This window comes from Chrysemys picta, chromosome 1 (assembly GCF_011386835.1).
Source record: "Chrysemys picta bellii isolate R12L10 chromosome 1, ASM1138683v2, whole genome shotgun sequence".
Taxonomy (NCBI): domain Eukaryota; kingdom Metazoa; phylum Chordata; order Testudines; family Emydidae; genus Chrysemys; species Chrysemys picta.
The window spans coordinates 251,129,412-251,273,590 of record NC_088791.1 but is presented as its reverse complement, the minus strand read 5'-3'; the positions used below and the strand labels follow the sequence as shown (position 1 = coordinate 251,273,590).

Sequence of the window (144,179 nt, the reverse complement as noted above, 5' to 3'; positions counted from 1 at the left end):
TGTGTTATTTATGCTATGATCAAATCATTTTTCCTGAATGTCTTGCCGTATAAAAGGCAGAACATTTTACAATTGAATATTATCCAATTTAAATGTAATTGCTTGTTCATGTGGAGAAGCTACAGCTGAAGTGGATACCAAGAGTGTTATTTATGAGATCTCAATAGCAATCCATTAAGAACATAAGAACGACCATATTAGGTTACATCAAAGGTCCATCTAGCCCAGTATCCTATCTTCCGACAGTGGCTAATGCCAGGTGCCCCAGAGGGAATGAACAGAACAGGTAATCATCAAGTAATCCATCCCCTGTTGCCCATTCCTAGCTTCTGGCAAACAGAGTCTAGAGACACTGTCCCTGCCCAACCTCGCTAAAAGCCATTGATGGACTTATCCTCCATAAACTTATCTAGTTCTTTTTTGAACCCTGTGATAGTCTTGGCCTTCACAACATCCTCGGGCAAGGAGTTCTACAGACTGACTGTGTGTTGTGTGAAGAAATATTTCTTTTGTTTGTTTTAAACCTGCTGCCTATTAATTTAATTTGGTGACCCCTAGTTCTTGTGTTGTGAGTAGGAGTAAATAACACTTCCTTATTTACTTGCATCACACCAGTCATGATTTTATAGACCTCAATCTTATCTCCGCTTAGTCATCTCTTTTCCAAGCTGAAAAGTCCCAGTCTTATTAATCTCTTCTCATATGGCAGCCGTTCCATACCCCTAATCATGTTTGTTGCCCTTTTCTGAACCTTTTCTAATTCCAATATATCTTTTTTGAGATAGGGCGACCACATTTGCACGCAGTATTCAAGATGTGGGCATACCATGGATTTATATAGAGCCCATGGATTTATATAGAGGCAATATGATATTTTCTGTCTTATTATTTATCCCTTTTTTAATGATTCCCAACATTCTGTTCTCTATTTTGACTGCTGTTGCACATTGAGTGGATGTTTTCAGAGACCTATCCACAATGACTCCAAGATCTCTTTCTTGAGTAGTAACAGCTAATTTAGACCCCATCATTTTTATATGTATAGTTGTGAATAGTATGTATATGTATATGTATATGTATAGTATGTATGTAGAGAACAAGTAGGAGCAAAAACTGCCATACCTTCTCATCCCCCAAATTTGCTATCAATCCACAATCCACAATACAGCTGAAAGGTAAAACTATCACTCTGATATTATACAGTATGTGTATTAGACAAAAACATTTTTGCCTTCCCCCCTCCTCCCACTACCTCATTTCTACTTCTATTACACAGTTAAATTAAAGGAGGCAGTCTGGAGAGCTCTCAGAAGAGTGCTTTTCAACTTTCCAAGGCCCAAATGTGAAACACAATGTGTGGTAAATATGCAAAATACATAACACAAACAATTTATTTGTGTAGAAAACTTAAATGGAGATGGGATTGAGTCCTTTAGTTTCAATAACCTCTGTTTTGATAACCTCTGTTTCATGACTTTATTTTTCATGTAAATGGCTTTTATTAAAAAAAGTAAGGGGACACCCAATTGGGGTGGAATGTAGCTAAAATGAATGAAGTCCCTTAAGATTCAGGAATTTGAGAGGCATGTTCAGAGGTTACTTGAACATAGAATCAGAGAGGTAGCCGTGTTAGTCTGAATCTGTAAAAAGCAACAGAGGGTCCTGTGGCACCTGTAAGACTAACAGAAGTATTGGGAGCATAAGCTTTCGTGGGTGAGAACCTCACTTCTTCAGATGCAAGAAGAAGAATCTTGCATCTGAAGAAGTGAGGTTCTTACCCACGAAAGCTTATGCTCCCAATACGTCTGTTAGTCTTAAAGGTGCCACAGGACCCTCTGTTGCTTTGAACACAGAAGTGATCAAATTCACAAAGGTCTATCATTTTTATTGTTTTTCAGAGAAGTTTTAGTCTTAGCTTTAAGACTACATAGACTTCCCAATAGCTCTAAAAATAAAATAAAATAAAAAAATCAAAGCCCACTTGGTATGCTGCGTAAAGATTCCATTCTTCGTAAAACAATTTAAATAGCACATGGTTATGTTTTGCAGTTAATAAGAAAGCTATTTATTCAAAGGAATTTGTTCTTAAACAGGTGATTGTAATACTGTATTTCAAATATATGCTCGTCATACACTTGTTAATTTTTGTTTACTTCACAATTATTACAGCTTTTAAAAAACCATTATGAATGTCTAGATTTGCATACTGTGTCTATTTCTTTGTATATTAAATAATTTTGTTCAGAAATCAGCTTGTTTCCATGGCTGTGTTGTTCTGGTGTCAATTCCTCCTCTCTGGTATTTTTCAGCTTTTCTGAATTTTCCACAATTGAAAATTCAATAAATAGCGGTGGGGTGGAGGAGGAAGGTTGTTTGTCTGCTGTTGCTATCAAGCTAAGGAACTGAAGTTATCAGAAGCAGTAAGGACAATATAGCTACTTTTTCTTGTGTTAGTGCTATCTCACAATGTGCAAGCATGCACTAGAAAGTAAAACAGATAAATCCATCAAAGTGCAAATCACAGTATTTTGTTTTTTATTTTCCACTGGCAAAGATACTGGCAGAGAATGATGGCATTATATATCAAATGCATATGTATGTGTGTATATATAATCCATATATGGGAAGAAATCCTGGCTCACTCAAGGCAATACCAAAACTCCCAATTACTTCAATGTGGATCAGGATTTCATCCATATAATATATAAATGCACACTTATATATATATAATACATACAAATGTCTACCTGTAACATGGAGATGTGTGTGCATGTATTACATACAAAATAATACTTGCTGATTCATAACCCCCCTGGTTGGATGCGGCATAACTGTGTAGGTTCTTGAACTCACTTGGTGCCTAAATTTCTGCTATGAAACTTCCCTGTGCACTGAGGTTTCTGCATCTGGACACATGCACTACTTCATGCCTAAGCACAAACATAATACTCAAATCAAGTGAAGACAGGCTTTGTCTAGGGTGACCATACATCCCGTTTTGGCTGGGGTAGCCCCTTTTTTAAGCCCTGTCCTGGCCGTCCTGACTTTTTTTGGCAAAAGTGGGCATTTGTCCCATTCCTTCTTGCCAACTTGATCAGCTGACAAGAGCAAATGGGATAAATGCCCACTTCTGTCAAAAAAGTAGGGTATGGAGGAACGTACAGGGGCGGCAAACGGCAATGCCAACCCTGCACAGGGGGAGAGACAGGGCTCGGGTGAGCAGTGATGCAAGTCCCAAGCAGGGGATAGGGGGCCTTGGGCGAGTGGCTTGGACCAGCCCAGGATGGGTGTGCACGGGCCAGTGGCTGGGGCCAGCCCTGCTTGGGGGAGGGGCGGGGGAGGCTCAGGCTAGCCCCACACAGAGACCCATTTCCCTTTGGGAAATATGGTCACCTTAGCTTTGTCCCACCTACCTTGCCTGTAGGGCCTGATCTAGTACGGATGCTCAGAGCACACCTAACTCCATACAAAATGGCCTGGGGGATGGAGAGAGGATAAGACTGCCCCTCTTACAACCTTCAGCCCAGTGGTTAGCACACTCACTTAGGATGTACAGACTCAAGTTAAATTCCCCTATCTACCTGATGAGAAGGGATTTGAACCTCACAGATGAGTTCCACAACCACTGGGATGTTTAGACATGGGTCTCCCTCAGTCTTTGTTGAAGCCACTCTACTTTGTGTAAAGTAAATATTAATTGAGCCAAAGGAAGAGTTAGAATGACTGTTTTCAGAGTAGCAGCCGTGTTAGTCTGTATCCGCAAAAAGTGGATCCAAAGAAGTGGGCTGTAGTCCACGAAAGCTTATGCTCTAATAAATTTGTTAGTCTCTAAGGTGCCACAAGTACTCCTGTTCTTCTTTTAGAATGACTGTGTTGTCCAGAGTTTAGATCACTCACCTGAGCAGTGGAAGACCCCTGTTCAAATCCCTTTTCCTCATTAGGCTAAGGGGGAAATTGAAAAGGGGACTCCCAGACCATGGGTAAGTGATCTAGCCAGTGGACTAAAGATTATAAGAGAAGAGGCCACTTCCTCCTGCCTAGCAGCCGTTTTGTGTGGAGTTTGGCATGAAAAGACTTAGGCCAGGTCTACACTAACCCCCTAATTCGAACTAAGGTACAGAACTTCAGCTACGTGAATAACGTAGCTGAAGTTCGAAGTACCTTAGTTCGAACTTACCTTGGTCCACACTCGGCAGGCAGGCTCCCCCGTCGACTCCGCGGTACTCCTCTCGCCGAGCTGGAGTACCGCAGTCGACGGCGAGCACTTCCGGGTTCGACTTATCGCGTCCAGACTAGACGCGATAAGTCGAACCCAGAAGTTCGATTGCCAGCCACCGAACTAACGGGTAAGTGTAGCCAAGGCCTTAGTTACCTAAGCTTCCTGATTCCAGGAGAGGGGCTCCCCGCTGTGGATCACAAGCTAGGGTGACCAGACGTCCCGATTTTATCGGGACTGTCCCGATATTTGCTTCTTTGTCCCGCGTCCCGACCAATGTTTGGTCGGGACACTGGACAAAGAAGAAATTTTCCCTTCCGCTCCGGCACTCGCCCCCCGGCTCCGCCCTCTCCTTCCCCCATTGGCTCCCTCCCCAAATCCCCGCCCTGGCCCCGCCTCTTCCCCAGCATTCCTCCTCCCTCCCAGGCTTGCAGCATGGCGGTGCAAGCCTGGAGGGAGGGACTGGCGGCGGCGGTGCCTGGATCCTGGAGCTGGTGAGTCAGCTCCAGCACCCGGGCACCGGGCGGGCAAAGGGGGACGGGCAAGGGAGGGGGGCAAAGGGGGACGGGCAAGGGAGGGAGACAGGGGGGCTCAGCTGTGAGCCCCCCCGCCGCGCCAGAGGGCTTCTGCCCGGGCTGCTGCATCCGGGGCCGGGAGCGCAGCCTGAAGGCAGCTCCAGCCCTGCAGCCCGCGGGGCAGCGCGGTGGGTCCGGTCGGGGGGCAGCGCGGAGCGGGCAGGGGCCAGGTGGGCGGCGCGGGGGCTTGGGCCGAATCCCTGCTGCTGCCGGGGAGCCCCGCGCCTCTCCGTCCCGCTCGCGGCTGCGGCTCCTTCCCGGCGGGACGCGTCCCCCGACCTGCCCCACTCACATGCGGCGCGCGTCCAGCTGCTCCTTCCCGGCGGGAGGGAGACTAGGCGCGGGGGACACGCGCCGCATGTGCCCGGGGCAGCGGGAGGCGCGTCCCGCCGGGAAGGAGCCACAGCCACTAGCGGGAGGGAGAGGCGCGGGGCTCCCTGGCAGCAGCGGGGATTTGGCCCCTGCCGCCCCCCCCCGGCTCCTGCCCGCTCCGCGCTGCCCCCGCCCAGACCCACTGCGCCCCGCATATGCCCGTGGCGGGCCAGGGGGCGGGAGGCTCCGCGGGGACTCGGGGAGGGCAGCGTGCGGGGCCCGCTAATGTCCCAGGCCCCTTAAAACTTTTTTTTTTTGCTCTGTCCGCCCCCCCTTTTTGGCTCCGCCCCCTCTTTTTTGGCTCCGCCCCCGTCCCGATATTTTATAGTGGTAATCTGGTCACCCTATCACAAGCAGACATTGGTGCCCAAATCCAGGCTTCAGGGAGGTGCTTAATCCTATGAGGGGGCAGGTTTTAGGACACATCTCACCTATTGTCTTGGCTAATTGGCTACCTTAGGTGGCTCTCTACCTAGTGTTCTGGCTTTTGTGTCTCCTTTTCTCAAGCACCTATCTTTCCCCATGTATAGTATAAAGTACCTAGACAGCTAACTCAGGCTTTGTGGATTCCAGTGATTTTCAAGGCATCTAAATGTTAGGTGTTGCAGCGATCAGTGTCACAAGGGCCTTTTGTGGATCTGGGACAGGGTTGCTTTCTACTGTTTTTACTCTGAAGGTCCCTTCCCTCTGCTGACTGATTCTTGGTTACAATGTTCTGCCTCAGTATCTTTACTCCTATTACTCTTCCTGTTCCTCTTTTTCCCTCCACAACTCTTCTCCACTCCCCTTTCCATTTTTCTCTTCAATATCTCCCTCTCCCTCCCTTTTTTTCTGTATAGCCATTCTATAGTAAGGTCCTCCCCACCCCAAAAAAGAAAAAAAACACAGAGATCCCTTTCTCCAAATTGTGGCATTAACACAATGTTTGCAAACCATCAGACTGTTCCCTTTGCTTATATGTTCTATTTGTAGAACTAGCTTGTAAGGGGTTAAGTGCCCGCTATTCCCACTTAAATGTGAGTACAAAAGCACTCTTTATCTTTTCATACCTTTTCAGCAGCACCTTGCAGGATTGAGTCCTTAACAACTTTTCATAGTAAAGCATCAATAGTGTTAAAATACCCAGAAACATATGTAATCCCTTATAATAGCTCATTATTATGTTTCTTGCATATGGAATACTTCCACATACTCTATAATATTTCATTTCATTTACTTTGTTCAATTAATTCAGCATTAAAATGTAAAGGCTGTTAGTAGTTTAATTGTATTTTCTCATACAAGGAAACAAGATAAATCTCACAACAACTGCTCTCCACATAACATTGTCTTTGGCATTAAAGGTTATACCACAAGGGCAGGCTGTGGAAGCCCTTGTTGGTATCACTCCAAAAGTCTCAATGGCTCTTCCATCTTGATCTCAACAACATCTTTGGAGAAAGATTGTATTTACAAGATTACCAAGGGAAATTGTGTATGAACTCAGGAGATTTCACTGGAATTATAATAGTGACGCCATGTACTTAACTGGGATCAGCAGTGCAAAGGTTTTTTTTTTTATTAAAAATAAGTTAAACAAGAAAATATTATACAGGCAATAAGGACTGTGAGCTTGTTTTCAGAGAGCAAACAATTTTGGACAAATCTGCTGAAAAATTGTGAATAAGGTGTAAATTATATTAATTTGGAGGGTAACGTATGGGACTGAATTTGGGGAGTGGGGGTTCTTATGCAACACAGGGGATACCAAACTTCTCATATCCACAAATATAGCTACATTCAATTTTCATCAGAAATTGTTTGTGTGAATTCAAATTTCAATTCATACAAAGGAGTTTAACATTAACATTCCGAGGTCATGACATATGGATCTTTAATGCCTGTTGGTTGGCTTACTACATTATCATGTGTGGAAAAGTTAACTGTGATAGTGCTACAATCTCTTGCCAACATATCATTAGTAAGGAGGGTAGTAGGAATACTTTCACTCCAATTATCATTCCAGCTGCTTGTCAATGTCAGTTGCATTAACACAGCTGAGTCTTAGACTAAACCCTCAGATGTAATGAGATGATTATTTGGTGTTTTCCCTACAATCAATGACTGGTTCATCCACCTAGAAATAATATGAATTCTATTTATTCTTTTCTTAAGAAAAAATATCTCTTTATATAAGTATATGTATAAATATGGGGTTCCATAGTTTTTTGACATCATGTATTTGAAATAGACTTGACATTTGAATTATGAAGTAGACAAGACAATATTATAAATATTATTTCCAGTTAATTCAGCACTAGGTAATGAGAAGAAAACATGGCAGTGTTCCTAAAAAAAACCCTGCCTCTCTCTATATTCCATTCTGTTACTATAGCATTGCATCACAACCTATGGCCCTTAAAGAATATGTTAAACCTATTAATGCACTTATGGCTTCAACCTCCAGAAACATGTTTGCTAACTTATTAATAGTTGCTTAATTTATTTTAATACATCATAAAAATAAAGTGGAGGCAAGTAAAATAACAATAAAGCACCAAATGTAGTTAGTCATTGGTAAAATATGTTCTACTATATATAGCATAAGACATTTGTTTCCAACACTTTGGCTCAAATGTATGATACTTTAAGGAAAGCATATTAAAAATATATTGCCCTCTGTGTGACTATCTAGATTAGTAACCTGAATGGCAGATATTGACAGAGGTGAAGTCAAGATCGGTATTCACCTCATGCAACAATAGTTCCTCATACTTATTAAAACAAGAAAGTGTGTATTATTATTACAGATATGTATTGTTACAAGGCTAGAATTTCATCTAAACTGAACTCCTTCCTCATCCCTGAGCCCTTTTTAAATTAGTGTTCCAAAGAGAATATGAAGTTAGAAACTGAGAAACAAAACCAAACAACAAACAACAACAACCACACTCTGGAGATGAATAATAGTTTTATCAGAAATCACCATAACCTGTTAGACTATATTTGCTTGCAAATGTGACCTAATGGGTAAAATTATTATGAACTTTAACATTAATGATCCCTGAGAAGGCAAGCAATGGTCTTTACTAATTCATAACATATTTTTCTAACCAAACATTTCAGCATTTTACTCATGTGAGTAAACAGAATTTAGAATATGTGCCTATTTAAGAAAAAATGAAGGTAGTGCGATTTAAATCCATAGATTTTAATTGATTTAGATCCTATTTTCACAGCCCTTGCTGTAGCACACCTTAAAGTTGTTTGAGAATTGAGTTATATTTTAACATAGTTTAGACATCGTTAAATTGTCATAACTTGTGTTCGAGGATTCTGACAGCCTAGAGAAGAGTTTCTGAATCCCTATCCACACTAGCTCCCCAAATTGTATTAGAATCTGATGCAGTGACGATCAAATTGAAGACAGGTGAGGTTGAACTGATTTTATATATAAGGAGTGAATAGCTGCTATTTTTTATGGGTTTACTTGAAGTAGTTAACTAATACAACCATGAGCTAAAAAAAAACAGGGATAGAGGTAAGAAAAATGAAGGGGAGTTTATCAAAAATATTGAGATAGGAATTTCTTTAGACATTGCTAGCAAGTGAGATAGTGTGAAGAAGGGTTTCCAAATTAGTGCCAACGAATTTGGCTTTTATTCTGCTTCTTTGTTTTGTTTTGTTTTATGTCTTTGTATAAAGTAATTTAATTAAACCACTCAGGAAATATTAGCTTCACCATATATTGTCATTTATTATAATACTCTGGGTTACTCTGCTAAAGAAGTCTACTAACAATTAATGTGTGTGGCTTTCCCTATAGGTAAGAAACTTAAATATAGAATTACTGTCTCAGAAGAGAAAGAATTGTTATTTCAAGATTTAGGAGGATGACAATAAAATCACAGATTAAAAAAAAATCTAATTTTTTTAAATCTAAATCCAAAAGTGAAAATATTTTTTGGAAATAACTTGAAAATCTTCCACAGTTAAGTCTAGCAGTATGAAGATGAATGACATCTGTGATAAAATGGAGGAGCAAATTATTATTCATTAATATTGCTATAAACTGGGAGCAATTTTGTTATGGAATGAGTTAAAACCTCATTGAGATTGATAGGTGTGCACTCAGTCTTCATTTAACATAACTGTAAGGATAAGCCCCCACCTAAGACAAAAGGAATATGGGAACCCACCTAAGAACTTTTGCTGAGTACTGTTTGTTTGTTTGTTTTGGGGGGGGGGAGGCACAACAGACAAAAACAGGGATAGACTGAGAGACAGACAGGAGCAGCTGAAAGCATGGTGTCTGGAAGAAAACTGGGGAGAGGTTTTTGGGTCAGGGGTGAAGGCTGAAAAGCATGTTATTGGTGCTATGAGTGAAAAAGCTGTTTCCTGCTGTATGAGACAGGACTTTATACATTGTAAATAAACAAAACTATAATCAAAATTATACCTATCACCAATTTCTTCACCCAGCTGGAACATCCCCAGGACCCCATACTTTGACTAGCCACTTAGGTTGAAAAGTGGCAACATTATTAACAGTTATAGCATTTAGAGCTCTCAGCCAGTTTGGGGCTGCATTGGTAAGGCACCGTATGAGCATAAAACAGGAAATGACAAGCATTGCCATAAAGAGCTTAAAATCTATTGGACAAGACGTAACAGGTGAATGAGACAAACAGGTGGGTGGGAGAAGTGGAAAGTGGTAGAGGGATTGAATGAAAGAAAGGGCAGGGTAACAAAAGCAATAGGATGTTTAAGCACAGGCTAGCTGTATAATCAATTCTTAGTTGGACACAATCACGATCTGCCTAGCTCTTATCAGATGGAAGTTTTCTGTAGATATTACAGTGAGGTGATTTTTAAGGAGCATCTGGAAGGAGGATAAACTGGTGGCTTTATGGAGCTTTTCCCATGCAGAAGAGTTAGCAAGGGACAAAGTGTGAAGGTGCTTATGGAAGAAGCAGGCAAGCAGGACAATTAATGGCTGCAGGCAGAGGAGAAGTGGTTATTAACATAAAGATACAGTAATTGGATGAATAGAGAAGATAGGTCTAAACTGTGGAAGCTTTTAGGATGATGACAATACATTTTTGTTAATACAGTGGAAGAGCAGGAGCCAACAAAAATACCTTGGTCCTGATCCAACAAAGCATTTGGGTACATGCTTAGCTTTAAGCATATGAGGAATCCCATTGGAATTAATGAAGCTACCCATGTGCGTTAAGTTAAGCAAATGGTTTTCTGGATCAGAGCCTTAGAGGATATCTACCCTAGAAGCACTACAGCAGCACAGCTGCAGCTTTACCTTTGTAGAGTAGACCTTTGAAACAGTGATGGAAAGTTGTTGTTTTTTCTGTCAGTGTAGGAAATCCATTCCCTTGCAAGGCTGTAGCTAGGCTGATGGAAGAATTTTTCTGTCCACACCTAGTGGTGTCCACACTGAAGCTTAGGTTGACTTAACTACATCTCTGAGAGGGTTGATTGTTTTCATACCCTTGAGCAACATAGCTAACTGAACCTAAGTTTTAGGTGCAGACCAGGCCTTAGGAATGGTGTAGTCAGAGAGATAATCAGGAATGAGGGCAAGGTTGCAAGCATCAAAGCCAGAGAGGAGAAGAACAGGTATCTGTACTATTGTGCATCCCCTCCATATAGTTTTCTACTGTGACAGTTTAGTAGTCAAGTAATTCAATATTCAAGTTATTTTCCTAATTCCTTTCAACAGTACTCTAAAGTAGATAAATATCCTGTTCTAAGAGATTTGAAAATTCCTGATGCAACGTGTTCACTTTTTCCTTTCTCTTGACAGGTAATAATAAAATCAGTCTCTAAAGTGATACTATTTGAAACGTACTACACACATATACACACCTTTTTTAATGTCAAGTATGTGAAAAAATGTGCAGGTTTGCACATTATTTAATGACATTTTAAAAGGTTGCAGAAGGTAGTCATTTGCTTTGATGTCTTTATTACATCATTTTGACCATATAAATTCCTTTCCTTCCCCCCACCCTTAAATAGCAACTGTAAATAAGAGAGTGCAGCTTATGGCAGGAGATTCTGTTTATGATTTTATCCTGTCACCAAAGACTGGATTGTCCAGTCCCCTAAGGTAATTTTGTGCTTTTTACGCCTATGCAACACACAATGGTCTTTACTTGGCCAAAGATTCAAGGAGAGAATTCCTCCTGTGCAGTGAGATTCTTTGTTGGTTTAGAATAGGTGGAGGTGGGAGATCTGCCTTCTATGCCAGCTGTCCCCTTATTCCTGTGTACACACAGAAGAGGGAGCATATCAGGGGCAGGAGTAGGTGTTGCAGAATTGAACTCTACTATACCCAGTCCTGCTCTGGCAAAAGGGACTTTTCACGAGCAGCCTAATTAGAACAGGAGTCCCCCTGTTCTAACTTATGCTGGGGCAGGGCAGCTTTGAATCATGGAGCTGCGAGTGGTTCCCTACAGACACCATTCACCATTACATTTTAACATTGTAGAGAATTATCACGGAGTGAGGATCCTCCATGCAGTAGAGAAGTGGAGCCCAAGTATAATAACGTCCTTGGTTGCTTCACTGTTTCTAGCAAGCAGGTGTTCCAAACTGAGACGGAGGGCCTAGCCACAAAATGCTTTGTTTCTTTATAAAACTTTTAAAAAAAAATATTAGGGAAGTTTACTCCTCCTTGTTCATGATTTAACAACAACTTATTTAAATTATTGGCCTTTTTGTTCCAAAGGAATTTTCTGGTGTATTTCCCTTAGTTTGTTTAGAAGAGAAGAGGCAAATAGGTTGTAACTTTTATGCCAGACAGTGATCATTTTGATGTAGTCTAGTTGCCTACTCTTCCCTACAATGGTAGGTTTGAAGTGTAGTTGCACCCTCTGAAGCTTTTATAATTGGGAGGCTTTTGGCGAGTGAAACAGTATTAAAAAAAGCATTAACATATTTTATTTCCAAGTTTCTCCAATAGGAGGCTCTATTTCAAGGTTACTGAGCCCCCTTCTAGTAGCTAGGGATGACTAGATGACTGATTTCAGGACTGCACACTCTATTCATAAAGGGCCCTGAATAATCAGGTTCTGTGTGGGTGTGGTTGAATTTTTCCTTCAGTCCAGATATAAACCAGCAAGTGCAGTGCTGTGCAAAAATAAAAGATAACAGGGAAAGCAGTTGACACATACTTTTTAAACACCAAGTCAAAGTTACATGATTTGGCTATGCTATTGCTGATTTATCTGAAATGGTTTGTTCCTCTAAAATCAGTCTTAACTGATTAAGACCTTGGAGGTGGAGGAGTAACAGAAACATTTGCTATCTGGGAGAGGTATTAAAATAGAGTGGAATCAAAGATGGGGTGTCTAGCAGATTAACACTATTCCTTTCCCTCCACAAAAAAAGAGGACATGAGCAACCTCACGTCGACAGGAGTGCATCTATAATGTATGTTATGATATTCCCCAGGAAGGTGAGGCTGGATCACAGATCCCCTAAATGTCTCATATGGGAATGGAGGAACTGGGATGAGCAGCAGAAAGTCCTCCAGCCAGAGTGAGTAGATTCTGCAGGTGAACTGAGATGGATTGGAATCAGGAGGTGGCCCCACCTGAGATTCAAATTATATTATAAAGGACTTGTTGAAACATGCCCATCCTCTTGTTCACAAATGATGTACCATAAACACGTTGTGAAGTTAAGCATTTGTTGGTTCCCTCCCTCTCTAGAAAGGAATTGAAGACTACAATATGATAAAAAGGAGTTAACCAGTGTAACGGAAGCAAGGGAGAGAGTTAGAATTAATAATTAAGACACTGAAAAGTAATTTAGCTGGAGAGGGAAAACATAGGGATAGGGAAGTTAAATGAGCCAAAGGGAATGAGCTACAGACAAATAACCAGCTGGATTTAAATAAGGAAATGACCTTTCAAGTAATTAGAAGCTTTTCATGTTTATAGTCTTCAGCTGAGGAAGGGCAAGAGCAAGAGGAAAGAAACTAACTCAGCAAATCAACAATTAGGCACCTTTGATGGGTAGAATTCCTATTGGAAGCAGTAGTACATTTTATTTCCATTTGACTTGGTTGCAGTAAAGGTAATTATTGGAGGTTTATTTGCATTGGATATTGTTTTGGAAGGAAGAATTATGAAGAGGGGAAGATGATGTGTGCCATGGAACTGATGTGAACTGTTCAGTGGCAGGAAGGATGAAGTATCTTTGATTGCACAAAAATGGTAGACAGCATAATGACATACTCATTCCTAGTTCTAAAATCTGACCACTTCAGATTCCACCTGATATCCAGCAGATTCCAAATTGGATTGTTACCATATAAGCTTGCCTATTGTTTTAAAATGCTTTTTTAAAATCTCTATGATACTGATGACCAACTGCATAACTCTGATATGGAAAGGTAAGACACTTGTGCAGCATAAAGATAGCCATATAATGTGTTGACTTGTCAAGTTTCCTAAAGAAGCCAAAGGCTTTTAACAAAATAAGTTCCACCCTATTCTTAATTGGTTCTAAATGATCCAGGAAATCTTACCCTTCCAATCATCTGATTTCTTCTATCTGAAGATTTCATGCTATAGGTTTTTTATTTTTAGTATCACAACACTGATTCACCTAATAGTTCTGTATAGTAATAAATTAAAAACCATGACATCCAATTAAGCTTTCTGCAGACAACTGCTGAAGAGAGGAAGCTCATAGTTTAAATATGGAAGGCAGCACTCAACAAGGCATGAATGGATATGAAATTCTATTTAATCCGGTAATTGTTCTGAAGTTTCCTTGACAATATAGGCTGCTATTCTTAGGATGATTCTGAACCAGGCTGCCCACTCATGTAGAGACATGAGGAGGTACAAACTCACCAAACATCAGATCCCTTCATGGGTGGGGTGGTATTGCAGCAATTCTGCCTCAGTTTCCCCTGTCAGACAGATGTTTGATCCGATGATGATCAGCCTCTTCTCATGATTCCATCTCTCTGGCCAGGTCCTTCATAATTTGGCCCTTCCTGGGGTAAGAAAGGGTCTCACAGGTCAGAAGTTCCTGACCCTGTATCAGGTCATCAGTCCCAACCTGGGCTCTACAGTTCTTGACCTTCTTCCTCAGGAAGGGTTTCCTATTCCCCTTTCTGGAGATAGTAGGGGAACCCAAACCTACCCTCTACTCTGCATTCCAGCCCAGGGAGCCCTCTGTCTAAGCAACTAAAGCAGGGGTGGGCAAACTATGCTAGCAGGCCAGATCCAGCCCACCAGCCATTTTAATCCGGCCCTCGAGCTCTCTCTGGGGATTGGGGTTTGGGGCTTGCCCTGCTCTGGCACTCCAGCCACTCCATGCAGCTCCCAGAAGCAGTGGCCTGGCCCCCCCTCCAGTTCCTATGCATAGGGGCAGCCAGGGGGCTCCACTCTTCATGCTGCCCCCACCATTCCCATTGGCCGGGAACCATAGCCAATGGGAGCTGCAGGGGCGGTGCCTGCGGATGGGGCAGCGAGTAGAGCCACCTGACCACGCCTCCGCATAGGATCTGGAGAAGGGACATGCTGCTGCTTCTGGGAGCCACTTGAGGTAAGTGCCGCCTGGAGCCTGCACCCTTGAGCCTCCCCCCATGCCCCAACCGTCTGCCCCAGCCCTGATCCCCCTCCTGCCATCCGAACCCCTCGGTCCCATCCCAGAGCATCCTCCTACACCCAAAACTCCTCATCCCCAGCCCCACCCCAGAGCCCTCACCCCCAGCTGAACCACTGCTGGGTGAGTAGAGGGTGATATGATTATCTACTACTGCATGGGACAGGCACAGAATACAGCCCCAATTTGGAGCAGGGAAGGAATCATGCTAAGCACTAGAGCTGGTCAGAAACTGGGATTTCCATGCCAGGGAAAATGTTGGTATTTCATTTTTTTTGTTTGTTTTGAATCAGAACCAAGAGTCAACATTACAAAGTTTCTCACAGAATAAAAGCTTTATAAAAATCAGTTCAGGACCATTGAATCATTTTGTTTTGATAATGTCAGAGCACAAGAATGTAATACTACATATTATATATATACTGTATATGTTATTTATACCAGTAAAAGCTTTGTTATCCAGCATGTTGGGGAAATGGGGGGTGCCAGTTAGTCAAAAAATCCAGTTAACTAAGAGTTATACTTACCAGTGGAATACCAATTTTCAAAGAATTGGAATACAATAAAATGAATAAACATTCCTATTCTTTCCCATTTCAAGACGTTTACAAATATCTATTTTCTGTTTTAATGCTAACACAACTCTCTTGCATTTCTCTCCTTTGCTTTTCGCTGGTATTTTGGATGCCATAATAGTAAGTTGGCATTGATATTTTACGATAAACACAGGACAATACACTGAGTAATAAACCAACCTATCACAATGGCGGATACAAACAGAAAGAACAGCATTAGGCTCTTCTCGGCTAACTCGAGCATAGTCCAATGGCTCTCGGAAATACTCGGGTCTCGAATAGCTTTGGTGTTGATTCCAGTTAGCTTTGGCATCGGTCCCAGTTACTAGATTGAAGATTGGTATTGGGAAATATCAGAAATGCCAGTTTCTAGAGCTTTCCAGTTGGTAAAGTGCTGGGTAATTCAGCTTTTACTGTATAAAGCTGTTTGGCAGAACTCAACTTTTTGTTCTATGTTGTACAATGCCTAGCACAATAGGGTCCTGCTCCATGACTGGGGCTCCTAGGAGCCATGATAATACAAACATAAAACAAAAAATAATATTTTAATATAATATGAGTCAAATTAAATGAACTGATGTAAGACTGTTGAATCTAAAAAACTGACATTCTTGAAACAAAAATGAAATCATTTTAAAAAATATCAAAATTGACATGTTCCTGCTAAATGTTTAGATTTTGATCAAACTGCATTGTCTGACAGAAAACTGTTTCATGGAAAAAGTTTGACTGGCTTTCCTATGCACCACTCCTGGGTTTGGATAGATTTTTTTTAACCAGTCTAGCCCTCAACTTTAGCTTTGAATGAAGTGGTAGAAAGAGAAGAGGAGGAAAGGAAATAGGATTTCAACCACACTTCATACCTGAACATACAGTGACAAGTCAAAGACACTACTAAAAACAGTGAGTGAAAGCTATGCACTGTAGCTTTCACTGTTGCAGCTTAGCTTGTGCATTCTGTCAGAGACATGTGTCTTAATCTGTGTTGTATTGTCATGTCAATGCAATTATATGAGACACAAGAGGTGGTTTACACACTATGAAAGAAATGTCAACAGACCTTCCCTTGTAGCATTCAAGTTTAAAAGGTGACCAACTCTAGATTGTATCAGTGAGAATTGGACATAATCCCAGAAATACATGGTTTTGCACCAAGTCATGAGAAGGAGAATGGCAGGTTATTATCTACATTCATTGATGCTGTGTCTTGCTTTCGCAAAGATAAATTAGAAGAATTATTGGAAGTTCTTTTCTTTTAGTAAGTCACCATGTAGCTATACCACCTCAGGCACTTATCTCTTTAGCACTAGCAAGTTATGCAAGGTTTGATTGGTTCAGTACTTATCTGACCTCCAATGACACCTAGGTGATACAGGTGGTAGTGCTAATAATACAGGTAGCTGAAGAAATGCATAAGCAATAATGCTTTAAATATATAAGAGCACTGTAAAACAATAATCTAAACTCAAGTATAGCATAAATGGTATTGTATTGCTGGAGGTTCTGGGCTGTTGTTGTTTTTTTTATGAGCCATAAAAGCTGCTGAGAATCTGTGGTTATTAAAAATACTGTGGCACATTTTTGCAAGTATAGAAGTGTAAATGTGTAATTATAGTCAGATTACATTTCCCCTATAGTTTTGTTTAGATACAGTATTTTTACTTCTTCCCTTCCCAATAATATTGTTGTGGGCTGTTAAACCATTGCTATGTTAGCCCTGAGATGGCTGCATTTCAGTAATGGATAAATAAGCCCTAATGTATGTTATACTTGAAAATTGCTTTGTGATTAAAAATGCTATATACAGAATTCCTAATCAATTATCACTAAGTCTGCCTACTTAGAGCTGTTATTTGGGAAGTGCTAACAGTGCATCATTGAAGTAGCCTTTCATGTCTAAAGACTCTGGGCCAATTTCAGTGTTCAGTGTAAGCAAAGGTGAATTTGGGCTGATGCATTTAAATTCTAGATGGTCATTTCCAAAGATTTTTGGTGGACACAAGTCCACATCACAGAACCATGCCCCAGGTTGGCATGATCTCAGTGACCTTGAAGAGGAATAGCATGAATGCTTAGGTCAGAAGTGAGGTGCAAACTTGGAAACGCCTGCTTGAATTATGCTTGGCTGTAGTAAGCTGTATTAATTCTTCATTTTCATGAGCACTAAATTCACATATTTTGTTTTAATTGTTATTTTAACATTTCAAAATGAAGACATGAAGTAAGAGCCCATTTCTAGAATCTGCCAGACTGAAACTATACCCACTTGGCTTTAAAATAAGATTCCAAGAAACCTCAAAATCTACTCCAATTTAGTCCTACAAGTGGATGCAATTTATCTAGCCCTTTTCCTTTCCCTTACAGAGTGAAATATGAATCACGGGTATTCATTGTATTACACTTGGGAAGGAAAAGCTGTTGCAAGATTGACAAAATAATTATGTAAATAACTGTCAGATTCAAAGAAAGAGTAATAGATGGAAATACTGCATAACATTAGAAAGTTGATATATTTAATGTTAACCTCTGCAGATTTATGTAATATTTCACATATTGCAGAATGGTTGTGGAAAGCGGAACAAATCTGGCAGAAAATGTGTGTGGTTGAGTCTTTTTTTAAAAATGGTAACCAGCTAGTAGGTGGTTCCACTGCATCAAATTCTCTGGTGATGTAAATCAGTGCAACTAGTGACAAAAAAGGAGCTGTTCAAATGTACAGCAGTAGAGGATTTGGCCCCATGTTTCTTTGGCAGACTATCTAAATTGTGTGGCAAAGCAGCCACTTTTCAAATTTGCATAGATTTCAAGAGAAACACAAATGTCTGATTTTGCCCACACACCCACCTTATTGTCCCTTAGTTTCCCTATTCTTCCAGTGGGGCAAATAACCTTTTATTGTCCTATGGAACACAACCTTTCTCTTTCTCTTCACCTTGGCAACCAGGTGGTTCAGTATTCCTAGCTATCTGACTGACAGAATTATGAATAAGTGTTCTGCTACTTCTGCCTGAATTTACACAGAGCCAGTGGAGGAAAAGGAGAGTGAGCTAAGCAGCTGTCAGTATGTTTTCTCCTGATCTGCACAGTGAGAAGAGGAGGGAAATAATATATAGGACTATGATGGAGTGTCTGCCACACACAAGGCCTAACTAGGTAAAAAGGGTCAATTAACCCAGTGACAGGGAGAGTCAGGGCTGATAAGGCCTAATGGCTGATGAAGCCCAGCTGTGGGAGGAGCTGGACTAGGCAGACTGTGAAGAGCTACAAAGGGATCTCACAAAACTGGGTGACAAAATTGCAGATGAAATTCAATGTTGATAAATGCAAAGTAATGCACATTGGAAAACATAATCCCTATATATATATATATATATATATATATATATATATATATATATATATATTATGAGGTCTAAATTAGCTGTTAGCACTCAAGAGATAGATCTTGGAATCATTGTGGATAGTTCTTTGAAAACGTCCATTCTATGTGTAGTGGCAGTCAAAAAAGCTAACAATGTTGGGAATCATTAGGAAGGGGCTAGATAATAGGACAGAAAATATCATATTGCCTCTATGTAAATGCATGGTACGCCTATATCTTGAATTCTGCATGCAGATGTGGTCACCTCATCTCAAGAAAAGAGATATTGGAATTGGAAAAGGTTCAGAAAAGGGCAACAAAAATGATCAGGATTATGGAACAGCTTTCATATGAGGAGAGATGAATAAGATCGGGACTTTTCAGCTTGGAAAAAGGGAGGATATGATACAGGTCTATAAAATCATGACTGTTATGGAAAAAGTAAATTAGGACGTGTTATTTACTCTCTCATAACACAAGAACTAGGCATCACCAAATAAAATTAATAGGCAGCAGGTTTAAAACAAACACAAGGAAGTATTTCTTCACACAACACACAGTCAACCTGTTGAACTCCTTGCCAGAGAATATTGTGAAGGCCGTGCCTATAAGAGGGTTAAAAAAAGAACTAGATAAATTCATGGAGGATAGGTCCATCAATGACTATTAGCCAGGATGGACATAGATGGTGTCCCTAGCCTCTGTTTGGCAGAAGCTGGGAATGGGCTACAGGGGATGGATCACTTGATGATTACCTGTTCTGTTCAGTCCCTCTAGGGCAGTGGTTCTCAAAGCCGGTCTGCCACTTGTTCAGGGAAAGCCCCTGGCGGGCTGGGCTGGTTTGTTTACCTGCCGCGTCCGCAGGTTCGGCCAATTGTGGCTCCCACTGGCTGCTGTTCACTGCTCCAAGCCAATGGGAGCTGCGGGAAGTGGTGCGGACTGAGGGATGTGCTAGCCGCCGCTTCCCACGGCCCCCATTGTCCTGGAGCGGCGAACCGCAACTAGTGGGAGCCATGATTAGCTGAACCTGTGGATGCAGCAGTAAACAGACCAGCCCAGCCCACCAGGGGCTTTCCCTGAACAAGCAGCGAACCAACTTTGAGAACCACTGCTCTAGGGTACTTGGCATTGGCCACGGTCAGATATATCAGGAGACAGGATACTGGGCTAGATGGACCTTTGGTCTGACCCAGTATGGCCGTTCTTGTGTTCATAAAGAGAAGAAGTTGGTGGTAAGAGGGTGCTGCCTGAAGGAACTCTGCAGTCATTCCATAGAGAGGATGAGAGTTGGTAAGACAAGGAGTCCTAGAGGGTAGCAAAACATGGGATCCTGCCTAGGAATACAGACTCAGGCAAGAACCTGAGAGAGGGTGAAGAAGCCCCTGGAAACAAAGGAGGCTCCAGTGGTAACCACCGGGTGGGCCAGAAGCCTGAGAAAAGGAGGGTGGTGAAGACTGACTGGGTATGAGATTGGGTAGACCATAGTCACTGAGGCATAAGGTCCCTGAACTAAAACCCAGAGTAGAAGACAGGCCTGGGTTTCCTTGCCAGCTACTGGGGAAGTGGCATAGTCTGAGCAGTGGAACAGAAGACTGCCTGAGATAGATTTTCCAGTGGGACTTTGATACCCCAGAAAGAGAAAGCCATAGTGATCTGTCCCAAGGGCCAAGCCACAGAGAGGAAGCAATCGACCAGAGAGAGAGAGAGAGAGAGAGAGAGAGAGAGAACATGCACACATGGGATAGAGCAACCGAAGGAGGGGGCATCAGACTGTTTGATAGCTAATCCCCAGATGAACCACAATATAAATTTAGGTTGCTAGTGTCAGCAATTAAGGCCTCACATCATAAGAAGGCCTTGGAGAGAAAACCACAGGAATGATGAAGGAGAAGATGTGGAATGGAGCTGATTAAGGTGACAAAGCCAATAGACCTGGATAACACAAGTGGAGTGGGACTTATTGCACCTATGTATTTCTACCATGCTGCCAGTGTGCCAAGCACTTTTCAGACCGGTACTGTCTGAAGACAGGACTAGAGATCCGTAGAGCTATAAGGGAACACAGACCATGTTTGTGTTTTAAAAATAACCCAGAAAGTGCTTCTATTCCTCACCCAGATCACCTTGCTATATTTATGCTTGCTCAGTCTTTTTCTATATGAATATCATGCATTTTTGTATTCCTTATCTCCCTGACGTCATAGGTGCTGGAACTAGAGTTGCTGGGGATGCTGCCGCAATCCCTGGCTTAAAGTGGTTTCCATCATATACAGGTTTACAAATTGGTTCAATGGTTCTCGGCACCCACACTATACAAATTGTTCCAGCACCCATGTCTGACATAATAAACAAATGCCAAATGTTATCTTTCTGAATGCACTGGGCAAAGGGAGCTGGGAAACAGTTCTGCTCCCATGGCAGCATCTCAGAAGTTGACTATACATGGGCAGCAACAGAGAATTCTTCAGTTTTCTAGAAGAAATGTCTCAGTCCCTAATGTGCCAATGTTAGGGAATCTCTGTGAGTTTTCCAGTTACATAACACTATAGGGATCAACCCACCCTACTCAGTTACAGGTCAGTGAAGCCAGGACAAGTTCTGGTGCACTGACTGGGAGATGAGTATTTCCTGTCCTGAGAGGAAGTGGCTCTTCTTGATGACCTCTTGAGGACTTGCAGAGGGGAAGGAGAAACCACCATGCCAAAGGTGAGCATCTTGCTTTGAAACAGAAGATAGAGGTTTCTTAGCGAAAGACCTAGGGTAACATTTTCAAAGGTACCTAATTAATTTAGGAGCTTAAGTATTGTCTACATGAACAACTAGATCTTGGCAAGCTGGGGTGTGAGTCTACCATACGCTAGCCTGCCACTGTCTAATTGTCCATATACACTGTGCTAACGCTCTTTAACAATTCATTAATGTGCTTTGAACTGTTTCAAAAAGGACTCAATCAAAGTGCTCTAACCAACTGTTAACATGCGTCAGCAGGGTGCACATGGACAATTAGATTTCTGGGATAGATTCAGACCCCAGCTTGCCATGATTTAATTGTTCATGTAGACAAGCCTCAAGTCTCATTCAAAGTCAATGGAACTTAGGGCACGTCTTCACTACCCACCAGATCGGCGGGTAGCAATCGATCTATTGGGGATCGACTTATCGCATCTAGTGAAGACGCGATAAAATCGATCCCCGATGGCTCTGCCGTCGACTCCAGAAATCCACCGCGGCAAGAGGCGGAAGCGGAGTCGATGGCGGTGCAGCAGCGGTCGACTCGCCGCCGTCCTCACAGCCAGGTAAGTCGACCTAAAATACGCAACTTCAGCTACGCTATTCATGTAGTGTAGACCTAGCCTTAGACTCCAAAGTGCCTAAGTTGTTTTTAAAAATGGGACTTGGACACATGTAAAAATATTACCCTTATCTGCAAAAACAGCATCAGCCTATGACCATAGAATGGATTTGAAGTGATGTTCACAGTTTTGGATAGCCTATCTTGATTTTTTCCATGGATTCTGGATTTCACCAAAAATACTCACACAGCTTTAATTATTACATTATTACATTAAAGGAAAAGCCCACTGATTTATATCTAAACTTTGAATAGGTGAATATATACTCAGTGTATAACAGAACACATGAAACCTTCGGTTAAAAAGAAATAAATCAAGGGGTTGGATAGTTTAGATTTTCCTATTTATAAAGACCTGGATAACTTCCCCAAGGCCAACTGTCTTCCTCTTGCTGCAAATTTGCTGTTATTTGGGAGCTCAGCAAGACTGAGTATCTGCGATTGGGTCCTGATCTAAAACCTAGCAAAGTCAATGGAAAGCCTCCCATTGATTTCCGTGGGCTTTGAATCAAGCAATATGAGATATTAGGAGTTCCACAGGAGTAGAATTGTATCAGTGCAACCCCAGGTTGAGAAATGACAGCCTTGTGTTGAAAGTGTTGGACTGAGGCTCAGGAGATTTGCTCAGATTCCCATTTTTTCCATAGACTTCCTATGTGTCCCTAAGTGTGTCACTTTAATCTCTCTGTGCTGCAGTTTCCCCATCTGTAAAATGGGGATAACATTTCTTTTCTCCCACCCTTTGTCTGTCTTGTCTATAGACTGTAAATTCTGAGTAAGAGATAGTGCATGTGTTTACATGGTACCTAGTACAGTTTAACGGTCTTGTTGTTACTATAATATGAATAACTATTAACAGGAGAGAGAACCGACCTTCAGTTGCATGGGAGTTTTTGACAATAAGGGAATTTGGAATTCTGGGGTTTCAATGTATTCTAAAATAGATTTTTTTTTTGCAGATTTCACAAATAGTAAAGGTATTTTGAGAAATACCTATAGCAATTTTATTATTTATGTAGTACCAAGGCTCTGACCTTACTTCATTAAGGCTACTATTTCATGCAAAATATGTCAGTGGTTATTTCTGTTAACAAACAAGATATGACAGATCTTTAATCTTTGCTTTCATGTTCTATTTGTGTTTGTTACCTCAGACTAGTTCCCCAAAACCATTTGTTACCATACCCTTCCTTAATCCTAAGAAAACACTCTTATTCCTCCTGGGAATAGCAATGTATGTGCCTTAAATTATAAATATTTACCTGACAGACATGCTTTTGTTTTGTTTTATAAACAGTACAAACCCAACAATAGTTTTGTTTTTGACTCTTACATTGAGAACATTACAACAAAAGTGCCGCAACATTTAAATAGAATGGAGCAGGTATTTCTTCAAATGGTTTCCATGAAAATAGACATATCCTGATATATTCTTACCCTGAATCTATATCAGGTTTTAGGTTCTCTTCATTTTTCTATTTGTGGGCTTTCAAAGAATACAGGATGAATAGCAGAAGAGTATTTTATTGTATTCACAGAATAGATACAACACAGGCAGTAGCAAAGGAAGCTTTCCAACACTATTAACATGCCTGAAGCCTGACGTTGAAGGAAGCACCTCTCAGGTAAGAGGTGGTAGTTCAGAAACTTATTTTGTGGCCCAGACATGTTCAGAGTAGCTATTTTATAGGATTTAATTTTATTTTTGAGTTCCTCTGAGAGTTCTAATTTTGCTAAAGGGGACAGTAACCATTTAAATTGTCAATTGAGATCAGGACTACAGTGCATGCATGTCAGTAGGGTAATTATGTTGAAAACAGTGAGTTACTCTGTATGAAGTTGCAGGTACAGAATACACTCACACGTAGCTTAAGCTGCTGCATTGTCAGTCACTAGAATGATTGGAAATATAGATATTTACCATACAAGATACATTTGAGCCACTCCTGTTAAATAAGAGTTGTTCTGTATTTTTGCAGCATATATTAGATACATTATGGAAAATATCAACAATGTACACTTCTGACATGAGAGTCGTACTTACTCTTGGTCTTTCATTGCCAGGCCTGTGACTGTAACAAAGATATTTAAAGTGATGAAGAGAAACAAGGAGTCTTGAAAAAGAACTGTGGGGGAAGGAAGCAGTTCTTGAAAATAAAAGTGAGCAACAAGGTAGCAGGGTCTCGTTAGATTCCCAGTTCTTCATTTTTTCTGTTGGAATGAGACTACGGTAGGAAAAAAACAGTTTTTCTCTCAGTATTTCTTCTTTCAATACCACCCAAAAGGGTGTGAGAGGGAACAACTTCCCTCTTCACTTGCATCAAACAATTTTTCTCTCCACCTCAAAATCCCTTTTCAGACTCATTAGCCAAGATTTTCAAAAGGGACTAGTGATTTTGGATGACTCACTGACCCCTTAAAGGAGCCTGATTTCTCAGAGGGCAGGTACTCAGCTCTTTCTGAAAATCAATCCCTTTTAAAATGACTCAGATTGGGCACCCCAAAATCATTAGTCCCTTTTGACTTATACTTCCAGCAGGACTCTTTGTGTGTTATTTGTTTGCACAGGGGGTAGTGATCCATGAGTTGGGCTTCTGGGCTCTAACACAAATTAATATACAATAAAAATTAGTCATTTATGAAATCATGGCCAATTACATAAGAACATAAGTGATCTCTCTCCTGCCATCCATCTCCATCCTCTGACAAACAGAGGCTAGGGACACCATTCCTTACCCATCCTGGTTAATAGCCATTAATGGACTTAACCACCATGAATTTATCCAGTTCTCTTTTAAACGCTGTTATAGTCCTAGCCTTCACAACCTCCTCAGGTAAGGAGTTCCACAAGTTGACTGTGTGCTGCGTGAAGAAGAACTTCCTTGTATTTGTTTTAAATCTGCTGCCTATTAATTTCATTTGGTGACCCCTAGTTCTTGTATTATGGGAATAAGTAAATAACTTTTCCTTATCCACTTTCTCCACATCACTCATGATTTTATATACCTCTATCATATCCCCTTTTAGTCTCCTCTTTTCCAAGCTGAAGAGTCCTGGCCTCTTTAATCTCTCCTCATATGGGACCCGTTCCAAACCCTTAATCATTTTAGTTGCCCTTTTCTGAAGCTTTTCTAGTGCCAGTATATCTTTTTTTAGATGAGGAGACCACATCTGTACGCAGTATTCGAGATGTGGGCGTACCATTGATTTATATAAGGGCAATAATATATTCTCAGTCTTATTCTCTATCCCCTTTTTAATGATCCCTAACATCCTGTTTGCGACCGCCTCTGCACACTGCACGGACATCTTCAGAGAACTATCCACAATGACTCCAAGATCTTTTTCCTGACTTGTTATAGCTAAATTAGCCCCCATCATATTGTATGTATAGTTGGGGTTATTTTTTCCAATGTGCATTACTTTACATTTATCCACATTAAATTTCATTTGCCATTTTGTTGCCCAATCACTTAATTTTGTGAGATCTTTTTGAAGTTCATCACAGTCTGCTTTGATCTTAACTATCTTGAGCAGTTTAGTACCATCTGCAAACTTTGCCACCGCACTGTTTACCCCTAAATTAATTTAGTTAGCTTTCCATCACTGACCTCAGCTCTAGTGTTGTGTCTCTCTTGCCCTTCAACGCAAACAAAATTAACGAATACTTTAAAATATATAAATAAACATAAATGATCTGACTTTGTAAAAAAAAGCCTCTCCCAACAGCATTTTTCCATTCCTTTTGTTTACTGTGGTTCTACTTCCCACAATTTCCTGTTATGTTTTCTATCTTCTTTGGATTTTAAGCTCTTCCTAACAAGGAACTGTGTCTTCCTGGCTACTTGTGAAGCACCCCAATGGTGCCATATAAATAATATTACCTAGCTCTTTTCATCAGCAGAATTATCCCTGTTTTACACATGGGGAAACTGAAGCACAGAGCAGGGAAGTGATTTGTCCAAGATCATCCAGCAGGCCAGCAGCAAAGCCAGGATCATAACGCATGTCACCCAATGCCCAGTCTAGTGCTCAACATACTAGACTACGCTGTCTCTCAGTGATGGTGTTCATAGGTCAAATAACCATGTACATAAGGAAGGTTCACCACTTAACAGTGAGGAAGAGCAAATTACAGATGACAAGAAGGCAGTAATATTTAATAACTGCTTTGCATCATTTTAATGCAATAATAGTTAACAAGGAGAGGAGAGGTTACAAGGCAAGAGCAGGAAAGAACAAAGTAAATTGACAATATAGGCATATTCAAACCCAATGTCTTAAAGAAATGAACAGAAGTAGTGTCAGAACCATTGGCAATTATTTCTGAGTACTTGTGGAGTGCAAGTGATGAGGGCCTCAAAGATTTGAGAATGACTAACTCTGCCAATTGTTGAGAAGGAGAAACATGAGTACTTCATATTTACAAGCTAGTGCATTTAATTTCAATATCTAGTACATTGCTATAGTAGTTAGTTAAGTAGCCAATTTATAAGCAGCTACACAAGAATAGAGTGTTTAAAAAGTTTTAATAAATCCACTTTGCCTTCTAACAAATAGCTAGATTATCATCTACTTACTTTTGTTTGATAACAACTAACTCCACAGATAGTCCTGCTGATTACTTGTGGAGTAAGGGGCTATTCTACGAGCATTGCTATTAGAATCAGGCTCTTAATATTTTTTTCATTCATAGAGGTGAAATGACAAGTTTAGTGCATAAAGAGAATACAACAGGACTTTGATTCTTATGGCTGGTCTATACTACCGCTTAAGTCAATGTTACATTGATCTAAGTGATGTACATACTAAGAGAGTGCAGGTGGAAGGGGCAGAACGGGACAGGGCCACAGGCAGAAGGGGTGGGGCGGGACCACGATTCCAGCTCTGGGGCCCCCCACTTGCTCTGGCCCAGGGACCCAGGAGACTTTAATCTGTCTCAGGACAGAGGACAAGTAATTGGAAGCCCCAGGAATCATGCCTTGACTTCCTTTGATGGGAAAGAAATTCTAGTCTCCCGCTTTCTACAGATCATAGGCAGGATTCTTCTTCTCCCTCTGCTCTCCCTGCTCATGGAAGATAATAAGAGTGTAGCATTGCAGCTCAGGTCTGGTTTGGATTATGTGCAAATTTGTGGCTTGATTCTAACTAGTTTTCTCATCTCTGATCCTCACTGGCAAGCCTCAGAACCCAGCCAAATCTATATTCCTGAAGATAATTAAAGCATCTGTACAAACAGTGAAGAAAAATCCTCCAAATAAACTAAATCACTTCTACACAAACCTCTAAACCTCCCTCAGTGTTTAACACTTGCAAAACTTCACTGCTGACAAACCAAAAATTAATCCTGCTCCCGTTGCCTTTCAGTAAAGAAAGCACTTGTAGACCCACAGCATCCTGCCTGCAAATTAAAAAAAAATCAGCCATTTCAGCAAGTCTGAGCTAGTTGGAGATTCACACTCCCAACTCTCCTCCTCCTCCCACCAGCCAATTGCACAATAACAAACAAAACCATAAGTGATCAAAAGCCAAGGTTTTTTCTGCCCCCCTGGCAATTATTTCTAAACACAAACATGAGATCAATGTGTAATACACTAAGAACTGACACTCACCCAAGCTACTTAAAAATGTGGTACATGGAAAAAATACAGATTAGCTTGTTGCTTGCCCATCTGTGGGTGAAAAAGGTGGGGAGAGGCCACAAGGTGAATCCCTCATTGTCTGCTTACTTTATCATGCTCCTCTCACATCTTCATGCTCTCTGCTATCTTGAACCTCCCAGTTCCACTTTTGATATATAGTAGGAGGCCCTTGCAATCAATACGGAAGCCCCTGCCATCCCCACGGAGAGCTTGGAATCTTCACAGTTGTGATCTCTATACCTGTTAATCACTGGGATCTGCAGAACTTGGAGGATATGCCCAGTCCCACTCCACACAGATGTAAACTTTCTGGATGGGAGTTTTTAGAGGAAACTGAAAAAGCTTTGCTGGATCAGAGAAGTGAGTGGAAGAGCATCAGTCCAAGGTCGCTGTGAAATTATTGTTTTCCTATTAAAAACAAATATTTTCATCAATATTTTTTCTCTTTTTTTTTAATTATTTGTGAAAAACTGTTCAGCTTTCAGTTCCCCAAAACTGGGGTAAAATCCTTTTTTCAATTAAAACCCCACTAACATTCTATATGAATGGATTTATTGCGGGGGAGGGAGGGCAGATTCTGTTTTGCTGAAAATCCAGTTTTCACTGGAAAAAGTTTTCATGGATTTTTTTTTTTTTTACCAATTTTAAATATGAGGCTGGGAGAATGCACAATTCTGAACAGAACTGTTGGGGACAGTTAATAACAGTAGCTTAGAATGTAGGCCATAAATTAGTGCTAGAAATGGGAAGTTCACAACTTCAGGCGATGAAGTGACTATACATTGCTTAACATGGGCTGACTGGATATAAGTGGGGATACAGAGGGAGAAGCAGTGAGAGAATTAGGAGCAGCAATGCTGTGGTAAAAGATATGACTGGGAATGATGAAACATGACTGATCATAGAACAGAAAGGAGATCTGATAGATCAAGACCAGAGAGCAGGATAGATCAGGTGTCAACAGGCTGATGATGTTTCAAATGTGGGAGGTCCCCGTGTATTTTAACAAACAACCAGTTGCCTAAACCACTGCCAATTATTGGGATGGACTATCAATTATTTTGTTTATTGCTAGGAATAGTTAGTTAGTAGATCTTTGCAGTAACTTATCTTAGTGAAGGCAAAGCCAGAAGGGAGGAAAGGTGTACCTGACCCTCTGTGCCCTTTTTCTTGGAGTGTGGTGAAAGTCTGTGAAAAACAGGCAGTCTGGAAATATGTACACCTCCCAGACTAACGACCCAAAAACCACAAAACCGCATCCTGGTTTTGGCATGGCTTGTAACCTTTGCTTTTGCTCCATTTGATCAGCTCTGTAATACCTTTCATTGACATGTCTCTGTAACTTTGGGGTATAAAAGGGGAATTGGGAGTCTGGGTCAAGCAGATCACTTTGCGGACACATCAAGAAGATCTTCAGCCACAGACGGATCGTTGGCCACTGGAACTCTACGGCTGAAATCACCCGAAGACTGCTGCAAACTCCTGAGGAGTATTTTGCAGTTTGGGGTGATCTATAGCCTATTGTGTTTGTGACTTTGAGTAAAGGTGTTCTAATGGGAATATTGGAGACCAATAAAGTACTGGCTTTAAGAGAAAGCAGGTGGTTTTGATTTGTTTGTGCCAGCCATATAGCAGATGGAGTTGCTGCGTCTCCCTTGGTCTGTCCTGATACCGACTCGCAAAGAGTAAAGTTACTGTGAACTTGGATAACAAGGGTTACCAAGAGGTTTGGGCTCAAGGGGAACCCCGAGTAACACCCAGGCCAGTGTCAGTCAAGTCATAGAAGATGGAGCAAAAAAAAGTTAGTTTAGTCTGAAATTAAATGGCGTTTGTCCAAGTCATCACTGTCCAGGCAATTTATGGATATCTTAAGTGGATTTGACTGTATATAATTTCAGGGTGTTGAGTAAGAACCATGGTGTTGAGTGTTTTTCTTGGCTTCGACTGCTACAAGGACAATATTGATGCCAAGAAAAACACTCAACAATACATTGTTTATGTATACACAGACATATACATTACACAGATGTGCACGTGTGCACATACACACACACATCCTACACACTACTCCATGGTAAATAGAGACTTTCTAGTATTTTCCTGAAAACTGTAATATGAAAATGTACATTCCATAGCACAAGACACATACACTTTCATACTGCTAAAAACTGTCAGTCATTTCAAACACTCATCAAAAGCATAACAGAGATAATACTAACTGGCAGCTTGTCCACATTCCAAGGCTGTCATCTCACTAATACCTGCACAGGGTTCAGTCAGACCACTTTTGCAAACTGCATACCTTGGAAACCTCATAAAATGAATGTCTGTTCCCTGCCCCCTCCACTCACACCCTTTCTTATAAAAGAAAGTGCTACCAGAGTTTTATAAAAGGAAAAACATACGTTAAATTGCACAACCATGCACCTGTTAAATGGACATATAATATTAAACAGATATTATAGTAAATCAAAATATCACCAAAGTGAAACTATTCTGAGAAATAAAACAGAAAAGAAAAGAGCTGGAGAAGTGTAGCAGAAGTAGGAGTTAAAATATGTTACATTGTTTGCTTCCTTCTGTACCTTTTCTCTGGCTCTCTACATAATTCTACCATCATTGTCTTACAGACTTTCTCCTTCTGTAGTTTTACTTTAAAAGTTTTATATTGGACAAGAGATAGAGAATAATTCAAATTAGAATAAAATAGTTTATTGTCAAAATGGGAAAAGAAAAAGAAATGAAATGCAAATTTAAAATATTGAGCAAGGCATAAAATGGGTATAGTGTAGTACAAACAGAATATTCTTATGCATGGGCAGCAAAAAGGAGTATACCACTGAATTCCACTAATTAGGAATATACTAGCAGAAATCACTCATAATTTCCCCACTCAACTGGTAGGTAATGATGCTGAACTTGTGCAGAAAGGGCATAATCACTGGGCATATGTTAAATATCTTCTCTTTCCATGATACATACAGAATTGTCCCCCTCCCGATTAGCTGCCTTGCAAATGAGCAGCCAGGCAGAACTAGAGCTCTGATATATATATATGATATGATACAATATGACATATGCATTTTCTCTGCAAATAAGAATAAGTAAAAGCCTCTGAGGAACTTATTTTTTAAATAGCTGTTTAAAATGAATAGTATTGAAATTCTACACATCTCTGGCCATATCCCTTTCCTACCGATCCAACTACATCACTTCACTGACTTCTCGTTTTCTGTATAAAGTTCCAGCTTCTTCTCACTTTTCAAGCAATATTGTACATATACCCCCTGTACATCTCTGCTCCCATCTCCTTCTACACATCTCCCAGCTCCCATTTGCTCCACCGAAACATCTCCCCTAGACTGCTCTCTTTATCACCTTTGCTGACTTTTGACTTTGTGCCATCTCTTACCACACAACTTGGAACAACCTCTCAACTACTATATATCATGTTCTCTCACTCTCCTCCTGTAAATATCTACATATGTGTTCTGAAAATCCACTCTATAATGTGATTGCTGTTTGTGGCAGGGTCTGCAACTTTAAGATATTAAAAAAAAAAATCTATTCAGAAACATCAAAATGTTTAGAGTCAATAATCTCAAATGGTTTTCTTTGATCAGTGAGAAACATTTCATTTCAATAATATATAGATTTAAAATAGGGCTGTCAATTAATCACAGTTAACTCATGCGATTAACTCAAAAATTAATTGCGATTAAGAAAATTAATTGTGATTAATTGCAGTTTTAATTGCACGGGTAAACAATAGAATACCAATTGAAATTTATTAAATATTTTAGATGTTTTTCTACATTTTCAAATATATTGATTTCAATTATAACACAGAATACAAAGTGTACAGCACTCACTTTATATTATTATTTTTTATTATCATTTTTACAGTTCAAATATTTGTAAACAAAAGAAATAGTATTTTTCAATTCACATCATACAAGTACGGTAGTGCAATCCCTTTATTGTGAAAGTGCAATTTACAAATGTAGGGTTTTTTTGTTACACAACTGCACTCAAAAACAAAACAATGTAAAACTTTAGCACCTACAAGTCCACACAATCCTACTTCTTGTTCAGCCAATCGCTAAGACAAACAAGTTTATTTACATTTACGGGAGATACTTCTGCCTGCTTCTTATTTACAATGTCACCTGAAAGTGAGAACAGGCATTCACAGGGCTCTTTTGTAGCTAGCATTGCTAGTTATTTACGTGCCAGAAAGGCACACTAACATATAATCAAAATCATAATCCACATCATCACAAAATCAGCAATGAAAGGCCCACAACAAAGTAACCAGTCATAAACAAAATAAAAAATAAAATAAATCAAATCTAACTTTCCATCCCAGACATTACAGATGTTCTAGATTCTACAGGAAGCACTAAATTTCAAGAGAAGCTGTTGCTAGCTCTTCCTTCTAGAAGAGAAGATTATCTCTCTGGCATGTACCCCTCCCCTGCCATTCTGTACAAGAGAAAATGAATCAAAATTTTGTTTTGTTTGAACTAAATTTCTGTCTTTCTTTTTGAAAGACCTTATTGTATTAAGTTTATATATTATTGTGGTCTGGTCTTGTACATAACCTCTCTAGAGGGGAGATGTGACAGATGTGAGACCTGAGAATTCAGAAGACTATATTGAACATGTACCAGAGAAGCATGGACTTTTGGGACAATAAGTAAGTTATTTTCCTGGGGCATCCCTAAGGAGAAGTTAATGCAAATTTCCCAACTCCAGTTGTGCAAAAACCCAGCCTTTTAAAGTTGCTCCCTGAGGAGAGAGTAATTGTTATCTGATTACCTGTTACAGCAGGCCAATATCAAAGGCCTGAGCTGTAAAAAGAAATGGCTGATCTTCCCACTCTTTGTTTTATATCTAAGGCAGATTAACATGTAACCCTGGGGAAAACCCAGTTGTGGGTTTTTTACCTATCAGAGCCCTAGGTTGGAGGTGGGGGTGACCTCTAGTAAGCTATTTTTAGTACATGTGTAGGTTCTTTTATTTTAATATGTTTTGTCTGTAATGATTCTACCTTAAGAATAAACATGCTTGCTTGGGAGGAGCTGTGAGGTAACTTATAACTGCAGGCAATACACTGATCATAGCTTTTGGAGAGAAGGCAAAACACAGGTGCTGGACTTTTAGGCTGTCTGAGTACATGTAAAGCAGTGGTTCCCAAACTTGGTTCGCGGCTTGTTCAGGGTAAGCATCTGGTGAGCCGCGAGATGTTTTGTTTACCTGGAGCGTCCGCAGGTCTGGCCACTCGCAGTTCCCAGCCTATGGGAGCTGCGGGAAGTGGCGCAGGCTGACCAGGAATGGTGAACCGCAGCCACTGGGAGCTGCGAGCAGCTGCACCTGCAAATGCTCCAGGGGCTTACCTTGAACTAGCTGCGAACCAAGTTTGGGAACCACTGATGTAAAGGCACACTCACCTCTTGAGCACCTCTGAGCAGCAGGGGGCAGTAGCACTGTCCTTTTCTCACCCCTGCTACCCCTGCTACCCTCTGCAGGCTGCTGGACAACTTCATCAGGTATTCAGTAGCTTCACACTCTGACCACATCAAAAAGTCCAAACGAACACTTTCTAGGGTAGCAAAGAGTCCAATAACCAATTAGTCTCTTTTCCCTCACTACGGTCTACAGTCCCAACTCTGAGCCTTTGAAATTCAGTCCTTTGTTTGGGCTCCCAAATAAGCTATGTCCCCTTTTGGGGGATCACTTTACCTGTGGCTGGTAGGGGAACCCAGGCCTGCTCACTGCTCTGGATTGCAGCCTACAGACTACACACAGCAGCCACCTACTGCTTATTCCAATACTGTGCTGCTATTTCCCTGGGCCTCTTCCTACTAGGCCCTTTTATTTCCAGCCCTATCTCAGGGCCAGCATCATCAGGTCCTTCTCTGTCTGCAATTCCAGCTATACCAGTTCAGTCAGCCATAAACTCTGTCTGAGTGTTGGACTCCTGTAACCAGAGAGGAGCCCCCTTCTTTACTCTTCTGGTCCCAGCCTTGAACTGATCTGCTAAGGCCCTGCAGCTCCTTTTACCTGGACCAGCTGGAACCTGACTGGCTGTTGCTATCCCCTCTAGCCCTTGAAGAACCAGATCTCTGGGGTTTCTAAAATGGTAGCCTCTCAAGTTCAGACTCACCTTTGCTGCTTCTTGATGCCAACATTGCTATTTCCTGGGGTAGGGTGTAGTAGGATTGCAAGGCCTCCTGTAGCCTTAAAATCTCTGGTCAGAAGAGAGTGAGATACAGGTTTCCACCCAAGAAAGATGACAATTGGGAGCTGGAAGCATAATGTGGGTGCCCTTGGTGGGGCCCTTGGTGCCCATAATGCAGTTGCCCTTAAACTGTGACTGACTGTATTCCATGGTATTGTAAGCAAACTTATTTTAAACGTAGTGGAAGTGATTTTTATCAAATGATGGGGCACATTCTGTCCCCCATGCCAGCCTCTATATGCTGCTCCAGGATTCAGAATTTATCCGAAATTGGCTGAAAGAGTATAGGTGCAGTGTAGGATAGCTGTAAGCAGTTACCCTCTGCCCCCACGCCCAATTTGTGGGCTGATCTGATTCATGCCGGGGTAGTTTTGGACCCCACAGCAGGTCAGAATCTCAAGGGCATAAAGTTGGTGTCCTGCCACCTAGCCTCTCTCCCTACGTCCCCCAGCGGTGTAAGTAAGTGAAGGTGCAGAACAGAATCACAACCTACATGTTCTGATGGGAAAACAAACCTCAAAAAGTCAGAAGTTCAGAAAGCATCTGAAATCTAGGTGATGAATCCTCCCTCCCATTATGATCCTGGCCACTGCTGCAGATAGTTAGCCAGGTGGAGGTTACTTCTCCTAGCAAAGTCACTATGTAGCACAATTTGGAAGGCTGTCAGTGCAAAATTTCACCAACAGAAACTATCCAACATCAGAAAACATTATGACAATATATCTGTGTGTAAACCCCCTGGGTGTGGTCTTCTGTCCCATCTAGTGGCAGAGAGAGAGAGAGAGAGAGAGCGCCCAATGACATCGAGGGTCTGTCGGTGTTACAAGTGGGGGCTCGTCCGGGATTTCAACTGGGAAGTCTCTGAAACTCGTGACGCACTTTCTCAGCTAGGGGAAGTATGTAACCCACACACCTCCTGGCTGTGTTGTTCTGTCCCATCTGATGGCACTGAGACTACTTAGAGAGAGAGAGAGAGAAATAGATTAATGAGTCCGCTCTAGCACCTTAGCTAAGAGTCAGTTGGCTTTTAGCTCATGCTGTAGAGGCTCAGGCACTAAGCTCCAGAGGTCCCAGGTTCAATCCCACCTTCCAACAACTGGGGTATGTCAGTGTTACATATGCACAACACAAATTCAGTTTTTTCTGCCAGTGCAACATATTAACATATTCACTGGTGCATTTGTAATTCAGTCTGATTATGTTAGTGCATGTTGAATACATCACACAAAAATGGCTAATATAAAAGTACCAAGATCATCTTGTGTCTACCACTTTTATGTTGCGCTAGCAAAATACAAATAAAATAAAGTCTAGGCCTTGCTTCACACAGATTTCCATGGAAGCCATTCATTTACAGGAATGTGGCCTTAGACCAGGTCTACACTATATGCCTTTATCAATATGGTAATGTCAGTTAGGAGAATTTGGGGATTTTTTGTTAATGACATTTCGATATCAGCAAAAGCCCTTGTATAGATACAGTTATGCCAGATTAAAAGTGCATTTGCCAGGATAGCTTATTTTCTTCAGGGAACTAGTATAAATTATACAGGAAAGCACTCTTGTCAGAATAAGCTTCATCTCCACTAGAAGGATACATTAGGCCTATGAGCGTGCTACAATTTGGACCCTGATCCTGCAAACACTTGTGCATACATACTTTCAAGATTGGGGCTTTAGTGATGTAAAAGAAAATAAACAATTTCATTTCCTCTATACATTTTAAGAGCTTCCCAAATTATGGAAAGAGAAGTGTCCAAGGCACAGCTCTTAACATGAATTCTAATGGATAAAATAGTTGGATGTGCACATCAGTAAGACCAAAGGAGCTGTGCAGGAAGAAAAATACACAGTATCAAGAAATAACTCAATTTTTCTTTGTTTCTTTTCTTTTTTTTCCTTTTCTCCATTAGTGTGAATAAAAGAGAGAACATAAATTCTAAGCTCTTTATTTCTAGAAGTAACTAATTATATCACAACTTGTCTTCTTAGCAAAATAAGTTCTGAGATCGAGCCTCCTCAACGGCGTAATTGCAGGGGTCAGTTCATGTCACCATTGCTGTTCGATGTCTATATATGGAGAGCTGGTAATATAACAAGCTGTTCTGTAACTATTTATTCAAACATAAATTGAATTTCTCTTGCCCTTACCATGTGGTTCACCTCTTTGAAACCATTCTGACAATTCCAATTAATACATGGATAGACTTTAGATGGTGTCTCCTTACTAGAGCTGGTCAAATTATTTGTTGCTTGTTATATTCATTACAAATGTAGATCCCCTTTTTGGTTAGTTAGTTATTTTCAAACAGGTTTCCTTGCTGAATACTCTAGACATATCTTTTTCAGACTGTAGGGTATTTGTGAACTGTTTTATTTATCTAATTGCTATTTGTTATTTTTGCCAGGTGCTTGGTCATCTAAATCACATGGTATTGTTTCTGCTCCCTGACTGCTGACAAACATTCGAAGCAGGAGGATCATGAATAACAATTAGTAAGTAGCCAACTTCCCATATGATGTTGTCAGATGAGCAATTATTCATGCTGAAATTGGCAAATATTTTCTCAAATAACCAGTAGCTGTCCAATTATAATCATCAATGAGTAATTAGATGATAATGGCAAATTAACCTTGCGGGTTGGATTCACAAATCGGGTTATTCACTTTCAACCAGCTCTGGTCCCTACTTTCAAACTACCTATAGTTGTCCAAGAGATGGAGCAAGGGACAAAAGCTACTGAAGGGGGGAAGGGATAGCTCAGTGGTTTGAGCATTGGCCTACTAAACCCCACTTTGTAAGTTCAATCCTTGAAGGGGGCCATTTGAGGCAGAAATCTGTCTGGGGATTGGTCCTGCTTTGAGCAGACCTTCTGAGGTCCCTTCTAACCCTTATATTCTATGATCAGAGAAGAAACTGTCTATGAAAAGGACATCTGTGCAGATAGATCAACTACTGTATATTAATCAGAGTTGCATCAATAATTGAATAGTATTACAGTGCTTAGGTTAGATCTTCTGGTATAGTTAACATATACTATTGGAGGAACTTATCCATGACTCCAGACAATGGAGGATATCATTTTGTAAAAAAGAATTTGTGCCAAATACATATGGAGAGTTCTATTTTCCTTATTTCTTATATATGGTTTCCTTTTCATGGCAATTTTTTTGCTCTCTTCCTTATGATTTCCTTGTTGCTGCTACATGTTTGCTAGCTAGGAAAATAGAATTAATTTGCTTTTACCTGAAAGGCCCTGATCATTTCTGATGCGCATTTCTTCCCCTTTTCCACAATATACTGGCATTGCAGCAGCCTATAACTGAAATTAAACAAACACGTTGAGAGACCTGAGTAAAAAATTTTTGGAAGGGATTCTGAAAGGAATGCCATATACAAAATTTCAAATTCACACAGAGAAACCACAGCAATAACATGAATATATATGCAATTTAATCACACTGTAATAACTACATTGCAAATAAAAAAAAAAAAACTTTGATGTACTAGATAATAGACAATTACCTTATAGAATAATCAGTCCTGTTGTGTTTGGCTAAGTCTGTACAGTGCTTCACATTTATTTTTGCACAGCAGTGTTTTATTCAGTGTACATTAAGAAAATACTCACATACTCTATTTGTTGAGGTAAGTTGTTTTTGCCTGAGGTTTTTCATTGCAGTGTGCCTCAAAAGACAAGAATGTCCAGTTTTAGAAAACAAATCAACAGGATTGTTCAAAACATACTTGTGTGTGACTAACAGGGTCTCTAGCTGTTACCAGTCTTTGTAGCCCTACCACTTTTAAAGAATCTATAGCATAGAGCTTTACTAGTCCTCAGTGACTTCTGTTCGCTTTGCACTATGCAAAGTGGATTAACCTGCAATACAGGACAGACTATAGATCATATGAAATCTTAACCTTGTGCCAGGGCCACCAAATGGCTCTTCATGGTTCACAGTCATGTTAGTCAACTAACCTTGGCCAAGAGGACTAATTTCAAGTAAACTTAACCTGACTCATGGTTTCTGGTGGAACTGAAACAAAAGTTGATATTTTCACATCTAAAATAAAGCAAAATCTAGTTGAAGTTCAGATGATTTGGGAGGTACATTTGAACACAATAATTCAAAGCCGAACTCCAGGAAAGCATCTGCTTTAGCTTCTGTAGAACCTTATGCAAATTAAACTCCAGCAGCTTCTCTGTAACTTACATAGTACATCTCAATGTAAGAGGGTTTGGCAAATAAGCAGGTCAGGCTTGTTTGTCATTTATTTAAATAATTTATAATGCATCTATCAAAGACAGCCATGTACCATACACAAGCCAGAGTACTTTAAATATCTGAAAGAAAAGCCAATCAAACGAGATACATAATCTGACTATGTCAAATATCTAGCAAATGAACTAACCTAACCTCAGACAAGCCACCCCACCTCAGCTAGGAAAGTGTGCATGCCAACCCCAATAAGTATATCAACAACTTCCTTGATCTCCTATCTATCTCTCATCTGAACTAACTTCCTTACAGCAAGGAAGCTTCAACTGACTCTTTGGGGGATAAAAAGGTTAGATTAAAGTGGGAAGAAGGCGGGGGAGGAGAATAGAAAAGTAAAGTTTCCCAACTTTGGATACCTCCTAACTCTAGATATTCCCATCCATTTTATTTTATGTCTCTCTTCTAAATTGCAAGATCTCCAGGACAAAGATTATCTTGATATTTGGGTATTATATAGGACCAAGGATATTTTCAGTGCTAACCCAAATAATAGCAAATATATAATAAATCCTTTGGATCTGAAATAAATGCTTTTGCCCATCTGAGTATAGTTATCTGAAAGTATCTTGGGATTTTATTGCTACATGATCATGTGATGTTTTAATATGGCTTCTACGAATCTACAGAAAAAAATATGCTGCGTGATTGTTTTTTCATTGACTTTTTCATTATTTGTGATTTTAGTGCTGTCTGTACAATCATCATAGCAACAGTGTGAAACAGAAGAGTTTAACATTGTAAATGAGTTTCTGAAAATTTAGATGTGTTTACACTGGCATTTTATGAAGATCAAATATTTAAATCCATTATTTTAGGTCTCATTTTATTTTAGACAGAAGTTAAGAAGGATTCCGTGAAAGATATTTAATACAATAACAGAAAGCAAAAGATAAAACAGATGAGTGACTGACTCCTCCCAATGTCAGTTTATGCAGGCTTTTCATTACTCAGAACAATCTACTTTATTAGAATGCACTGACAACCTTTGTTTTCAGCTAAATCTACACACTGCCTTCAAACAACACATTTACTCTTTCTCAGAGGCATCTGGATTCCAAAGCTTGGGTTGAGGACACCAGAGTCCAAGGTCTAAAATTATCCAAAGGGCAGGTATAGTGGAGGTAGACACAAAGCAGATTTTCATTAACTGCTCTTATCTGTGCACCTCAGCCCTCCAGTGGGGTGAAAGTGTATTTTTCTGTTCAGGCTCAGGCTCATTTAGGTTTGTGTCTCTTCTGAGCAAAGCCTGCCAACTCACAAATTGTGCCAAACCTCAATATAGTTCTAGGAGGTACAGTGGTCTTTAGCCCTCTAAGAAATGAAGCCAACTAACTTTGCATGTATTACATCTCTTTGATTAGAATAATTGTCGTCGGCCTCACCAAGCATTGATTTGTAGTCTCGGAGGTGTAAAGTCAGGGACTAAAAGATAATTATACCCAACTCCCGTGTGAATAGTTACATTAAACGAAAGTAATGAATTAAATTACTGATGTGTTGAAGGAACATTAATATTATACAGCTATTCAGAGCTAGCTTAAAGCTAGCTTTCCACTCATGCAAAATAATATCTTAAACATTTACTCCATGGAATAACATGTCCATAAAACCAAGTGTCACTAAAAGCTAAAGCAGATTGTCAGCAGAAGTTAAATATGAAACATTCCACAACATTCATTTTTAGACCAGTTTTGAAATGTTAAGTTACCCCCTAAAAAAATACTCCATAATTTCCTGATGATGCTCCTTTTTGACAGTGAAAATGCCTTACCTATCACTTCAAGTCTTCTGATCCTCTAGCTGGCCTTTAGGGGGAATCCTGCCCACCTTGCTGAGAGTCACTGCAGGTTTTTAAGTTTGTACTGCTACACCGCACAGCCTAAAGCTTAGTGCAAAGAATATGATGACAGATTCCTTAATCAGTTTATGATGAATCAATGTGTATTGGAATGGGACCACCAGAATACTTATTTTACCACCATGGGGAAAAAAGTTTTTTACTTTTTTAACTTGGGGCAAGACGGTGGTCAGTCATCTGCTGGCAGATAGGCGAACGGCTTCCATGAAGACACTTAAAAGTTCCTCCCCATATGTATAAGTGGGGAATTTGCAGGAGGAGGTGGGAATGGGCAGAGTCTTTGCAGCTGTACCTGTTGTGCCTGGTATTGGGCAGACACAGATTGTCATTCATAAATCAGGGAGGTGGAATCAGGAGGCAAACTCTGACTCTGCTTCCTACTGTGCTCCTCGGGCAGTGTAATAACTCACTGCCCGATATGCAGAGTTTTTGGCAAAGCCACAGTTCAGCCTATATGGCCTTGTTTTGACAGTATTTACTGTTCTACTTTGGTCTCCTACATTTTTATTTGCCATTAACTTCCACACAATCTTTCCACTACCTATCTCTCTTTTTTACATTTGATTCTGCCCAGCTCTTGCTTCTCTCTCTTTTTTTTTAATCCTGATGCCAGCAGTTCTACTCATTGACTTCAGTTTCAGTTCAGAATTAGTGAACGGCCGGTCACCTTTAAAAACATTTCTATAATATAACACGTCATTATGTGTCCCTGATTCACTGTCTCCTTTTTCCTTTCTGTTCACAATGGGAAGTCCTGTGTCCTCACACTTCCCAGGTAGAGTCTTTCTTGTATCATCTGATTCAGTCAAAAGGGATTATCAATGGCTGCCCGAAGAGGCTGCAGCATCTAAGGAACAAACAAACAAACAAAAAAAATCTGGTGCAGTTTAGGAGGAACTGGCACAAAAAGGGGAGATAACAGATGGTCTGGGTAGGAGCTTCAGCCTGTAGGAAAGAAGAAAAGAGAAAGGGTCAGTTGAGGAGGTGGAGCTACAAATATTATTTTAACTTTTTTTTAAAGATTCAATTTTAACACCTTTGTAAATCATAGCTGTTTACTAGCACTAGCCATCTCCTTTATGGAAACAAAGCAGGTTTTTTTAGAAGAGGAAAGAGCCACTGAAAAGGGAACCCAGTTGTTATCCTTCTAAGCCCCTCAAAATATATTCTCAAGTGTTTACTCTTTGCTTGTAAAGCCTTGCAAAGTGAAATCTGTGCATGTCGGCCAGCTCATACCCAGCACCAGGCCTATTTTTAGAATAATTTTAGCTCACTATGGAAAACAGTTGAGTGCATTTTCATTAAGTCTTTTAGTTTCCATGGCAAATGGGGCAATTATTTCTGCTGAAACTGATGGCTTTTACTTACACTTTCAAAATGCATTTCATATTATGCTGATATTATGGTCCAGAAACAAATGCACTAGAGGTCTATTGTTCACAGCAGGTTCTCAAACTGAAAGGTATAGCAGGTCAATATGACCTTGCAGTTAGGTTCATGGAAACAGTGCATGACGTATTGACGTCAAATGACAGACATTCTTCTTAGCTTGAAACAATGGCAAAGATCTTGATTATTAATCACTAAGAAAAGGAAAACCTGAAACAGGAAAGCTGGGGATTTAACTTTGATTTTTTGAGACCCAGTCCAGTGTCTTATAGGGTGACCAGACAGCAAGTGTGAAAAATCGGGATGGGGTGGGGGGGTAATAGGAGCCTATATAAGAAAAAGACCCAAAAATCGGGACTGTCCCTATAAAATCAGGACATCTGGTCACCCTAGTGTCTTAACCACAAGGCCATATTCTCTAAAATAGTGAAACCATAATTATAACATAAACAAAATCAATACATAAGGACCTATGAGTGCACAGGCACCGACTTCCCAAAGTGCTGGGGGGGGGGGTGCTTGACCCCCCCAGCTCTGCCCCAGACCCCACCCTCACTCCACCCCTTTCCCAAAGGCCCCAATCTTTCCCACCTCTTCCTGTGCCACTCCATCCCCACCCTGCCTCTTCCTGCCCCATTCCACCCCGCCTTTTCCCGTCCAGTTCTGCCCCACTCCCCCGAGTGTGCCATGTCCCCAAGTACCTATCCTGCCCCACCTCCTCCTGCCCCCACTCCACCCCCACCCCACCTTTTCCTGCCCCCGCTCCACTCACACCCCACCTTTTCCTGCCCCCGCTCCACTCACACCCCACTTCTTCCCACCCAGTTCTGCCACCTCCTCCGAATGTGACACATCCCCCCATTTAAAGCCATGAATAGTCCTTGACTAGAATAGCATTCTCCCACCAACTTTGAGGGGCACTGGGATGACCTGATCATTGCAAACGGACCTGTAGCCCCTTCTCCTGGCTTGGCTGACCCTACTGTGGCCTTCTTCACCAGCTTATTTAAGGTAAGTTTGGGGATCCTTTCCCTGGCCTAAAGGGGCAGGCAATACCCCCGTAATGGTCACTCCACAAGCAGACACCCCATGCAGCCCAAAGTAGAGCTTAAACCATGTGGAAGAGTCATAGGTGAATTTCTGCCATGAAAGAACTCGAAACTGCATTTGTGACTTATGATTTCTTTCTTTGTGCAGTGGATTTATTCTCCCATGGAACAATTAAGGAGGCTTCATGCCCTGAATGCCTCAAGAGACCTGGCAGTGGCTCGGTGCTTCCATCCTACTTCCTGGGTGATTCTAGCACCCTTGCTAGCATGTCTCCCTTTATGGGAAAGTTATATGGAATGTAAGGGAAAATAAACAGGTTTCTAAAAGAAATTGTTCTAAAAACATGTAGAATTAAATAGACAATGAAATATTTGCTGTACAATTCTGTAGGTTGGTTTAAAAATTCTACAGAACATTTATCATTCTTTACTAAATTATACAGGACTTTGCCATCAGGGTCCTGTAGGAGCCACATGAGCAGATATGTCTTATGGATATGGTCTCCAAAACCCCATTCATGTGAGGGAATCAGCATAAGTTAGCATTAACTTAGCGATGGATATCTGCAGTGATGAAGGGAGAAACAATTTTTCAAATAGCACCATCCCACAGTCTCTCTGCCCTCTTCTTTTTGCCACCCCAAAAACCCATGCCATATGGAAGGTCCTTCATTAATCTGAAACAAGTGGGCAGCATGCTGTGGAATGGGTTCTACTCCTTTCCTCACTCCACAAGACATATCTTCATACCTTCCACTCGGGTTTAATCAGGCCAAAAAATCATCACCTAGCTCTCAAAGACTCCATCACTTAAAAAATAACAAGTTTGAGTCTTCTTCCACTGAAGTCAATGGGATCAGGACCCATATATTTGTAAAGAAACTGAGTTTTGTAGACATTCTTTTTTTGGTTACTTCCATCAATGTTTCTGTACGGAGTATTTGATAGTATAACATGTTAGAAAATGCAAAGACCTATGTGCAGGAAGCAACCCTTTAACTGAACAGTAATGGTATTTAATGAGCCTTACAAGGAGCAGTGCAAATTATTTGAAATGGAGTTTAATATACCTCCATTTTGGTGCATGATTCACGTAGTCATATGCCAGCCTTCAAAATTACAGTCAGACTCTGGGCCATTATTATAAGGAGGTTGTGGGAGATATTTTGAAATTTGATGTGTGTATTAGGAATAAAGATCCAGCTCTCCCATTTCTCCTTTTCTTCCTCCCACACACACTTATTCATTATCCAGCTTAGCTGCATTGTGTTGCAGTACAAAGTCCACCTTGCTATCGCTAGAATATATTATGCTTATTGTCAGATAACCTGGACCCTAGAATAAGGCAGATCCCCTGGATGGCACGGCATTTTTACAATATATAAACATCTGTCCAGCAAAGATCCACCACGAGCAGAAAGTTGCAGCAAACTTATGATGATTGGGGTCAGTTTCTATAACATAAATACAAATATTCTCTAATGCCTCCATTTCACGATTCATCATTCATGATTTAAATAATCTACATCAATCACAATGAAGAAACATAGGTGTAGGATGGAAGTATATTTTGGTCTAAAATGGCAGACGACATTCCTAATTAATGCCAGCTGAAAAGTATAATCAAGACTAGAGGCATTTTGTCTTTCAGACTCTTTCTATTTTTATTTCTCTGTCTCTCTCGTTGTTGACAGGCAATAGAGGCAGAAAAGACATTTTAAACAAATGTGGTTTTATCTGAACTTCTGATATACAGATTTACTACTTTTATTGTTTTAGATTATTTTTTTAGCTCATTTTATGTTACATAGAAAGGACTTAATCTTGCAACTATATAAAATCCCTTTTCAGGCAAATTCCCATTAAAAACTAGTGTGAAATTTTGCCTGAGTAAGGACTGAAATCCATATTCCACCCTCATTGGGAGTACTGCACACTGAACAATGGTAAAATGTGACCTGAGCAAAGACTGTAGGAATTGACCCAAACTATGTAAAGATAAAACGGAATATTATCATTTCATCTACTGAATAGCTACATGCCCCTCACACTCTCTGTAGAAGACAAATGCAATTCAGTCTCTGTGTTATTATAATAAGGCTATATTCTTGTCTCATTCATTGTGTTGAACATTTATTGTTGTGAATGGAAGTACTCTGTAGAGATGAAGAAAAAATATTGCCTTATAAGCCAAATTCTCCTTTCAGTAGCACCAGGTGCAACATCACTGAAGTTAATGGCTTTACACGAGGGTAACTGGAGAAGAGAATTTAGCCCGATAGATAGATAGATAGATAGATCTTGTCTTAAATAGGTATTGTCAAACGTGACAGAACTATAGTTCTAAAATGTCTCTCTTATGAGAAAATCTAATGTGTAATGTCATTCATTAGAATGTAATAGGGCGTAAACCAAAAGGATTTTATAGAAATTTAATTACTATACAAACTCAAAGCATTTAATAGAGAATGATGTCCTTTCCATAGTTTTGATTTTTTTTTTAAACAATTATATATCAGGGATATAATTTCCTATTAACTTCTGTATGATGGCCCAAAAAGCCAATAGAAAATTTTCAACTTCACTGAAATTCTTCAGCCTTTTCTGTAAGGGACTCCAGACTGGCATCTGTTAGGAACCAAGAACACCAAACCTGCCTCTCTTCCGATTCCTTGTTCAAACTTAAAACATGAAAAAATGGCCAAAGACTGGAGTATGCACTGAGACTCACTTGTTGCTATCCCCCTGACCTCTTACTTTATGTATGTTTGAGGAGCCCAATATGTTCTGTAATATAACTAGTATAGACCCAACCTTACAGAAGTCGTTTTGCAGCCAAAACTCCCACTTCATTTTTAGCTTTGCCTGAGTGTGAAACAAGTGAAAACTGCAGTACTTGACTCCAAAAAGTTGAGGAGATTTTGTTCTTCATTTTGATTAAGACTCTTGCACCATATGTTCCAAATCCTGCAAAGTACAGCACAGCTCATAAAGTCAATTTATTTAATGATTCTGCATTAGATAAAAGGATCAAATTAACATCAATTGAGCAATTTGCAATCATTTTAAATAGGACCCTAAAAAGTAAACTGAAAACTTACTCAGGTTACCTCCTAAACTAACACCACTTACTAATTTGGTCACGTTACTGGGTTATACTTTATAATCTAAAAAGCCAATTAATACAGCTGTCATGCAAAAATAAAATATTGAAGTTTCACATATACTTAACTTTCAGCTTAATGATAAATTGAATTAATATTTTCCTCTCAATAAATCTAATAGAAAAAAAATACTTAGTTTAAGATAATTTTATTTCTCTGTTATCAGCTAAAGCAGTCTTACTTCAGGTTTCCGCTTTCCAGTTTTACTAACAGTGGGAGGGAATTTCCTCCAACTCCTTATCAGCTTGAACCACAACCCCTGCACTGACTTCTGGTTCTCTGACAAATTACACTCCCTTAATCCCCATCCAGGAAAGTTTTAATGAGTGCACTTTTTTTATTTTGTACTCAGGACTTTGAAATGATACGGCATATGACAATTTTTACATTTATCCAAAAAGTGAAACACAAACTTGCAGCCACAGACTAAACTTCTTGCTAAAACTCAGGGGACACTTGCAGCTTAATATCTGTCAGAAGCATCTAAACTTATTTTCCTTTCACATATCCAGTCTGGCTTTACTATTATTATTTATATGATGGCTCAAAAATATTATCTCAGTAAATTATTCAGTAGTTCTCAGGGGCATTTAACTAACTTCTAAGAAGGATAGACAGGTATTCAGCTTAAGAAGCAAAATTAAAGAAACTATGTATTAAATATACCCGAGGGAACATTACACTCTGGTAATTTTACTGAGGGGTTCAAAATTGCAAGGCCAAAGGAGAAGTGGTTTGATTCTATAATAGGAGTCTATGACATGAAAGCCTTCGTTAAGCTCCACTTTGATATCCTGTCCCTATATATAGTTCTTTCTCACTGCTGTCAAAGGCAAGAAATGCTATAAAGCATATTTTTAATGATTTGTTATTTTATGCTGGTTACTTATTGCAGCTGACCTTCATGTCTGGTCATTTAATAATGTTGATTTGCAGGATTTAAAGGTCCATCATGTATATTTCAATTTACTGTCAGCATACCATGACTCAACAACCTTCCTTACCCAGACTCAAAAATTAAAAATATTTAATGTACCTACCCCATTAAGTAAAAGCTACTACGAATATGCTAATATTAAATGTTGTATATTTCATGAATTAACATAATTCCCTCCCCGTTATCAGAAAAAATATATGATTTCGTTTCCATGCCCAGCACAGGCAGTATTCATGCAAGTCCCAACTTCAAATGGCATTGTTTGTCCAGCTGTGTATGACTTCCTACAAGGCCTATAGCCTCTTCAATTCACAGTCTATTAGATGCTTCACCATTTCTTACACAAAGATACAATATCCACCATTGTTAACTGTACCATGATTGCATTACTTTAAGTCTTCCAAATGCACACTCCTACTACCATCATGAACCTACTGAATTTGTCTGCATTTGCATAGTCAGGGTGTGGCTTCATGAAATGGAGGAAGAGTGGGTAAAACTCAGCAAAAACTATGGGAGGAATGGAGAATCCATTACTATCAATATTGTGGGCTGGGAAGAATTTGTTTTTCTGTCCCCTCAGTTTTTGAAAAATTCTTGCATTATGCCTTTGCTGGCCAGCTAGTGACAACATCTCAGAATTGTCCATGATGACCCACAAAGTCTTGAATCACTGTGGAATGGTAGCGTTTTCTGTTAATAAACAGATAATGTCCTGGGCTTCTCTGAGGTGAGCACAGAATGGGTATGTGCATATCCTCTATAACTCCAGTGGAGTTCAAAAAGACTACTGTTCAAATGTAATGTAATTAATGCAAAACAATATGTGTTTATGGAAAATAGATCCTGTCACACTAACCTGATATCTTTTTTGATGAAGTTACACATCTGGTTGACAAAGGTAAAGGTAATAGTGTTAATGTCATATGCTTAGACATCTGTAAAGCATTTGATTTGATAATGCATGACATTTTGATTAAAAAACTAGAATTATATACAATTAACATGGCACACATTAAAGGCTGGCTAACAGATAGGTTTCAATATGTAGCTACAAATGGGGAATAGTCACCTAACTAGTGTGTTTCCAGTGGGATCCCACAGGGATTGGTTCTTGACCCTAGACTATTAACATTTTTATCTATGACCTTGAAGAAAACATAAAATCATCACTGATACTGTTTTCAGATGACACAAAGAATGAGGGACTGGTAAATAATTAAGAGGAAAGTCACGGATTCAGAGCCATCTGGACAGCTTGCTAAGCTTGGCAAAAGCAAACAATAAGTGTTTTAATATAGCTAAATGTACATGTATACATCTAGGAATAAGGAATGTAGATCATATGTACAGGATGGGGGACTGTATCCTGGGAAGCAGTGATTCTGAAAAAGGTTTGGGGGGTCAAGCCAGATAATCAGCTGAACATGGGCTCCCAGTGTGATGCTGTGGCCAAAAGAGCTAATGAGATCCCGGGATGCAAAAACAGGGGAATCTCAAGTAGGAGTTTAGAGGTTATTATACCTCTATATTTGGCACTGATATGACCACGGGCTGGAATACTGTGTACTGCTCTTGTACCCAAATTTTAAGAGGGTGTTGATAAATTTGAGAGGCTTCAGAGAAGATCCACAAGAATGATTAAAGGATTAGAAAACCTGCCTTATTGTGATAGACTCAAAGGGTACGTCTATACTTACCTCCGGGTCCGGCGGTAAGCAATCAATCTTCTGGGATCGATTTATCGCGTCTTCTCTATATGCGATAAATCGATCCCGGATCAATCCCGTAAGTGCTTGCCGTCGACACCGGTACTCCTGCTCCACGAGAGGAGTACGCGGAGTTGACGGGGGAGCCTGCCTGCCGCGTGTGGACCCACAGTAAGTTTGAACTAAGATACTTCGACTTCAGCTACATTATTCACGTAGCTGAAGTTGCGGATCTTAGTTCGAAGTGGGGGGGTTAGTGTGGACCAGCCCAAAGAGCTCAATAAATTCAGCTTAAGGAATAGAAGGTTAATTGGTGACTTGGTTACAATCTAAAAGTAGCTACTTGGGGAACAAATATTTAATAATGGCTCTTCAATCTAACAGAGAAAGGTATGATGCTCCCATGGCTGGAAGCTGAAACTAGAAAATCCAAACTGTAAATAAGGTGTACATTTTTAATAGTGAGAGTAATTAACCATTGGAACAATTTATTAAGGCTCTTGGTGGATTCTCCATCACTGACAATTTTTAAATCAAGAGTGGATTTTTTTAAAAGATATGTTATAGGAATTATTTGGGGGAAAGTTTTATGGTCTGTGTTATACAGGAGGTCAGACTAGATCAGGAGTCGGCAACGTTGGCACGTGGCTCGCCAGGATAAGCACCCTGGCGGGCCGGGCCAGTTTTATTTAACTGCTGACGCGGCAGATTCGGCCGATTGCGGCCCCCACTGGCCGCGGTTCGCCGTCCCGGGCCAATGGGGGTGGCGAGAAGCGGCGCGGGCGAGCGATGTGCTGGCCGTGGCTTCTCGCTGCCCCCATTGGCCCGGGACGGTGAACGGCGGCCAGTGGGGGGCCGCGATCGGCCGAACCTGCCACGTCAGCAGGTAAATAAAACTGGCCCGGCCCACCAGGGTGCTTACCCTGGCGAGCCGCGTGCCGAACGTTGCCGACCCCTGGACAAGATGATCACAACTATCCCTTCTGGCACTGAAATCTATGAATCTATAAAATCCCTAGGTAACCTTGCACATATTTTCTATCTTAATCATATGTCATATTTCACCTGTGCTTATCTCATCACAAGGAAATTCTGAAGGAGGAAGGGAATTTGTTACTGATTTAAAGAACCATAACAAGTAACAGAGATAAACAGCTCTACGTGCCATAAAAACAGGAACACATGGATCCTGTCACCAATTCCAATTATTATATACACAACAAAGAACAGTTGCTTCCAAAAGCAGCAGAACAACTAAATTGTATATAAAGGTGCTAATAAATATATTGCCAAGTAGAAAAAATATTAAAAATATTCCCTGCTTCCCAAAAACATTCAAAAGAAAAGTCTTAAGATATAACTACAGCATCCAACTCACCTGTTACCAGCTCTTCAGAAAGGAATAATACGGAGTTCTGCATTACTGGATAATACAGTTCAACACTGCCAGGTGACAGTTAATGGATAGTCAGAGACACAGTAACCTTTGATACCAGAGTTCAGGATTTCCTGCTGGTCAGCACAAGCTGATGCAGTCAATTCCATCTCTCCCCCACGCCACCTCCTTAAATAAGCTTGGTCTTTCAAGAAAGACACATTACTTGGAAATATGTAATGAATGCTTTGTAGGTCTAGAAAGGGTAGTTAGGCACTGTACCTGGAACCCTCTTGTCCATTTTAGGTAACAGAACTGGTCATCAGAGGTGGAGTGAGCAATACATATGTCCGTTTTTCATGTCCTAAGAGAAATTGGTACTGAAGTTATTGGGGCTTTGTAGTTTAGCCCTTGTATAAAGAACAGGCAATCTACATTACTGCGGATATTTTCCAGGAGAGTTTATTCTTGTACGGTAAAAGGTAAGAGTTGTTTCCCTCAGCACATTGTCTGCCTAAGTTGTTGGAGTTAAAAATAAGGAAAACTACTGTGTGGAAATCCATCTCAGTCTCTTTCTTTGACTTTATTATTACAGGTAGACTGAGCATGTGGTGGCCAGATTTACAGGTGAAGGGGATATGCTCCGTGTGTCGAGGTTGGTGTGGAAACTGTAATTGAGAATTTCCTGACTTTTTTGCTTTTAAATTCTAAACCTTAACTTTGAATCAATATTTTTTCACTGTTGCTTACCTTGTTTTGTTTTAAAATCTGTTGCACCATCACAGGTACATAAAGAAAGAACACTTTCATGTGCTTGTGTAGTACAGTGGTTGGTATTACAGTGAGGCTTTGCTCCACAGACTCAGTGACACATTTGCAGTTCTCTTTGACACTCTTGCCAAACGACACTGTGTTATTGCAGATTCAGCAGTGAAGATCTACTTCTCTTACACGGTGGTTCTACTGCATAGCCAGTAATTATTCAGGCTCACTGTCACATACCATGGCCTTTTCATTTTTGCTGAACCATAAACATTTCTCTGTTTGTTATGTATAACCAATCGGTTTGCAGTGAAACTTTCATTAAATACTTTGTGATTGTCTAGCACCTCTCATCAAAGGAGCACACAGTACATTTCAGAAATGTGTGTTTATTCACCCCACTTCACAGATAGGGAAGTCAAGGTACAAATCGGTTAAGAGGCCACCCTATTGAACCCATCTCAGGGCTCAGCATAGGTCAAACTCAAAATGGAGTTTTGCCTTTTTAATGCATGGCTCCAGAATTTCATGCCAAATCTTCTGATTCCAAGTGCTTTGTTCCAACTAAATTAATGTTGCCTTTCACGTATACTGGAGCAATAACTTGGTTCAGCAAATCACATCCTAGATTTTTATTTCCAGCAGCACATTCTGCGGTTTCATTTCTAATACTAGAATTTATAAATCCCTGAAGTTGTTTTAATGTATCAATTTTATTGATAAGGAAAATAATTATATTTGTTGAATGCTCATCCTTTAAAAAAGCTGGATCTCACAATGATTCAAATCCAGTTTATCCAATTAACTTATTTCCAGTCACATTTAAGTAAGCCTTATTTACTTTTTAATATAAATCTGCTTCTGAAGAAGGAATAAGCACATAAGAACATAAGAATTGTCATACTGGGTCAGACCATCTAGCTAAATGTCCTGTCTTCTGACAGTGGCCAATGCTAGGTATCCCAGAGGGAATGAACAGAACAGGTAATCATCAAGTGATCCATCCCCTATCACCCATTCCTAGCTTCTGCCAAACAGAGCTAGGGACACCATCCCTGCCCATCCTGGCTAATAGCCATTGATGGACCTATCCTCCATGAACCTATCTAGTTCTTTTTTGAACCCTGTTATAGTCTTGGCCTTCACAACATCCTCTGGTAAGGAGTTCCACAAGTTGAATGTGTGTTGTGTGAAGAAATACTTCTTTTGTTTGTTTTAAACCTGCTGCCTATTAATTTCATTTGGTGACCCCTAGTTCTTGTGTTATGAGGAGTAAATAACACTTCCTTATTTACTTTCACCACACCAGACATAATTTTATAGACCTCTATCATATCCCCCCTTAGTCATCTCTTTTCCAAGCTGAAAAGTCCCAGTCTTATTAATCTCTCTTCATATGGCAGCCGTTCCATATGCCTAATCATTTTTGTTGCCTTTTTCTGAACCTTTTCCAATTCCAATATATCTTTTTTGAGATGAGACGACCACATCTGCATGCAGTATTCAAGCTGCAGGCATACCATGGATTTATATAAAGGCAATATGATATTTATTTTCTGTCTTATTATCTATTCCTTTCTTAATGATTCCCAACGTTCTGTTCTCTTTTTTGACTGCCGCTGCACATTGAGTGGATGTTTTCAGAGAACTATCCACAATGACTCCAAGATCTCTTTCTTGAGTGGTAACAGTTAATTTCGACCCCATCATTTTATATTTATAATTGGGATTATGTTTTCCAATGTGCATTATTTTGCATTTATCAACACTGAATTTCATCTGCCATTTTGTTGCCCGGTCACTCAGTTTTGTGAGAACCTTTTGTACCTCTTCTCAGTCTGCTTGGGACTTAATTTGTGAAATGTGAAATTTTAATAGCCTGTTGATTTTAAAATGTGACAAAAAAAGTAGACTTTTTTCAAAAAACAAACCAAAAACATTCATTTTTCTGACCCAGATGGCTTGCCTTATTTACTTTGCTCTAATTTGAGACAAACCTTGAGCATCTTCAGACTACAAAGGGATCAGAAATGGTCTTAGAATGACATGGGTCTTTCAACCTTAACTATGCAGTCAACATGACAGTGACTCCATTATCTATGCTTTTATGAGAAATGGATGCAAACAGATATTGTTTCCTCAGAATTATAGAAGACCTTGGAACCTTTTCAAAGTTATATTTATTCCTGGATAGAATTAAAGAAAACAAGTTTTTGTCACCAGCTGACAACTCCAAGACAACCAAATGCAAACCGGTTGTATTTGGTGTTCGAACTGTCTTTTTACTGAGGAGTCTTATTTTATTATCACATCCAAAGTTAAGAGCCGCTGCACATGCACTTCAGTGCACACAGGCTTGGAAGAGACTCGGGACTCACATTTTTCAGTCTGGTGGATACTGCAGCCCGTGTGACATTTAAAGAGTTTTCTCTGTGGGAGGGAAGGGATTGTTTGGATTGCTTAGAACATGCTCTTGCTGGCTTATTCTCAGCACAGTGTTTGTATAGCTGGAGGTGGGGTAATTATTTCTCCTGGCAAACAAAGACAGTCTATATTTATTTGGTTTCTTTCTTCTTTTGACTGAAAACTACAATGGCTACTGGCTAGAAGACTAGTGATCTCTCTCTCTCTCCCTTCCTGTCATTCTCACATGTCTTCATAGTAGAGTTAAGAACTATAACTAAATCAGTCTTCTCACAGTTTGGTGGGTGCTTATGATCCAATGCTGAAAAATGTACCTCTTTCCCCCCATGCTTCACTCACCCACAAATACTGATACATTTTATTCTCTCCCTTTCTGCAAGGAGTCTACTGAAGTATAAGATACGAGTCATTACCAGTAATCACATTGTTCCTGTCAGATAGTTGCAGACATTCTTGTCCAGTAATCCATTTGTCTCTGTTGCACTATGGTAGGAGTAGGTATAATATCATTTGCCACTACTCAGTGATAGTTGGAGTGCAACAAATATAATGGAGACAAGAGGCTAGATATTGTTTGAAAACTGATTGACAAGTATCTTTTTGTACTTTTTTTTTTAACCTGGCTTTCATCTACTGCTGTACAATACATGTCCCTGTAGTACCTTTTTCAACACTATGAACTAATCATCTTAGAATCTCCCATAACTATTCTCTGTGCTCTTTTTTTGTCCCGTTATTAATCTCTTTATGCATATAATCTTGTTCTTCCCTTCCCAGCTCATCTTTCATCAGGGAAATGTTCTTTACTATTCAATCTCTATGTATATATCAGGTAGCGAACGCTCCTATTCCTACAGTTCCCTTCTCTGCTTTTTAATTTAAAAAGACACCTGTGTTTCTTTGTGATGCATAACATCATATGTCAAGTTACTTTGTTAACTATCATAGATGTAAATACTCTAGAGAATATCAAATAACCCCCTTTCTTGTTTTCAGTGCATATTAGCTGCAAAAGCAGATGTGAGAAATATGACAATATATTTGGGAGATATTATTGAATTAGTTTTAAGGAGTCCATTGTATTAAATGAAAAGTTTATGTATTATTTTGGGCCTAGATGAACAAAGATTATATTGAACAATGTGGTAAACAAGAATGAACTTTTGGGACAATACATGTGAAGTGGATTTCCTGGGAAATATCTAGGGGGATATGTAGATTCTCCATGCCCCGTCACCTCCAATTATGCAACAGCCCAGCCACTTGAAGCAATGCCCTGAGGAGAGGGTAGTTGTCTGCTGATTACCTGTTCCCAAGATCAAAGGTCCAAACTGTCCAAAGGATGGCCCCCCAGATTCATGGGGTGCTTGTTCTGAGCTACAGCTGTTATGAACTTGTAACTACAGAAAAAAACCTTTGTGCCATTTGAAGGACTGATCACCTCCCGTAACCCTCATAAAAGCTGGGGGTGATCTCTGGTAAGCTTATTAGCATGTGTGTAATGCTTTCACCTTAAAAATAAATGTGCTGGCTGAGAATGGGTTGTCTGGTAATTTAACTGGGAGTTACATTTTATAGCTTTTTGAGCAGAGAGAAAAGCTAGCCTTCTTAGGCAGTCTGACTTGCTGGGAAACTCACAGTATAGGCACGGAACTGTGCAGCCTGAAAACCCCCTGGTCAGGCGGGAGAAAGACATGGGTCTTCTCCCAAGCCAGGTGATGGCTGAGGTGCTGGGAGACTAAAAGTGGGTGCCATTTCTGGACAGCTGCAGTTGACCTGAACTGTGAAAGCAGATATCCATTTTCACCTAAGGATATACTATATTATCTGTTGGTTTATGGCCCCAGTCCAGAATTCACTTACACATAACTTTATGCATGTGAGTAGGCCCACTGAAGACAATAGGCCTACTCATGTGCTTAAAGTTATGCACATGCTTTAATGTGCTGCTGGATAACAGGATATTCCTGGAACATGACACATTCTATTTTTGATGTTGCTGGTTATATTTAAAAACAGTTTTAGTTTTTCTAAAGTACTTTTAAAATAACCAACATATTTTCTTGTCAGCACCTAGCATTATTTAGCATGTGCATTTCTTTCTATTAGAAAAAGCCACTGTCTGCTTGAAATGCAACAAGTCTGGTCTGAAAACAATCAAGTGAAAGTCTTTTTTTAAAGAAACAAAACAACCATGGATACAAATTGTTAATGTCATTCGTAACTTCATGCTGCTGGTTGCTTTGCAAAACAAAGAAGTTTAATACAAAGGACCCCTGAGGCTGTTGAGATGCCAACTCTAAAATATGGTAATATTGTCTATATTTTGATATTGGTTTGCTAGGAAAATCCCTTTTAGATGATGGCTTTGGCAGAACAATGACACAATAATTTGTAGCAAACTATCTCCTGGTATGAGGAAAAATGAATGTCTGTGTAACAGGTAATGAGATTAAACGAGAACACAGGGACTTCCTTGAAACAAAAAATCAAAATGTCACCATGAAGTGTCAGAAGAAATTCAGGGAGTACAGATTTACAGCGGATTTCATGTCAAAAAGCAGCTTTTAAATTTAAACAGTTTGAGGATTAATAAAGTCTGGGACAACAAGTTGTGACTATATCCATATAGTTTATATTCTGACAGATTTTTAAAGCTGACAGTAATGCCTTTGGGCTAGGGTGGGGAACTCTCAGCAGATACAACTAAATCTTACTTGTTAAATGAGTTGATAAATCACCCAGCTAGCACAATTGAGCTGAAGGTTTCATTTATGCTGTAGCTCTCTCTTCTCCCCCACCTCCACCTCCACCCCCACCCCCACCCTCACCCTCCTTCACACACACATTCAAAGGGGGAAAAAACTGACCATTTAAAAATATGAAGTTCTGCCATTTCTAACCAAAAATACCTACATCTATCTTTATATATTATGACAGTAGAAGATTAAACCACATATAAATAATTAAAACATATAGTATGGTTAGAACTACTGATCATGTGACAATCATATCTATAGACCAGGGGTTCTCAAACTGGGGGTTGTGACCCCTCAGGGGGGGTCACAAGATTATTACCTGAGGGTCGTGAACTGTTAGCCTCCACCCCAAACCCTGCTTCGCCTCCAGCATTTATAATAGTGTTAAATATGTTTAAAAAAATTATAAGGGGGGGGTCGCACTCAGAGGCTTGCTATGTTAAAGGGGTCACCAATACAAAAGTTTGAGAACTACTGCTACAGACAACTTTTCCAGTTCCCACTGTTGTTCAGCTGATCACAACTGGAGTCAAAGGAAGATAAAATATCATATTGTGTGATGGCATAATGCTTTTGCTCTGACAATGTTTGAATCAATCAATTGAGTTTAAAAGAAAACTAATTTGTGTAAGCTCCTTTCTTTCTTTATTCAGGTTTTTTTTACAGAACGTCAAGAATAATTACTATAAAAAAACACCGTAAATTTAGTACCATATGCAATATCTTTCCTCCTCCTCAAAAAAGGTGATAGGATATTTTTTTAAGAAATCAATTATTTGGGCTTATGTAATGTCAGCCATATATAAAAAGGAAAATAAAACAGCTTTATTTTCTTAAAAACACTACTCCGTGCATTATAAGCCAAGCCCTACAAAATTTTCTTAGACAAAATTCCCACTAAGTATAAGCACTTAAGTTTAAATTTGAAAGAGACATTACCTGTACAATACAGTGCAGATGAAGATACGAATTTTGGCAATAAATATCCAAATTGCATTACATTAACATTTTGGAAGATATTATCCTTTTGATATACAGAGAATAGTATGAAGCACATAAATCCTTGTATCGTTAGGAAAATATATATCCCTTCTTAGTCAGTGGAGTATTTGCATTACTGAATCTTCCACTTAATGGTAAAGTTTGAAAAGCACTTCCAATTTTTTTGCATCCACAATACAGAGCACACAATTTGAATATTTTTTTCACATAACCACAAGTACCCAAGTTGCATATGATAACTGGGTAACTATATACCTAACTTCTTTATTTGCATATGCCAATAATCTTTTTGGCACAAAAATATGAGTTTTGCACATGTAAATGGATACATGCATCCAAAATCAGAAGCTCTCTATATCTTCAGTTATATATCAAGTTATTTGAGAATGTGTAAGCTAAGTATAGTGGGGAATCAGATATTTAAAAGACCTTGTATCGCATTTCACTGATCCTGTACATAATCAGGGAACTGTTAGTATACAGTTTTTCCTAAGCAGTCATTAAATATTAGCGAAAGGATTTTCAAAGGCACTTGAAGACATCAAATGTCCACCTTGCACTGGGTTTCAGTGGGTCTTAGGTGCCTAACTCCGAACATCCCAGCCTAGGCACAGAAATCCAGATACATTTCTGGCTTTCAGTTCTTTTACTGCTTTTCATTTCTGTTGATGATAATGGAATTGCCTGATGAACATCAAGAAGTCAAGTAATGCAATGGAGTTCCATGTCTGGACACCATTTATAATATGAGCTGATACAAAGCATTAAAAAAAAAAAGCAAATGAATATTACTTACTTTGGAATGCTCTCCTAGGAAGTTAGCCAGATGTCTGTTGCTACAGTAGATTGGAATTCTGGCCTTAGGAAAGAAGGGAAGGTAATTATCTCTCAAAGTAGTAGCTCTTACTGATTCTGTTTTGACTTTACTCTTTTGAGTCTGGCATTAAGCCAGTCTGTCTGTCTGTCTCTGTTATGTGTTTTACTTTACTCAATGGATAATCTTGGCTGTTTTATGAAAATCCAGGTATCAGAAGGAAGATTAGAATTTTCTCCCATCATTGATTTCAACAATTTCATAGGAGTTCATTTTGAGGACTTTTTTTGTTTTTTTTTTAACTGAGCCCTTCTGTGAAGTAAGGACTACAGCTTCTTGGACTCTGCATATCAGGATGAGCCACATTAAACCCCTTCTTTTCAGGGCAATAACTTAGTACAGATTATAAAAATTCTCTGTGCTATTCACTGATATATGAGAGAGAATTTTTTTTGCCTCAGAAACAATTGTGTTTGTGTTTTGAAGCTTTTTAAATTACAGAGGGAATGACATTCTCAGATGCTCTCTTGAAATCTAAGCAGAGAAGAAAACAGTGGGTTGATAGTCTTCTCTGATGTAGAACTCCAAGCACCAGAGCTGTAGTAAGAAAAATTATGTGCACTGTCAGGATGTATGTGCAGCAACCTTACTTTCAAAGGTCATGGAAATCTAGGAATCTCTTGGATACAATCAACATTTCACTCCCATAACAAAGTCTCCCTTTAATCTTAGGCTCTCCTTACCTTTTGCTTCATTCAATGTTTTAGCTTTGTTCAATTTTATGCTACTCTTCTGTTCGGTACATATGGAAACCAACACTGGGAATAAAATAAATGTAATCATTTGCTATGCATATAAATTCACACACACAAGAGGCATATTTCAGGCTTTTATGCCTACTCTCTGAAAGCTTAGCACTGAGACATATTTTGATTTATAGCTTAGAAAAAGCCAGCAGAGCTAACCAGTCCAGTATACTTGGATGTTATACTTAAAGTATGTTTGACAAGTGGGAGGGATGATGGGAAAGTTGTTTTATTCATGGAAATATGCATCTCCTGTTCATGCAGTTTCCTTCTGGAGACACACCAATTCCAGAAGCCCAGATAGGTAATCACATGGGATTTTTTTTGCCCCCTCTCTCCCCGCCACCCCCATTTTTTTTTACATGGGCATCATCAGTCATGTTTTAGATAGAAAATGACCAAATCAGCTTAGACAGCTGATTTAAGAAACATAGTTTCATTCAATATAAACGTGTATGGAAATAGCTTATTTTTTCCTAATTATGGTACACTGTGTTAAGAAGGCAATGTTTTAAAATATTGGATCAGCTCATCAGTGTAAATCAGCACAGCTTCACTTAAGAGATGAAAGTTAATTGAATTATGCCACACAATGCAGGTAATGGGGGGCATATAAATAATTATGATGTTACACCAGATGAGGATTTGGCCTTTTATCTTTATAATGCTTTATAATATCTTTATAATACTTCTAGTATTATAAAGATACATTTAATGGACTTCTATATAGATAAATTTAGTAGATATCAAAGTAGTTAACACTGTAGCTTTTGATCTAATATGGACTGAAGTTCTGAGCATGTTGTAAACGATATTTATTTGATAGGTTCTTTGGAGAAGGTTGAGGTTATGTTTCTGAAAAGGGGGAGTTAAGGGGCTGTTTTGCTGTGTGACAAAGTTCCTCCTTTATCTTGGTGGGTCCTGCGCCTATTGGCGGATTTTCTTGCCTCAGAGATTCACCGTGTGGGTTGGGGAACAGCCCAGAGACCTTCCCCTCTGAAAGAACCCACAGTCCAGGTCAATTGGGAGGTTTGGGGGGAACCCAGTCCCGCCCTCTACTCCGGGTTCCAGCCCAGGGCCCTGTGGACTGCAGCTGTCTATAGTGCCTCCTGTAACAGCTGCATGACAGCTACAACTCCCTGGGCTACTTCCCCATGGCCTCCTCCAAACACCTTCCTTATTCTCACCACAGGACCTTCCTCCTGGTGTCTGATAACTCTTGTGCTCCTTAGTCCTCCAGCAGCACACCCTCACCCTCTCCCTCTCCCTCTCAGCTCCTTGCACCTCTTGCTCCCAGCTCCTCACACTTGCATCACAAACTGAAGTGAGCTCCTTTTAAAACCCAGGTGCCCTGATTAACCTGCCTTAATTGATTCTAGCAGCTTCTTCTTAATTGGATCCAGTTGTCCTAATTAGCCTGCTTGCCTTAACTGGTTCTAGCAGGTTCCTGATTACTCTAGTGCAGCCCCTGCTCTGGTCACTCAAGGAACAAAAAACTACTCATCCAGTGACCAGTATATTTGCCCTCTACTAGACTTCTGTACCCCACTGGTCTGGGTCTGTCACAGCTGCTTTGATTTATTGGCTGGTTAAGTCAATTCATCTTTTGTGTATGATTACTTTTTGGTGTTGGGTGGTGTTTACATTTGCAATTGTAAGTTCAATGGATTGTTAGGGCACCTGTAGCTTTTAAACATTATTTTAAATCTAAATAGGTAAATAAATATAAGCAAGAAAATTCTGTACAGTTTCCTTTTGCAGTAGTAGACAATACTGATTTAAATCTCCCTCCAGACTTGGTAGTGTGATTCTCATTCCAACCACTCCTTGTGTCAAAATTATTATTCTGAAAGCTTTGTGTGCTATCTCCCTCCTCCACTGCAATCCATAGTTGTCTCTTTGTAAATTGCTTGCTAAATTCCAGGGCAGAGATTTTCAAAGGGATCTAAGAGAGTTAAGTGTCAAACTACCATTGAAAGTCAATAAGCATTGGGTTTAGCTTTTCAAATGCCTCTAAGCAATTTAGGAGCACAGGGTCCCATTGATTTTCCTAAATTACTTAGGCACTTTTGAGTGCCTAAATTTCTTCTGCCCCTTTGAAAATCTCATTTAACTTGTGATGTAGATTATGTTTCTGTGTAAAAGAGTAAGAACCATCCATTGGTAAATGGACTGCCCAGATTTTGAGTCAGTCACTGATGTTCATAGTGGCAATTCATAATCATTCATAATAACAATGAATAGTAACCGGATCAGGGAAAGACTGACTTTATAGCCTGGTATTTAGGCACTTACCACCTGGGATGTGAGTTCAAGTTCCTTCTCTAACGAATGTTTAATTATGTATATATAGAGATACCTGCCCCAAAATAACCCATAGCCCAATGGCCATGAAATCTTCTGCAATGTGGGAAACCCATGTTTAAATCCTTACTCCACATCAAGCCAAAAGGGAAAATTGATCCCTGGCCTCCTACCTGCCAGGAGACTGCCCTACTGGGTTAAAGGTTGTAAGGGAGGCCCTGTCTCCTCCTCGGCCATAGCAATATTTCATGTCAAATTAAATATGTTTTCTTCAACCAAAAACAGATCTTCTCAACTCTCTCTTTTTTCACAATTTTTGGATTTAAGAACATATGAATGGACAAACTGGATCAGACCAATGTTCCATCTAGCCCAGTATTCTGTTTTCCTACAGTGGTCAGTGCCAGGTATTTCAGAGGAAGTGAACAGAATAGATCAATTTATTGAGTGATCCATCCCTGTCACCCAGTCCCAGCTTCTAGCAGTCAGAGGTTTAAGGATGCTCAAGAGCATAGACGCCAACTCTGTGGGTGCGCCACCGGCAGCCAAGCTTTCCTCCCACCCCCGCTCCTGCCCACTGGCAGCCCATGATGATCAACTCCTCCCCCTCCCTCCCAGTGCCTCCTGCATGCCACAGAACAGCTGTACCACAGTGTGTAGGAGGTGCTGGGAGGGAGGGGGAAGAGCAGGGATGGGGTGCACTCAGGGGAGGGGGCAGAAAGAGGTGGGTCAGGGCAGGGGTGGGAAGAGGAAGAGTGGGGTGGGGTCTTGGGGGGAAGGGGTGGAGTTGGGGCAGGGCCTGGGGATGAGCAGGTGTTGAGCACCCCCAGGGAAAATTAGAAGCTGGCACCTGTGCTCAAGAGCATGGGATTACATCCCCTGACCATCTTGGCTAATATATCCATCAATGGCTATCCTCCATGAACATATCTAATTTTTTTTTGAACCCCGTTATTCTTTTGGCCTTCACAATAACCTCTGGCAAAGATTTCCACAATTTGACTATTCATTATGTGAAGTAGTACTTCCTTTTGTTTGTTTTAAACCTGCTGCCTATTAATTTCCTTGGGTGGTTCCTGGTTCATGGGTTAAGTGAAGAAGTAAAAAAAAAACACTTCCTTATTCACTTTCTGTACAACACTCGTGATTTTATAGATCTCTATCATATCCTCCCTTAGGCCTGGTCCCCACTAAGCCCCCACTTCAGACTAAGGTACGAAGTACCTTAGTCCGAACTTACCGCGGGTCCAGACACGGCAGGAAGGCTCCCCCGTCGATGCCGCGTACTCCTCTCGGCGAGCTGGAGTACCGGCGTCGACGGCGAGCACTTCCGGGATCGATCTGGGATCGATTTATCGCGTTTTAACCAGACGCGATAAATCGATCCCAGAACATCGATTGCCTGCCGCCGGACCCTCCGGTAAGTGAAGACGTTTCCTTAGTCATCTCTTTTCCAGGTTAAACAGTCCCAGTTTTTTTTCTCTCTCCTCATATGAAAGTTGTTCCACCCCTACTCATTTTTGTTACCCTTCACTGTACTTTTTCCAATTCTAATATATCTTTTTTGGGATGGAGTGACCAGAACTGCATCCAGTATTCAAGGTGTGGGTGTACCATGGGTTTATATAGTAGCATTATGATATTTTCTGTCATATTATCTAGCCCTTTCCTAATAGTTCCTAGCATTGTTAGCTTTTTTGACTGCTTCTGCTGCACATAGAGAAGATGTTTTCAGAGAATTGTCCATGATGACTCTAAGATCTCTTTCTTGAGGGGTAACAGCTAATTTAGACCCCGACATTTTGTATGTGAGTTGGGATTATGTTTTCCAATGTGCCTTACTTTGCACTTACCAATATTGAATTCCATCTGCCATTTTGTTGTCCAGTCACTCAATTTAATTTTGTGAGATCCCTTTGTTACTCTCACAGTCTGCTTGGACTTAACTGTCTTGAGTAATTTCGTATTGTCTGCTAACTTTGCCACCTCACTCTTTACACCGTTTCCTTTATCATTTATGAATATGTTGAACAGGATTGGCCCCAGTTCAGATCCTTGGAGGACCCCATTATTTACCTCTTTCCTCTGTGAAAATTGATAATTTATTTCTACCCTTTGTTTCCTTTCTTTTAATCATGATATCCCATGACTATTTACTTTGCTTAAGACCATTTGGTCAGGGACCTTGTCAAGGCATTCTGAAAGACCAAGTACACTATGTCCCTTGTCCACATGGTTGTTGATCCCCTTAAAGAATTTTAATAGACTGGTGAGACATGATTTCCCTTTACAAAAGACGTTTTGACTCTTCCACAAGAAATCACGTTTTTCTATATGTCTGATAATTCTGTTATTTACTATAGTTTCAACTATTTTGCTTTGTACTGAATTTAGGCTTACTGGCCTGTAATTGTCAAGATTACCTCTGGAGCCTTTTTTAAAAATTGGAATCTGCAATTTCATGTTTGAGTTCCTTCAGAACACTTGGTTGAATATCATCCAATACCATTTGGATCAACCTGAATTAATTTTTTTCTGGAACTGCCAGCAAACAAGAAAAAAATAGTCATTCACTGAGCTCTAATTATAACTCTGGATATTCTTGTTATCCATATTTGCATCCAATCCCTCTTTGAATCTTGCTAAATTCTTGGCCTTAATAGCAACCTGTTCCAATGAGTTGCGGTCGTCTAAACACTCATTATGTGAAGGAGTACCTCTTTTTAACAGTTGTGAATTTGCTCCCTGTCAATTTCATTGACCGTTCCTTATCCTTATGTTGTGAGGCAGGGAGAACAAATGCTTCTGAACTGGCTTCTTTGTAATGCTTGTCATTTTATACACTTTTATCATGAGAATATGACCTTGTTTCTTTGTGAAACCTGTTTCAGGCCAGACCCTCTTTGAGATTTCAAACTCATCTTCCCAGAGAACAAAATGTAAAGGACATTTCAGTTTCCAATAGACTTTGTTCTCTCTCATTGCATTTCCCTCGCAGGAGAGCTGCAGTTAGTCCATATCTGACTAAATTTGCTTGGCCACTCAAAGGCTACATCTCCCCAAATTGTTTTGGGTAGCCTCTTCTACAGCTTTTCAGTTTCAACAATGGCCTCCTTATAATGTTAATACACACTTTTTCTTGTCAGGGCCAGAAAGCCTTTTGTCTGCTATACAATACTCCATACCTATCTTGTTCTACACTTACATGGCCTGATTCTGACCACACTAAAACCAGAGCAAGGAATTACTCAGATTCAGGTCTGCAGTGTCTCTAGATTAGAAAGTGTTCTGTAATATTCTACAGTTTTGTTCACAAGAGATTCTCAAGAGCTGCTTTTTTTTTTTTTTTTTTTTTTTTTTTTGTAATCTAAGTGGATTTGCAGAGCCCCTGGAGTTTGCTTTGTTCTTGGATGGATTAAAAAAATCTCAAAATGAGATACAATCAAAGTTTCACCGTGATTCCACATCAAAACTGAAGTTCATGGTATTTTACTTCAAATTGATGAACTGGACTTGTATTATTTGAAATTGGGTCATGGTTCACTCAAAAGAGCTTATATTTGTCCAAAGGTTTGTGAATCTTAGTGATTATTTTTAACATGATCCAAGTTTGTATTGAAACATGAAACCAGGCACATTTTACAAGATTTTGGGTTACATGTTGAACATTTCTCACAGCTCTAATTCCATTTAAGCTGTTCTACCATTTTGATACAAATTATTTAGCAATTCATATTATTTTATTCTGGGGAAGACCGAGAGGCTCCTGAAGCCTCACTTGCATGGAGTTCTGCTGACTTCTCTTCTATCATTCCTCCTATTCAGTGTATTATATATGAGGCTGGATGAAATGAAGTGAAGTGCTATCACTGTTTCTTCTGACGTAAATTGTATAGTCACTCTGTTTTCCCAGTGTGTGGTGTTTAGATGCTGCTTGTAATTATTAGAACTGGGAGCACTGGCTGTTGGGAGTCTGAAAGGACAGGAAACAGGAAGGAGGGGGGAGGAGTTGAGGAGGCTGGGAGAGTTACAGAGTGTGCAGCTACAGCTTGGAAAAGAGACTTCCACTGTAAATAAAGTTCTGTTGAAGTTGTTAATACTTTGCCTGGTAGATACAACATTTTGGCGATGAGGATGGATCTTCTGCCTCTGAACCCACCTGCACCCTTTCTGCAAAGCCCAGGTGAGCTTCCAATTGCTTTTACTGCCTGGATCCATATGTTTGAGACTTATCTGCTTGCAATCAGTGCTACAGAGATTTCTGAAGTAAGAAAGCGTGCTCTGCTAATCCACTGCCTTGGAGCAGAAGGGCAGTGTATATTTTACACTTTTCCCCTTGCAGATGATAAATATGAGACTGCACTCACTGCATTAAAGAACTTTTTTGTGCCAAAAGTGAATGTAGTAGCTAATTGCTACAGATTTCGCCAGCATGAGCCGAAACCAGGGGAGACTATAATGCAGTATATGCTTCCCCGAGGAGTCTGATTGTAACTTATGACTTTGGGAATATGGCAGATAAGATGATTAGAGACCAACTCATTGAGAAAACAACAATGCTTCATGTAAGAGAACGCTTACTTCTAGAACCACAACTTACACTAGAAAAAGCAATAACCATTGCTACTCAGGGTATGTCTACACTACGAGAGTAGTTCGATTTTACTTAAATCGAATTTTTGGAATCGATATTGCAAAGTCGAACGTGTGTGTCCACACTAAGGACAGTCATTCGACTTTGTGAGTCCACACTAACGGGGAAAGCGTCGACATTGGAAGCGGTGCACTGTGGGCAGCTATCCCACAGTTCCCGCAGTCCCCGCTGCCCATTGGAATTCTGGGTGGAGCCTCCAATGCCTTCTGGGTAAAAAAATGTGTTGAGGGTGCTTTTGGGTAACTGTCGTCATCCGACCATCACTCCCGCCCTCCCTCCCTGAAAGCGCCGGCGGGAAATCAGTTCGCGCACTTTTCTAGTCAGTGACAGCGCGGACGTCACAGCACTGCGAGCATGGAGCCCGCTGCGACCATCGCTGCAGTTGTGGCCGTTCTCAACGCCTCGCAGCTTATCATCCACCTTTCCCAGAGGCAGATGCAGATAAGTCAGGCGAGGAGGCTACAGCACCGCGGTGAGGGCCTGAAGTCTGAGAGTAGTACAGACCTGTCAGAAAGCACGGGACCCAGCGCCGAGGACATCACGGTGGCAATGGGTCATGTGGATGTTGTGGAACGGCAATTCTGGGCCCGGGAAACAAGCACGGTCTGGTGGGACTGCATAGTGCTGCAGGTCTGGGATGAATCCCAGTGGCTGCGAAACTTTCGCATGCGTAAGGGAACTTTCCTTGAACTTTGTGAGTTGCTGTCCCCTGCCCTGAAGCGCAATGACACCCGGATGCGAGCAGCCCTGACTGTCCAGAAGCGAGTGGCCATAGCCCTCTGGAAGCTTGCAACGCCAGACAGCTACCGGTCAGTCGCGAACCACTTTGGCGTGGGCAAATCTACCGTGGGGGTTGTTGTGATGCAAGTAGCCAAGGCAATCGTTGATGTACTGCTGTCAAAGGTAGTGACCCTGGGAAACGTGGAGGTGATCATAGATGGCTTCGCAGCGATGGGATTCCCAAACTGCGGTGGGACCATAGATGGAACTCACATCCCTATCCTGGCACCGGACCACCAGGCCAGCCAGTACATTAACAGAAAGGGCTACTTTTCCATGGTGCTGCAAGCACTGGTGGACCACAGGGGACGTTTTACGAACATCTACGTCGGATGGCCGGGCAAGGTTGATGACGCTCGTGTTTTCAGGAACTCTGGTCTGTTTAGACGGCTGCAGGAAGGTATTTACTTCCCGGACCACAAAATAACTCTTGGGGATGTGGAGATGCCTATAGTCATCCTCGGGGACCCAGCCTACCCGCTAATGCCCTGGCTCATGAAGCCCTATACTGGCGCCCTGGACACTGAAAAAGAACTCTTCAACTACCGGCTGAGCAAGTGCAGAATGGTGGTGGAGTGTGCTTTTGGCCGTCTCAAGGGGAGATGGAGAAGCTTACTGACTCGCTGTGATCTCAGCGAAACCAATATCCCCATTGTTATAGCAGCTTGCTGTGTGCTCCACAATCTCTGTGAGAGCAAGGGGGAGACCTTTATGGCGGGGTGGGAGGTTGAGGCAAATAGCCTGGCTTCTGATTACGCCCAGCCAGACAGCCGGGTGATTAGAAGAGCCCAGCGGGACGCACTGTGCATCCGGGAGGCTTTGAAAGCTAAGTTCCTGAGTGAGCAGGGTAACATGTGACTTTTAAGTTTGTGTACAGAGAAGCTGAACCTGCCCCCGTTTCTTTACCCAGTTAATGTTGACTATCCTCTCCAGTTACATACCCCCTTCACCCCCTTCCAACACACGTTTAGAAATAAAATCACTTCTACTTTGTTAATGAACACCGTTTTCTTTATTACTGTTTTCGCGGGAATGTTTTAAACCTGGGACGCAGACTGTGGTGGGGAGCGGGTGTAGTGTAGTGACGCAAATGACGCTTCTAAACTCCAGGATTGAAAGGCTCCGCAGTGGTGGACTGGTTGTTTCAACGGAGCCTGTCACCCCTCCTGATCAGGACTGTGTGTATGGGGGGGCTATGTGACTTTGTGGCAGGTGGAGGATGGTTACAGATCCCCTGCTGTGTGGCTCTGTGATCCAGGATAAGGACTGCCACATAAGAACTGTAACTGCCCTCCCCCGCCACAAAGTCACAGAGCAACCCACCCCCCACCACAGAACATGAAAACCACCTCCCAGACTGACCAGGGTAACTTGTGACTGCGCTGTGTATGTGCCCTGCTGCTGGACCTGCCCCCGCCTATGTACCCTGCTAAAGGTGACTGTCCTGTCCAATTACCAAACCCCTTCCCCCCCCTTCCCCCCTCCTCCAAAAGAACATGATGGAAACAGTAATTAACACAAATGTATTTTTTATTAGCAACTACACATGAAACTGGGAGGTGAAACTTGGACGGGGGCTTGTGTGAGGCGGGAAGGAAAGAACTTGTCAAATTTTGGGGAATGAGAGCCTTCTACTACTAGAGCTGTCTGCAGGGGTGGCGTGAGAGTTTGCACGGACTCTGCTGCCCCTCCTTCTTTGCACTTTGGGTGAGGGGGGTATGGGACTTGGTGGTGGGGGAGGGCGGTTACAGATAGACTGCAGCGGGGCTCTGTCCTCCTGCCTCCGTTCCTGCAGAACATCCACAAGGCGCCGGAGCGTGTCCGTTTGCTCCCTCATTAGTCCAAGCAGCGTTTGAGTCGCCTGCTGGTCTTCCTGCCGCCACCTCTCCTCCCGTTCCATGTGTGCTTGGTGCATTTGGGACAAGTTCTCCCGCCACTGGGTCTGCTGTGCTGCCTGGGCTCGGGAGCAGCCCATAAGTTCCGAGAACATGTCCTCCCGTGTCCTCTTCTTCCTACGCCTAATCTGCGCTAGCCTCTGGGAGTGTGATGCCAGGCTAGGTTGTGAGACAGTCGCAGATGTGGCTGTGGGAATGGGAAAAAGGGAGTGAATTCCTCAGAAAGATAAATGTAGTTGTGAACAAAGAACATAGTCTTTCTCTGTGAACAAGACCATGCACAGCACCTATCACATGCGCACTCAGGACAAGGTCGAATTCTCGGCCTTTGCATTCAGTGCCTGGGGTCTTGCACTGCAGATCTGAGAAGCGGGGCAGGACACCGGAATTTGTGTAGCAGGCAGACATGGTAAGCCGTAGACTTGTGGCAGCTTAAAACTTTAATAGTAGCACTGGCCTCCTTTCACATTGAAAGCAATGCCAGTCCCTGCTGCCAGCAATCCGGCAAGCAGGAACTCTGCCCCTGTCCCACCCCCTCGTGGCTGTCCCCGGGAAAGATCCCTGTATGCTGCCCCTCTCCCGCCTCCACCGCGTGTCTGCAAACCAGCGGTTACAGTTCTGTAAAGGAACGGGCAAGCAGTCCCAACACTAACATTCCCCTATCTAATTCAAAGCAGGTCACCATGAGCGACATCACCCTGATGAGGATCTCAGACACTGAGAAAGAAATAATGCTTCGGGAAAGCCTCTAAAGACCAGGGCCGTATGCCGCCATGCTCTGCAGGGCAATGATCCCGGAGTACTTGATTGTCTCGTGGCGCGGAAACGTTTCATACTACGGAGGACCCAATAATGCCGCTCTCCCCAGGAACCTGATGCAAAGGCTTTCCAATTACCTCCAGGAGAGCTTCCTCGAGATGTCCCAGGAGGATTTCTGCTCTATCCCCGGACATATAGACCGTATTTTACTGTAGCTGCACTGGCAGGGACTAAACAGTAGAGCGGCTTGGGCAGAACAATCATGCTAAACCGGACATTGTTAGATTTTTTTTCAATAGTTGCACTGCCCAGGACTGAAACGTTAAGCACCTAGGGCAAACTAATCATGAGAAACCCATTGTTGTTATTCTTAATATTCCTGTTCTGTTAAAAATAAATGTTTAGATGTTTAAAACACTTACTGGCTGATCCTTCCCCAGATTCTGTGTCCGGGTTAACGGCTGGGGACGGTTGGTAGGGGATCTCTGTAAGGGTGATGAAGAGATCCTGGCTGTCGGGGAAATCAGCGTTGTAAGCGCTGTCGACTGCCTCGTCCTCCTCATCTCCTTCCTCATCTTCCCCGTCCGCTAACATGTCCGAGGAACCGGCCGTGGACAATATCCCATCCTCAGAGTCCACGGTCAGTGGTGGGGTAGTGGTGGCGGCCGCACCTAGGATGGAATGCAGTGCCTCGTAGAAACGGGATGTCTGGGGATGGGATCCGGAGCGTCCGTTTGCCTCTTTGGTCTTCTGGTAGCCTTGTTTCAGCTCCTTGATTTTCACGCGGCACTGCGTTGCATCCCGGCTGTATCCTCTCTCTGACATGGCTTTAGAGATCTTCTCGTAGATCTTTGCATTCCGTCTTTTGGATCGCAGCTCGGAAAGCACGGACTCATCGCCCCACACAGCGATCAGATACAAGACTTCCCGATCAGTCCATGCTGGGGCCCTCTTTCTATTCTGAGATTGCACGGCCATCACTCCTGGAGAGCTCTGCATCATTGCCAGTGCTGCTGAGCTCGCCACGATGTCCAAACAGGAAATGAGATTCAAACTGGCTAGACAGGAAAAGGAATTCAAATTTTCCTGGGGCTTTTCCTGTGTGGCTGGTCAGAGCATCCGAGCTCGGACTGCTGTCCAGAGCATCAACAGAGTGGTGCACTGTGGGATAGCTCCCGGAGCTATTAGCGTCGATTTCCATCCGCACCTAGCCTAATTCGATATGGCCATGTCGAATTTAGCGCTACTCCCCTCGTCGGGGAGGAGTACAGAAGTCGAATTTAAGAGACCTCTATGTCGAACTAAATAGCTTCGCGGTGTGGACGGGTGCAGGGTTAATTCGATGTAACGGCGCTAACTTCGACATAAACGCCTAGTGTAGACCAGGCCTCAGATTGAGTCAGCTACAGCTGAAGCCAAAACAATGAGCCAGGGTACAGGAGGCCCAGTCCAGGCTGTGACTCCTTTGCAGAAAAGTTCAATATCACTGCAGACAAACAATTTCAAAAGGAAAACTAATGAAAAGCCACTGAATCAGCAAATGCAAAATACAGTAAAAGCATGCTTTCGCTGTGGATCCCCACAACATCTTGCAAGCTACACAGGATGTCCAGCAAAAGTAGCTCAGTGCAATCATTGCAAAAAGATTGGGCATTTTGCTAAAGTATGTCACAGTAGCCAGTTCAATCAACAGGTGCATGCAGTTACAATACCAGATGTTACTGTGCTGAGTGTAGACAAAATCACTACTGCACATATTCCAGAATAGATAAAGTGCACGGTAAATGTTTCTGTCATACCCTCAGGCAAATCACACTCTATTCAGCTAATGTTGGACACTGGCTCAGCAGTATCTATACTACCTGATTCCATCTATTTGCATTACTTTAAAGATGTGCCTCTTACTGAACCCAAACTTCACTTGATATGCTATTTGAAAAACCATATTCCAGTACATGGCTGCCTGTCAGCAATACTTACTTTTGGTGATCGCTGTGTAACTGCAGAGTTCTACATTGTTCACAAAGGCACTGCTATCCTTGGCAGAGATTTATTAGCTGCTTTAAATCTCAGGGTAGTTAATGGACGAATTGATCTTCCTCAGCAACGCACTCTTGCGGTACACACACCAGTTTCAGCTGGGACCCAACTCCAGGTTGAGGAGAAAGTCGGCTGTGCTAATGGGTTTCTGCATAAAGTTAAAATACGGAATAATGTGTTGCCTGTACGACAGAAATTACGGCGCTTACCATTTTCAGTCATGGAATCTGTTTCAGAGGAACTTAGAAAACTTGTTTAAAAGGACATTATTGAAGAGATTAACTCCTCGGAATGGGTTTCGCCTATATTAGTGACGCAGAAGAAGTGTGGAGACATTCGCCTTTGTGTGGACTTAAGGGAGCCAAATAAAGCTATTGTGATTGACAGCCATCCTCTTCCTCACATAGAGGAAGTATTTGCAGAACTCCGTGGAGCAAAGATGTTTTCTACTCTTGATTTGCAGAGCGCATACCACCAGGTTATGTTGCATGAAGATAGCAGAGACCTCACAGCATTTATTACACATGAGGGACTATTTCATTTTAAACGTGTTCCATACGGTCTCACATCAGCCCCAAGTGCCTTTCAAAAAATGTCATTGATTCTGAAGAATCAACATGGAGTTCAGTGCTATTTGGATGATATTATTGTGTTTGTAAATACTACTGAGGAGCATGACAATAACCTGCAGTCTGTACTAAGCTGCATCAGCAAAGCAGGCCTCAAGCTCAATAGGTCCAAATGCAAATTTAGACAAACTGAACTCTCCTTTCTGGGGCATACAATTTCACAGGCTGCACTAAAACCTGATCCAGATCATATCCTGGCAATTTCAAATGCTCCTCCTCCAACAGATTTGCAAACCTTACGTTCCTTCTTGGGTCTTACCTCCTGGTATGCAAAATTCATTCCCAATTATGCTTCTGTCATTGAACCGTTACGAGAATTACTACGGAGAAGTTCAACCTTAGTGTGGACAACGGATGCACAAGTTAGTTTCAAAAGGGTGAAAGACTTGATTGTACATAGTCCAGTACTTGCATTATTCAGTCCCGCATTGCCCACAATTGTAACTACTGATGCTTCTGATTATGGACTTGGGGCTGTCCTCACACAACTTCATGAGGACAACACTGAGAGGACTGTTGCATTTGCTTCAAGGACACTAAGTAATGCTGAGAGAAAATATTCTACAGTTGAAAAAGAAGCACTTGCTTGTGTCTGGGCTACTGAAAAATGGAGAACTTACCTGTGGGGCTGCACGTTCAAGTTGCACACAGACCATAGCCCTTTTACGACGTTGCTCACCACAAAAGGTCTGGGAAGAGCAGGATATTGTATTGCTAGATGGTCTGCAAGACTACTCTCTTTCAATTATGAACTGGAATATAAGCCTGGAAATGAAAATGTGGTAGCTGATTGCCTTTCTCGCCTGCCTTTGCCTTCACCAGATGGTCCACCAGAGGATGAGGATGTAGTAGTTGCGCTTATTACAAGCACTCTTACTGCAGTTACACGAGAACAATTTCAAGCTGCTTGTTCAGCGTGTCCAATTCAACAAAAACTACGGGAATTTCTGACAAAGAGTTGGCCCAGTAACCCTAAAAACCTTGACCCAGTTTTGCTGCCTTATTTTAGAGTTCAGGATGAACTTTCTTTGCTCGATGGCTGTGTGCTACGAGGTACACACTGGCTACTTGTGCCAGAAGAATTACCATCAAAACTCACACACCTGGCACACGATACTCATTAAGGAATTGTCAGAACCAAACAATGACTATGGGATCTGTATTAGTGGCCAGGGATGGACTCTCAAACTGAAGCACTCATAAAATCCTGTGTCACTTGCCAAATGCATGATAAGACAGCAGTGACATGTAACCCTCCATTACAGCCTGTTCCTCTTCCTGAATCTGCATGGGAAAAAGTGGCGATTGACATTGTAGGACCCTTTGACACTGCTCCAATTGCTTTCACAGACAAACGACGGGGTCCTAAGGAACCAAAGTTTGAGTGTGGTTCCTTTGTTAGAATACGAAAACCTGGAATCTTATGCAAAGGGGACCATAAATTCACAGCTCCTCTTAAAATTATAGAGAAGAAGGGACCTTACACCTATCGACTTTCTGATGGGCAGGTATGGAATGCTTCTTATCTTGCACCTGCCTATGCACCAAGAGGAGATTATGCCAATACCCAGTCTGCATTGGATGACTTCACTGTAGAACCAACACAACAAGACATTGCACTGGAACCGGGGTTTGAAAGACGGCCTGTCAGACTCAGACAACCACCTGCCTGGACTAAAGACTATGTAGTATCTACAGTGTTTTCAGTATCAGGGGGTAGCCATGTTAGTCTGTATCTACAAAAACAACAAGGAGTCTGGTGGCACCTTAAAGACTAACAGATTTATTTGGGCATAAGCTTTCGTGAGTAAAAACCTCACTTCTTCGGATGCATAGTGTTTTCAGTGTAATATTCCTGCCAACAGTATAGTGTCTTGTTTCATATTTGTTCCTGGTAATTTGGAAAGTTTCTTAAGAGAGGAGGGAATGTGGTGTTTAGATGCTGCCTGTAATTATTAGAACTGGGAGCACTGGCTGTTGGGAGTCTGAAATGACTGGAAACAGGAAGGACGGGGGAGGAGTTGAGGAGGCTGGGAGAGTTACAGAGTGTGCAGCTACAGTTTGGAAAAGAGACTTCCACTGTAAATAAAGTTCAGTTGAAGTTGTTAATACTTTGCCTGGTAGATACAACACAGTGCCTGGCCAAAATTGCATCTGGGATGAGAGCTAACTGGATGAAGCTCAATTTAAATTGATCTATCATAATACTGGATTAGAAGAAACAAACGAAGAAAATAGATGGGATCCTATTGTTACTTACCTTCACACTCTTCAGTTCTACTGGCTTCTTGGAAGCTTCTTCATGTTTAAGTAGTAGCAATGGCCAAGACTGCTTTTTAAGAACATTTTTGTAGAGCTACAATCTTTCCTACCAGATGTAGAGCTCACCACTGATAACCAAACATTTGCCACCACCAGAGAGGGTTGTTTCTATGTAGGCTATACAGAACAACCCTTAAGGGCCATTTGGGAACTTTATACACTTGCAGAATGCAGCTGCCCACTTACTCAAGAGGTGATTCACACACAGAGAATGCTACGCCTGTGTTCTAGAAACCACACTGACTCCCACGTTGATTCCAGGTGCAGTTTAAACTTTTATCTATAAAGCTGCTTAGTGGTTTGGGGCTCTGGTTGTCTTAGAGACTGTCACCTCTGTTTGTGTGCGTTAGTATTAACTGGGATGCTCAAAACTAGAGCTTGACAGAACATTTTTTGAATCTTGGGAAAAAATGAAAAGTTTGAGATTTTTTCCATCCGATTTCTTTCCCAATAATCAAAAGCTATACTCAAGCTGACAGCTCTTAGACATGTGTGTGTCTGGAATTCTCCTCAGAATCTTCTTCTCATCTACGATTGACCCAGTCCAAGTTTCTTGGACTGCTGAACATTTTGTAAGGCCTATATTTTCTCATGCTTTTATTTAGGCACTGGAGTGGATGGGGAGGACCTTTAGTTGTTTTGGATATTTTTACTGTATTAAATTAAATTTAGATTATTAACATTGGCCAAGTTCTTTTTTAAATGGGTGCCTAACTTTAGGAGTCTAAGTCCATATTTAGCCATCTAAATAAGTGGCTTGATGTTCAAGAGTAAAAAGCACCCAGCTTAGTTTCCTATTTTTGGAGGGGAAAAATAAATAAATGGAGTTCTAAAAATATACATGTTGAAGCAATAACAAATGCATTTTTCCTGCTACAAAATAACATGAATAATGATGGATTCAGTTGCATGTTGGGTTTTCAATGAGGTTACATCAAGACTGTAGGAAAACTCTAGAGCTATGAAAAAGCATTTTCTTTTTATTTATAAATTAGACTAGCTACAGTTATAGCTGGCACATGTCATTTTCTTTGAAATAGAAATATATGTATGCATATGTTGCACCATTTTACAAACTGTTTCAATGAATTGCATTGGTGAAGAATACACATTCTTGAAGAAAAGGGAAACAACTTTAGTTTAAAAAACACATTAAGGGAAATCAGAATCATTACCTTTATAGAGCAGTTATCTGTGGTACTTACAAAAAAGAGACATTGATCCTGAACAATGGGGGGAGGGATAGTTCAGTGGTTTAAGCATTGTCCTGCTAAACCCAGTCTTGTGAGTTCAATCCTTGAGGGGGCCACTTACGGTTCTGGGGCAAAATTGGTACTTGGTCCTGCTAGTGAAGGCATGGTGCTGGACTCAATGACCTTCCAGTTCTAGGAGATAGGATATCTCCATTATTTTTTAAAAAAATTATGTAATTTAATTTTAATTTAAAAAAAATTAATTTAAACACTTGTGATGGACCACAGTTGAAAGTTATGCCTTAATAACAAGAACAGGATTGGACCTATACACATCGAGGAGGAAGGTTTGAACTCCAGATTTCCAGGCCATGTTGTCCCATGTATTTGTATGCTTGCTTTCAATAAGAACTTCTACTTAAATCTATCCTTTACCACTTTATGACTATGCACACTTTTAAAAGATATTATTAACTGTCTTTGCAATATAGTACAGTGACTCATGTGAGAATGAGTACAACATAGCTAAATGTAGAAAGTACAGGTAATGCATAGGTGGCACTGATTGTTCATTGTTCAGATTTATAGACAGCAGGGTGTGTATAGTCATGGTTCTGAGTCATATGTTTTCTTACCTGAGTCAGGCAACCTGATGATAGATAATCTACTAAGGCTTATTTTGGCAACGAACCACATGATTCTGTGGGTTACGTGCTGGAGAATGTAGCAGCTACAAACCCTGACTCCACCATCTATGCCAAACTAAAATGCCCTACTTGGTACACTACAGTCATTTACAAAACAATAGCCCTACACTTAAGATCAGCAAACACTAAAAAGATAGTATGATCTAAGGTCAGGACGGGTAGGAGTCACATACCCTACCTTGGGAAAAAAACATAAATTAGAAACAGAAAACTATATTCTGATGTGGTTGGCTATATACTTTTCAGTGGGTGCTAAGCATAAAAGTGAAATTGTAAAAAGTTGGAAATGTAATCTTAATTTCAAACTGCAAGAACTGTAGTTTGGAAAAGCTCAATGTACATTTCCATGGGCCATGGTACCTTCATACAAATGTTGGGATAGTACTGTTTTATCTCCCACCATGATACCCATAGATTTTTAAACCCTTTCAATGAGAATTTATAACAATGTGCATGGCAAAGTTTGTTTTCTCTTGAATCATCATAAATTGATTAATATATAAACGTATACAGCTCAGTTCTGTAGTAAACATGAACAAATGTCAACCTTTCTCAATACCTTATTTAATACAAACTGGATTGTATAGCTCTATTACTGAGGGGGGGGAAAGTGATTGAATTTACTGTAGACTAGATTTAAAACACCAAGAAATTAAAGGTTTCAGAGTAGCAGCCGTGTTAGTCTATATCTGCAAAAAGAACATGAGTACTTGTGGCACCTTAGAGAAATTTGTTAGTCTCTAAGGTGCCACAAGTACTCCTGTTCTTTTTTCAAGAAATTAAAGACTCAAAAATCCAAGCTTTAGGGCAGAGGTGATCCACCTTGTTTTGGACTGAGAGTGGTGCTGTCAAGTATCTCAGCCACAAAGAGCCATTGATTTACTGTGATGTGATTGACACTTTCAAGGCAGAAATTGCTTGAAATTCTTATGGAAATCTAAAATGTAGAAAAAAGTATACTCTCAAAATAAAGAGAAAAACTCAGAAATAGAAAATTAAAAAATCACATAGAATCCAAGTAATTTAATTTCTGTTTTAAACCCATAACTTGCATTTGAGCTATACTTCAATCTTATTCTATATGCTATCACTCTATATTTTAGAAAGATGTCAAGTCTTGATTTAAAGTGATGAAGAATCCACTGAGAATCCAGTTAATATATTACACTGAAAAGAGAGTAGGAAAAAATGGCACTATCTGGATCTCTTTTTACTGTGCCTCGATACAAACTTTGCTCAGTTCACAATGAAACAATATTCATTTAAGTAAAAAGTCTGTGAACTAACCTTGGAATTTTAAAGTCAAGCTGAATTCTCTTTTCCTCAATGTATCATCATCAGTAATAAAGTTCCTGCAGGACAAATTATATTCTCACTGACACTTATGCAGCCCCTAACTGGGATATTAAGATCTCTTTATTTACCTATGATTATATACATGGGTTCCCAAGATGCCATTTTTATAGTTACATTTGAGATCTGAATCATAATTCAAGCTGTGGAATGTCAATTTCTTCTTTGGGATTATTAGTTTCTGGGAAAGTATCTGATAGGGCAAAATAGCTTTGAAACCTAAATACATGACTTAAAAGGATCCTGGGGAGATACTGTTATGGGACACCAGAAAACACAGTGGAAAGAAGCATGACAGGAGACAAAACATTAGAAGGTACTATTAGAGATAAAGATGAATAATGCATAATTCATTGATTGTATTTGAGGAGTGGAGTAGCGAAAGACAGCAAATTAGAGCTTGAACAAAGTTCAGTTTGGTAAAGAAAAATGTTGCATTTAGATGGACTATTTGGGCCCAAAGAGTCAAAAGTGTTAACAAGATCCAACATTAAACAGTGTTATTAAACCTGCTTAGTACCATGGCAAACACACCATTAAACATCATTTTATTATTTTATTAAATATACAGAAAAGGAAAGACAGTTAAAGCATTTGAAGTGTAAAGTATTAAGTAAGGCTTTCATTTTAACAACATCCCTTGTTCCCTTTTCCTTTAGCTTGAGAATTTTTAGATGAAAAAGCCCTTTGATAGTCTCTGAGATGGTATTAAAGATGTCCTTTTTGAGGAAAAGAGAAGAAGTTAGTTGAACTGGGCTGGAGCAGTTGTTGAAGTCTGATCCAGTTTCCTAGAAGACAAAGCAAGATACACACACGCACACACACACACACACAAAGGGGGTTGGGTGACAAAGATAGAAAATGGACTTTCTGTTTATGGTGCTGATTCATGTGCAACCTCACTCCTGGAAAACTATAGGCACAGCACATAGTATGATCAGCCACTCTGAGACCTGGCACACTTGTACCACCATTGGGCTCTTTAGAGCATTGCCTCATTTTGGTCACAGGCTTACAGCAGTGTTGCCAAATAAACAGTCTTGGCTAGTTAAGCTAGCCTCTTATTATACAGAAGACAAAAAAAGAGAGAGAAGAAATAAAATAGGGAAGGATAAGGGGTGGACAGAGACAAAGTCTCACATCCCAGGTGGAGTTTGGGATATAGCCAAAACTGGTGAAGGTAGTAATGTCATCTGGCTCCCTCTCTTTGGCCTAATCTGCTCAGGACATCTTTTACAATGATAATCATAAAGGCGTGGGGTCTCGAGTGATGGAGGGGGTGGCAACCATGATGGTGAAGCTCACTCCAGTAGTCACTGTTTCTCCCAAAGTATTTTTCTTTAAGGACCCCAAAAGGGAACAATGGATGGAATAGCCTGTCCTCTCATTATTTAGACCAAAAATTAGGCCTAGTTTCCAACACACCCATTTTGCTTCACTGATTTCTGGTTACACATTTCTCTCGTTTACCTAGCATGATCTTAACATCTTCACTAGCCTCTGTATATCCTTTTTAATTCCCAGGTTAGCTTTTCCTGCATCCACTTCCTTACTTCTCGGAGAGGCACTAATGATCTGCCAGTTGGGACCCACTCAAACAGCTCCCACAATAGTCCAGGTTGAAACTATACCTCTGATTTTAACTTTCCCTTGGAACAAGACTCTCATTGTAACATTGTCTTAAATATGAACCTAGGAAATGAATATCACTATCGATTACAATAGACACCATTACCAAAAATATGTGCTCATTCTTCCATGGCTGTATATCACAAAGATGAAGGTTTGCCTTAGTATGCCACCTTGGTACGGTTCTTGAATTTAATCACAGATTCCCTGGTCATTTAACCTCTCTGTGCCTTGGTTTCCCATGTTAAGAAAATATTTATCTTTTAGGAAATTTACATGTTTATGCATTCCTCTCTTTAATATGGTTTGAAATCCTTGGAAAATACTATATATACATATGCAAAAGGGGAAGCAGAGATCGTAGTTTCCCTAGATTTATAATTAATAGAAAATTAAAGTTCAAGAAAAAAAGATAACATTCATCTATAAAAGCTGAACTTTCAAATAGACGAAAGAGCCATAGGTAGGGGGATGTGCAATACATTTTGCATCACCCAACATATTGACGAGAATGTGCAGAATAATTTGCTGAAGTAAAATGTTGGCTCTTGGCAAAAGTAATTGAAACCTTTAATATAGGGTGATGGACTCTGAACACAAGAACTAAAGAACAAGGCCTAGAAGTCACTGGTTGACTGGTTTGCTGCTGGTTCTGGTGAAGTGTTCCCGCAGGTTCCTGTTCATGTAGCATAAACAAACCTGTAGGGTGCCTTCAGCTGTAACTATACTGTTATTATGCAATCATCTGGGATTACGAGGTCCATTTTGGCCAATTAAGCTCAAGTAAGATATATGGGAGAGTGAAAAGTTACTGGAAAAGGACAAGAAAGTCTGCAGCATAACAAGATTTACATGATTGCAACAACTAAGGCTAATTAACATGGGATGGAGAAGCGTTATAGGGGTTTTGGTTGAAGTGTTTTAAAATTCATATAATTAGTTATGACTGGTCCAATCTACTTAGCACTTTTTTGGTCTTGTCAATTAAGGACAAAAAGACAATCCTTATGAAATGGAAAAATTGGATTTGTACCTGTAGAGTCAATATCTTTCTCCCCTACTCATAGATTGTCTCACATGTGTATTAAAGAAGTTAAATACTCTAGAAGTGTATGCAGAAAATTGCATACTCAGAAAGAGCAGCCAGGCTGAAATCCTTTGATATTTCCCCTTTCTAAGGTTGCTAAAGCTCTGTTGGGCCAAAGCCTGAGAGGACCAATGGCAAATTGCTCCCAACATTGGATAGCCCTGTCAGAAAAGGAGAGGAAGGGATGCCTAGGAATATTCCAGTGCAGGAAGCATTAATCATTTTATCCACAAGCAGATGTGACTTCATGTGCTGGGAGGAGCGTGAAATTTTGCTAATGAGATGCCCAGACAGTGGAGGCTGGTGACATACAAGCAAACTGTATTTCAAAATCATTTTAGCTTAAAGGGCTAGTTTCTTTCCTCCCCCCATATATTCTTACTACCTGGTAAATTTCTAGCAATATTCACCAAATGTAGAGTGAGCTGCATATAACCATTTTTTTCATTAAATTCTGAGATAGGAGGAAAAGTAAGGGTGTAAAATACCCAATTAAAAATAGAAAATGAAACATGTTAATGTTTCAGGTTTTGATTATGACTTCTCTCTCCAGAAGAGCCATTTATCCCAATGTGATCTTCTGTTAAATACTCCATCATAATTTCCAGTTGAAACCACGTCACTTTGTAATGAGGACAAACTAATGAGCTGTGATTTCTTTGCTAATCGACCTTAGACAATACTTAAACTTTGATATACAGTAGCATCCTGTTTCAAAGTTACAAATGTAACACATCAGGAAATGTCAATTAATCTAATTTAAACAAATATTTAAGCCCTGATTCTACCCTAACAAGTTTAGTGCTGGTCTAACTCTACTGACTTTAGAGTTATTCCTTACTTGCACTGGGGCAGGAATGAAAAATCAAGCCTAATTATTTCACAGTACTAATATGTGCTCTCCAGACAGAACATCTCTGTGTATGCCTCTGATTATTAAAGAAAATTGCTAGCTACAGTAAAAGTGATTTAATATGCTCAGAGTTACACTGCAGTTCGATTCTCAATTAACCGCAAACTGATGAAACTTTTTGCAACGTGGTTCATTTTGATTTTAAATCCAAGACAGCACATATACATGCATATATAAATGGTGCTGAGAATGACTCAATATGTAAAAGCATACTTTTAAATCTCTGGAGAGTTGCATGTATACACATTAGCTTTGATTAGAATAGCTTGAGAACCTAAAAGAGATAATTTTAGGTTCTTGGTAATTAAACTAAATTGTGCATAGTAGAAAAATAGAATTCTAGACATGAAGAATCAGCTGTTTATAAACTCAACATTTTAAGACACGGCTGATTTGTGTCTGCTCCTCTGCCATGTACATTGGCCATGTACATTGGCCAAACTGGACAGTCTCTATGCAAAAGAATAAATGGACACAAATCAGGCATCAAGAATTATAACATTCAAAAACCAGTGTTAGAACACTTCAATCTGCCTGGACACTCAATAACAGACTTAAAAGTGGCAATTATTTAAAAAAAAAAAAAAAAAAAAAGCTTCAAAAACAGACTCCAACGAGAAACTGCAGAACTGGAATTAATTTGCAAATTGGACACCATCAAGTTAGGCCTGAATAAAGACTGGGAGTGGATGGGTCACTACAAAAAGTAATTTCCTCTGCTGATACTCACACCTTCTTGTCAGCTGTTTGAAATGGGCCACCTTGATTGCATTGACCTCATTAGCACTACAAAAGTGATTTTCCCTCCCTTGGTATTCACCCTTCTTGTTAACTGTTGAGACTAGGTCACTTCCACCTTAATTGAATTGGCTCATTAGCACTGACTCCCCACTTGGTAAGGCAACTCCCATCTTTTCATGTGCTGTGTATTTATACCTGCCTACTGTATTTTCCACTCCATGCATCTGATGAAGTGGGTTTTAGCCCACGAAATGTGTTAGTCTTTAAGGTGCCACAAGGACCCCTCATTGTTTTGACTTCACATAAGAGTTTATAAAGATATAGAGAGGAGAAAAATTGGAGAACTGCAGCTGCCCCAGGAGAGTGGTCTCTTATATAAAAGGTGTTGGAAACTTCTATTGGCCTGAGAGCAAAGGCAATTCAATTAATTTATTTTAAATTTCAAATGGTGTCCAGATCCACCATCTCCATATCCTACATTGTTTTCCCCAATCAAGTTACAAAATAGCTAAGTAGTCTTTTAGTAGCAATGCCTCTCTACCAATGCACATACATACAAACTCCTCATAACATAAACATAATTAATTTCTATTAAGCTAAGCCAAAGTTCTTTCTGCCAAAAGCTCAAACAAACATAAGTCCTAGATTGTCCTGAAGTTAATTAAACTTGGATTCTGGTGGGCCATTGGCAGAAGCAAATTTTAGAGAGATATGCCTTCTCCTGAGAACAACCACAGAAAGTTTTTTTTTTTTTTTTTTAATGGAGATATCCCATCTCCTAGAACTGGAAGGGACCTTGAAAGGTCATCGAGTCCAGCCCCCTGCCTTCACTAGCAGGACCAAGTACTGATTTTGCCCCAGATCCCCAAGTGGCCCCCTCAAGGATTGAACTCACAACCCTGGGTTTAGCAGGCCAATGCTCAAACCACTGAGCTATCCCTCCCCCCCTTTAAGTTTAACTTAAAGAATCAACAAGATGAATGGCACAGTAGATCCTAATTCCCTTAGAAACATAGGGAGAAAGGTGATCTCCTAGGTCAGGGATCGGCAAGCTTTGGCACGCAGCCCATCAGAGAAATCCGCTGGTGGGCCGGGACAGTTTGTTTACCTGCAGCGTCCACAAGTTCAGCCGATCGCAGCTCCCACTGGCTGCGGTTTGCCGTTCCAGGTCAATGGGGGCTGCAGGAAGCGGCGGCCAGCACAACCACTTCCCACAGCCCCCATTGACCTGGAACGGCGAACTGCTGCCAGTGGGAGCTGCGATCGGTCAAACCTGCGGATGCTGCAGGTAAACAAACCATCGTGGCCCGCCAGAGGATTTCCCTGACGGGCCACATGCCAAAGGTTGCTGATCGCTGTCCTAGCTAACTGTACAAACTCACAACCTGTATAAACAGATAAGGAAAGGTACTGTGCTACTGTGATATAGAAGAATCAAGGAATAGTGATGGATCCAATGTGACCATCAGTTACCCAACCATATTGGCAAAGCTAGGTCATATATCAAGATACACTCTCAACACCCTTACACAGATGTTTCCACCTTCCTATCAGACCATCTTATCTGTATTTACCCTGACTCAGTCTGCTCCCTTTCACTTCCCCTTTAGTGAAAAAGAGAAGTTGAAGCATAGTATGGACACTGAGCAAAGCGCAGCTCAGGATTTACAGGTTGGAAAAGAGACGACAAAGGGGGATATGACAGAGGTATATGAAATCATGAATGAGGTGCTGAAAGTGAATAAGAAGTGTTATTTACACCTTCACACAACACAAGAATCAGGTGATCACCCAATGAAATTAATAGACAGCAGGTTTAAAACAAACAAAAGTAGTACTTCTTCACGCAACGCAGAGTCAACCTGTGGAACTCATTGCCACGATATGTTGTGAAGCCCACAACTATAAATGGATTAAAAAAAAAGAATTAGATAAATTCATGGAGAATAGGTCCATCAATGGCTATGAACCAAGATGGTCAGGGATGCAACCTCATGTTCTGGGTGTACCTAAGTTTCTGACTGCCAGACTCTGGGACTGGACAACAAGTGTGGATCACTTGATGATTGACCTGTTCTGTTGTTTCCATTTCAAACATCTGGCAGTGACCACTGTTGGAAGAGAGAATACTGGGCTAGATAGACCATTGTCTAATCCAGTATGGCCATTCTTATATTCTTATGTTTATGTTCCTTTAATCATAGAATAATAGAACCATGGGCTTAGCGGAGACCACAAGGGTCATCTAGTCTAACCCCCTGCCAAGATGCAGGATTTGTTGTGTCTAAACAGCCTCCTTTTGAAAACCGCCAGTGAAGGAGCTTCCACAACCTCCCTAAAAAAGTGACAAAGAGTCCTGTGGCACCTTATAGATGTCGGAGAAAAACTTAGTTCTCACTATTTTGTTAGGTACAACAAGTCAGATGTTTTATTAACTCTCACATGTGCAGAGGGAGAGCTGAACAGGTCTCTCCCCGGTAACTAATTACAGCAAGCATTTATACCTTTCATTACAGAAATAATGAGAGACAGCAGCATTTTTGTTTATACATAGGCCATCTTGATATCTCATTTCCTCAGTTGTTTTGACTCTTGCCAACATACAATTATTTTCTATACCTTATCTACACAAGGTCTTCTACACCTTATCTATACTGAGGTCATAATGACTTCTTACACAGTTCTTTCTCACCCGCCTCACACAATCCTCGCTTCTACAAATCTCGCGTTATCAGGGTTACAGTTAGCCTGACTCTTGCTAACAAACGTCATGCATTACAGTTTCTTTCTGTCAGTTCTTTTTTTCTGCTTCCACATAGACTAACAGACGTATTGGAGCATAAGCTTTCGTGGGTGAATATCCACTTTGTCAGATGCATGTAGTGGAAATTTCCAGAGGCAGGTATAAATATGTAGGCAAGAATCAGTCTAGAGATAACGAGGATAGTTCAATCAGGGAGGATGAGGCCCTCTTCTAGCAGTTGAGGTGTGAACACCAAGGGAGGAGAAACTGCTTTTGTAGTTGGCTAGCCATTTACAGTCTTTGTTTAATCCTGAGTTGATGGTGTCAAATTTGCAAATGAACTGAAGCTCAGCAGTTTCTCTTTGAAGTCTGGTCCTGAAGTTTTTGTTTCTTTGTTTGTTTGTTTTAGTTTTTGTTTTAGCAAAAAAGAGGGCCTATAAGAGGGCCTCATCCTCCCTGATTGAACTAACCTCGTTATCTCTAGACTGATTCTTGCCTATATATTTATACCTGCCTCTGGAAATTTCTACTACATGCATCTGACGAAGTGGGTATTCACCCACGAAAGCTTATGCTCCAACATGTCTGTTAGTCTATAAGGTGCCACAGGACTCTTTGTCACTTTTTACAAATCCAGACTAACATGGCTACCCCTCTGATACTTGACACGACCTCCCTAGGCAGTCTGTTCCATTGTCCTACAGTTTTTACAGTTAGGAAGTTTTTCCTGAGATTTAATCTAAATCTGTTACACTGTAGTTTGAACCCATTGCCTGTTGTCTTGCCCTCTGTGGCAAAAGAGAACAACTTTTCTTCATATTTTTATGGCAGACTTCAAATATTTGAAGACTGCTATCATGTCCCCCCTTAATCTCCTCTTTTAGAAACTAAACCCCGTTACTTCAGCCTTTGCTCATATGGCTTGCATTCCATCCCTTTGATCATCTTTGTCACTTGCCGCTGAATGCTTTCCAGCTTCTCTACTTTCTCCTTTCTATACATTGGTGACCAAAACTGGACACAGTACACCAGCGCTGAGACCTAACCAGTGCTGAGTAGAGCGGTACTATCACTTCCTGTGACTGGCATGCTATGCCTCTGTTAATGCAACTAAAATTGCATATTTTGTTTGCAACAGCATCACATTATTGACTCATGTTAATGTTGTGATCCACCACAACTCCCAACTCCTTCTCAGCAGTGCTGCTGCTAAGGCAGTTGTCCCCCATTCTGTATTTGTGCATTTGGTATTTCTTTTTTAAGTGTAGCCCTTACATTTGTCTTTGTTGAATTTCATTTTGTTCTCCCATTGGAACCCCATTCTCCAATTTATCAAAATCCCTTTGAATTTTAGGTCTATCCTCCAAAGTATTGGCAACCCCCTCTAGCTTTGTGCCATCTGCATATTTGATCAGTATGCTCACTGTACCTACATTCAGGTCATTAATAAATATCTCAAGTGGGGTTCCACAGGGATCTGTTCTGGGTCTGACCCAGAACAGATCCCTGTGGAACCCCACTTGAGATGTCCTTCCAATCTCACATTCCATTAACAGCTACTCTTTGTTTGCGGGTGGTTTAACTCATTATGTACCCACTTCATGGTAGTTCTCTCGAGCCCACACTTCTCCAGCTTACTTATCAGAATGTCATGTAGGATTGTGTCAAAAGCCTTGCTAAAGTTCAGGTATATTATGTCCACTGCACTCTCCCTATACACCAAACCAGTTACTCTGTCAAAGAAGTATCAGAGGGGTAGCCATGTTAGTCTGGATCTGTAAAAAGCAACAGACAGTCCTGTGGCACCTTTAAGACTAACAGATGTATTAGAGCATAAGCTTTCGTGGGTGAATGCCCACTTCGTCGGATGCATGCACCTGATTAAGTGGGCATTCACCCACGAAAGCTTATGCTCCAATACATCTGTTAGTCCTAAAGGTGCCACAGAACTCTCTGTTGCTTCTGTCAAAGAACGAAATCAAGCTGTCTTGGCACGATTTGTTCTTAGTAAGTCCATGCTGGCTCCAGGTATTCGCCAATTGAATGTATTATACCTTGCGCTAGGAGTTTCCCAGGTACTAAGTTCAGGCTGATTGGTCTATAGTTCCTCAGCTCCTCCATTTCCCCCCTTTTTAAAGATGAGCACTATGTTAGCCCTTCTCCAGTCTTCCGGGACCTCTCCTGTAATCCATGAGTTTGCAATCTGGGAATGAAGAATGAAAGAAAAAGAGTCAATTTGAACTTGAATATTGCACTGCTCTCCTATCATCCAGAACCCTACAAGTGTGCAGAAGATCAAACAGTTGAGTGATCTCATCAGTAAACATAAGACTAATAAAACAACAGTGACAGTGGTTTTAGGAGGGAGATGTAATACACAATTGATTTAAGGAAGTTTTAATTTTGATCTAAATAGGAATTTAGAATACCAGGGCCTTTCAAAGTTTTGTCCTAGGGAGATAGAGAGGCTGAAAGATGCTTTTGGCGAGACAGTATTTTGGCAATTACTGGATAGTCTGAGGGAAGGGGTGAAATCTTGGGTGAGGTCTAGCATATAAAGGCATGTGATGGAGAAAGTGACTTTCTGAAGGTGGAAAAGGTTGCAGACATCCGGATCCTAGATGGCTAAAGCTTCTGTAATTATCTAGGAAAGTCTGACAAAAATCACTGCTGATCAGTGTTTCAACATTTCTTTTCCTTTCTACATTTTTTTTATTCATTAATTCTCATTTTCATCTCTGTAATAGCTTAAGGGCAAATAAGAATATGTTTTCTTCTAGAACTATTTATTTATGCAAATCCTTAATGTCTGGTTTGTCAGCTATTTCATAAACTGCACATAAGTTTTATTCTAGCCCAAGATAATATAATCTCATCAAGTCATACAAGCAAATCAACAGTCAACCAAAGTGAATGATATCTTAAGTATAAATGGGGGAACATCCAAATTAGAGGGAGAAAGAGAGTGAGGAACCTAGAGAAAACGTTAATTCAGAGCAAGATTGAGACTTTACATCCTGCCTTGAGAAAGGGGTTGAATGTAGGTATGCAGTGCCAGGAGCATAGGGAAAACATGTGACTGTGTATGTCCATATCCCTGCTTAAACTATGTACAGTATAAAATATTGCTTATCTTTTTATATGCTATTATTGAAACCTGCACTTTGCATTCAAATATATTAGGAGTAGCATTACGTGGTTCACTTTTCCAGAAAGTGATTACTCACAGCTATGGTTTAAGTAAATGAAACAAAGTATTGGTTTTAAAGTCAGTTTGCCATTGAGTTATGATTGATGGATAGTGATACCATGGTAACGGGTGTAAGAACCTGAAAAGGAGAAAAGAAAAGAAAAGAAAAGAAAAGAAAAGAAAAGAAAAGAAAAGAAATACATGTTTCTGTTAATAAAATTGTAAAACACATGAAGTCCTAAATCATTTAGGGGTCTTTATAGCAGAAAATATATGCTGCCTTCTACACTGCAGAAGCCCCAGAAGGTTTCACGCTCATTTTATCTATTCAACAAGAAATACAACCAGACCAAAACCAACTTTCACCAAGATTTAAAGTATGGAGTTCCAAACAAGTCTTGTGATGGAGACTATGTTTTTGTTTTGTTTTCTTAATATTCTGCCCAGTCCACAAATTATCACTGACTGAGGAGAAACGTATTACTTTATAACGTTTAAATTCAAGATTAAAGGGGGAATATATTGATGAGACACTTAAATATCCACTTCCGTATATCATTAGGAATAAACTGCATCTGTACTGGACTAGTAAATTATTTCCTTGCCCTTAGGAGTCTTCTATCAGACAGAGGACACCATCTTCCTTAGAATTTTTCCTGTAGATCTTAATTTTTTTTCTTTTCTTCTTAAAGAAGGCTTTTGTCAGATTAGCAATGGCTCTTGCTTTCAATCAATCATAAAGGGCTTCGTTCTAGGGTAGATGTCAGTGATACATTTATGTCAACCGCTTTAGTGATACTCATCTCATGTTACTGATAATGGTTAACAAGGGCTGATCCTATGAACACTGTTATGCATAGCGTTTATTACCAGAAATCAGTGCTTACCTGTCAACTTCTTAAAATAAAACAGCAGAATTTAAATGTACATATTTTTAAGGCCTGCCTGATGGTGCAGTGGATTCTAACTCCTCTCTCTTGATGTGGGAGGAGGGTCTCCCTGCCCCCACCCCCTCAAAAAAACCAACTACGCTATTTGGCTCTGTCTCCCCAGCACTTGAATTAGAAAACCCCCACACACACATAAATCAATTCTCACCTCCCAACATGTCTCTTTGAAGGGTGGTATCTATTGATGATAGACATTCTGTTTTCTCCTGAGACAGCATCATGGGCTCATCACACACATGTCCCATGCCTGGGAATGACATCTCCATAAGGATCCTTTTCCCTTTCTCCCAGGCTTAGGGGAAAAAAGAGCAAGAGTGTAGGACTTCCCCTTCTCTCAGGATTGGAGGACAACAGCAGCAGGGGGGGTTCTGCTTGTCCCTCTGAGGCTTTAGCGGGGTAGGGTGGGGACAGGAAGCAGCAGCGGTTACAGAACTAGTAGAAGTAGCAGGTCCCCAGTTTACACTCTCTGCACAGGGCTGAGTGCTTTAGGAGGGAGTAGTGACTGCTACACATACTGGTGGACCAAACTGTCCCTCAGCCCATACAGCAGCTCTGACTGGCAGCCCTTGAAGGCATGGAAATGCAGGAGGGCAGCCAAGCAGGAGGGGGATTTCTCTGTACACTAGCGTTTGCCCACCATAGACACCAAAAAGGGTTGAAAAGTCTGTAGTCTGTGCAGTAAACCTGTGGAGTTGTTAGGTTTGCAATAGGATATTGCCTGGTAGAAGGCACCACACCTGGCAGTGTTTTCAGGATCAGGCTCTTACATTGTAAGGAGCTATTCTCCTATGAAACACAAATTTATTAATAAAATTGCTTGTTTCTATTCATTCTGACAAATATCTAGCATTATTCTTTGTTATGGCCATAGCCACAGGTGTGCATAGCATTTTACAGACAAAGATGACAGGGCTGCTGTTTTAGTCCACATTTCATGACTGTGATTTCTTATTTATACTTCTTCTTTCCCCTTACGCAATTATTCACCTTTTAAACCCATCCTTTACTACTTGATCTGAATAGCTTTTGCAGTTATCAAATGCTAGTTTCACTGTGGCATTTAATTACCTGCAAAAGCCATTTATTGCCACATATATAATCCTGAGCCATGAACATTATCCCTTAATTAAAGCCAACAACATCCAACATGTTGGCTGGCATATATAACACTCCTGAGGCACATGATTCACAACTCACTAGGACTGAAAATTTAAACTTTCAATGCCAACAAGAAATACATTTTTGTCACAGGATTCCCTCTACTGTCATCTAATCTTGCTGTTACAGGAATTGCTTCCCATTTCCTTTGTATTCACAACACACCATCTTTGCCTAATTATAGCACTGCCTGTTTTTAGGGAGAAGTCCTGCTCTATTATTCTGTGGCCAGAGAAGGCCCCGAAATACAGCAGAAGCTTAGTCAGAATATGCAGTAATGCAAATACCTCTTAATGATCATCATGAATAGTAAAATTTCATTTTATTTTTTGTTTTTAAAAATGATTTTAGAAAGAGCTGGATGTGATGTTTAACAGGAGTCTGAATGTCTCGGGAAAAAAACACAAAATAAAAACTGCAATTGAATAAGCATTTCAACATGACTGAATATCAGTATTACAGCATAAGGGAGAATAAAATATCAAAACGTAACAGTACTCCCACACTGAGTTACACAACATAGACAGTGTTTCTACCTGGCAAAATCAGTTAGGTGGGAGTTTAATCTTTATCTCATTTCACTATGCACAATTTTATCAGCTACTTAAGGGAACAGGCAAAATTAAAAATAATTTCTGGAGGCATTATTGTGGGAATAATTTGAACATTGATTCTTTTTTCTGATTAAGTTCCATAGTCTCAGTGAATATGTTATTCTGCTGTCAATATAGCAGAGAATCAACCAGGTCTACTAACATTGTGAATGAAGTCTTTCCCCTATAAAGCCATGTTCCTAATTAATTATGCCCCTTAGCCACCATTAAAAGAACTGGGTTGTCAGTCTAACTGAAGGCCTCTGGAGGGCCAGCGTAGCACACTACAGTGGCCAGAACTTCTGCTCCATCCCTACCATGTGAATGTATATTAGCTGCCTTGTCCTCTAAACGAGAGATGATCCAAAACTGGAATCTCAAATCTGAATCCAAAGAAATGTCAGAGGCTGAACGGGTACCAATGGGGAATCTGCTGGTCCAAACCTGACCCTACAATTTTAATTCTAGTTTGTTTTCAAATATAGAAAGGGCACACTTTCCAGTTTCACTTTAGATACAGATGAAGTTTCACAACATCACCCCATGATATCAGATATCTCAAAGGTCAGCTGATGGTAAGGCTGTGTCTACACTACCACTTACGTCAGCAAAATGTATGTCATTCAAGGGTGTTAATATTCTACCCCCTGAGCGACATAAGTTATGACAGCATAAGCACTAGTGTACACAACTCTATGTCGGCAGGAGAGCTTCTCCCGCCATCATAGCTTTGACTGATCACGGGAGTGGTTTTTTTATGCCGTCGGCATAGAGCATGTTCACCATACCTGCTGGTACAGCTGTGCAGCTGCAGCACTGTAAATGTAGGCATGACCTTAGCTTTCCACCATTCAGTATAGTATAATCATTATGAGATCATCTAATCTCATACAATTTCCACCATTTTGTTTTGAAATTTCTCAAGAACTATTCATGAGATGGCAGAATGACTCCTGATGCTTCTCCTGGAGGGTTTGGCTCTGCCCATTTCCCTGACACAGCACTGCCAAGCAGGTACTACTGAGACCCTAATAATTATTCTGTATAATAGTTATATAATGAATTATCTATTGTTATAATGCACTTACTTATTATTTGTATTAGCACATTGTGGGAACTAGTGTAAGTGCTGTACAACACTCAGAGAGACAGAAGAACATACATTCCAGGATATTCTGGGTCTATAGATTATGTGAGCAATTTGTTGTAAGAATTCAATCACAGATATTAAAAATCCGAGTTCTGTTGGTTAGTTTTGATAGGACACAATCACATGTTGTGGTTTTGTTTCCTGATTGGACAAGATTTCGGTGGTGGCCGCTCTGACAATTTTTCCAAAAATATTTGATTAACTTTAGGAAAAACAAATAAATATGTACATATACATGCCCAAATCATTGTAATTTATTTATGTAGGGTATTTATTTTTGCAGACTCAATAATAAAAATAATGTACAGTTGTATTTTGGTGCTCCAGGCCCTGCTGCTTCCCCCACATTGCCCTGAGCTCCTTTCCGCAACCTCAACCCCAGGCTTAACCTGCTCCTTGCCTCTTGACCATGGCACCTGGTAAGGCTGGCCATCCTGAAGCCCGGCTGGAGCAGTGGGGAGGGCTGAAGCCCATAGCCCCACCACCCTGAGGGCTGGAAACCCAGAGCCCTCTGCCAGAGCTCCAAGGCTGAATCCCGCCACCGGAGTTCCTCAGCTGAAGCCCGCCACCGGAGCCTCTGGCTGAATCAGGAGAGCGGGGCTAACGCCTACCCATGAAGTCCCGCAAGTAAAGCTGGGATGGGGGGGCTGAAGCCCTCCTCCAGAGCCTCTGGGTGCTGCAGGGAGGGCCCGCTGCTTTGCCCCTCCACCCCCCATCTCAGCCCAGGAGGCTGTCGTGGCCACAGGAAAAACCCCTGGTGGCTGCATATGGCCACAGTGGCTGCATTTGAGAAACATGGCACTAGATGGTCATGGTCATCCCTTCTGAATCTCCCTGTTCATTGTCTTCCTTCTTGGGTCATGTAGAATACACTAAGCTCTATATTGCTCTCAACTTGCGCATAACAGTTTCAGCTCTGGATTATGACAGTGATTACAATCATGACTACAATCAAATCTCACCCTTCAGGACTTCAGACGGTCACCTGCAAGTTCCAGGAAGGATTTTTTTCTCCAATGCACAAGTGGCCAGATGTATTTCTCTTCTTACCTTCCTCTGAAGCACCTAAGGATGGCCATAATTGGAAGACTAGTGCTCCAAGGTAATACAGAGCATCCTCTTTTCTAGAAGCTTGGCTCATGCATCTTGCTTACATATTCAGGGTCAAATTGATCACCAGATTTAAAGTTGGGAAGAACTTTTCTCCAGATCAGATTAGCAGAGACCATGTAGCAGTTTATTCACCTGAGGACTGAAATGTGTTAGTCTAACTCAAGTTATTGGGCCCACTATAGCAGCATCTGGGTGAGATTTAATGGTCTGTGATATGCAGGAAATGAGATTGGAGGACTTAAGAATCCCTTCTGGCATTAAATTCTATGAAAATAACAAATATTACTTAAGTTTCTGGTGTAGATTTTTGAGTGTGAGTTATTAGTTCAAATTTTGCTTTCTGAGAAAGATCTTTCTGTTGCTGTGAATGTTTGTGCCAATAAACACATTTACTAGAATATTTGTGAGAAGCAAAGAGATAAAAGACATAAATACATCTGAAACAAATTCAAATGTTTATGTAATCATATAATCACTGATTTTTATTTAGGAGGCACTCAATTCCGTCCTGATCCTGAAATTAGGGGAATCTATCGTTTTCTAACACCTACCTGTAATTTTTGATTCCATAGTAAAAATTCCTCTGTTTGCTTAAACTCTGGTGTTGTTAAGTTTTACATAATAATCATGCTTAAGTCTATTTATTCAAAAGGCAAAAACAGTCAGAAATGTTTCTTACAAACTGTGTCACAGATGTAATAAATTTATCAGCTTATGCCTGCATTACATCTTTTTAAATATTTCTAATTTATTGATGCATTCTCATGAGTAATTATTTCAAAATAAACTCAACCTTAAACTGAGATGTCACTCTCAACTACAAAAAAAGTTTCTACAATTAAAAATTTGAACCTAATTAATCTTCAGCATAATTTCAATATGGTTCCTATGTACTTTATTCAGCAAAGGAATTTTAGGAGATGACATCATGTCTGAGAAATTGTCACACTATGCAGCAAAGATTCCTTGGCCAGTTAAAGTAGCTCTTTGAGGTGGTACCAGCACAGTCAGGCTGACAGAAAGTATAGTTGTCTACACATGGACATAATTTTTTTATTTTCCTTAGATGTAAAAACATTAAAGGAAACAGTTTGATAAACAGCGTAATGTAGACTACTATGTTATGAAAACAGTCTGATTCCCAATGCGCATATGGTACTCTTTGGTGGATTAGGAAAGAACAGTCTTATTGATACATTCACTGTGGTAGTCTGGCTGTTAGAGACTAAAAAAAAAAGATAGTAGAAGATTAGCAACATGTATGATGGTGAAAATAAAATTTAACAAAAGGGTTGTTATGGCTGTCAGAAAAGACCAAACAATTCTTGATCCACACTGGTTAAAAGAGGTCTGCAAACAAAGTAGGATCATCCTTCATTTCAAACAGTCTTGTGATCAGACCGAAGTAAGATAGCAGCTGCTTAAATAGAGTTAACAAGCCAGACACTTCAATCCCAATAAAAAGCTACTGTACAGTATGTTGTGGCAGTTCATTTTTAAATGAAAGTCAGCTTTCCAGCTGCAAACAATTTATACGATCAAAACTTCCACAAAACCACTGAAATGTTAATGCTCACTTCAATGCGTGTGAAGAAACTAAGTACATATTTTTAGGTTACATTTAATAATTAAAAACTCTTTATGAACTTAGTTTTGCTCAGGCACATTTGTGCCAAGTAATGTTTTTAGGTGATCACATTAATTTTTATTTGAAATCTGGTCAAATGTATGTTGAGTTGCTGTGGGTTAAATGTTTTATATATATATACACACACATCAAGATCTGATATAAATTACAGTTGTTTTCAAAAGTTAACCAGACCTGTCAAGACTCCCATCTGCAACAGAAATATCCTATATTAGGGATTCAGCCTCTGTTTTTCACCAGTCTTCCAGATCCACCTGTCCAAGCCATGCTGAAGAGGTCAAATCCAGCATCTGAGGTATGCTCTGCAGGCAGCGCAACAAAGTGAATTGCACAAGTCTGGTAAATTTCACATTACTAACCTGCAGCTTAACCCTAAAGTGAAAATTACCAGGCTAGTAAATTTCACTTTGAAGCCTGCTGTACAGGCCCAACACACTGTGACTTGGAGTACCATGAGAGTTTGGGGGAGGAGAACAGAGAGGAGACCAGAGAACAGCAAAGGGCAGTTTAGCACACAGTGATAGCTCAGCCAGTATACTGCTGGAATATCACCACCACAAATAGGAGATGATTTTGTTTGACCATCTCACCAGCGCTCTGCCCATTAATCCACCTCCTCTGGTAATACTTTTAATATTCAGATTTATGAGCAGCTGCTAACTGACATTTTAAAAAAATGGCTAGAATTTTTTTTCCTTTTTTTCCTCCTTGATGTACAATTATTTCCCTTCTGCACAAATTGTACTTGAAGTGCAGAAAAAGCATGCTATGGTAATACAAATAATAATATTTAAGAGCAGGACCAGTGATAGATGAAAGGATCCCAGCTACTGCGTACTATCACATTAATAATACAGCCATTCCAATCTCATATCAATAATACTCATTTCAATACAACTCATATCATATCACATTGTAATAGGCCAGGGCTTCTCTTCAACTTGCAAAGGATCCACTCCCATACCCACACTCTCTCTTGGGCAGCTTTATTTCTCAAACATAAACAAAAGATACGCAAAACAAACAAACAAATAAGTCTTCAGCTCACCCTAGACCAGTGGTTCTCAAACTTTTTTGTTCAAGGACCACTTGAAAATTTCTGAGGGTCTCGGCGAACCACTTAATGATCTTTCCAAATGTTGTTTGTACCGTTAGCTAACTATTGTAAAGCGCTTTGGATAAAAGCGCTGTATAAAGAAAGCAATAATAATTAATGTTTTTTGTTCTACAAATAAAAGCACATAACACATATTTTAATATCAGTAGTTTTACCTTTCTAATGTGATGGATGTGCCCTCTCCCCCGTGCACTGCGGCGGCCCCCAAGCTGGAGCTGGGAAGGAGAGGGGTCTCTCCTGCTCTCCCCTGCCACAGCAGCCCTGGAACTGGGGCTGGGAAGGAGGGGCATCCGTCAGCCGCAGCCCTGGAGCTGGGGAAAGTCGCCTCTTTCTCTGGCCGCCGGAGCCCTGCACATCCCAAAATTCCCACCACCCCCTCTTCTCACCCCACTGCCCCCTCCCACCTACCTCCTATTCCCCCCAAGGCCACCACCTCACAAGGGCCAGGCACCTAATTAGTGGAGCCACGCCTGCACGGTTCCACTAATTAGATGGGTGGCCCTTCATTCTTTTGTATGCGGTCGCCCAAGTAGGCACCTAAGAGGGAACTATCCGCGGACCACCTGAATGGAGCTTGCGGACCACTGGTGGTCCACGGACCACGGTTTGAGAACCTCTGTCCTAGACTACAACTCCCAGGAGATGTTTCCCTTTTGCCTCTCACTTCTGACTTCCTTCCCTCCCAGGGAACTCTAACAGTTCTTCTACACCAAACACAATATGTGCCTAAATTCACTCAGCACCTAAATTTTCAGGGTGAAAGTTCCCTTGGAGCTTTGAGTTTCTGCCTTTGTACATGCACACTTCTGCCTCACTCTAGGTGTCTGGAGACCTTTCTCTCACCTAAGTTCCAAAGTGATTCACAGACCAGGGGAAGATAGGCATTTTGCCACCTAACTTTCATTCAGAACCTGATCTGGTAGGTGTGCTTGGAGGCTGCCTACTGGACTGAGTCCCATTCAAAATTCTGGCTGGAGGACGTGCCCAGCTTGTAACTCTTAGCCCAGTGGTTACCACACTCACCAGGCAATCAGCCCCAGCAACAGATGGAGAAGCAGTTCCATTTCCATATTCTGCAAGGTAGAAGAGTAGGGGAGAGCTAACCCTCCCCAGTAACCAGAAGCACCATCTTCACAGAGGGGCTCATCCTGAAGATGTTCCCTTCCATAGCTTCACTAAATAAGGCTATATTCTCATTGACAGCTTTGTGTGGGAAGGTACAAATACCTCTATCCATCAGTCTCACCCTTCAATAACTCATTCACCAGGTAAAGTGAAGAGGAGGAAAGGAGCCCTCATGGCACCATGAGGGAGAAGTAATAGTGCATCAGATCCTTCCATGAGGTTTTTCTTGCACTGGAAGCTGGGGGAAGGCCAGGGTTTGAGCAACAGAAACACTCCTTTCATGATACCACCACAACAATGTTTCCTGGCTAGCTAGGAAGGGGCTTCAGGGTGAGGAAAGACCTAGTCTAAGGGACTTAGCTCAGTCATATATGAAGAGAGGTGAATGCTCTCATGGGGGATGACACCACCATGCATACAGGTGACAGACACAATGACATACATTCCTTTGACTATTAACTGCAAATTTCTATAGTATGCACTATAACACGCCAAAGCAAAGGACATTGTACCCCCAGACTAACCGTAACTCGGGAAGGAATGCTGAAACTGGTTGGGCAAGTAAACTAAGAATGGGATTGGTGGGTGTACTGGAACCCATTTGGCTGGGAGGAAGATTAGAAAAGAAGCTGGGGAAAGTTGGAGATACTGGGACTGGCTGGACAAGGAGATAGGGACTAGGAAACAATATGAGGGGAGGGAACAGGGGCAAGAGGAGGAGATACAGATCAGACAAGGAGCTGGGCAGTTAGGAGAGAACTGGGACAGGCTGGGTAAAGAGACTGGGACAAGAAGCTAGGGAAAGGGTGAGTGGGGAAACTGAGATTAGATGAGGAGCCTGGGGAGCGAGACTAAAATTGGGATGGGGAGGGGATCTGCACTGACAAGGAGTCAGAATGGGAAGAACTCAGTCTGCCTGGGTAAGTAGACTGTGACTGCAAGGAGAAGCCTGAGGAGTGGAGAGTGGAACTAGGTAGACGAGGAGAATGGGACCGAGAAAATGAGTCAGACATGGAGAAGAGACAGGACTGGCACAGGTACAGATTAAAGGGGATGGGGTAGAAGGAGATCAAGGTTTGGGAGAACAGGCAGAAGATTCTGTGCCCATTTGTGCACACTCCCCTCTAGAGCATGTAACGGACCCCAAAATTCCTTAGTCTCACCATTCCTCTCCTGTCAGCAAATATCCGTGACACCCACTGGCAAAACACGCCAATCCCACTCAATCACTTGTCCACATAAAGAATGACAACCTGCTTCATCAACTCAAGCCATGCATTTAGGGACTAACAACAGGGATTTTTGCTAAAAGCTGGTGACGTATCAGTTGGAAATGACAGAGGGTGAGAAAGACCGAGGTGTATTTGTTGCTCATAAGGTGACTATGACCATCAATGTAATGTAGCCATGAAAAAGACTAATGCAGTCCTAGGATGCATCAGACAAGGTATTTCCGGTAGAGACAGGGAAGTGTTAGTACCGTTATACAAGGCACTGGTGAGACCTCATCTGGAATACTGTGTGCAGTATTTAAGAAAAATCCCGTGTTTAAGAAAAATCAATTCAAACTAGAACAGGTGCAGAAAAGGGCTACGAGAATGATCCAACAAATGGAAAACCTATCTTACGAAAGGAGATTCGAAGGGGTTGGCTTGTTTAGCCTAACCAAAAGAAGGCTGAGGGGAGATATGATTAATGTCTATAAATACATCAGAGGGATAAATACCAGGGAGGGAGAGGAGTTATTTAAGTTAAGTGCCAATGTGGACACAAGAACAAATGGATATAAACTGGCCATCAACATGTTTGGGCTTGAAATTAGGCAAAGGTTTCTAACCATCAGAGGAGTGAAGTTCTGAAACAGCCTTCGAAGGGGAGCGGTGAGGGCAAGAAACCTAACTGGCTTAAAGACTGACCTTGATAAGTTTATGGAGGGGATGGTATGATGGGACTGCCTACAATGGCATGTAGCTGATCTGTAACTGCTAACAGCAAGTATCTCCAGTGGCTGGTGATGAGACACTAGATGGGGAGGTCTCTGAGTTACTACAGAGATGTCTTTCCCAAGTGTCTTGTTGGTGGGTCTTCCCTACATTCAAAGGGTCTGATTCCAATATTTGGGGTCGGGAAGGAATTTTCCCCCCTGTCAGATTGGCAGATACCCTGGAGGTTTTTCGCTGTCCTCTGCAGCATGGGGCATGGTTCACTTACAGGTTTAAACTAGTGTAAATAGTGGATTCTCTTTAACTTGACGTCTTTAAACCATGATTTGAGGACTTCAGTAACTCAACCAGAGTCTATAGATCTATTAACAGGACCGGGTGGGTGAGGTTCTGTGGCCTGCGGTGTGCAGGAGGTCAGACTAGATGATCATAATGGTCACTTCTGACCTTAAAGTCTGAGTCTATGAGTCAAGTGGCAAAGATCTGTGTGGTAGATCTAAATATTCCAACCCTGATGATGATCCATGTGGGTTTCAATATGATGCCAAATGAGGGAATTTCTGTTTTGAGATTGCTTTTTTTAAAAACCTAGGAAATTTCACTCATAAAAATAGCACATTAAAAGAACATTACGGTCACAAAGTCAAGCACTCAAAAGTTCAGAAATGCCGAACTGTGTAACCTTGTTTTTCATTATGATACAGTTTTTAATTACATGATCACATACTATATTTCCCACAGGATCGCAACCTCATTTGGTGCATAGGATAGACCTGCTCTGCTGATGGATCAGGGATATGTGATGAAGAGAGGCTGTTGTCTGTAGGACTCCTGCCTCATTTGTTGCAGAAGTTGGATGTTGTGTAGTGAATGAGGCAGGGGACTGCAGGATGGGAAAGGATGGTTTCATGGTTAAGACAATTGACTGTCACCCTGAAGCAATTGGATTCTATCCCTCCATGAGCCACAAAGTTCCTATGTGATACTAGTCAAATCACTTAACCCAACTTTTTCACAGATAGTCACTAGTTGTGTGTTCCTCATTTTCTCGGTGGCCAACTGGAGGCCTTATGGTCTGATTTGCAGAAGTGCTGAGAACTCACATCTGGAGCTGATGTTAGTGGGAGTTGTATTTGAACATACAAAGTGCTATGTTCAATGAAGTACTATACTTTGAAATATCATTTCCTAGGTGTCTCAAATCAGGTACTCAAAGATAGTGAACATTTTTGGTTTTGTTCTCTCTGCACCACATTTTCGCCTCAGTGCAAAATAGGGATACACCCCCTGCCCTCACAGGGATGTTGTGAAGATAAGTGCATGAGAAGCATTAAAACACTGTAGTGATGAGCACCATAGAAAAGCCCAGGGTGAAATTAATAAACCTGTCTTCCAAGCAAGGTTTGAATAATTTGAATGAAATAAGGCATGGATCCACACACCAATAAGCAGAAAACAAAATACTGAATAACTGCTTATTAAGTGAGCACTGTCCATTCTGTGCACTGATTGAGGTGGGGGTCCTCTTGAAAAAATAGTAAGCAATCATGTAATTAAACACGAGTTCATAATTTCATTCAGACAAAGGGACCGAATTAAAGTTGCACAGGGAACCTCAATTCGGGCATTTCCTAACTTGTGATTTCTTGACTTTGCAACCATAATGATTTTTTTAACATAGTGGTTTTGTGTTTAACATATACCTATGTTGTGCAGGATTAGAAGCCATTGTTTTATTTATTTTTATGAATTATCTGTAATCTACCCAAATTTGCTAAATCCAAATCTCCAGAAAGTGCAGATGAAAAGGGAATCTCTGAAATTAGGGAACCTTAAGAACTCAGTTGAAAAACGTTCCTTGCCAAATATACTGAAACATAACTGTCAAACACACCAAAAACCTTGTAAAATGTTCCTCTGCTGTAGGCCATAGAATAGAGCTGTAATAAACTCTGACCCATAAAAAGTCATGTAAACATTATAACCTGTTTTTACTAGCCCTTCAAGTGCTCAGAGCAATTGATCTTCTACAGTTTGGCTCTTTTCAGTTTCCAAGTCTCCATGAGAATCCAGGGGTGTTCAAGCCCCTCTGGCTTCAAAGGCCAAAAATAGGAACTGGCTTGAAAGTTGTCAGTTATTTAGTTATTCACCTCAGGCAGATGTTTGATATTTCCAACAGCAAACAGCTAAAATCAAATCACATAAGAAAATGATTTTTCATTGTAAGTCAAGATAAATGTCCGTGTGATCTTGAGCTGCTCCCCAAAATTGCTATATCTGCTGCTATTGGAAAGAATATAAAAATGTGCTAAATGTAGTTAAAATGGCTGTAACCCTACTTTAGGGGACTCTGGTCACTCACAACAATCCCCCCTTAGGTTCAAAGCTTTTGTTTGCTTTGGGCAAAATACTGCAGTCCTTAGTCCTCAGGAGAAACTCCAACTCACTTCCATGGGAATTTCGCCTGAGTAATGATTGAAGGATTTAGCTCTCTGTGAACTTCATGAACAAACAGCATAAACTTTACAGTTGTTGATTGCTGCCAAACACTTTCCCCATTATATTGTTGTGGGAAATCAGCCATACTATAAAGTCCTGCTTTATGCCTTCAATAACCTTAATGAAGTGATTTAGGCTTTCGGTATTTTATTTTTTTCACCTCCTATGTGGGAGCTGCTGCTGCTGGCCCAGAAGAACTTCTAAATGTATACACTTAACAATGGAGGCATGTATGACACAGATGGCTACTAAGAAGTTATTAAAGTGGCTAAAAACTTCTTATAGTCCTCACAATGTGCATATAAACACATTTACTAGAATATTTGAAGATGCCCAGACAGTGGAGGCTGGTGACATACAATCAAACTGTATTTCAAAATCATTTTAGCTTAAAGGGCTAGTTTCTTCCCCTCCCCCCCCCATGTATTCTTACTGTTTAAATGTAACTGTCCTTAAAAAACAATTTTGTACCTGAGATCCAAACTGTGCTGACATTTTAGACTGGCTGGTGAGAAACTTAATTTGTGCTGTAAAGCCTGAGGAGCCCAGGGAAAATGTGGCATGAGCAGTAAGTGTTAAAATTCCAGTTTTACAATATCCTTCAGAAATGAAAAAGCTACATAGAATATGTGCATGAGTCTAATCTATTCTTTGTCTTGCAGACCAAAAGTCTCCCAGGGTGAATCACAAATCCATGTGATGTCCCCAAGAACTAGATCTGACCTTTGGATTTTTGATTCAGCTGAAACCTGGCAAAAATCTCACAGAAAGTTCCCCACTGGCTGCATATCTTAGTGGTCTCACTTACATATGTTATTCCAGCTGAGGTCAGTGGCAACTCATGTTTGCAAAATGAAGGTCTCTTTTTTTCAGACGGTAGCATGAAAGCAAAACCCGCTCTAGAGCAGTATATTGCACTGAGCATTCCATCATTGCAAACACCTCAGCGTACACTGATCTGAAGATTTGCACTTTTGGGGAAATGTTTGAATAGTAGTTGACCCTGTTTGAGTATAGAGGCTTCTCGTCACTTCTTCAAATGCATAACCCATTCCAATGTTTAGAGATAGCTTATATAGAACAGGGAGCAGAATTCTACCCTTAATTATTTTTTGGCATTTGCATTTTGATGTGCCTGATGCTGACATTTATTTTCACCAACAAAGTGTCTTTTCAATGCTACAAAAACCCAAAGAAAATTATTAATTTCTTGTAGCTGAGACACCTGTGAAAGTGACATGCCTAAATTCACACAGTTGCCATAAACAAAACAGAGAATGCCCTGCAACAAACTAAAGTGAAATAGAAAACACATTTACTGAAGTGTGAACTCTACAAAGTAAACAGCTCTCCAAAGCTGTGCATGATGATGTCAAGCAAGTTTGAGCTGATTAAAACTCAGCTTCTAAACAGAAACCCAGTTAACTACTTCTGGAGAAATTAGCAACATATGGAACAATGACATTCCATCAAGTTATACCTATAGGATTCTTTCACAGGCACTTCTGAGCAGGTCACTTGTTTGTGCCTTTGTGCTAGCTTAATGATGTTCTTCTAAATGCCGTTGGCTCCAGAACATCAGAGAATTTTAGAGCCAAAATAAACCACATTCTTTGTGTCAATTTATTTTACATTTCCCATCCAGTAGCAATTTAATAAAATTCAAGCCGAAGGCCCTCAACTCCTCTGTGGGCGGGCTGAAACGTGAGTTCATTACACCAAGAAATAAACTTACAGTGGAAACTACTATTTTTTTTTTGGCTTACCTGCATATTTAGTTAACATTAATCACCTCCAGCTGCTTAATTTGAATCAATACCATGGTGTTTTGCAGCATCCCTTCCTTCCCTAGCTGCTTTGACTGTACTATAGACTGAGCTTTGTAACATCAGGACTGCATTTGAAAAACGGGAGTTGCCTGAATACCCTGAGAATTTGTAACAAAAGCAAGATAATGACTGAACATTAATTCCTGTTATAGAACCAGCCCACCTGCCATGATGGAACTGAATGGTTGAGAAAGAATAGCAAGGATATTGGCAGTGTAACTAGGTGCCTTTGCCAGTAGGTCAAACAACATCATTCTATTTGAGCCAAAATAAAAAATTGGAAATGCTATGTGGCAATATATAGCTTTGTTGGCTAACCGACCAGAAACAAAGCATCCTATCTTATTTCAACCAGACTATATTCTCTACAGCTAATTAGTATATTCATAATTATATCCATTCATTTTAGAAATATCACACTTTTTCAGGCTACATCTCACAAATTACATTAGTTCAAATCACAGATGTGAATGTCCAGTTTGTTTGTTTTGCTTTGTTATTTGCATGTGTTTCATTTTCATTGTTCAGTTTGCTGCCCTCTGCATCCTCTTCTTCAAATTTACACTTGTACAACAACAAAAAAACCCGTTGTCCTCATCCTGCATTCCCTGACTGACGTTCTAGAGTTATATGATTTATGCCTAAGTTTTGAAACAGCATCAGAGGACTGTGCAGTGGGGGAGGTTTAGGTTGGATATTAGGAAAAACTTTTTCACTAGGAGGGTGGTGAAGCACTGGAATGGGTTACCTAGGAGGTGGTGGAATCTCCTTCCTTAGAGGTTTCTAAGGTCAGGCTTGACAAAGCCCTGGCTGGTATGATTTAGTTAGGGATTGGTCCTGCTTTGAGCAGGGGGTTGGATTAGATGACCTCCTGAGGTCCCTTCCAACCCTGATATTCTATGATTCTATGACTTTGAAGCATGTTGTAAAGCTTTAGGAACAAAGAGTATTATACAAAATGCACCCACAACTAGAAAATGAAAAACTTGATTCATCTCACAATCCACCGTTGAAAGGGATATTGTAAACAGAAAAAGGGTGGTAGTGGATTCTCTATCACTAACAATTTTTAGATCAAGATGTAATGTTGTTCTAAAAATATCTTCTAGGAATTCTTTTGGGGAAGTTCTATGGCAGTGATTCTTAAACTTTTGTTTTGGTGACGCCTTTCACATAGCAAGCCTATGAGTGTGACCACCTGTGGTGGGGCAGTTGCCCGACACCCTGAGAAAAGGGCTGGAACAGGCTTTTGAGGCTCCACAGGTGGCAGCCAATCAACAAAGGCCTGTAGGGAGCCAATCAGGGAGCCTACATAAAGGCTGCCTAAAAGAGGAGAAGTCAGTCTCTCCTTGGCTGGCAAGGGAGAAGGACCGGCTTCTGAGGAAGGAGCTAGTACCTTGGACAGAGAAGTACTGGGCAGGCTCGGGGGAGATAGAGAGAGCTCCAGCCCCGTTACCTGCCAGGCTTCAGGCCCTGCTACGAAGGACCGAGGAGGTGTACAGGGCCAAAGGGAAGTGGCCCAGGGAAGGAAAGCAGGCAGGTGGGGAACGAAGGAGGGCAGAAGGAGGCTGCTACTAGAGGGTCCCTGGGCTGGGACCCAGAGAAGCGGGTCCCCCCGCTTCCCGCTTATACTGTGGCCAATACAGACTGCAACTTGCCCCTGAGCTAAGAGGCTAGACTATGGGTTGCGGTTGGCCACGGCAGGTGTGAGTCCCAAAGACTGCTGGAGTAGTGGGCACTGCCGAAGGGCAGTGTCCTGAAGAGGACGCCGGAGAGCAATGCAGGTCCCAAGGCAGCAGAGCAGATGGTCAGCAAGACACCACGTGCAGAGGGTTCTCCATGACTGGACAGAGCTAATTCCCAGAGCAACCAGCAGGAAGCACCAGCGGTGGTGAGTCTTGACTCTGTCACAACACCCTTTATAAATTAGAAACATTTTAAAAAAATATTTAACACTATTATAAATGCTGGAAGTGAAGCGGGTTTTGGGGTGGAGTCTGACAGCTCGCGACCCCCCCAAATAATAACCTTGCGAACCCCTGAGGGGTCACCACTCCAGTTTGAGAACCCCTCTTCTATGGCTTGTGTTATACAGGAAGTCAAACTAGATAATCATAATGGTCCCTTCTGGCCTTGGAATCTATGAATCTATGACAGAATTCTCCAAATTAACCCATTGTGAATGTGTTGTGATCAAAATTCTCCAGTTCTCCTGGGGCTTTTCTTTATTCTTTAAAAATAAAATAAATCTTTCCTCCAGAACTTGGCTTCTTCCTATGGTTTACCCCCATGATCCCTCTGTCCCTGTCCCTATCTGACTCTGCCTTAGAGAGGTACTTTAAGAGCACCAGAGAAATTTGCAGTTCTGTAACTACATCAAAGTAATTACACCAGTGAAAATATTCACAAATTTTCCTACTACAGACTTTTTATACATGTACTGCTAGACTGGAGTGTTATGAGGATTGGCTAGTGTTTTTAGGTTATATTTTTGTTACCTTGTTTAGCACTGGCATAACATTAATAGTAATTTGGGTTTAGCGTTTTGTGGCTACTGTCTTAATTTTGCTTACTGCCAACAAAAACAATTTAAAAAAAATGTTAAAGGCACAAAAACTTTTCTACTAATTCAAGATTTCAGCCCATAAATTTCAACCTCTGCAAAATTAACTGGACCTTCCTGATTTGGCGAATGAGTCAGCAGAAACAATTCTGCTTCTCTATGAAGAGTCCCAGCACTTGAGGATCGCTCTAGGACCTCACCAGATGTCCCGATTGTATAGGGACAGTCCCGATTTTCAGGTTTTTTTCTTATACAGGCACCTAATACCCCCACTGCCACGTCCTGATTTGCTATCTGGTCACCCTAGACCTCTCAAAAATATGTTAATCATTAGCTAACTGTAGCAACCTTATTGGCATGAAGGCATGCATGGAACCTCTCTTCTTTTTACCTCTGCCTGCAGTTGCACTGCTTTCTAATACATTCCTACGGGTTGGTCTACACTGGGGGGGGGGGGAATCGATCTAAGATACGCAACTTCAGCTACATGAATAGCGTAGCTGATGTCGAAGTATCTTACGTCGATTTACCAAGGGTCCTCACGGCGTGGGATCGACGGCCGCGGCTCCCCCGTCAACTACGCTACCGCTACTCTCTCCGGTGGAGTTCCAGAGTCGACGGGGAGCGCGTTCAGGGATCGATACATCACATGTTAACGAGACGCGATATATCGATCCCCGATAAATCGATCGCTACCCGCTGATACGGTGGGTAGTCTGGACGTACCCTAAGTGATAGAAGCCCTGAGGCAATCAGGCTGATTTGAGTCACCACTAACTTTCACTTGTCCCTAAGGATGTAAAAAATCTACATTAATTTTTATTAGGTCTGTCGACTAATCACAGTTAACTCACATGATTAACTAAAACAAATTAATCGTGATTGAAAAATTATTCACTATTAATCGCAGTTTTAATCGCACTGTTAAACAATAGAATGCCAATTGAAATTTATTAAATACTTTCCTACATTTTCATATATATTGTATTCTGTGTCATAATTGAAATCAAAGTGCATATTATTTTTATTACAAATATTTGCACTGTAAAAATGATAAAAAATCTTTTTTCATTTTACCTCATACAAGTACTGTAGTTCAATCTCTTTGTTGTGAAAATGCAACTTACAAATGTAGATTTTATTTTACATAATTGCACTCAAAAACAAAACTATGTAAAACTTCAGAGCCTACAAGTACACTCAGTCCTACTTCTTAGTCAGCCAATCACTAAGACAAACAAGTTTGTTTACATTTACGGGAGATAAGGCTGCCCTCTTCTTATTTAGAATGTCACCTGAATGTGAGAACAGGTATTTGCATGGCACTTTTGTAGTCGGCATTGTAAGGTATTTATGTGCCAGATGTGCTAAACATTCGTATGCCCCTTCATACTTCAGTCACCATTCCAGAGGACATGCTTCCATGCTGATGATGCTCGTTAAAAAAATAATGTGTTAATTAAATTTATGACTGAACTCCTTGGGGGAGAATTGTATGTCCCTACTCTGTTTTACCTGCATTCTGCCATATATTTCATATTACAGCAGTCTTGGATGATGATCCACCACATGTTGTTCATTTTAAGAACACTTTCACTGCAGATTTGACAAAACGCAAAGAAGGTACCAATGTGAGATTTCTAAAGATAGCTACAGCATTCGACCTAGTGCCTTCCAGATAAGGGATAAGGTTCTGGAGCATGCTTTCAGAAATCTTAAAAGAGCAATATTCTAATGCAGAAATTACAGAACCCAAAACCAAAAAAACCCCCAAAAAACAACCTTCTGCTGGTGGCATCTGACTCAGATAATGAAAATAACATGTGTCAGTCCACACTGCTTTTGATTGTTATCAAGCAGAACCTGTCATCAGTATGGACGCATGTCCCCTGGAATGGTGGTTGAAGTATGAAGGAACATATGAACCTTTAGCACAGGGGTTGGCAACCTCTGGCACGCAGCTCACCAGGGTAAGCACCCTGGCGGGCCAGGCCAGTTTGTTTACCTGCCGCGTCTGCAGGTTCGGCCGATCGCGGCTCTCTCTGGCCGCTGTTCGCCGTCCCAGGCCAATGGGGGCTGCGGGAAGCAGCGCAGGCTGAGGGATGTGTTGGCCGCGGCTTCCTGCCACCCCCATTGGCCTGGAGTGGTGAACCACGGCCAGTGGGAGCCGCGATCGGCCAAACCTGCTGACGCAGCAGGTAAACAAACTGACCCAGCCTGCCAGGGTGCTTACCCTGGAGAGCTGCGTGCCAGAAGTTGCTGACCCCTGCTTTAGAACATCTGGCATGTAAATATCTTGCAACACCGGCTACAACAGTGCCATGCAAATGCCTGTGCAGGTGACATAGTAAACAAGAAATGGGCAGCATTATCTCCTGCAAATGTAAACAAACTTGTTTGTCTGAGCGATTGGCCGAACATGAAGTAGGACTGAGTGGACTTGCAGGCTCTATGATTTTATATTGTTTTATTTTTAGTGAAGTTATTTTTGTACATAAATTCTACATTTGTAAGTTCAACTTTTATGATAAAGAGATTGCACTACAATACTTGTATTAGGTGAATTGAAAAATACTATTTCTTTTGTTGTTGTTTTTATAGTGGAAATATTTGTAATAAAAATAAATATAAAGTGAGCACTGTACACTTCGTATTCTGTGTTGTAACTGAAATCAATATATTTGAAAATGTAGAAAGCATCCAAAAATATTTAAATACATAGTATTCTATTATTGTTTAACAGTGCAATTAATCGTGTGACTAATCACAATTAATTTTTTTAATCACACGATTAATTGCGATTAATTTTTTTAATTGCTTGACAGCTCTAATTTTAATCAGAGTTCTGCTAGTGCAGGTAATGAAGAATGCTTTCCTTAGGGGATGCATATGAGTACATTATAAGGTAACAGAGACAAGGTGGCTGAGGTAATATATTTTATTGGATGAACTTCTGCTGGTGAAAGGCAAGTTTTTGAGCTTACACAGAGCTTTTCTTCAGGACCATGGTAACACACACTTTACGGCAAAGGGACTTCTGTTTCTATCATTACTTAAATAGTAACTGTGATGGTCTCATTTGGTACCACACAGAGCCATTTGATCTGGTTGCTATTGTGACAGTTCTTTTAAAAAAACACCTCCCATTATACAGTTCGGTACATTTTTTTCTGCTTGCAGGTCTCTTCAGTAACCCCCTATATTGCCTCTTCTGCTATGCCCTGCTTTTCTTCTAATTTTTACTATCCTCACAGGCTCAATTCTGTCCTGCTCTACCACTTTACTGTGCCACGATGAACTAGAACAACATTTTAAGTCAGGGATATTTTGGGCTCTGAGAAACTAATTTGCATGCCAACTCAGACAAAATGGAGTCAATGCCAAATAGCACAACCTCATACCATACATGGAAAAGAAACTAGGTGTGAGGTTACTTTTCTTTTATATTATATGTCAGGGCGCCTCCAACTTTTTAATAGTGTGGACTTCTTCTTAACAGGTTCTCACATGGACCACATGTCTTCCCAGCCCCTGAGGAAAGTTTCCATAGTATTGCACTTCATATTCCAGACAACTACATTTCCGAGGAGTAAAACTTGTGCAAGAAGAAATATATATATTGTACTGATTGGGAGCAGAAAACTTTTCACTTTACATGGAAGTAAATTACTTTGGCCTTTTAACAATTTTTGTAATCAGGCACAGTGGCTGCATGTTGCACAACCCTGAAACAGATCCTGAGGAATAACATTTGAAAATAATTTAAATTGTTCTCCTATCTGCACACACATTCCACCTGAAGCTAAACGAAGCATAAATGATGGGCTATTTAAACTATTTAGGGTCATTTCTGTAATAAACAGAGCAGAGAAATACAGAGCCATTACTCATACAGATTAAGTTGCCTTTCATGCTGCTACGACAGCACAATACATAAATAAATGAGATTACCAAGATGATTTTAAACTTGTTTGTCATATTAATTTTCCTCATAATATATTTCATAAGACTGTATAGCTTTCCTAGGAAAGACCCTTTAGCATTTGAGATACATACTTACCTAAACTAACTAGATTATTATCCTCTGGCAAGCTAAAGACATTAAGGCTGCTTAATTAATAATTAAGATGTAATTTTTGGCAACTAATTTAATTTTACATCATTGTTGAGTGCAAGCAAAGCGCACAAATGTAGGGCTCATTCCTGAGGGGCCTCAGCACCAGGAGCTCCACCAAAGACAGTGTGAATTGAGGATGCTTGGCACCTTGCAGAATCATGTCTCTAGAACACATACGGGTCTGCATCTGAAATTGGCTGTAATGGCTTCAAAGATGAATATTTTTAAAAAAAGAAAATAATTAAGTGTTCAGTCAATTATTTTCAATTTAAATACAAAAATGTTTTGCAGATAACTGTAAATATTTCCTCCTAGGTACTGCTAAGTTTTTCTGTCTACATTCCACTTTCTTACACTACATTCCTATAGTACTATACACTGATTCTCTACACTCTTATTTTTATTTGATTACTTCTGTCTGTAAATACACATGGATTTTTTTTTCCCATTGAGCTCTCCGACTGATCATACTGAAGGGAGACCAGGACTGGTGTTCCCCATAGTCTTGTGAAAACTGATATATTATATTAAACAATAGGAATGATCTTTAACACCAACCTTCTCCTCATTCCTGCAATCTTCAGGGTACAGGGAAAAGCAGGCTCCCCTCTACCTCAATACATAGAAAACCACAGGACAAAGGTGGTTCCTCTTGGGCAGTAATATTTTGCACATCCATTTTCTCAAATTTTAATATGTCCCACTCCTCCTAATCACCCCACTGTTACTCTCCATATCTCCAAGGAATCAACTTCAGTGTCATCATATTCATTAGGTGACACTGCAATTGCTTATCTGTTACCAAAATCAGAATGGGCATAATCTTTGTTGATCTGTTGTCTGCCTCCCTAGGAGTGAATTTACTATGAGAATTCAGACATTTTAATGCAACAGCTCCCAGATATTTTTAATAGGGGTGCAGGGAGGCTACCTAGATTATCCATTTTGAAGGTCTGTGGTGATGAGGATTATATGATGCCCTTACCTCCCTTATTTCCCATAGGCTACAGTGACCCTTTGAAAATTCTCCCAATTTTTCCTGAATAGACTGTGCTTTCTGAATTAGGGTCTTCTACTGCTTCTATTGCTGTGAATGCATGATGCTTCATTTTCTTAAAAATAAATTCTAGAGGGATTGCAGAGCGGTGAAACAAAGATGATGGGCCTGATTCAGCTTCCACTCAACTCAGTGGGCAAAGTTCAATGGAGTTCAAGGTTCAGAATCGAGCTTCAGAATAAGAGTACCCACTGTAGACAGGAATTAAGTGAGGGCTGTATATAATTTCACACTGAAAGAACTATGATTCTGGTTAGTTGTTACTTTGTCCAGTGCTATTCCAGACAACTGCACAGCTTCATGTTAAAGTTAAAATCATAGCAATGAGCAATGCTGCTCTTTTCTCCTTGCCCTGGTGCCTAAGGGTGGACAAGCAACACAGTTCATAGTTAAAAGTGGATGCTGAATGATTCATCCTCTGCCTGACTTGTACCCTTACATTTTTTAGTCTGCCAGGGAGTTATTTTCATTGCAAACTAATCTTAACATTAGTCTCTCAAAGTCATCAGTGTCACTTTCACACAACGTCACTTTCACCCACTGGCCTTGCCGTTATGGGTGTCTGTCTCCGAAGACTCCAGTGACTCATTTGATAAATTAGAAGTTCTAATAACATGTTGGAGCAGTATTCCATCTCCCAGAGGCAACTCCAGGGGCTGGACCTGGGCACAGTCCCTTAATAGGTATAACATTTGATATTGCTGTTGCTGCTATATTCAGGAAGCATGCTTCTGCTATTTTGGTAGCACTGCCTAGGCTTTCTAGTCTCTGCCTCTCTCTCTTCTTGTTCTTTTCTTAATGTAATCTATGTAGGCCAGTGCCCACTGTTAGAGCATTCCCTAGATATTCTAACCTTATAGTATTTACTACTTTCAATTTTAACTCCAGTTTCATTTCTTTTAACTTGCTGTAAAATTCTCGTTTTGTGCTGACAAATGCCCAGGCTTGAGCTGTGCATGGTGGCCATTTGTGTTATATTAACATTGCTGTTAATACCCATGCAAACAGGGTGTGTCATGTGTGTAATCACGCTGCCATAAGGAGTGTGCAGTAGATGTACCTTAAATGTACGATGTGTAAGAATCACAAAATATCAGAAAGGCAAAAGTTATGCACCCCACAGCAATTATAACTCACCACACGACACATATGTAGGATTTGTCTATTCTCCTTTGTCTACTTAAAAGTATAGCTTATTATATTACTGGTTTATGTTGTTAATAACACTGTATAAAAACATAGAGGGTTAGGGGATTAAAAGAGCTTTAAACTTTATCACCCAGATTTCTGGAGCCAGCATGGTCCCCAACATAAATGTGCCCATCTTTCACCCACAGACTGCTAATGGGCTGCTCTGCAGCTGGCGAGAATCCCTATAGCTGGTGCCATTTACAGGGTCTCTTTTCTGGCCTGCTCTCTGCCACTCAGACTCCCATCACTGAAATGTCTCCCTATGTCAGAGCTTCAGGATGTTCCTCAGAAGACAGGCTGCTGCTACCTTCCTCAGTTCCTGCACTGGGAAAGTCCTCCCCAGCCTGGATCTGGGGCTTTTAAAGCCTCTTTACCCTGCTCTGTCATTTTATGGTGGCTAAAAGGGCAAGAGCAGGGGTTAGAATCTCATCCAGAATGTATAAAAGCTGATTTCAAATTAAATTACTTTTGGAAACCCTGACTTTTCCATTACCTGACTTTATGATTGTAACTGTGCGACCTTAGGGTATGTCTACACTACGAGAGTAGTTCGATTTTACTTAAAGTGAATTTGTGGAACCGATATTACAAAGTCGAACGTGTGTATCCACACTAAGGACAGTAATTCGACTTTGTGAGTCCACACTAACGGGGCAAGCGTCAACATTGGAAGCGGTGCACTGTGGGCAGCTATCCCACAGTTCCCGCAGTCCCTGCTGCCCATTGGAATTCTGGGTCGAGCCCCCAATGCCTGCTGGGGCAAAAAATGTGTCGAGGGTGGTTTTGGGTAACTGTCATCATACAACTGTCACTCCCGCCCTCCCTCCGTGAAAGCGCCGGCGGGCAATCAGTTCGCGCACTTTTCTGGTGATTGACAGCGCGGACGCCACAGCACCGCGAGCATGGAGCCCCCTGAGATCATCGCTGCAGTTATGGCCGATGTCAACACCTCGCACCTTATCATCCACCTTTTTCAGAGGGAGATGCTGAGAAATCGGGCGAGGAGGCTATGGAAGCGTAGTGCGGACATTAAGTCTGAGAGGGGCACAGACCTCTCACAAAGCATGGGACCCCGCGCCGTGAACATCATGGTGGCAATGGGTCATGTTGATGGTGTGGAACGACTATTCTGGGCCCGGGAAACAAGCACGGACTGGTAGGACCGCGCAGTGCTGCAGGTCTGGGATGAATCACAGTGGCTGCGAAACTTTTGGATGCGTAAGGGAACTTTCCTGGAACTTTGTGAGTTGCTGTCCCCTGCCCTGAAGCGCAAGGACACCTGGATGCGAGCAGCCCTGACTGTCCAGAAGCGAGTGGCCATAGCCCTCTGGAAGCTTGCAACGCCAGACAGCTACCGGTCAGTCGCGAACCAATTTGGAGTGGGCAAATCTACCGTGGGGATTGCTGTGATGCAAGTAGCCAATGCAATCATTGACTGCTGCTCTCAAAGGTAGTGACCCTGGGAAACGTGCAGGTGATCATAGATGGCTTCGCTGCGATGGGATTCCCAAACTGCGGTTGGGCTATAAATGGAACTCACATCCCTATCCGGGGACCGGACCACCAGACCACCCAGTACATTAACCGAAAGGGCTACTTTTCAATGGTGCTGCAAGCACTGGTGGACCATAGGGGACGTTTTACTAACATCAACGTCGGATGTTCGCGTTTTCAGGAACTCTGGTCTGTTTAGACGGCTGCAGGAAGGTATTTACTTCCCGGACCACAAAATAACAGTTGGGGATGTGGTCTATAGTGGCCTATAGTGATCCTCGGGGACCCAGCCTACCCACTAATGCCCTGGCTCATGAAGCCCTATACAGGCACCCTGGACAGTGAAAAAGAACTCTTCAACTATCGGCTGAGCAAGTGCAGAATGGTGGTGGAGTGTGCTTTTGGACGTCTGAAGGGGAGATGGAGAAGCTTACTGACTTGCTCTGATCTCAGCGAAACCAATATCCCCATTGTTATTGCAGCTTGCTGTGTGCTCCACAATCTCTGTGAGAGCAAGGGGGAGACGTTTATGACGGGGTGGGAGGTTGAGGCAAATCGCCTGGCTGCTGATTACGCCCAGCCAGACAGCCAGGCGATTAGAAGAGCCCAGTGGGACGCGCTGTGCATTCGGGAAGCTTTGAAAGCTAGGTTCCAGAGTGAGCAGGGTAACCTGTGACTATTAAGTTTGTTTAAACAGAAGCTGAACCTGCCCCCCTTTCTTTACCCAGTTAATGCTGACTATCCTCTCCAGTTACCAACCCCCTTCCCCCCCCTTCCAACACACCTTTAACAATAAAATAAATGAAACTTTGGATTTTGTGCTAAAGTGTTGAAACTGGGACGCAGACTGTGGTGGGAAGCAGGTGTAGTGATGGAAAGGACGCTTCTAAACTCCAGGAATGACAGGCTCCTGCTCCTACAGTGGTCCGCAGTGGTGGACTGGTAGTTTCAACAGAGCCTGCCACCCCTCCGTTTCGGGACTCTGTGTGTGGGGGCTATGTGATTTTGTGGCGGGGGAGGGCGGTTACAGATCCCCTGCTGCGTGGCTCTGTCATCCAGGCTAAGGACTGCTGCATAAGATCTGTAACGCCCTCCCCTGCCACAAACTCACATAGCCCCCCCCCCACAGAACATGAAAACCACCTCCCAGACTGACCAGGGTGCCTAGTGACTTCAATGTGTGTGTGTCCTTCTGCTGAACCTGCCCCCGTGTCTGTACCCTGGTAAAGGTGACTGTCCTCTCCAATTAACAACCCCCTTTCCCCCCTTCAAACACACTCTCCTCTAAAAGAACATGACGGAAACAGTAATTAACAGAAACGTATTTTTTATTAACAACTACACAGGGGATGAAACTGGGATGGGGGCTTGGGTGAGGTGCTTTTGGAGTGAAGGAAAGGACTTATCAAATCGTTGGGAATGAGAGCCTTCTGCTTCTTGAGCAGTCTGCAGGGGTGGAGTGACTGTTTTCACGGCCCCTGCCGCCCCTCCTTCTTGGGACTTTGGGTGAGGGGGGATGGGACTTTGTGGCGGGGGAGGGCGATTAGAGATAGAATGCAGCGGGGCTCTGTCCTCCTGCCTCCGGTCCTGCAGAACATCTACAAGGCACCGGAGCGTGTCCGTTTGATCCCTCATTAGTCCAAGCAGTGTTTGAGTCGCCTGCTGGTCTTCCTGCCACCACCTCTCCTCCCGTTCACTGTGTGCTCGCTGGTATTGCGACATGTTCTTCCTCCACTGGGTCTGCTGTGCCGCCTCGGCTTGGGAGCAGCCCATAAGTTCTGAGAACATCTCATCCCGTGTCCTTTTCTTTCATCGCCTGATCTGCGCCAGCCTCTGGGAGGGGGATGCCGGGGTAGCTCAGGAGACACTCACAGCTGTGGGATGGGAAAAAGGAGTGAATTCCTCACAAAGATACAGTTTTGCGAACAATGAATATAGTCTTTCTCTGTGAACAAGACCATGCACAGTACCTATCACATGCACTCAATACAAGGTCGAATTTTCGGCCTTCCCATTGAGTGCCTGGGGTCTTGCTGTACAGATCACACAAGCGGGGCCGGACAACGGAATTTGGCTAGCAGGCGGACATGGTAAGCCGTAGAATTTTGGCTGCTTAAAGCTTAATTTATAGCAGTGCCCTCCTTTCACGTTCCAAGCAATGCTCCTAGCGTTGGCCAGTTCCTGCTGCCGGCAATCCGACCAGCATGAACTTTGTCCCTGTCCCACCCCCCTCGCGGCTGTCCCCGGGAAAGATCCCTCCATGCTGCCCCTGTCCCGCCTCCACCACGTGGCTGTAAACTGCCGGTTACAGTTATGTAAAGGAACAGGCAATCAGTCCCAATACTAACATTTCCCTAATTCAAAGCAGGTCACTATGAGTGATATCACGCTGATGAGGATTTCGAAGACAGAGAAAGACCGCATGCTGCGTGAATGCCAGCAAACACCAGGGCCTATGCCGCCATGCTTTGCGAGGCAATGATCCCGGAGTACTTGCTGATAGCCTGGCGCAGAAAAGTTTCCTACCATGGAGGACACAATAAGGCCGCTCTCCCCAGGAACCTGATGCAAAGGCTTTCACAATACCTCCAGGAGAGCTTCGTGGAGATGTTCCAGGAGGATTTCTGCTCTATCCCCGGACATATTGACAGAATTTTCCAGTAGCTGCACTGGCAAGGACTAAAAACTAAAGCGCCTAGGGCAAACTAATCATGAAAAACCCATTGTTAAGATACCATTCCTATTCTGTTCAAAATAAATGTTTAAAACACTTACCTACTGATCCTTCCCCGATTCACGGTCCGGGTTACCGCCTTGGGAGGGTTGGTAGGGGATCTCCGTGAGGGTGATGAAGAGATCCTGGCTGTCGGGGAAATCAGCGTTGAAAGTGCTGTCGACTGCCTCATCCCCCTCATCTCCTTCCTCATCTTCCCCATCCGCGAACATCTCCGAGGAAGCGGCCGTCGACAATACCCCATCGTCAGAGTCCATGGACAGTGGTGGGGTAGTGGTGGCAGCCACACCTAGAATGGAATGCAGTGCCTCGTAGAAACGGCATGTCTGGGGCTGGGATCCGGAGCATCTGTTTGACTCTTTGGTCTTCTGGTACCCTTGTCTCAGCTCCTTGATTTTCACGCGGCACTGCATTGCATCCTGGCTGTATCCTCTCTCCGTCATGGCTTTTGAGATCTTCTCGCAGATCTTCGCATTCCGTTTTTTCGATCGCAGCTCCGAAAGCACGGACTCATCGCCCCACACAGCGATCAGATCCAAAACTTCCTGATCAGTCCATGCTGGGGCCCTCTTTCTATTCTGCGATTGCATGGTCACCTCTGCTGGAGAGTTCTGCATCGTTGCCAGTGCTGCTGAGCTCACCACAATGTCCAAACAGGAAATGAGATTCAAACTGGCCAGACAGGAAAAGGAATTCAAATTTTCCTGGGGCTTTTCCTGTGTGGCTGGTCAAAGCATCCGAGCTCGGACTGCTGTCCAGAGCGTCAACAGAGTGGTGCACTGTGGGATAGCTTCCGGAGCTATTAGCGTCGAATTACATCCACACCTACCCTAATTCGACATGGTCATGTCGAATTTAGCGCTACTCCCCTCGTCGGGGAGGAGTACAGAAATCGATTTAAAGAGACCTCTATGTCGAAATAAATAGCTTCGTTGTGTGGACGGGTGCAGGGTTAATTCGAGTTAACGCTGCTAAATTCGACATAACCTCCTAGTATAGACCAGGCCTTAGTGTCTGAAATTTTGATCCAGTTCCCACTGGAATCAGTGGGAGTCTTGCCATTAACTTCAATAGGAATCAGATCAGTTCCTTAATGATTTGTTAGCAAATTAAATACTAACATTGTTAATATCTCACCATTAGTATGCAGAGCCCAGAATTCCAGTCTACCCCATGAACCTGGTTTGGCAGTGCTGCTGCCAACATTCCAGTAAAGCCAACCATAAAATTCTTCAGACATGATAGTACTCTGCTGTTGCAGTACCAGCTTTAGCTTGAGGCCCCACTGCAGTTGCTTTTTTACTCTTTCCCTACAGAGGAAGCAATTTGGCAGCTTCTCCTTTTAACTGGAATCCCCATGACGACCTGCCTGCCCTTTTCCCATATTTTTTGAGAGGTTGATTCTCTCATCTAACAATATAACTAACTATAGACCCTCTTTATGGTCATAGTATTAGCTCTGGATACTTCTTCTGCCAAAGAAAAAGAAAACGTTTTGTTTTGGCAAACAGAACAAAGAATGCAAATTACATAAGAATGTTGTGATTTTCACCACTAATCAGCAAATGTGTGTGTACATCTCTCACAGATTTTTTTCTGCCAGTCATGCAGACTTCCTCCTTCACCAGCTTTCCAAATCTTACTAAATGACATTTTTAGCTAAATCTTTAGGTATTTACAGGGCTATCAGAAACCGACCATCTGAATGAGTGAGATTTCAAAGACATATATTAAATTTTAAATGTCTCACTGAAAGACATTGCAAAATTCATCCTTTTGAGAGTGAGAGGCTGTGAAAATTTGCCTTAAAACTAATCCAAAATGAAGGAATCTCTGATTTGACAGGTATGGATTTTGAAGGTCAAGGGTCTGCATTAGTTGCACATTCAAAACTCTTGGGTGTGCAATAATAATAACTGAATCAACACTCATGTATGTTTGTTATAGGTAGGTGTCAAAGGGCTTTACAAACATGTGTAGATATTATCTCCATTTTACAGGTATGAAAACTAAGGCACAGAAAGGGTAAGTGGCTTTCCCAAAGTCACACAACAAGAAAAAGCCAGAACTGGGAATAAAATCCACATCTTCTCACTTACTTGTGTCCTTTTCACAGGACAACACTGCCTCTGGATGCTGATGCAGGAATAGACCTCAAAACTATTTAATTTTCAATGCCCCCTATCCTGTACTGGTTAAATTTTTTTTTTTTTTTCACAAAACACCAAAAACTTACCTCCTTATAGGAAGGCTGTAGCAACATATTTTTTTGGTGTGGTGGGAAGGTTTTGTCAAACTGGCAAAAAATCACTTCCTTCTTTATATTTCAGACTTTGGACATGAGTGAAATCTGTGGCCAATTTACCATAACCACTACCTGGAGAAAACATAGCTAGCCCTTATCCAGAGCTTTAAGAAACTTTCAATAATAAATCCTGACAATGTATTTATTCAGAGTTATACATTTCACCTATGATGTGAAGCTGGAATAAGTGATTCAAAACAAGCATCACTCCAAATTGGCACTGCATATTTTAGGTAACACTTCTCGATAGCTTATTACACAATTATTTGTCTGTAGCTTTCCTGAAACAATGCAAAAATATTTGTAATTCACAAAGTATGGCTGCAAGAAGTGTGTAGGAGTGATAATTGGGTGATGTGAAGGAAAAAATTACATACATTCACATCTTGTGGGAAGTAAATCCAGGCACGCATATCTGAACAAGTCCAACACTCTTATTGACAGAGCTCCAGCAGCCTGTTTCACACACTGACACAGTTCATGTACTAGCACTGATCCAAGCCACCAGCAGCACTGGGGTTCTTAGGTTACAGTTGGGTTGTGGCCTTAAAGGGACATACCATTACAATACAGTACATGTTCACTCACTCTGCTCTCATCCATGACTGGTCAAAAAAGAACCCATGATTATCAAGGAAGGACAGCAGACAGGAGTTATTTCTGAAAATGAGCAAGGGTGGATTTCTGTAAAAGGAAGGTTTTAGAGATGGTTTTGAGGTGTGAGAAAAGATAGCTCTGGGCCAAATTCATCCCTGGTAGAACTCCACTGACTCTAATGGAGCTACAGTCAGGGATGAATTTGAACCCACTGTAATATTAAACCATGAACATTCAAACATGTTTAATACCAAGATTCTGATGTAAAATTATTTTAGCATTAGAATTCCTAGGTATAGCTTCAAATGCATTCATAATTCTCTCGCCTTTGTTGGGATCACTCCCTATATGTTTCTGATGTGTCCTGCAATATCTAGGCATATATTGGACAAAATTATTCACTGAATTCAATGGAGTCACAACAGAAACCCTTCAATCTATCCAATATGATTCAGGAACACTTTTTAAAAAGTTCCCTATTCTTCTTCTTTAGGCACCAAAGCATCCCCATAAAAAATATCTCCAATGTAACTGAAGTGCCTATCTGCCACTCAGTATAAATGAGAACCTATAACCTAGTGAAACTGAAAGCTGATGGACTCTAGTAACACACCATCCATGCAATTTTTCCTGTTTTTAAATGCCTGAGGAAAAAGGATGAGCTTTGCAGCATGTACCGTGAAGACTATTAGTAGAATTAATTGGAAAACATTCTAAGTGTTGACAGAATTTTCTACTGAATTTTCCAGTTCTGGTGAAACTAAATGAATTTTTTCTTGAAATACTCATTGACCACTCCAGTAACCAGAGTCAGGCTGTTCTGGACCACAGCAGGGGAGTGAATTCCAAAACCAACAGGCCTCTATAGAGAACACTCTACCAGTAGCCCCGTCTCATTTCTATAATTGGGGAGTCACCTCAGGTGCCTCTGCTAGGGTGACCAGACGTCCCGATTTTATCGGGACTGTCCCGATATTTCCTTGTTTGTCCCGTCTCATTTCTATAATTGGGGAGTCACCTCAGGTGCCTCTGCTAGGGTGACCAGACGTCCCGATTTTATCGGGACTGTCCCGATATTTCCTTGTTTGTCCCGCGTCCCGACCGACATGCGGTCGGGACACTGGACAAACAAGGAAATGCCCCGGAGCCTAGAGCCCGGAAGTGCTCGCGCACCCCCCCCCGCCCCGACTCCGCCCCCTCCTCCCCCGATTGGCTCCCTCCCCGAATCCCCGCCTCTTCCCCGGGCTCACCATTCCCCCTCCCTCCACAAGCGCTGGAGGGAGGCCCGCGTCACCCCCCCCCCCCCCGCGTCCCGATATTTGTCTTGGGTGATCTGGTCACCCTAGCCTCTGCTGATAATAAAAGCAGCAATATAAATAAGAGTGGGGATCTTAGGTAAGTAGGTATGTCCCAATGATTCTAGTGCAAAATAATATACCAAGTCTTTGTACCAAATATAATGTAAATGCTGAGAAAAACCTTAACTAGAGTAATGCTGGTAAGTACTGCTAACATTCAGTGCTATGTCCAGTCCTCTTTTATTTGTTACTGCCATAATGAGCATTTGGTCTTCCATATGTTAAGAAAATAACTTCGGATGCAGTGCAGACAAAGGCAATTAACAAAATGTTCACCTAGGGCAGCCATCTGGGTTTAAGCAACACTAAGGCAGCAAACTGCTCTGCTAAATACTGAAAACATTATCTATAACTAAGGGTTATTTTACCCAAGATTGCTAATATCCTGCATTGTTTGAGTAATCCCGGTATTTCCTGTATAATGGACTGCTGTATCTTGTAAGCTTCCTATTCAGTTAAAATAAAAATGGATTTTATTTCCCTGCTGTATTTAATTTCAATATTTGTTTTTATAACAGTTTCACTTTTGAATGTATTTGTATAGCAATGTACAGGACCTGGAGTTCAGATAAACACTTTTATTACATTAAGAGACAGAAAATGATATCAATTAATCTACACCTATTTCAGAGAGTAGAAAATATATTGGTGGAATTCTTTCTGCTCATTCATTTCTAGTTAACTTTATCCATCAAGAACAGCATTTGTAAAGTTATCCCTTGTGCTACAACCACTGATATTGTACAATTGTTCCCAGAGAAGGCAGTTTTCGACTACAAAATTGAAGTAACTAAAACTGCAAATCTGCTTCCTTTTTCATTCCTAAAACTTAAAATGATTGAACAGATTTATTTTGTTACTTTGAAGTTTGATCCTGGTTGATGACTACACATATTTGCAATGTAATCTGAAAGCTTTTCTTTTATGTTAGGTGTTCTTGGAGATCCCAAGAAACTGCTTACCTTAAAGAGAGCTCTAATGTAAACTTATACCTTTCACATAGAGTTTGAAAAAATGTATTAAAGGGTTTCAGATAAGTATGGAGGAAAAACTCTCCCCATTGATATTGCATTAAGATACTATTCATCAGACTGCTGGGGTCGCAGAGGTAGTCAAAATCCCAATTCATTTATGCCCCTAAAGATGGATTATGGATAAACATATCCCATATTGATCCAGCTGCTAGTGAAAATATATATTCTGGGGAGTATTTTTCAGAATATTTGGTCCCAGGTCAGATGATCTATTCAATTTTACCTTAATCCATTTATGACCAAATGAATTATTTACCTAAAAAAAATAAGATGGAAAAATTTCTCTCCTTTTACTCATTTCAAGGAGCCAGACTGGGGTGGAGACTTTCCAGTAAATGAGTCTTCATGCCGACGTAGATCTCCATCCTGGGTCAGCCCACTCTATGTAGCTGAACAAGATTTAAATTTCTTTTCCAAATAAATCCTGCTCTGACTTGTATTAATCATGATTGAACTAACCCAAAATGCTAGTTGTGAAAATCCCTGAATTTTAAGGAAATTCAGCTCTGGATTTAACTTCATAGCTCAGAAAATTCATCCCTGGTGGAACTCCAATGACTCCAGCTCAGGCACATTTCTTTAACAGAAATGAGACATAACCCTCCACTTGCACATGGCTGTCAAGTCTAGCCTACATTGCTACTGTCTTTGTAAATATAAATATAGCTTTTGATCTGCAAGGACCCCATTAATTTGGCTGAAGACAAACTATTTTCAATGTTTACTTCTCTTTTAACAATATGTTATATTGAGTTAAATGTTCATTCTTATGGCGGGGAGCACAAAAAGCTCCCAGTAGCCCATCGTAGGGCAACTGGATCCATTCTTATGACGATCCTATTATGAGGAACCCCTCCTTCCTGTTACACACACATGCACACACAACCGCTATTTCAGATCGCTGACTGACTAGCAGCTTGGACTGGGTACACCACTGCGCCAAGGCCTCCCTGAAATTTGAAGGGGGGTGAATTTTGTCTCACCCATCCAACACAAACTGCATTTATTTGGGCTTTGTTGATAAAGTGGTGAATTTCACAGCTCTTGCCTAATGATGAGCGTTCACTACTTTTTCCACACAGTCCCTATTATTATTTGTATAGCTTATAAGCATTCAAAAATAGTCTCTTGATTTTGAGTCTGATCTACTGTATTCCTTACGTATTATTAACTTCAGTGGGCATTTCAGATGGAATACAGAATTGAACTATTAGATGTGAATTGTACATTCATGTCATTAAACATCAAAATATAAAATTAACCATGTAACTTTATTACAATTAAATCTAGCTACAACTAATAATCACTGCAAGGAAACATTGCCTACTATGGGAAAGCTTGCTCAATATATAATATTGGGATTTCAATGAATCTACAGAAAGAAGCCCAAGCCCCCCAGAGCCTTGCCTGAGTACAGGATTTATGGGAGTCCGTTTAACATAACAGTTTTCCATGGACTTCAAAGCAAAACCTGCCCTCAGCCTCCACTTTCAAGAAGGGTGGATGAGATGAGAAGGATAGAAGAGTCCTAGCTCAATAGTGTCTTGGAAATCTAGCTAGATTATTAGATTGTTTGGGTGCTTAGTCACATACACCTAAGCAGTCTCTTTTGCTGGCATCCACAAAACAGGAATTTCTGATGAATAGGGCCCCTAATTGGAATCTGCAGAATCAAAGAACTGGGTAGCCAAATCAGATGAACAGATAACATAATACATCAGAAATTTAATTATTTTCTAAACTGTGATAGAGGCTGTTTTTTAAATAATTATACAGCAAACTGATTATAGATTGGTAGTCAGCAATATTGAAATGATGTGCACGAACGCATGCGCAAGGAATAATACAACAAAACACAGCATATATAGCTCCATAATATTCAAAGGTCAACATTTCTCATTAAAATTATAACTTTCTGACTAAAATTCTTTGCAAATGATACCTGACACTGGATTTTAATATCGTTTTCTTGAAGACTTACAGATTGACAACTACTATTGCTCTTTGTTATTTGCATTGTTGTAGCACCCCAATTGCAACAGGGGGCTCCACTGTGTACAAACACTAACACACGGAGTAGGACAGTCTGTGCTCCAACAATGGTCGCTACTCCAAATAGACAAAGAAATGATGGAAAAAATTTAAATGGTAATATTTCCATTTTGCACAAAGGGAACTGAGGTTCAGATACATGAAATGCCCAAGGGCACTCATAAAGTCTGTGACAGGGCCAAGACCTGAATTTGTATCTCCTGAATCTCTGCCTAATGCCATAACTACAAGACCATCCTTCTTCCCTCCTAGTTAAGTGTCATACCCTGCAAATCTCAGCCTACATTTTACAGAGATACGGAAATCCATTTACAAATTGTTCTATACATTAAAGCAGTGGTTCTCAAACTAGGGCCGCTGCTTGTTCAGGGAAAGCCCCTGGCGCTCTGGGCTGGTTTGTTTACCTGCCGCATCCGCAGGTTTGGCCGATCGCAGTTCCCACTGGCCGTGGTTCACCGCTCCAAGCCAACGGGGGCTGCAGGAAGCGGCGCAGGCTTAGGGACATGCTGGTTGCCCTTCCTGCAGCCCCCATTGGCCTGGAGCGGCGAACCAGTGGGAGCGGCCAGTGGGAGCAGCAATCGGCCAAACTTGCAGACGCAGCAGGTAAACAAACCGGCCTGGCCCGCCAGGGTCTTTCCATGAACAAGCGGTGGCCCTAGTTTGAGAACCACTGCATTAAAGGATATATTGTCACAGAATCAACTTTTTTTCACTTTTTAGCATCCAAAATAAAGTCTTAAAAATAATGTTTCAGTAACAGAGAATCAATTCATGCCTAAGTCATGACATAAATGCTATGAAGCAATGAAATCTTTTATCCTCCATTCAAAGGTGTTTTTATGACTAAAGCAAGACCATTCTTGGAGTTAGTAGTAAGCACAAAGTGGTGGCAATCATTTGGAAGCAGGCTTGAAAAAAATGATGTACAACCCGCAATTGACAAGCCAGGGAACAAAGCAACGACTCTCTGGCTAGAATGCAATTGTTTTATTTCATCTTAGTACGTTAGTATTGTGCTCTCAGTATGGCAGTTTTCTGGAGACATGAACTTTACATATAGTTTGATACAAAAGTGAATGCTTCACCATGCACCTTTGATCCCTCTCCTGGTCTCCCTGGGTATGTCTGCAGAGATAAAAACCCCACAGCACTGAGCCCGGGTGAGATGACTTGGGCTCACAGGGCTATAAAATTTCAGTGTAGACATAAGCAGTGGGTGACCCTCCCCCCGCTTTGAGGAGGCTATCCCCCTGGCCCTGCCCCTTCAGCCTGAGGCCCACCCCCCTGCCCTCTGGACCCCCAACCCCATCTCCCGCTCAGCCGGAGTCCCGAGCCCCCTCTACCCCCCACGTACAGACAGAGGAGCCCTGGCCTGCCTGCCCAAGCCGTGCTGGCTGGCCCGACCCCCGGGCTGCTGGCCAGCCTAACCACTGGCCCAAGCACCGGGCCGCCGTTGGGCCCGAGTGCCATCCTAGGCTACTGGCCTGACCCCCCTGGGCTGATCCGAGCCCCCCAGCTTATCAGCTGGCCAGAGCCGTCCCTGGCCATCCCAGCCCCTTGCCACCAGCCTGACCCCCAGACTTCTAGCCAGCCTGAGCTGAGCCCTTGCTGGCAGCATGGGCAGGACCATGGCCTGGATTGGGGAGGCTTAGCCTCATCTGGCCTACAATTCCCACCACCCATGAGTGTAGATGTTTGGGCTCAGGCTATAGCCTGGGCTCTGAGACCCACCCCCCATTGGGATTCAGAGCCCAGGCTCCATCCCAAGCCCAAATGTCTGCACTGCAATTTTATAGCCCCGCCTGAGCCCAAGTCAGCCAAAAGTCTTTTATTGCAGTGTAGATGTGATGTTTCCAGACCCCGGTCGACAACAGGCAGGATCAAACCTGGGACCTCTGAAGCTTAGTGGATGAGCCTGTACTTCATGAGCGAAACATGACTCTTAGGCAAGACTGTAGCATATTCAGCAATCTCTATCTGGCAGGGGTCAGCAACGTGTCCGTACACAGACACAAGTATTCATGGTAAATATTTTTAGGTCCGTGGTAATTTTTCAAAAAATTGAATGACTGAATGATATAACCCCCCTCCTCCAATGTCCATCACTAAGTACGGTAATTTTCTCATGTGTCCGTCGCACAACATGGTGGTGCCGACCCCTGCTATTTGGGCTAGGTACCACTAGAGGAGGACAAAGCGCCACACAACAGAGGAATGAGTTACATAGAAATATCCTCCTCTTCTCCCATCTTGCCTTCACCTGTCCAGGACTCTTGCCTTCACCTGCCCTGGGGAGGAATCTTGCAATTCTCCCATCCTTAAGTAAAGTCCCCGGGTTAAGCATCTTGTGTACCAACCATGCTTGCTCAGCAAGCCCAACTGTGTTCAGGACCTCATCTTGAATACTGTGTACAATACTTGCCACCCATGTTCAAGAAAGAAGAATTCAAATTGGAACAGGTGCAAAGAAGAGCTACTAAGATGATCAGGGGAATGGAGAGCCTGTCTTACAAGAGTAGACTAAAAGATGTTGGATGTTTAACCTAGCAAAACAAAGGTTGAGCCATGTCTGTTCTTCCATCTGTTCTTTCCAAAGTCTTTTTCTTTAATGACACACAAAGGGAATGGTGGGTGGAATAGCCCATCCCCTCATAATTTTGTCCACCAGTTAGACCTATTATCTGACACGCCAGTTTTGGTTCATTAATTTACAGCTCCACATCTTCTGTTTTAACCAAGCATCGTTTCAACACAGTCTTTGAATCATATCAACTTGGCCTCTAGTTTATGTAAGGGGACTGTTGCCCCCTTACTAACACTCAGTGGGGGTGTTTTGGTTGGCTAGCTCCCAGCACTAAAAGGGGAAGGGTCGATGGCAAATCAGGAGCCTGAGACTGACTGTCCCCAGGAACAATGGGGAGAGGCCAATGCTCCAGATCAGCCTGATTGACAGGGCGGGCAGGCTAATCAGAGAGTCAGGAGGCCGGGGGGGGTCCCGTCCTCCGTGTGAACTGGAATGGCCTGAGTCAGACAGAGTGGGGCCGAGCTAAGGAGAGAGCAGGGGCCCGAGCCGAGCTGCTGGGAGCAGAGCTGCAGCCCCAAAGCCAGAGCACAGCCCAGAGAGAGCAGAGCTGTAGCAACCAGGGCCAGAGGGGCCAGACAAGCAGCCAGGGAGCAGGTCAGAGCTGGGAGCAGAGTCACAGAAGCAGCCTACAGAGCAGAGCTGTGCTGGGGGCAGAGCTGCAGCAACCAGAGCCAGAGAGGCCAGAGAAGCAGCCCAGGGAGCTGGAGGCAGAGCAGCAGCAGCCGTGCTGAGGCAGAGTGGAGCTGGAGCCGGGGCTGGAGCAGTCCGGAGCTGGGGCTGGGGCAGTCCGGAGCCGTGTGCAGTCCGAGTGCGGTGAGCAGCTGGGGAGAGGAGGGGGACCCTGGGCAGTGGGCCCAGCACAGGGAGACGCCTCAGCCAAGAGGCCTTGCAGGCCAAACTTGCAGGGGGATCATAACCCCGACCGGGCGGGGGCGACGCTGGGAAAAAGGGTCCTGCCACCTAGAGCCTGAGAGCGTGTGGCCACCACCAGAGCAAGTGTCCAACCCACAGCGTCCCTGCAGCACAGACAGGGCCTGAGAAGCAGGCCTGGGACCTACAAGGAACAGACTGAACTGCCCTGACGTTCCAGAGACACTGTTTGTACTGTTCCCTGCCACAGAGCGGGGTGATGTGTTTTCCTTTAACCTTTCCCATTTTTTCCTTATTCTTTTTTAAAATTAATTGTTAATTAAACAACTTGTATTTGCTTTAAATTGTATGGAATAATCAGTGGGTCAGGGAGGTGCCCAGTGCAGAGAGAGTACCCCGAAGTGGGGACACCCTAGCCCCTGTCCTGGGTGACCACAGCAGGGTTGGGGGTCGAGCCCCCCAGGAATCCTGGGCCCAGCCTTGTTGGGGTTACGAGGACTCAGCCAGACAGGAGAGTGGAAGGGGAGCCCTCAAGGGCAGGGAGGCCTCTGGGTAAAGGAAGTGGGAGCGGGGACTCAGATCCTTTCGCTAGTCCACTTCACCGGGGTAGTGCAGAAGCCAGGAAAGTTCCCCACAATAGCGGGACCATTCCCCCGCTTACATTTACACTAATTTAGTCCTCTTCATCTGGTTTTCTTGCACCTGTTTTATTATTGATACTTTTCATAGTTATCTCTTAGTAACATTCTTATTGTAGGCTATTGTGATGTCTTACAAACTTCTATATACTTTTTGCAGTTGAGTCCCAATTAGGGTAAATTTGTAGGCCCAATTATCACAACAGGAGATGTATGTGAAGCTATTGTCTGCTTTAATACCACTAACCTCTGCATGGTTCAGCCCCTTGAAATCCTGTAATAAATACCACAACAACAATCCAACAAACAGATGGAACACATAATATTCATAAAATATTACAGGCATCCATCTCTACATCCTTCACAGGTAGTTATATTAAAAAAAGAGCTGCTTCAAAAGTGATGGAAGTGGGAGTTTAGTATCCTACTCTAGTTCGGTGTGAAAAAGATTATTGGGAAGAAATACTTCATTTAACATCCTGAGAATCCAAAATTTGGGGGGTAAACGTGTACTCAAAGGAGGGGGAAAGGTATCCAGAACAAGGTCTAAAGAATTAAAGGAAAGAACAAAAGAATGTTATGTGACAACAAATACACCATTCCTGGAATACAGAAGATGTGGAGGAAGCTTTGTCAGTAGTTTTACTGCACCTAAAGCCAGTAGGTGCCTATCAATGGACATCTATAGCTGGAAAAGCTAGCAATTTGGCTTGTGAATTTGGATTTTCTGATTTCTCTGCAACTAATGAATGACATAAGAGATGGAAAGATCATGATGTAATGCAAGTTAAGCCATCACATTGGGAGAAGAAAGGCACATTGATGCATTTACTGTTGAACATTGGATAACAGCTGTTCTTCATGACCTCATGAAATACTGCAAACTCAAATACATATTTAATGTACTTGAGATCAGCCTGTGTGAGCATGCAGGTCTGGATGTGAAAAAGGTTACAATTTTAACTAACTTTTTTCAGTATTTGTGAAAGCTGTTCTTTGATTTGTTACTGAATGGCACCATGTAATAAACAAGCATGCAAAGCTGACAGGCCAGTGGTCCTCAATGTCATTATCTAACCAAAACTCAGCATATTTATTTAGTATTCCAGTGCTTTGGGGTTCCATATACAGCACAAAGCATCAAGGACTAGTGGAATGAGCATACAATAAGGACAAGGAACTTCTAAGATCTAACATCAGTTCTTGCTATGACTGTGTGGTCTTGGGTCACAGCCACCTATTTCACAAGAGTGATATAAGGAATGCTTAGTAAGCGTCTGTACAGAACTTTAAAGATGTAAAGAGTATATTAAATAATATACTTTCCTCCACATTTAACAAATTATTAACGTATCATAAGTGTAGGTTGATTCATTTTGGCTAGGTTCAACTTTGCTGAAATAGCAGAAGGGAGGTGAGCAGTATAGGACTCACTCCTGCCAAGATTCAGGAACTAACTTGCCTGACAGCGAGAGAGAGAGAGAATGAGAGAGAGAGAAAGAGAGAGAGAGAGAGAGAGAGAGAGAGAGAGTATTAAAGGGAGAGCAATAATGACCCCTATATTAAGGTTGGCTAACACTCTCCATTTACAACCATTTTTCAACCATTTTTGAAGAGCCTCCATGCCAACGGGAGGTTGAAATTTAGCAGGGGAATAGCTCTGGAGCGAGGGATGTGCCTTTTACTGTTGTTATGATATTGTATATATAGTGTATTTGCTTTGGGATTTTGAGAACAAATGAATTCCATTTTTTTTTTTTTTAGATAGCTAGCTAGAAAGATTCCCCTGACAAACTTTAAAGTCTTGTTGCAAAATACCCCTGTCATCCCCCTGCCACACGTAGGTTTCTAAAGATTTAAAGACATCATTTTTAAAATGCCATTCTTTTTCAAAAATCATTCACAAATTAGCTATTTAAAACAACCAGCTGTTTCTCTCTCTTTTAACATTATCTATTCATGATGTTTGGAATTCATTTGTTCTAGAAATCCCAAAGCACACAAACTGTCTAACCTGATATTTATTTTGGCAACTTGTGGTAGCACCTCAGCATAACCAATTCACCGCTGACAAGAGGAATGTCATTATCCCAAAGTCTTTTGATGCTTTAACCATCTTCAAGTATTCTCAGTTACAGAATGTAGACTGATTAGCTGGAATTAATCCACTTTCCCTTGTAAATTATATTGCTACTTCCTCCAGTGTAAATTCCCCCCCCCCCCCCGGCTCCTCTAATCAATAGTACAATTCAGCAATTCAAGGTCAAAGGTTTCTTAATGAGCCTTCAAGCTATTGTTCAACAGAACAAAAAGCATAATAAAAGTTATGCAAAGTCAAGACAGTGACCAAGAGATAATACAAAATGCAGTGTAATACAAATACTTGTAAAAAGTTTAATTCTAGCATCAGTGCTCCAAGAAGTACCAATATCATGAGATACAGATACAAAACACTGAATAAAAAAATCTACTTTGCAGCGATTAAAATGAAATCTAACCAAAAAAGCACAACCTAGAAAAGGTCAGTGGAGTACTGGAAATATGAGATGAAATGTGAAGTAAGAAATATTGAAACCTATTTGTAGTAATAAAGCGGTGAACAGTAAATTAGATGTAATGCAAGTTTTGTTTTTTTAAGTCAAACTTGCTTTTGTCAGAGAATAATTTGACCTGAAAGAGAGTTTTTCTATCTACAAAATGATCGGAAGCTTACTCCTCTACAGTTTAAGCCAAGTGGCCAGATTCTTCCTTGATTTATACCAGTATAATGCTATTGACTTCAGTAGGGTTTGCACAGGTGAACTTAGGACAGAGTTTGGCCCGAAAGATGTTGAAAGGGAGGATAATGAGTCATACCTTAATTTAAACTCATATTAGATTGTTTAAAATATGAAAGGTTTTCCAATACATGGGGAACCACAAAACATACCAGAAAGTCAGTTATGTCCACTGGAAGATTTTGCTCCATATAAGCTAAAATAAACACAGTGTAAAGTGCACACAGTACTGGAAGATAGGGAAATACCACATACAGTATATTATGTGGTTCCCCTGGCTCAAGCAAACGTGCAAAAATAACATGTATGCAACCCCACCTGAAATCATATTTGCTCCATTATATCCTGAGAGAATTGACCAAATGAGGTCAAAACATATTTGGGGGCTATTGAATAAATATGAATAGTGCAAAACTTTTCATCCCCATATTAACCTATTTTACTATAATTTTAGGTTGAGATTTTCAAAGAAGCCTAGCTCACTGAAATTCAATAGGAATTGGGTACCAATAATTGGGATTTTTATATGTGCCTAAGTGAATTCATCACCTAACTTTCACTAACTTTCAATTTTATGCCTTGTCTGTGCTTGAAAGGGTTTGCTGGGGTAGCTAAACAGGCAAATGCTCCTAGTGGAAAGGAAGTTTATACTGCCAATAGAGTCTTTTGCCGGTATAACTTATACAAGTTTCTTGAATGAAATAAGCTGTACTGGCAAAGGAACTTTTTTGATGGTATATCTGCGTCTACACTAGGGCTTGTGCCAGCATAGTTTACAGTACTGGGTTTGCCATGGCGCCGGGCCCAGGCTACAAAGGGATCCCGGCCTGGCCCACTCTTCTACACCCCCGCCCACCGCTCTCTCCTGCAGGGGGCAGAAGTTTGTTCCTCCCAGCTCCTAGGGCTCCTAGGGCTCTGCCCGCACCCACCAGCAGCCAAGCTCCCCCCTTCCCCTCCTATTTCCCCGAGCATGCCGCGTTCCCACCTCTCCCACTCCCAGCACTTCCCCTGCCACCGAACAGCTGTTTGCTGGCGCGAGGAAGGGGGAGGAGCGGGACTGCAGCATGCTCGGGGGAGGAGGCAGAGAAGAGGTGGGGGCGGGGCCTTGGGGAAAGGGGGTGGAATTGGGACAGGGCGGGGCAAAGGCGGGAGCACCCCCATGACCCCAGCCCCCTGTCCTGACTCCTGCACCCCCCTCACACAACCCCAGCCCCCTGCACCGCCCACACATACCCAGCCCCCCCCACATCCCATGCCCTGACTCCTGCACCCCCCCAACATTCCCACGCCCACCATGAGCATGAAACAGGAGTTCCAACACCCCACAGACACATTGCCACCTGCACCCCTTGCACCAAACAGGAGCTGCCCCAAGTAAGCACTCCACACCCCAACCTCCTGCCCAAACCCTGAGCCCCCTCCCTCACCCTAACTTCTGGCCAGACCCAGCACCCCAACCCCCAGCCTGCTCCTGCACCCTAACTCCCTCCCAGACCCTGCACCCCCAGCCCTGAGCCCCCTCTCACACCCTAAGTCCTGGCCAGACCCTGCACACCAACGTTTTTTTACATTATTTTTATAAAGCGCTCTTATCCAAAGCGCTTTACAATCACTAGCTAACGGTACAAACAATATTTGGAAAGATCATTAAGTGATCTGCCGAGACCCCCAGCGATTTTCAAGTGGTCTGCGGAAAGATAAGTTAGACTACAAAAACAATCAAGGTAGGTCACTTTATTTTCATTTACTTGCTATTACTTATAGGAGGAGGATGAAGAAAAGAAAGAATGAAAAACGGGGACAGAGGGAGATAAGAGAGAATGTTTTTTTTCTTGGCTGGTCCCAAGGAGGGGCCCCAAAAATGAAGCTGAGCACAGGGCCCCACTAACTCTAAATCTGCCACTGGGGCTGACCCCTTCCCCACAGCTCCCCACGCCCCCCACTCCCTGAGCTCTGTATGCCGCTGCCAGGACAGGGGCTGATCCCTCCCTCGCCCCAGCTCCCCACACCACTGCCGGGGGTTGGGGCTGGCCCCTAACCCGCCCAAGCTCCATTCTGGCTGGGGCTGGGGCTGACCCCCCAAGCCCTGCTGTCTGACACTTCGCGTTGCCCCCACCCCCCCGTCACACACATTCCTCCACACCCCGCTAGGGGGGCGCACCGGACTTTTTTGATAAACTGGACGTTTGTTCATTTGCTCTTCCCAACTCATCAATTGGCAAGAGCAAATGGGATAAATGTCCGTTTTTGTCAAAAAAAAGTCAGGATGGTCGGGACAGAGCTTAAAAAGGGAACAGTCCCAGTCAGACGGGGATGTATGGTCACCCCATCTCCAGGCAAGTGAGTCCTGAGGGAGTCCGGCCAGGGTCGTGGCAGACCCTGGCCTGGCTAATTGTGCCACTCCCAAGAGGCTGGAGTGATTCTCCACTCTGGCACTGGACTGGCCCCGGCTGTGCTGCTAGCTCAGCCTGGCAGACACCGTCACCTTCCAGCAGGGCCGGTGAGTGTGGCCAGGGGAGAGGGTGTGAGGAAGTGGGTCTCTGGAGGTGTGCGAGGGGCTGCTGGCCAGTGGGGGGTCTCTTGGAGTGCAGTGGGGGAGGTCTGTGTGTTGGGATGCTGGGCAGTGGGGGGTCTGAGTGCGGTACTGTGTAGTTGTGGTGGTGGGCTGTGGGGAAGTGCATTGGGCAGTAGTGGTGCGGCTGTGCGGGGGGGTTATGGGGGGTGTGCAGGCCGCTGTACATGTGTGGTGGAGGGCTGTGTGGGTGGCTGCTGGGCATAGAAATTCCGGGGGACACTGGGCATAGGGAGTCGGGGGCTGTGTGTCACAGCATGCTATGACCCATTGCCCCTGGCTGGCCCCTTGCTCTGGGGACCGACCTCCCCACGCCCTGCTCCTTTGCCTCCAAGGGGGCCCACAGATATGTTTCGCGCCAGGCCCATTCACGAGCGGGACTTTCACTCCTAACTTGACACAACTATGGCAGCAAAACTTTTAAGTGTAGACCAAGCTATAGGCACATAACATGTGACAATCCCACCTTTTCTATATATTTAAATAGCCATTTTTTCAAACATGGTTGTGTTATGATAGGCACCTTCATCAATTATTAAACATTCAAGTAGTTAGCTTGATTTTCAGAGTAGTGGAGCACTGAAGCTTCTATTAAAGTCAGTCATTTAGGGTCCTAAATATGGCTTTTGTTAGGCACCCAAGTTTGAATATGCTGATCAATATACTTTTATAAAAAGAAAGTAGGCATACACGGCTATGTGAGAGTAGTCTTGGGGTAATAATTGTCTTGGGATTCAATTGCCCACATTTTTCTTATTAAAAGTGTACAATTTTAAATGTGCATTGGTCAGTTTGAACAAATAAGTAACAATTCTAAAACAATAATATAAATTTGAAGTATTGATGAATGGGTTAAATTTCATATGAAACAAAATAGATTGTAAGAAAAGACAGGTTATTTATCATTTGGCTTTGTGTCTGACTTGTCGGCCTCCCCGCTCCTCACTCTCACCTCCCTATTTGACCTTCAGTCCTATCAAATCCCATATTCACTAAAACGGCCACTCCCTCAACCTCACTTTCACTAAGCATCACACTCTCTATGACATTGCCATAGCCCAGTTCTGATGAAGGCACCTAAATAAACGTGGCTTAGATTTTCAAAGGTGCTGAGCACAGTCAGCTCTCCTTAACTTCAGTAGGACTTGTGGGTGCTTTTATTTAGGTGCCTACATAAAAACACAAATGCCTAAATGAAGGAAACGAAGTTTGAAAATGTAGGCCTCTATCCTGGTATTTATTTACAACATACCCAAAAGACATCAATATCTAAAATATAGTCATAAGATTTTTAGTGTATGAAAAAAACCTACAACATTCTGACCAGAACTCAAGTTTGAGAGTGGAATGTCATAGTCAGCCTTTGAAATGGTGACAAGTGAGCTCATTGTGTAGGTACAGTAACAGACTCACACACTATTCCTTCACATTGCATTTACTGAGCAGCTCTGGCAGCAGATCTAGAGGGAGACACATATGTTGCCCTCCCAGCTGGTGGCCATCTGCCTTAGTGACAACTGCCAGATGGAGGAAAGCACATGAAATCAGGGTTCAAACACTAAATAAAAGAAAATTACTTTGAAAGCAACTTTGTCTTAAATTATAAATATGACATTTCTAAATGGCTTGCGTGTTTTAATTAGGACAAAATGGGGTGTGAGGAGACAGAATATAAGAAAATAGACATAATCAGAATATGGCTTTGATATGATATAGTTACTGGTGAACTTGTTTGTTCACACTGGAAAACAGACTCCACTGATTTAGAGATATGTTCCTTTTATTGAATCAAACTTATACATCAGACTAATCCAAGAATAATCAAATAAAGCTTCTTTCCCACTGGGACAGGTTCAATGTGAACCTCCCGTAACAGCATTTCTAGTTGCTGACAGTGCTTCTCAAAATACTTGCTTTGACCCTCTTACACCTGAGTTGACTGACCCACTTCAGGAACTGAACTCGGAGCAGATCAAAGGAGATGAGTGTGATAACATTTATCAATTTGAACCAGGCCTAAGGCTGGTATTCAGAGCAGCGGTGACAGACTCCAGAGCCAGGAGCAATCATCCCTTCTTGGTATTGGGTGTGGGGAAGCCTAATAAAGATAGGGAAACATACATGGGAGAAAATAATGGGTCCTGTCCCACTCACCATCACAAAACACATGCTTTCTCTCTCACACACATACAGAATCTCTGCACATTTTCCAGTAACACAAATCACACTTTCTATGTTCAAATCTAAGTACTGTTTTGTATTTCAGTTCTATTGAACACAACTCACATCCAGTATATTGAACCAAAAATAATTTAACATCAAGAACCTAATATGAAACTACTAATGTATCCTCAGCAAAGTTTGGATATGCTGCTTCATTAATGAAATGCCTCACTGGGTGTTGTGAGGATTAATTCATTAATGAGGATAAAAACTTTGAAGATTGTGACTACTATTTATTTTACAGCCACCAAAGTGTGTTGTTTGCATCACAGTACAAGTAAGAATGCACAGTCCTTAATTGTAGGAAGAGAAAGAGAAACAACAGGGATGCAATAAGATTATAGTTATTTAACACGGCAGAGCAATTTTATTTTCCAGGAACAAGAAGAGAGATGCATTTTAAAAATGTTTTTGTTAATACATTATTTGTGTGGATGAGCCTGTCAAAATTTAAAGTATTATAACTGAGGAATTACAGTCAAATACTGTGAAAACTCTTATTGGTGTGTAAACCTCATGGGAGTTTATCATTTGTGTGCCCTGCCTGTCTTTTGCTGCGGAGCCAGGGCTCATCTGAATAAATCCCAGTTGCAACAGGATAAAAACTGCCCCCAAAACTCTTTGATTGGAGAACTGGTTTTGGCTTCAATTACCAAAGCAACAAGAGCCCACCTCCTCAGAAAGCAGTCAGTGGAATTTGGGAAATGTCAGTGGAGAGCTTTTGAACAAAGCAGAAGCCAAGAAGCCATACTTTTCCCTCCCAGCCACCCCCAACTCCCAATGTATGAGGAAGTAAAATGGCTGAGAGGAAGCAACACCGAAATATGAGAGACTCAGATCAGAAGCTCTACAGGGTCAGCCAAACTCTCAGTTTATCCTCTGCAAGCTGCAGTATCTGCTGCCCGAGACTATATCCAAACTATGAGCTGGGGTGTGATTCCCTTGCTCGTGTACACATACTCATGTTAGCTCAAGGAGAGCTAGCTCGAGTATAACTAGAAGTGTAGCCATGAAGCCTGGGCAGTGGCAACAGAGGCACAACTGAGCTGTGCACCATACAAACCCACCTGAAAATGGTGGGTACATCTTCAGCACAGCTCACCTCCGCTGCTGCTGCCGCCTGTGCTACCATGGTTACACGACTATTTATATTTGTGCTTGCTCTCATTGAGTTACCGTGAGTTTGTGTATACAATCAGGGGAATCACATCCCTAGCTCATAGTGTAGACATAGCCCAAGTGGCAAAAACCCGTATGCTATCTGTGAGAAGAGCATTTACACTGAAGTCAATGGGAGTTTTGGCATTTCATCCACTGATCTGTTCTATGGCCATCAATATCATATAATTGTTGCTGAAGGTGGTAGTTTTGGACTAAAATTATAAACATGTCTATTTTTTCCACTCAATCTTAAAATGATTAAACAGATTCTTTCCACATTTTTTTAAAAGATGGATGCTAGCTATTTGCTTCTGCCTCCCCATCAAAATTACACACAGTCAAACCAAACACCAGCACAAACAATAGGTCTATCTATAAGGCAACAATCTGTTCTCAAATTACTGAGACTCCCTCAGCCTGCTCAGTTGTGTCCCATAACATCATTCTCCAGACCATGATTGCTATATCTCAGTCAGACTAGGCAGAGTCAATGCTTCTACTCTGAAAGGGGACAGTGTGTAATACCGTATTTGGCATTCTTCTGCCTTTTCAAGAGGAGTTTATTTCTTCTAAAAAATTCAATTATTTTCTGAAGAACAGGAAGCTGATGAAGCTTCTATGAGAGAACAGCTAAGGGATGCAATTTCCAGCTGGTCACAAGCTAAAAGGCAATTTTCGTCCTATTCTGTTTGTTCAGCAGAAGATAGATTGAACTGGTGCTCATGGAATGCCTTAGTTACAGCACTTGGGACCCTTCTTACAGAACTTGGGACCCATCAGTGGGACCCATCAGCGTCTGTAGAATTTAACCTTTCATTTTTTGTAATTACTTTTCTAGTCCAAATCACAGGGGAGAAAACCTGTGACCCAATCCACTGATGTCTGTCCAAGCCTGCAGACAGACAGACAAAAAGAATAGCTTTAACAAAGAGGTGAACTGTATCCACCTGTTGCAATTGTGTGATGACTCTGAAGCCTAATGATGACAAGTTACTTGGCAACATTGTTAACTACTCTGTTGATTATTTTGGCAGTAAAACCTAACTACTCTAGATTATGCAAGGAATTTGGGATTATGGGTAGATTACCACCACCATTGCCCCCTCTTCTCCCCCCCCCCCACCCCCAGTTAAACACCTGGTGTGAAATCCTAGCCCTATCTATGTCAATAGGAGTTTTGCTATTGATATCAATGGAGCAAGAATTTCAACCCAAGTGCTCTGCCTACATCAAGTAAAAGAAAGCATTGTTTTAAAATATCTACATTCTTAATTATATCCTTCATTTCCAAATACTGTGCAGGAGCCCAATCCAGCTCCCTTTGAAGGCAATAGGAGATTGTCCTTTAAATTCAATGGGGGAAGAATTAGGCCCTAGTTGATAGTATTCAGGGATATGTATAGATATCCACACATTCCATTAACTACTCTGTAGAACACACCTGCTAGATAGGGTAAAACAAATGAAGATAACCCAGAGGTACAAAAATAGTGGTAAAAAGTTCTAATGATTCAAGACTGAAATCACTTGATGATTACCTGTTCTGGTCATTCCCTGGGGGGCACCTGGTATTGGCCACTGTTGAAAGACAGGATACTGAACTACATGGACCTTTGGTCTGACCCAGTATGGCCGTTCTTATGTTCTTATGTTCACCCTCATACCTATACTATGCAGGTAATTCTTGGCATTTTTTTTAGCGATTCTAACACTATTTTTATAGGAAAGGGGTAATATCTTTTCATGTTCCTTCCCCATGGTGACATGTGTCTCTTTTTTTCCTCTCCATTCATTACTTTCTTCTACCTATGTTTGCTTTCTTCCGGCACATTATTTCTTTTCTATTATTTGTGGGTTGTTTGGGCTTTGCTTTCCATTATAATTTTGCTCTCTATTTGATTGTTGCCCCCCTTCCACTCTCCTGAGGTGATGTTCCCATTCCCCTGCTGACTCTCCCTCCCTGTTTCCCCACTTAGCAAAAAGTTAAATATAGCTCAGAGGAGGGAGTTAGTGGTCAGTTGGAGGATCCATAAGACTGGGCCTCCTGTAATTCCATGGCTGAACCAAGTGCACTGGAAACAGAAAAGAAAACCCTGAGCTAGCAGGTTGTTGCTTGAACCTGCAGCCCTGAACATTGTGTGAGCTGTTCCCAAGGCTGGATGCACTAGGTGTTGCTGTGAGAACAGAGAAGTGAGACAGTTAAGCTTTAGTGAAGGGGCTCATTTGCAGTGGAGGTCCCTTCTCTTCTCAGACCCTGGATTAGTTTAGTATTCTTCCCCTTTTCCTTCACAACCAGTTAACTCAACCACGCAGATAAAAAACACTGATCCAATTAGTTACAGAATCATTTTTATTCCCACTAAATCAAGTTATGTCTAATTTAAAGCAATCAGAAGTGAGCAACACTTTGATCAAAGAGGTAATCACTTCTTGGTATATAAGTGTAACTTTAAACCTCAAAAATTATCTTTAATCTTTGAGAGGAAGAAATTCTGCTCTAAGTTACCATTTAACAATGTCTCTTCAAGTTCCTCAGAAGTGTTAAGGAAACACAGTTAACTAAGCTGTGATCTACACTACAAACGTATGTTGGTATAACTATGTTGCCCAGGGGGGTGGTAAATTCCCACCCCGGAGCGATGCAGTTATAAATCCCCACCCCGGAGCGATGTGCAGTTATACCGACCTAGCTCCCAGTGTAGATAGCACTAGGTTGATGGCAGGGCTTCTCCTGTCGACACAGCTACTACCTCTCAGGGAGATGGAGGAGTAGTACCTGTGCTGACAGGAGAAGCTCTCCCATCAGCATAGGTAGTGTCTTCACTAAGCGCTGCAGCAGCACAGCACTGTAAGTGTAGACAAGCCCTTAGTGGTCTGGAACAAATCAGACTTCTTTGTCCCTCTTGTGCAGCTAAAAATCCAAGCTATATGTCATATGTCATATATTATATAGCAACTAAAACAACTTTTTGATATGTCTAGCACAAAACTATCTTCAGATACAGAATTGTATTGTGGCTCTTCCAGACAAGTGTGTGTGTGTGTGTGTGTATACACATACACACAGCGTTTTCATCTGCATTCTTAAACTTCCTTTCCCTTTTAGGCTGTGAAAGTACAGGATGATCTTAGGTTAAAAACATGCAGGTTTAAACAGATGTACAAACCATCCACTTAAATGGTAAAAGTGGAAGACAATATTCAAGTGGTTTAGCACAAATGTACAAGTTCATTGGGTAGATCTGATCTTGCAGTTTTGCAGGGGGTTACCAGGGCCAGCTGTGTTCCAAATAAATTTGCTGACCTAAGTGAACTTCCTATCAACAAGATTCTCACAGGCGCCCATTATTTCTCTTTAGCAATTAATCAACAGCTGTTGAAAAGCTATGAGTGTGCTCGTAATTTTCAGTAAAACTAATGATTCCCTATCTTCCAAAATGCAGAAGGAGGTGTTTCCTCCCAACCCCAGTGTGAAGTTCCTGATTTATTCTTCAAATCATTTACCCTTCTGAACTCCCTTGCCTCCTGTCTTTTGGTAGAAAGAATCCCAGGCTCTAGCATGGATAGTTTTAGCTGATGCCTAGAAATTCAGTCCTCTGAAGCAGTGAACTTTACTATAGATAGATATCTTTGTCAAGATTATATCATACACGCGCAGGATGTATGGTTACTTCTTTTGAATTCATGTAAACTTTTTAAACTCTCCTGCCCACAATGATTATTTTTCAGATTCCATATTTGCTACCATTCAGGAAAAGATTCAGTTTGTGTAAATGCCACCAAATTAAGCAGTGCTTCACGGCACACATGAGGTCTTCAATCCTGGTTAGAAAGCCACTCACGCAGACCCCTATGCCACACAGCCCTGTTGTCTTCAGTGGGGTCTCTGCCTACACAGTTTTCCTTGCAGGAACAAGATTTAGGTTTGGACTGGAGTCTACCTGCATCCCCATTTGTTGCTTTTTGGTCCTTGTGCATGCATACAAAGAAAGGAAAGCAACATTTGACCTTTAAATGCTGATCATATTGTAATCACATATCAGAATACCGCTGAAGGTGACTACTTTACAATAACCTATCAAAATATGCCTGGGACCTGATTGTAAACTCACTTGCACTGCTTTAAATTAGTACAGGAATAATTTAACTCCTTTGATGTCAAGAAAGTTACACCAATGTGAAATCAGAATCAGGCCATGAATATTGGCTATATTACAATTAGACACAGACAATTAAAATGAACAAAATAAATCACTACAAATGAAGACATTAACCAAGTTCTATATTTGGGGAGAGGGGGGACTCTATTTTGAGGCTTGATTCTGAAAAACAAAAACAAAAAAGTACATGAGTAATCCTACTGAGTCCAATGGGACTCCTCCACGAGTAAAGTTTCTCACACGCCAAAGTGTTTTCAGGATCAGACCCTTGAATTGTATTGCTCTCTGCACCCGCATGATTATGTAATGCTCTTTGGACTTTACTTCAGTTCAAGTAACCTAAAACACAATGCTGGCAATTCTGACCCAGGTCGGCCTTTGTTTTCCCTTGGAACACAAAAACAACATTCAACAAATTTGACTGATAAAAGATTTTTATCTTCCATGGGAAAGCAACTCTGGTTCTGTAAACCATACGTAATGTATTAGTAACAATGGTTTTCCACTTCAAATAAATTACAAACTAATGTTGGTGTTCTTAACAATGTTATACTAAATAATAACTCCTCGCAGACCAATTTGCATACAAAATGTAACATTTAAAGCCAAGTTACAATTAGCACTTTATTATTATGGAAGTCTGTGGATTGTAATTTACTGAAGCAAATTTATACTTGCTGCAAGGAATTTTAATTTTATGAAAAATTACCCATTGAGAATTGTTGTCACAATGGGCTGACTTGTATTAAATTGATGGGTGCCTTATAAATGCATCTAATATTAATAGTAATAAATGACAACTCTCTCCTCTCTCTGTTCTCTCCATCCCTCCACCCTGAAAAAAACATCAGGATTAATCATCATGCCTCTTGGTAAATGAGTGATTCTAGCCCAGACCCTATTCTTCTTAGTGTGATGGTGACAAACTGATCAGATGGGTGACTGCACTGATTTGAACAAGGGAATAATGATGTAGGGGACACGGAAACTAAAAAGAAAAAGAAGAGAATAGCATATGCTATGATAATTAAATGAAAACTGGTGCAGGAATAAACCCAAGGAGTCTTGCTCAGGAAAGGTGAATCATGCTGGAGCCTGATTTGCCCTTAAGTTAACATAATAAATCACCTACGATGATAATGAAAGGTCTCAATCCCACAAATTTAGATAATTAAATTCTAAATGTCCTTTATCTTCTAATAACATAATCACTATGTAAACCTAGATAGAAGTGATATATGGATTTGAATGTAAGGAATGTTATTTCCCATTCACTTTTCTAAATTCATACTTCCAAATGTAAAGTATGGTCTTCATTTTGATTTGCAGAAGTTTGGTTCATGGTGTTTGTCACAGTTGAGGAAAGCTGCACCTGTATTGCCTCTTCTGGATCCACCAAGGACGCCTACTCTAGGATCTCAGTTCCTCAGCCATCACTTCTCTTGGACAGAGACCTGCCTCTCTCTCCCTCCCGACTGGGATATTTTCAGACTGGACAATTCCCTGCCTCACTGTTTTTTTTCCAGGAAGCCAGACTGCCTAAACAGGCCAGTATCTGTAATTTGCTCTCTCACCAGAGGCTATAAATTGCATAATTGTCCACTGTTGTACAGCACTTTATAAGCAAGCATATTTATTTTTACGGTGAAATCATTATGAAAAAAAACATAAAAAAACAGAAGAATTTATATGTATGCTAATAAGCCTACCAGAGATTCCCTCCTCCCCCAACTCAAACCAAGGGCTTTGGTAAAAGTCAGTCCTTCATACCCCACAAAAGTATTTTCCTGTGGTTACAAATTCATAACAGCTTTAGCTCAGAACAAGCATACCCATGCATAGATCAGTCTTTCCTTTATACAGCTTGGGCCTTTGATTTTCATGTGATGGGGTGAGGGGTAGGGGTATGGTAAAAAGGGACCCTACCTCAACCTAAGTTATCTCGGTGGGAAGAGAAGTAACCCATCTCTGACCACCCGTGGCATTACCCAGAGGAACAGGCTGAGGCTTCCCTGCCTGTGGGAAGAGGTGGGACACTAATAACTCCATGACACTTCCTTTCCTCCTGATCAACCTAGCAAGGTTACACCAGCAAGGCCTTGCCTACTGGGTTGGAGGTTGGGTTAAAGCCTGCGACCCAATTATCCTGCCTGCCTGTGAGATCCTCAGGACTGAGCCTGAACACTGGAGACAATGGTACGCAGCTTTCAAAGCGCCTCACCCTCTTGTCACAGAAACTCCTCCCTAGTTGCTCCTCTTACCCGCATCAGGTCCCTCTGTAAGGTGGAGTGCTCCCACCTGCTTATTAGATAGATTCCCAATAAGTAACATACCCCTAATGGGCTAGTAGCTTTATTTTGAACTAACCTGCTAGAAAGGGCACACACACAAAACACCAAATCAGATTTACCTCAGGAAAGCCTAAAAATAGGGAAAAACTTATTAGCAGGTTTCCAAATACACTAAGCAGTTGAAAGGTCTTAAAATATATGAACGTGATCGTTATACTACTCCCTACACCCAGATGAAAAGATATATTAAACTATTTACTCTATACGCATACATACAAAAAACCACACCCCACTTTAAACACTCTTTAGTTTGATAGCCCCAGAAGGGGTGAGTGTAATGACAATAATGCCCCACTCACCAGGTTATGTCTTCACTCAGAACACCACACAAATTATCACAGCAGTGTCCAGACCCCTGCTTTTACTTTTTTGTGCAAGCCCCCAAATCTTCCCCTTCCACAGAGACCCTGGTTGGAAAGGTCACTAGATGCTGTTCCTCAGTAGAGTTGAGTGAGTGAAGCGGGTGAATGCTCTGGCTGAGCACTTTCCAGGTCCGCTCACCCACACTCGCTGTAGGAAAAGGTCGACTGAAAAGGAGAGAAAGAGAGACAAAGGGGGGCAAAACCTTCCTCCTCTGAGCTGCAGACTCCCCTGCCTGCTGTGAGGTGGCATCACCGTTGCCCGGGCTGTGCACAGCTCCTGCAGGTTTTTGCCTTAGGATTGAGCTGGAGAAGCCTCTGTAGAACCAGCTGCAGCTACCCTGCAGGACTCACTGCCTTCTCCCTGAACTTGGGCTGCTGGGAACTAGTCAGGGCTCCCTGCATGGCTGGTCTCAGGGCAGCATGTGTGGGTATGCAGTGGGGTGGTCACTGGGCACCCTCCCAGCTACTCCACTCACTCTCATTGGCTGGGGTATCTGTGACTGCCCCTTGTTCTCTTACAGCCTGTCTCTGATCCCCCTGGCCTTTCCCTACCGGCCCCATCTCCGGTACTGCTGTTCATGCCTCTCCATGGGTTCATGCCTCTCCGGTGCTGCTGTTCACACCCCTCCTGACTTCTGGCTCCAGCTCCTCACCCCACCTTGGACTGCTCCCTCTGTCTCTTTCCCCAGCATGCACAGAGAACAGGACCTGAGCTGGAGCTCCCTGATTGGCCCAGCTGCCTGCTCAATCAGATTGACTTGGGACACTGGCTACTTTCCATTGTTCAGGATCTTTTTGATTGTCATGTGTGGAAGTCTTTCCAGAACTAAGTCCCAAGATCCTGATTCCTCTTCAGCCCTTCCACTTTCTCCTGGTATGGGAAAGAGGGCAACCAAAAACCCACCAATTTTTACTAAGGAGCCAATTGTCCCCTTAAATTCAGATTCTAGGAACAGGTGATCGGCAGACAATGCTCCCCTGCTCAGGCAAAGCTTCAAAAGACTGGAGTCTTGCATAACTGAACATGGAAACTTGCATTCACTCTCCCTAGAGATATGCCAAGCAAACCATTTTCCCCTGTTTGTCCAAAGTCCATTCATGTCTTGCCCATTGTTCAAGATATTCCTTTGAAGTTCATAACAACTTCCCAAGGCTCACAATAGTGTTAGGATATAGATATTTAAGCCTGTTTGCAAAAGCCTATACTTTAAGAGTTTAGGTGTATTTTTGTTACTTGGCTAGTTGTAGAGGTATAGAGGAGAGAATTAAAATTACTTTCTGTATGTGTAAGGGACAGTCTGAGGCCTGGTTCTTAGGCTAAGGCCTTTGGCTAAGCAGCAGAGGCCTGCCATAAACTGGGAAGTGTATGGTTACACTTTCACATTTCAAACTAGTTACATTGAAATAAGGTGCTATTGGGCTGTTAGGAATACAATCCTGTCCTGATATTCCTATCACCTCCCGAGAAAGGGAAGAGCCTAGAAGATGTAAAAGGAAACTTAGTTTGATGGCATCCTGTCTGGCAAGAACTTACTTATTAATAGCTGGGATGTGAAATTCTTGCTTTTGTATTGTATCAGAGGGGTAGCCCTGCTAGTCTGGATCTGTAAAATGCAACAGAGAGT

General features: G+C 41.6%; 1 protein-coding gene and 2 long non-coding RNA genes across 3 annotated transcripts; 1 reads left to right on the top strand and 2 right to left on the bottom strand.

The window, feature by feature from the left end:
- Nucleotides 1–37,506: 37,506 nt before the first annotated feature.
- On the bottom strand, nucleotides 37,507–49,798 carry LOC122172564 (uncharacterized). The gene is made up of 3 exons (XR_006172992.2): nucleotides 49,727–49,798; nucleotides 47,499–47,527; nucleotides 37,507–41,045 (listed from the first exon to the last, which is right to left on the bottom strand). It is a non-coding gene; the product is annotated as an uncharacterized LOC122172564 (long non-coding RNA).
- Nucleotides 49,799–49,873: 75 nt separating this feature from the next.
- On the top strand, nucleotides 49,874–103,958 carry LOC112058762 (uncharacterized). Its single transcript, XR_002887932.3, has 6 exons — nucleotides 49,874–50,205; nucleotides 50,319–50,378; nucleotides 90,856–90,944; nucleotides 92,050–92,182; nucleotides 101,026–101,093; nucleotides 101,188–103,958. It is a non-coding gene; the product is annotated as an uncharacterized LOC112058762 (long non-coding RNA).
- On the bottom strand, nucleotides 67,556–69,699 carry LOC135980812 (myb/SANT-like DNA-binding domain-containing protein 1). The gene is made up of 2 exons (XM_065581034.1): nucleotides 69,105–69,699; nucleotides 67,556–68,110 (listed from the first exon to the last, which is right to left on the bottom strand). The coding sequence occupies exons 1-2, from the start codon at nucleotides 69,682–69,684 to the stop codon at nucleotides 67,635–67,637; spliced, it is 1,056 nt and encodes a 351-aa protein (XP_065437106.1). The 5' UTR covers nucleotides 69,685–69,699; the 3' UTR covers nucleotides 67,556–67,634.
- Nucleotides 103,959–144,179: the final 40,221 nt, after the last annotated feature.

Excerpts from the sequence above, each read along its gene's own strand:
- LOC135980812 (XM_065581034.1), bottom strand. The coding sequence starts at position 69,684 with ATGATGCAGAGCTCTCCAGGAGTGATGGCCGTGCAATCTCAGAATAGA. Across the intron at positions 68,111-69,104 it reads ATCTGGGGAAGGATCAGCCA|CCACATCTGCGACTGTCTCA; the intron begins GTAAGTGTTTTA and ends CCATTCCCACAG.